This window comes from Thalia democratica, chromosome 8 (genome assembly GCF_965202585.1).
Source record: "Thalia democratica chromosome 8, ktThaDemo2.hap1.1, whole genome shotgun sequence".
In the NCBI taxonomy this organism is placed as follows: domain Eukaryota; kingdom Metazoa; phylum Chordata; class Thaliacea; order Salpida; family Salpidae; genus Thalia; species Thalia democratica.
This window is the reverse complement of record NC_139172.1, coordinates 51,470,050-51,614,228: the sequence shown is the minus strand read 5'-3', so window position 1 is coordinate 51,614,228 and position 144,179 is coordinate 51,470,050. Positions and strand designations below refer to the sequence as shown.

At 23.3% G+C, this 144,179-nt stretch overlaps 3 protein-coding genes across 5 annotated transcripts; 1 reads left to right on the top strand and 2 right to left on the bottom strand.

Moving 5' to 3' along the window:
• The first annotated feature begins 4,080 nt into the window (after nt 1–4,080).
• Nucleotides 4,081–6,375, top strand: LOC145843310 (transducin-like enhancer protein 4). Its single transcript, XM_082950773.1, has 5 exons — nt 4,081–4,251; nt 4,491–4,618; nt 4,818–5,006; nt 5,874–6,054; nt 6,265–6,375. Exons 1-5 carry the CDS (start codon nt 4,081–4,083, stop codon nt 6,373–6,375), a joined length of 780 nt encoding a protein of 259 aa, XP_082806899.1.
• Nucleotides 6,376–64,515: 58,140 nt separating this feature from the next.
• On the bottom strand, nt 64,516–81,351 carry LOC145842030 (transducin-like enhancer protein 3-B). Of its 2 annotated transcripts, XM_082949378.1 has the most exons (18): nt 81,293–81,351; nt 80,875–80,978; nt 80,633–80,696; nt 80,482–80,526; nt 80,197–80,259; nt 79,212–79,277; nt 78,646–79,012; nt 78,374–78,435; nt 74,171–74,305; nt 71,799–71,884; nt 71,624–71,727; nt 71,128–71,377; nt 70,667–70,874; nt 68,737–68,928; nt 67,519–67,646; nt 66,341–66,529; nt 65,304–65,484; nt 64,516–65,093 (listed from the first exon to the last, which is right to left on the bottom strand). In XM_082949378.1, the coding sequence occupies exons 1-18, from the start codon at nt 81,317–81,319 to the stop codon at nt 64,983–64,985; spliced, it is 2,382 nt and encodes a 793-aa protein (XP_082805504.1). In that variant the 5' UTR covers nt 81,320–81,351; the 3' UTR covers nt 64,516–64,982. The 2 variants fall into 2 exon arrangements, with proteins under 2 accessions (XP_082805504.1, XP_082805505.1); XM_082949379.1 differs by lacking the exons at nt 80,197–80,259; nt 80,482–80,526; nt 80,633–80,696; nt 80,875–80,978; nt 81,293–81,351 and adding an exon at nt 79,660–79,680.
• Nucleotides 81,352–103,146: 21,795 nt separating this feature from the next.
• Nucleotides 103,147–121,836, bottom strand: LOC145842205 (transducin-like enhancer protein 2). 2 transcript variants are annotated; one of them, XM_082949616.1, is made up of 18 exons: nt 121,792–121,836; nt 121,374–121,477; nt 121,133–121,196; nt 120,982–121,026; nt 120,696–120,758; nt 119,721–119,786; nt 119,155–119,521; nt 118,883–118,944; nt 114,635–114,769; nt 112,253–112,338; nt 112,077–112,180; nt 111,556–111,805; nt 111,101–111,308; nt 107,487–107,678; nt 106,754–106,881; nt 106,413–106,601; nt 103,764–103,944; nt 103,147–103,398 (listed from the first exon to the last, which is right to left on the bottom strand). In XM_082949616.1, the coding sequence occupies exons 1-18, from the start codon at nt 121,816–121,818 to the stop codon at nt 103,291–103,293; spliced, it is 2,379 nt and encodes a 792-aa protein (XP_082805742.1). In that variant the 5' UTR covers nt 121,819–121,836; the 3' UTR covers nt 103,147–103,290. The 2 variants fall into 2 exon arrangements, with proteins under 2 accessions (XP_082805742.1, XP_082805743.1); XM_082949617.1 differs by lacking the exons at nt 120,696–120,758; nt 120,982–121,026; nt 121,133–121,196; nt 121,374–121,477; nt 121,792–121,836 and adding an exon at nt 120,160–120,180.
• Nucleotides 121,837–144,179: the final 22,343 nt, after the last annotated feature.

The following is a 144,179-nucleotide window of genomic DNA, read 5'->3' as shown; positions in this document are numbered from 1 at the left end:
ATATAAAATAAGTCACGAACAAACTATTTTAATTAAATTATATACATTATGTTTTCTATTGAAAATTTAATTTTAGTTTTTACAATAAGTAGCAACAGAAAAATTTTCTACAACAATAAAAATTCTAAAGTTGTTTTATATAAAACGGTTTATGATAATTTGCCATTTTTCGGTTTTTACCGACAATATCTTATACTTTCTTACATTTTTAAAAATCAAATGTTTTCTCTGAACTTCTTAGCTGTAACACGTTTAAGATTTTGAGATATTTTTACAAGCAGCTCTATTATATTTGTTTTAAAGTAAATTCTAGAATATATTTTCATTAGTAACAGCTGACTTTTTAAGATAAATTTTGTTTTCTCATTCAAAGTAGTCCAGAGATAAATCATTAATATCAAGTTTTTTTTTTAAGCTATATTAAGGGAATAGACAAATTTTTTCTTTTATTAGTTTTGAAACTTTTTCTACAATTTATCGTTCAGCTGTGTGGTTATAATTTCAATAATATTTTTCTTATCAAAATAGTTTGTCAAATGTGTAATTTTAGGTTTAAAATAACTCCTTTATTTTTTTGTCTTATTCAAAAACAGTTTAACTTCCGACATGATAAACACTAAAAATAGATCCCGATAATTGATTTACAAAAAAAAATAACGCCTATTACAATTATATTAGTTCTAGGTAGGTTTAACTTTATAATAATCAAATATAAACTTAATTTCAACGAAATAAAAAGATTGACATTTCTTTGAAATAGCAGCAAAAATTTCTTGTGGTTTCGTGTAAATGGGCCTTTTATCAGCTGACATTTTGTGGTTTTTCCGATAACATCTAATTACTCGAAATATACATTATTAAATTACTGTTACTCAAAACTCTTTAAAGTTTCCGAGATGTCATTTTAAAACTTGCATGTTATTTATTGAAATTATTTGTTGTTAATTTTGCAATTGAAATTTGTTTTGAGTTTGATGTTAAATTTTTTAATTCCTCCTAGCAAAACATACTTTATGTTGCTTTTACAAGTGCAATTGAACAATTATGTGATTTAATTAAAAGTCTTGACAAGTTTTAAGACTGTTTTTATACAAACAAATAGCATAAAAACATACAAATAACCTTTTATTTTCATAGTATAGAACACTAACAAACGGTAGAAGAGGTCAAGAACTTTACCAAGTTAGAACAAAATCTGTAAGTGGAAAAATTAATACGTTATCTCAATTAAATGGAAGTTGTAATTGACACTATCGTGATAAAACTTTAAATGTCAAGAAAGAAAACTCGATTCAAGTGAAGTATGTAACGTGTTTTTTAGAACTTAATAATTAGATTTAAAACTTTATTACCAAGTATATAGAACTATTGTTGTTTTTCAAAATATCAATTAAATTTATTATAATAATGATTGGTAGCTTTTTCAAAGTATTTAAACTTACAGATTTTATATTAAAAAATTGATCGTTAAGTAGTTGATAATGTTTCTATCGATGTAAGTATATTTGATAATTTTATTCAAATGTATCTAATTTTTTTTACTAAATTTTAAAATTTTCATAGTTTATTATTGTTCAATAGCTTTTTTAAATACAAAGTTTTGTTTGTAGATTAAATCTTTATCAAATAAAATAGCATCTTAAACAAAAAATACTTTGTGTCAAAACCTTGTGCCAAAAATTTAACTCATAACAATTTCTCCGTGTTATTTCTATTTTATCTTCCCGCCTTCAGTTATTATGACGTCAAAACCATATGTTGACTTGTAAACAAGAGAAAAGTATATGCAATTCCTAAAGATAAAATTTAGAGTAAATAAATGTATTTGTTTGCTTTCATTTAAGCTTAACTTTTCTATTGTTTTTTACAACTATAGATATAAAATCTATAGCAGAATATTACTAACAAATGTTAAAATATTTTAGTTAAAAAATTAAGATTTTATTTTTTGCAAAAATAAGGAACACCTAATTATTTTGATAAGAGGTACAATTGCTACAATTTAATATTTTTTTTGTTTTTACTTTATATAAAGTTTTTAAGTGTTTTATTGATAGTACAACTTATTTTTAGTAATGTTAAAAAAACCTCGGCTCTTTTCACTGCAATAAATATAGACATACATTTATTAAATGTAGTCTGTTTTTAGTTTAAAAACTATTTACATACTGACTTTTGAAAATGCTTTTGTGTTTTACCATTTTTTTAAAGTCATTCTTATTATTATGCTTATATATAGTTGAGCAAATAATAAAAAAAAAATCATTAAGAAAATTAAAACTTTATTATAACAAATATGCTTTTCAAACTGAATAAAAAGAACTCAAACTAACAGCTAAACTCAACCTGTGTTGCAAAATAGGTGTTCTAAAATTTATTTATACAGTAAACACTGTGTTTAATTAACTAGTTAATAAATTTTTTTACTATTTAAAACCTAGCTAAGTTTGAATAACTTTAAGATACTAATACTTGACTCTTACAGTTAAAATGAAGATTAAACTTTATTTTTATCGTTAGACAATCAATACTTGAAAAATACTTTTTTGCAGAATCAATACGTAAAACAATCAAACGGTCATAATAAAAATGAACACAATAGAACTATTAGTAACAGCCCTAATTCGAACAATTCCATTAAAAATATAAACACAACCAGGTTACATCTTTTACCTAGTATAATTATAGTTTATGCTTTTAAGTTTAAGAATTGTTAGTTTTAATTTTTACAATGCTAATATAGTTAAGTTGCTAATAAGTTAGTTGAAATGTTTTATTTTTGAAATAAATACATACAGATTTTAGAAAAGTAATTTTCGTCGATTCATTATATGAAAATAAATGTGTTTAAAATCAAATTTTGCATCAAAGCAACCTAGATAGACACTTTTTAGACCTTTTTCTTGTAATAATAAATACCGACCACACCTAATAATGGTTAAAAAACTAAAATAATCTAGTCAACTAATTACTTTCTTATACTACTTTATTAGATTCTAATACTACAAGAACAAATATTCGTAAGTGGTAACAGCTAGTGATTATAAAATCAAGTGCTTGTAATAACAAAGCCTCATCTAATCTTTTTTATATAATCAATTATATTACTAGTATGACTTTCTACTAGTAATTAGATTTAGTGGTTGTAAATTACTAGCGCTATTTCTTATTTGTATGCAGACTTGTGGGCAGGTTTTCTTTTTAAATTATTAATTTCACAACAGCTCTGAAACCATCAAACGACTGTGCTTTATTATCACTACCGAATTTTTTTTAAAGTGAATGTTGTTTATCATCAAATAAAACAATGTATCTTACTTATATGTAACCTATTAAAACTATATTCTTTTCAATTAAAAAAAAAATTATCATAATCACTAAAACTAAATTTATATAATTATATAAGTAATTTTACAAACTTATTATAATTTTTATCAAAGTTTTTAAAAAGTATTGGAAAATATTTCTTCTTTAACATTTACAAAGTTGGAAGTATTTCTTTTAGACTTTTTTTTAAATTTAAGTTTACAATATTGTAATTAAACTATAATGTAGCTTTAATGTTAGCCTATGTAAGCTTGATACATAAGTTAATGCTAGTTTAAACAAAACTTAGTACTAGCTTAACTTTAATTAAAAAAATATATATATTAAAGGGTTAGAACAGAAAATAATTAAAAACAAGCTTTTGGTTATTATGTATGTGTGTGGTAACAAATTGATTATTTATAGTCATATAATTCGCCTGACTTGTTAACTAACCTTGCATAAATTTAATCGCTTAATTATCACGCCTGTCTCAGAAATTACTGATTATCATACTTGGTGGTTTATTATCTACCAATAACATATGTTTTACTCAAAAAGAAAGTAGATATGTTCACTGTAAAATAATTCAGCGGTGTATTTTGTTAAAATAATGATATTGCTTATAACTACTATATTTAGTATGAGTTTGTTATTTTAATAAGTTAGTTTTTATTACCATGTTTCGATTAAATCAATTTAAAAAATTATAATGGTAAACATATTCACACCAAAATCTATTGTTTTCTAAAGATCTGGGATATTTCGCAATCTATGTCAAATAATGAAATATCAAAACCTATCATGCGTATCAATTGTCTTGATGATGAAAGTTACATTAGAATATGCAAAGTTATAAATGAGGGAAAATCCCTTTTAATTGGCGGTGAATCGTCTTTGATATCTGTGTGGGATCTCAATAGTGGGGGAGCCCCTAAGTTCAAAGTTGGTTATGAACAATATTATTATTAAGTTTCTTAAAAAGAAAAGCTTTGTTATATATAAAGCTACATTTGTTACATACAGATCAGTAAAAGTATTTTAAATATTATGGACGACTTTTCCGAGTTTTACTAACTTAATATTAATTTCAATTCTATTTATTTTTATTTCTACACTGACCATATAATATATAAATCATAAGTGACTTACAGGAAATTTTATTTTATTTTATTTACTTACAGGCAAATTTGGAATCACCTTCAGCGGCTTGTTACGCTCTGGCAGTTTCTCAGGATTCCAAAATATGTTTCAGTTGTTGTTCAGATGGTAACATTAATATGTGGGACATCCATAATCAGAAATTAATAAAGTGAGTTATCATTTTAATGTGCTGTAAAGCAGATAGGTAGCCTTTATAATTAGTACCAGATTGATATGTTAAGTTTTATAAAATTTTTATAAACCAAAAAACTATTTTTAGTTAGTTAGAACTATTAAACATTTTTTTAAACCTTATAGTTTCATATTAGTAACTGATTAAAATCATCTTAATAAAATATTTCAAACAGGCAATTTATAGGGCATACAGACGGAGCATCTTGTATTGACATTTGTGAAATGAAATTATTCACAGGTGGATTGGACAACACTGTCAGATGTTGGGATATTCGTCAAAACAAACAAACTTCCCTCATCAATTTAAATAGTCAGGTTTTCTCATTGGGGTATTCACCTAAAAATAACTGGATTGCTGTTGGGTTAGTTTGTTTGTATATTTCAGACTGTGTACTCAATTGTTCAAGTATTGTTTTTAAGTAAATTGTTTTTTAAAAGCACTTTATATAGTTTTATTAAGGCATAAATGAATATTTTTTGTAAATTGATATACGTATAATTCAGATATTATGATATTACTATATCATATTATAAATAATAGAGTCTTTAATTCAAAATTTCAAACTTAGAAACGTATTCGACTTCAAACATGATTTTAAGAATACATAATACTTATGTAGAACAGTTTTAAAAAATACTTAACTTAGGTTTTTCTATTAAAGCCAAAAAAGAAAATTAAAAAAGTCACAATATAATTTCAAGTTTAACTATATTGTAGAAAAATATTTGGTTTTCTTTTACCATAAAACTTAAAAAGCGCAGTTAACCAACTTTAACTAAAATGGTAACGAATCAAATTGTAGTTTTTAGTTACAATTCGAAATATTCTTATATGTGCTATTAAAGTTAAAAAATATACTCATTAATATACAAGTAGTATTATAAATAATTGTTTAATTTAATTTACTATAAGTAATCGTTTTTTTTTTACTTTTAAGCTGTATAGTGACGTAATAATCAAGTTGGCTTATTTTTGCAAATAAAATTTTAAATTAAATTCAAGCTGCTTTAACACTTGACTAAATACAGTTATTAAACGATCAGCAATTTGTATGTTTTTGAAGCCTTTCAGTTTTATTTTATTAAGTAATAGCTCTTAAACAAAGTTTACATATTTAACACAAAAAAATATTATTTAAAGTGTTAGTATTGTTTCTGTATATCTCCACTTATCTATTTAAAGCAGTTTCATAATCTTTAAATAAACAAAAGCTATCATTTTTCTACAGAATGGAAAACAGTAATATAAAGCTATGCAATGAAGAAAATAATGAAAAATATCAAATAAAATACCATGAAAATTCTGTACTTTCGCTAAAATATTCACATTACAATGATTGGTTTATATCAACTGGTAAAGATAATATGATTAATGGTTGGAAAAGTCCTTATGGTGGACACGTTTTTGATGTTAGTTAAAATGATTTTGTTTTATGTTTGTTCTGATGTAGTAATCAAGTTCAAAAAAATAATTTAATCTAAAAACCTTTTTCAAAGCTTGTATTGTTATAAACACTTATACAAACATATTTTATTGCAGTTAAAAAACCAAGTTAATATGTTAAATGAGTAATTACATTTAATACAATGGGCATTTAACACATATAGATATTATAACAGATAAAAGAAAGCTCATCAGTTTTGTGTTGTGATATCTCAAAAGATGATAAATACATAGTAACTGGTTCAGAAGATAAAAAAGCAACTGTTTATGAATGCATGGAAAATTGATTAGTGACATTCCAGTTTAGGTGCTACAAACTGAACATTGATTGCTATTTTTATAGAGGATATTTTAAGCAATATGTTGAAAAATATTACTATAACTTTTAAAATTTGATTTACACGGACTTGTTCTAAAGTTTAATTTAATATTTAATACTAAGCGGATATTTCTATATTTAAAAAAAGATATTTAGGATAATTTGTTTTTTTGTGTTGGTTTATATTTTCAGTTAGAAGTTAAAACGATGAAACTTTTGGCTATAGTAAATTTGATAGTTATTTCTTTATCTTCTTTGATAAATTATGCTAAGCTTAAAATTTGGAAAAATAACTTTAGTTTTATTTAGAAGATGATTTATTTATATACATTTTGACAAAACCACATCTAATTTTGATTAGTTTTCTGTGACTGTCTGATGTGATCTAATTTTTAAAATTATTACAAAAGTTAGATATTTTATTTATAGATATAATATAAGTATGTGATTTGTAACTTTATAATTACTTTTCTTAAATCTTAATTTAATATTATGATATTTTTTTTTGCTACTTCTAAACTTAAATTTAATGTTAGTATGTGTATTTGAAAATTGTTTTTTTATAAAATACGAAGAAAATAAATTATATGTTTTAAAAATGAGTTTGTTTTTTGTTTTAAGGTTATATTCAAAATAAATTAACCAAGTTTAAAAATATCTACATTGGTATCAAACTTATCGAAAAAAATTTAACAGTAAATAAACAGCTAATTTAAAAAATGTTCAATTGTAAACGGAAACATCGTAAAACTAAAAACTAATATAAAGATCAAAGAATAGTCTATTCAAGGCTTAACCTTAATTTACCATATATAACGATTAAAAACGATATAATTGCCATATAATCAGTTATAATTATTTACGTTAACTTAGAGATTAAATTATCTTCGGAGGTCTTACTTAAAAGGACTAACATATTGTTTTGTTTTTAAGATAATAGATTAAATACACAAGTGAGTAATATTGTACAGGTAATTTAATCTTTTAATTGACGTAATTAAAATTGATTAATTAAAAATTGACGTAAATAAAATTCTTTTGTTAAAAATTCTTTTGATCTTATAGTAGATTTTTTATACCTATAAACAGGTATCTATAAGTAAAAAATCGGTGAATTAAAAATTATTAATTTTCTATGAAATTAAGATTGTCGAAATTTGAATCTTTATCTGCTAAAAACTAATTATGAAACATTTTACTGTGTTTAAATATCTAAAATTATACATGTGGTACCTAGAAAGTTCTTTATTTCGAATGAAAAAAAACTTAAAATCAAAAGTTAATGATTAAGTTGTTTATGATAAATTTATGTTTTGTAGAATTATTTTTATTATAAACTACAAAATAAAAACAAGTGGTTTAATTAATTAAAGTTTTAAACTAATATGAAAATGGTTATATAATTTTTCCTTAAAAAAATATTGATAATGACAACCGTTTAATTAATTAGTATTCAATTTACTTTTTAACAATACAGATTGAATCAGTTTTAACTAATATACTTTTACTAAAAAAATATAGTTTTTATGTAAAAAATAAAATACCATAGTAACAAACATATGGTTTAACGGTTGATTGATTACAGAAGCCAATAATTACCTGTAATTTGGGTGGCACATGTATTTTTATTTCTGGGAGGTAGAATAGTACGAAAGTTGGTTGTTGATTGAAATATAATTGACTGCTTTTTAATGAGGTAATATAAAAATTATTATCTAAATGATGTCTGTTAATCAATATATTGATGTTAAACATATACTGATGTCTTCGGTCGGAAGAAAGTTAACATTAAAAAAAAAAAGATTTTTCTCAATGTATTTCAAAATTACTACTATAAGGATTTTCTTTTTCGAAATATTTATTTTTTCTTTTGAAAATCAAGTCAGACTTGAGTGTAAAGAACAAACTTGTGTGGTTAAAAATTGTTTTTTTTTTAAGAAAACTTGTGTTCACTTGTATCACTTCAAAAACAACTTTAGTCAAGTATTATTTATTAATTTACTGATGCCTAACGACCATTTTCAAATCCATTTTGAAATACATATTTAAAATAAAAATATTTTTGTGATTTCGTGTTAAAAAAAACCTATTAAAGCTGTATTCATTAATGTTAAACATTTTTTTTCTTTTTAAAAGCAAACAGTTAAACCTCAATACTGCAAAGAACAGACTTTTGTGGTTTAACACAAAACATTTTTTCGTAGTTTTTAAATTTCAACGCTTGTCTTTATTAAAATTAAATTTTTTGTTGACATATCTCACACCACAAACCGCATTTTTTGACTTATATGACGTAATAAAAGCTTTTGGTAGGGAAATTTGGTAATGCAGTTTTATTGCTTATTTTTTATATTGTACTTCTTTTTTTAATAAGTCTGTTTGTTTGAAATTTCAATTTCACGGTGAGAACTTTTTAAGCTTTTTATTATTATAAAACCATCTTTACAGTTGTTTTTAAGTAGAAACATAGTTTGTAATAATAACATCTAACGATAAAAGTAGAGAACAAATTCATCCAAATCATTTGTAGAAGCATTTAAAAGATTTATAAAAATTTGGTTATGACAATTGAGTTTAATCAAAGTAAAAATATATTATAACGTTAAATACTACCTTAATTAATCAGACTGCTTAATTTTGCAAAAAATTGACTTTCTTCACCATAGTGAAAATATTTAATAGTTTCACAGTTAATTTGTTTTAAAGATTACTCATCAAATTACAGTTTTTAGCGTTACATAGCATATTACAATGATCGTTGACAAATTAAACTAATTGGCGTTTTCTGAATAATGCACAGGCATTTAATGAAAAGCTTTCAAACAAAACTGCTGATATTAAGATTAAAATATTAAAATGATCAATGCAGTTCAACGGAAAAAAAATAAAAAAAAGCAGAAACCTATAATGACAGATAAACAAATTAGTTTAAAAATAGTATCTTTTGTCAGACACTTATTTGAATTAATTTGGTTATGTTATATATTTTTCAAGTGGACCAAATCGCACAAACAATTTTTTGAAACTTTTGATGAATTTGATTTTTTCCGCTATGTTGTTTAGATAACATCAGGCGCTTTTACGCTGAAAAAGCAAACAGATGACTGAAGTATTGTATACTGTGAAGACAGATTAAAAAACTGCCGGTCGTTACCACAAGGCAAACATAAAAATCTATTACATGTTACTTATGTAAACAGTACAGAATTTTTAAAATGTTTGATGTAGATTATGACTAAAGTTTATTTTCAAAATATTTTAATAAATTTCAATAAACTTTTTTCCCCTTTACAATACAGTTATTTATTTAGTCCTGCTCTGAAATTAGTCCACAATTAGTCTGTATAAATTTATACTTTTTAAATAATCTATCTTAGATATATTGCATTTTGTGTTTATAAAATTTCTCTTATTTTTACGCAGTTTTAGTACTGAGTTACTTATTTTTTTTATTTACAAAAGTATAAGTTTTAACAAAACAAACATTAAAACTCGAATTTTATTTACACAATATACAAAAAACACTGCTAGCAAATATCAAGATATATTTTTGATATTTTTATCAATGGACACATAGCAATAAATAATTTATAAATTTAACTTATATAGTAACATTAGCAATCATCATAAATAAAAAAAAAATACTTACAAACTCAACCACTAATAAAAGTACTAGATATTAGTGCTGATTAAATCCAACTATATAAACACCGCATAGAAAAGTTAGTGAAGTAAGCAACGTTGAAGACAAATTTTGTTTAGCCTACTATGGATAGGTGTTTTATTAAAAATACATATAGCTTCTATTTGACTAAATCAAAAACTTTTACTTATCTGAAATCTCTTTAAACTGAAATTCTGATTATTTACCAAATGTTCCGCAATAACAGTTCTTTTAGTTGCATTCGTATTTTTACTAGATTTCTTTTATTTTTATTTTTCAGTTAAAGTTAAAATCTTACCAATGCAAGCAGGAATATGTTCTTTGACCCTTATCTAAAGCTAATGTCGCAAGAGTATTTGAATTGGTATATAACAATGCTTTAATAAATGTGGTTATCTTGTTTTTGCCTTAAGGTGTCAACATAGGATTCGAGGTCAAAAATACTCATGGTTTTGCAGCTGAAAAAGTAGAACTTATTAGTTTCATAATACTCTTACAAATAAGCAAATCTTTTCTTAATTGCTTTGCATCCACTGATGAAAATAGCGTAGAGTTATCTGGATTTTGTGCTGTGTATTTGTGCTTGTATAACATTTATAAGTTTTGATAAAAATATATTTCTAACTTCAGTAGTATAATTAAACTTTAGTAAAATTTTTGTAATTATAATAAGATAACGTGCTCAGTAGCCTTATAAACTACTTTTGAACTACTTTTCGAATTTCTACAATAGTTGAAATTAGAATAATAATATACCATTATAAACGTTATTAAACCTGTTGTTATTTTGAATAGTAGTTAAAATATTAAAAAAGCTTTTAAATCGATTATTGAGTAGTAAAAGTTTTTGAAAACCAAACCGTTTTGAAAACTTTCTAAATAAGTAAGAAATTAACAGTGTATTATTAAAATGGACGTTACCTTTTTATCTATAAACTAATTTATTCATTGTGCTATTTTTATTTATAGAATTTTTTTTTTAAATATTTTTAAAGGAGCTGATAAATCATTTTAGAAACAGAAGACTTAATTCAAACTAAAGTTTCGAATCTAAATATATATTTTTTGAATTGTGGTGTTTTTTTTTGTTTTTTTTTCGTATTATTTTTATAGGGTTAATATTTAAAAACACTTTATTGTAAACCAAATTAAGTTAAACTAAAAACAAGCTTTACAAATATGATTATACATACTGACTCTAAATAACATCGAATAAATTAATAAGTTTAAAAGATATTAAACATAGATATAGAGCTTTTGGTAAACAGTTAGTTCGGAACAATCTAATTTAAGAAATATTATTTTTTTTTTGATAATTTCTAAGAAGGTAACAAAAAAATATCGTGCAATTAGTTTCAATCTATTTTTAATTACCTGTTATTTGTGTGCTAATAAACAATAGTAGCACAAATATCAATTAACTGTGAAATTTTAATTTCTTTTATCAAAAAAAGTGTTTACGTGTTTCTAACTTCTAGTGACGTCATGTTCAAGTAACAACAACAATTTGGTTTAATAAAATAGATTTATAAAACTTACAAAAAATTAAATAATAATTCTATGAATGACGTGTAGATAGACCACCAAATTTTGAAGCAAGGTGTAAACCATGCGAAAAAAATAATTTAAAATAAGTTTGTGTTATTTAGAATCAAATCTTACAGTTGTTAGAGCTTTTGTTTAAAATCTTACTTTTTGGTTGCTTTTTGAAACTTATTAACTACATTTTAATCATAATGTTAGTTTCTAAAATTACAAATATTTGATATCTAATAACTTTTAAGATTAGAATTATATTTGATACTTATAGGGCAAATTTTAAAGTATTTTTAGTCATTTAAGGAAAACGTTTTAGTTTAAATTAAATTTTTAGTTTTAGCTTAAGTTTTATTTACTTTTGACAGCACTTTCGAAGAATATGTCAAATATAAAACTAACATTATCACTAATATTTATATAAAACTTTTATTTTATATATTTTAACAATCTTACTAATTTTTTGCTAGCTTTGTATTAACGAACATAAAATAACAGTTCGATGTTACTTTTGTTAAAATTTATTAAAATTTTCGTTGTTTTATTAAATATATTTGCAAACTTAAAAAGTTGAAAGCAATAATTATTTATATAACGTTTGATAATTTGGATACACTCAAAAATCAATTGTTATACGATATATGTTGTAAAGCCTTTGTATAGCAAAACTTTGTTAATAATCAATTTTTGTTTAAGTTATAGTCATTTTTCAAAAAGATCACATTCAAAACATACATCAAAATTTTAGTTTAAAGTTCACAGTGACCAATTCCTTATGTTTTAAAAAGTCTTTATAGTTTTACCACTTAACAAGGTATTTATTAAAATAATGTATAAACTTTTATTTAGTTATTCTCTAATGAAATTTAGTAGTTATTAATTTTTTTTTAGTTATAGTGTTTTTTTTTAATTTTATTTTAGTCAAACTTAATGCTTTAATAAGTTCTATTTGAATAACAAGTAGAAAGTACATATAAAAGCTACATCAGCTTTTTGATTGAAATATTATTAACTAAATTATTTGTCCTAAAAACATTAGATCATTTTATAAATCTTTTATACAATTCAATAAATCTAATTGATGTTATTATTAGTCATTATGCTAAATCCCACTTGTTAAGCTTGTTTAAAGTTAATTTTAGTTTTAATCAAAGTTAATTGTTTGATATATAATAAACTCATCTTAACAATAGTGTTTGTACATATTAACTGTGTAACTACACTGCAAATAATTCAAATAAAAAACACAACAACGCTGTAAAAGATAAATATGTTTAGTATTTGTTGTTCTAATTTACTTAATTTATTTCTAACATGTTTAAAGATTTGCATTTAGAATGCTCGTAAGAAATATTCTTTAAAAAATGAAATAGTAAAAAAATATGTATACCTTTTTCAGTATACTTAGATCTAAATTAATCATTATTTCAAAAGTTAAAAAAAGTAATCGAATATAGAATCTGTTTACCAGGCCATACATCATGTTTATCTACTAATATCAATCATGTTTTTCATCTTTAAGAACTACAGTCTAAACATTTGTTTACTAAATAGTTTTGAATTTTAAATAATTTGCAATTAAAAATTTAAACACATATTTCTAGTTAAACTTCAACTTTTATAACTTTTTTATTAAAAAACTAGAGAACAATCAAATTTAGAATTAGAACATACTACCTAATTATACACGCAAATGTTAAGTAACTATGTATTAAAAAAGTTGTTTTTAAAAACAATGGATCATAGTTAAATAAATCAATCCTAAAATTAGGCTTCAAAAATGCAATTCACGGAAGACTGTTTGGCACAAGTGGTGCTATGAACGAAATAAATAAATATAGGGATATAAAATTACTATTTCAACTTTTCATAACAAGTTTGTTTGTGACGTAACTACACGTGTCAGAGCGCATATATAAACAGAAGCATTTAAGCAAACACTTTTATGATTTTTGAAAACGAAGCTTTAACAGTTGTTTGTTTAAATATTATTATAATGTTGTATAGAAAATAGTTGGTGGCAAAAACATGACAATAAAAAATAAAAATAAAAAGAAAAATAACGACTTTAGTTTACACTTTTATTTACTAAATATAAATGCATTTTGAAAAATTTGCAACTAAAAATTTTAAATCGAAAAGCTTAAAAACAAAATGTAAAAATATTAAGGTAAAAATTGAGAAAATATATTTTTGATTAAGTAGCTAATTTGATCTCAAAAATAAAAATTATTATCTTGTTTAAGAAGTTTTAAATAAGCTACATAATGTAAGCATGATTAAAAGTCACTCTTTCAAATTAAATAATTTTTTTATACCAATAAAGGTTTAATTATGAATTAATTCTAATTCCAGGTTGTTAGTTTTTTTACTTTACTTGTTATATCTTTAAAGCTTATAAAAACTAACTTCAAACTTAACTTAAAGTCTAGTAAAGAACTGATTAAGTTTTATTAAACTGATTAAATGTTTATAGTTTATTAGTAATGTTATTATAAATTTATCCGTATTTTTAAACAAAATTAAACTCTAAAAGGCAGTTATACTAAAATAACAACGGTTTTAGTATTCTAAAAAATCTTTAGCTAAAATAAAATTTATAACTGTTTTTTGCCAATCGAATATAAAGTATCACTAAAAAGCTTATAAAGATTATTTATATAGTTTTAAATTGTAACTGTTTACTTTTTATAACAACTAAAATAATAGTTTTAATCTTATGATCATTAAATGCTAAATTGTTTGCCACTATTCCATTATAAACAAACCATTATAACAGTGCGCTTGTTTGTTAACGAAACAATTATTTTGGCTAAACTTAAAATTTCGACTGATTTAAAGTAAACTATCTCAAAGTCAAGTATGTATTTAAAGCAAACCATCTCAAAGTCAAGTATGTAGAAAATTTCATATAAATAACATGACATATGTAGAAGTTCATATACATCTTTTTGTTGTTTTTAACAGCGATTAACTTAAAGTATCGTCTAGCTTTTTTTAAATACATAAAAATCCATTATACACTTTAAAAAGTTATAACTTTAATAAAGTTTTCTTACTTAGTTTTTGAACATAGTTTGAAAGTTAAAGGTTTTAAAAGTCTTTGAATATTTCAACAATTTTAGAACAAAAATAAGTTTTTCAGATATTTTATACAGAAGATTTATGTTTTTGTTTGTATAGATTTCTATTTTTTTAGTGTTTTATGTTAATTTAAGTTAAAATTTTAGTGAGAATACTTATCATGAAAATTGTGTAAAAACGTGAGTTTTAGTATTTTAACTGATATTCAATTCTTTTTTAATATATTCTATAATTAAAATCTACCGCAAAACTGCTTTGTTTAAAATAGTTGCTAATGATCACCGTGGTAACTTTCAATCGAAATAATGTAATACAATTAATAAATTTACTACCTAATTACTTAAATATTATTTCAAATTTGTAAAGTAAAAAATGATTAAATACACTATGATGTAAATTAATCACGATTACATGGAAACGTTAGTGTTATATATTGTAAAATTTTAAGATTTTGTTGTGATATATGTTGTTAGTCTAAATATGCTTAGAAGACAAATAATTCAACAAAATACAAGCTGTGCTGTGCTGTAAGAATTGTGTCAAAAAATTAATAGCATGTTAGTTTGAGAGAATATAAAAGTTTTATTTAGTTTTTATTACATCTGTATATTTTATCTAAACTATTAAGTAATTGTTGATAAAAAGTCTTGTAGTAGTTTTAAATTTTTACTGGATAACTTGGTTTATTTAATTTTTTAACTCTAGAATTTAATTTATAAACTACTATAATAAACATTAAATTACATGAATTAATATTTGTCTATAATGCATTAACTTCTAAGTATTATTTTTTTTCACTTCATAAATATATACTATCTAAAGGCAAATAAATATCTAATAAGTATCGTAAGAGTTATAAATACGATTAAAATAACCAAATAGAAATGCAAATTTTATATTTAGCTTTAAATTAATTTTTTACATATTGTTTTTTCTTAAGAAAATTTTATGGTAGTAAAAAACAGTGACTTTGAGTTTTAATTACTATTTGCAACATGAGAACAAATATTCTTAAACAGTTAAAAAAAAAACTTTATGATTCTTTATTTTTATGTTTTCTAAAATAGTGTACATAAACCTACATTTACGTTTAAAAAAAAACACAAATTTATTAAATTTTTACAGTAAATAAAATAAACAGATGTAGACAACATAAAATTTTGTGTATTTTGGAAAACAATAAGCTAAGTTAGTGATATCATAAAACCAATCTAATCGGGTTTCGAAAACTTAACTAGACATTGATTGATAAGTTTTTATCAGTTTACGATAGGCTGTAAAACTAAATTCTGTAAACAAATCTATTTTAAAAAAATAAAATGAAAAAACTTTTTTTTAGTAAACTTTTAAGAACACGTACAACGTTTGTAACATTAGTTTTAATATAAAATATACATTATGCTTGTTAGAAATAAAATTATCTTTCAAGTAACAATAAGTAACATTTATTGTGTTATAAAAGTGCGTCTTACAGTATTGTATGCACAAAAAGTCATACTTTAGAAAAAGTATCAGAGAGCAAAAAAAAAATTAGTAGAAAGAATTTGATTCTATACTTAAAAGAATAAACTGAATACAAAGATTAATAAGCATATTATATCAACTTCGATTTGTTTTTATTTTAACTAACATTTAAAACATTAAATACAAACCTAAATACTATAGATAATTTAAATTCTTTGAGAAACTAAAGCTTGTTAAAAAAATCAAATTTTCATCATAAAATATCAAAATATATTTGTTATAACAAATTATTTATTTAAACGATTTTGCCGAAATCATTTCCTAATTGAACTATAGGAAAATTATTGACTAAAATCATACAAACTAATTCAAAATAGTTAAGAAAATTAATAGCTGTATTATTAGATTATACAAATTTTTTTGTACTTATAAATACGTTTGTAGCTGAGTATATGACTTTATTCTTCTCTCATTGATTTACGATAAAAATAGATTAAAAAAATTAACTAACTTCTGTAAATTTACATAATAATCAACATTACTAGCAAAAAAATAGATCATACCAATGAAAATAAATAGGATGTGAATAATATCGTAAAAATTTATACCTAATATTTTAATAATTTTGATAAGTTTTAGTTACATATCAAGTTATTTATAATAATAATTTTTTATCAATGTTTTAGTCGTATATTGTTCTTTTCTGTACATAATTTTTAAGCTTACTAACGTTATATCGTACATTTATACTTTTTTATTTTAATAATCAAATTTTTATACGTATTAAAGAGAAGTTGTATAAATTATTCGTTCAATTTTAATTTTTAATAAACACAAATAATTGTAATTTTTGTTGATATGTTAAAGTTTTTGTTTAAGAATAAATCAACAGTTGTTTAAAACATGAAATAAATGTTTTTTTGTTACATATACACATATAAAAATGTTTAAACAGTTGATATAAGAAAATATTTTATAACACACATGGTTTTTATTTTCGTTGCATTTTATTTGAGAAATGCAGTTAAGTTTGAAATGCACTAAAAGCTGCAAAAGGTTAATTTTGACGTCACAAAGTTTTATTTGACGTTATTAAAAAGAGTGATGAGACAGAGTTTTACTGAATTGAAACTTTTTTATTTCGCCTACACAAAATTTTATAAAAACGATTATTTTGAAGCTTTTAATTCCTCTAAACTAAAAAAAAAATATTTCTTATTTTGTCTTACTTTTTATTTATTCTCTTAATACTAAGAACTTGTAACAAAAGCAAAATAAAAAAATTTCTCATTTTTTGCTTTATTTTGTTTGTAAAAAGAGTTTGAAATTACCTTACAACAAATTTTACAGTTACATATTACCTTTTGTAAACATATCTACTACGCTAAAAGTTTAAATTAAAAGTTCAAATGTTTGACAATCACTAGGTTTAAAATTTTCTTTTTTTTTACTTTTAATCTAAATGTAGAAAAATATTAAAATTAATCTAAACTTTTTCAACAGCTTAAATTGCTTTAAAGTTTGCAAAACTAGCAAAAACTTACATACGCAAACTTAAGATTTTAAAATATGCCTTACTTATTTATTATTTAAGTGAAAACTTGTAACAAAATTAAATTAGTTGAATTTAGAATATTTGCTTTATTTTTTTGTAAAAATGCTATAAAATTACAGTACAACAAATTTTATAGTTACATACTACTTTGTATAAGCTTATATACTACGCTAAAAGCATTTGAAATGTTTAAACTAACTGAAAACTCGATAACAAGTTTGTTTGCATTTGTAACGTATTGTGACGTAACAATAAACTTTTTCAGCCGATTATATTTTTCATACGTTATAATGTTCATGTTCGTAAACTTAAATTAACTCGCTATTCCTTTGTGTAAGAAGTCTATAAAAGTTTGAAAAGAGTGAAAAAACTCGTTGTATAGAACAAGTCAAATTATTTAGTTTTAGTTTTTATTTTGTCGATTTTTATAAAGTTTTAATTTATTGTGTGTTTAAATAATGTAAAAGTAAACAACTAGATTTTAAACAATTAAATATTGGTTGATAAACTTGCGAAACTTAATATTGTTGAAAATGTTAGCACAAACTTTATTTAAATTGCTTGTAGTACGGAGCAAAGTTATTGAAGGTTGTTTTAAATTAAAAAAAGTTTTTTTTATCTATTTTATAGTAAACGAACACACTTTGGTTTTTAATTTAATTGTAGCTGAATTTTTTGCCATTTAAAGTATTAAGTTTAAATATATTTAAATTTCACAAATAAAAAAAATATTTTTATTTAATTTTTAAATTATCAGTTCTTTCAAACAATTTTTTCTATTTGTATACTTGTGATGTAAAATAGAATTACTTATTTCTTACTTATTTTTTAACAACTGTTTATTTAAACTTAGTTTTTAATTGTTGATTTAATATAAAAATAATTTAAAAATGCGTTTTTCAAAGTAAAATCAGCTCTTATTCAAAGTAAGTAAAATGAATATTTTAGTTATTTACGTAGACTAATTCCACAGAAAAAGTTTAAAAAAACAAAGCTTACTGATTGTAGGACAGAAGAAAATCCTATAAAAATATAAATGCAGTTTGATATTAATGTTTTCATCTGTGAAAAAATTCTGAATTGGACATTAATTACAAGTTTATTTAATGAATTGTTTATACTTGCTTATTTTTTCTAATAGTAGCTAAAATAAAAGTAATACAAGTTACATTGTTTTAACAAACTTTGATGCAACTCTAAACGTTTTACCAAATGTTTTAATTTTTTTCATTTGAACAACATTGTAACGAACAATTAATTAATCAATTGTTTTTGTTTCTTTTTACTTAAGTATCATGATTTTCAATCATCTATCATCAACTCAAGTAATTACTATTGCAAACGCTAATTCCTACTTAAATTTTCTTTAATACTATAAAGCTCATAATAAAAAACAAGTAAAAACTTATCAATATTGTATTTAAAAATTTTCAGTTTCATTCAAATTATTACAATTAATTTAAAGTTTTTAAAAATTATCTGTCAACCTTGTTTGCATTTTAACAGTACAGTAACCTCTCGCATCTTTACGCACATATTACGTTACGCATTCTCGTTTAGTAACGCATTTTAGAATTCTAATAATTCAAAAAATTAAATTTTAGTTTATTTTAATAGTGCATAAATTAGGTTTATTTTATTCTTTTATTTTAAAGTATGTTTTTAAATGCTATTTCAGCTCTCAATATCTTTAGACTTTGTAAACTTATGTTCCTTAATTAATTGATAAACATTTAGTTATACCTCAGTTTATCAGAAATTATGTTAACAATAATATATTAAACTAAATTTCTGAAAGAATAATGACTGTGTTAAATAATGAAAGTGTAATGAAATAATGAGAGTATAAAGCACAAATAAATAACACAGCACTCTTGCCCTATATATAAATAGAGCAACACAGAGTTTAATATAGACTCAACATTATTTCTTAAATGTAACTAAATACTTAATAATATATTGAATTTGCTAAGTAGGATATAATATAAATGTTAAGTATTAAATAAGTCACATCTAAATAAAGATAATGTTTACTTTTTATAAAAATTTGTAAAATTTTTCTATAAGTATTATTATTCTAAATAGATTTAAATACATTTGTTTTTAAATGTAAAATTTATCATTTGTTTTCATATGCATAAATAACGTAAATAAACTGTTAAAAGTGGGAAACCCCAGTCTGTTTTTAACTAAAAGCAATATCAAAAAACAGGCATTATGGTAGTATACTTGGTATCTCTCGTATCTTTACGATCTCTCATATCTTTACGCATTTTTTTTGTGGACACAATGTGCGTAAATAAGCGAGAGGTTACTGTACTGTGACTTAAGAATAACATCTTAAGTATATTCTATTAGTCATGCTAATAGCGTCTCGTATATTTTCAAATAGCTTGTCATCATTTTATACACAAAGTCTAAAATAGTTTGTTTAGAGTAAAAAACTCTTGATAAAACAAAGTTTAATTTTCAAATCTTATTAGTCATTATTTTGTTTATGTTATTTAAATGTTTAAATGAAACAAGAGTATGGTATTAGACAATTAATAACTGCTTAAAAAACTTAAAAATCAAGCAGATTTTTTATTTCTCAAACTTTTTTTTTATATATATTAATGTAAACGACTATATTCGTTTTAGTTTAAAGAATTTATTGTTTAATACAATTTTTCATTTTATTTATTTTACTTATTTTCTTTTTAAAATAACTTTAAACTGTTTTTAGTGTCTTGGCATTGTAAAACTAGTTAATTATAATATTTTGTATTATTCAATTACTTTTCTACAAACAACTTTTATTTCTTTTAAACGAACCTAGTAATTTTGTTTAGAAAACAAAAGTTATTCAAAGTTTTTTTTTAATTTTATGGTAGTAAAAGTTTTTAAATAAAAGTCATATTATTATTCTTTCCGACATAAGATTTAAAAAAAGTCGTTTAAAATTAAATATAATATTTCTAACTAATTTTTTGCATTGTAAACTAGAATAATTTTCTTTTTTATACTTTTTCAGTTAAGTATTACAAATGCCAAAAGTGTTTTTTTATGTGCGTTATGTTTACCAATGGCGAATCAATTTTACGTAACTAAAACAAAAAAACTCTTTAATAAAAGTATTTAATTTTTTTTTGTTATGTTAAGTTTCACAAAATTACAAAATAGTTTTTTTAAAATTGAGTGAAAGCAAAGCTTCAAATTATTTCTAGTATGTTCGGCAGAATAAATGATTTTTTTTAACATATGGAAATAAAACTGCAGGTTAACTTTAATAAAATTATTTACAAGAGGTAGTAAGTTATGCATTTTCTAATTTATTAAAAGATATAAGTTTAATTTTTAGAAATATTAATTGCTTTCAACAGCAACAAATGTTTACTCTAGTTTCATTGTGCAAACAAACTTCAATGCAGCTTTGAAAAATTCGCCAATAAAACTTTGTTTGCATTACCACATGATTGTGACGTAACAACATTATTTTCTTTCCGAGGTTTCACTTCACTTGAAATTTAATATCTCTAAGTAATTGACTTTTAGAAATTAAATTTCTTTGTAGACACATATTCCAAATTGAAATTTTATAGGAGTTATAAAACTCTAAAATTAAACAACTGTAAATGGATAACATACATACTTTAAAACTTTCAGTTGAAACAAGTTATGACAAAACTTCTTTGTAAGTAAGTTAAATGTTATAAGACTTTAAGATTATTTAAACATTTTCAAGTTTTAAATTTTTTGAACAAAAAACTATTTTAGTTTCTTAAGTATGCTTTTTTTTATATACAAAAGTATATGATCAGGACTCCGCATTTAACACTGTTCACTCATGAACTCTCAAGTAACATAATAATTTAACTGCTTAACGTTTTCTCACTTCATTCAAGTGTATCTTTGTTATTATTTTTGTTTATTAATCTTGTTAAAAAACTATTTCCAATAATTTTTTTGAAAGAGTTTAAATCTTATAAACGAAACTAAAGTTTTTAATCAGTTTAAAATTTATTTGCCCTTTTGATTACATTTACTATTATCAAAATATACTGATATAAGCTAAAAAATAAGTAAATACTTTATACAAACTAATTATAATTGTTAAATTATTTTTGTTTGTTTCAAAACAAATTAACTTCATTCAAATGAAAATATAATTTTATCAAACATATATTCAAGTTAAAAACACAGTTATTTATAGGTTTATTTGAAATAAGTCATCATATCTAAAACATAAACATAATTAGTTTTCTACCATTTTACTTTTTCCTTTAGATTAGTTGTTAAGAACAGTTGAAGATCAATTAATCAAGAAAAAACATGATTTTCTTTGACTAATTTTAAGGACATAAGTTGTATTCTAATGCTATGTATTATTAACGGCTTAAATAAAGAGTTTAAAAAGTTTAAAACTCACAGAACTATTTGTCGTTGATACAAAATTTACTTCTACCTGTTGATTTAATTTTGTTGAACTACATTATTAAAGGTTTACCAAAAACTTACTTTAAATTTTACTAAGTACTTATCAAATGCTGTTAAACAATATTTGATTAAAAATGTAGTACATTTAAAACTGTTAGTAGATTTTTTTTGTATAGTAGTTTAAACACTAGTTATCTTAGGACTATAGTTTACAAAAGCAATATTAATTTTGTATAGCTATTGTAGTTAAAGTGTACATACTTTTTTATTTATTTGATAATTGCTGTGATGAACAATATTAATCAGTCTTTACAAAAAATGACTGAAAACAAATATCAATGTTAAAAAATAATTTCAGTTAGAATTTGGAAAATTTTAGTTGTGTTTAAGTAAAAATCAAACAATGTTCGAACTATCATATTAAGTAAAGAATAGAAAATAAAGTGTTAAATAGTCAGTAAAAGTTATTTTTGAACAAGAGTAATGATAGCCTTTGAAAACTGATATGCTTTATTTGATTATTTTTTCTCATAACATCAACCGCTTATACTTAGAAATTACAAAACTTATTAGCAAACTATTACAATACTAAATTAAACTGTACTTCGTTTTAGGATATAAATTCTTTCAAACTTGAGTGTGCATTATCAAACTATTGCTAAAATTACTAAAATTTAGTTTTATTAAATAATTTAGTTTCTTATAGTGCTATGTCTTTAGTCCGCAACGTAAGCTGTTTATGTTATGAATAAAACTGTATTAAATGAAAGTTAAATTTAAAACCTTGTAATTAAACAGTTTTAGCATTTAGTATATCTAAAGACTTTAAAGCCCCTTTAAAATATAGTTGTGTTAAAGTAAAAATTATAAAGTCTAATTATAGAAACTTTTTATATTAATTTTGTAAATAAACAGTTTTTCGTTTTTAAGAAAAGTTTTAAAAATAGTTGTAATTATTACGATAGAAAAAACAAAAAAACAACTATCGGATATAAAACTGAAGATAGCATGGTATTTAGTAGTTTTAATGTAAACATTTAATTTAAAATGTTGAATAAAAAAATGTTTTATCGAAAGTCATAAGAGTAGATTCGGAAAATTTTGAGTTAATTATTTGTTGTTTCTAATTTGCAAAAACTAATTTAATTAAAATAAAATAAAAATTTTATTCATTCTAAGTAAAATAAAAAAATGAAGCTCTTCCTTAGATTGCGTATGAATAAACAACAAAAACATTAACTTTTAGTACAATTTTTTTTTACACAACTTCAGGTCTAAATATCATAAAATTAAAACATACTACCTAAAACATTATAAACGCAAGTGTTAAGTTACTATGTATCAAAAGAAAGTAGGTTTTAAGCTAATGTATTTTATTGGAATAAAAAAACCTAAAATTAGGCTTTAAAATTGCAATTCACGGAAGACTATTTGGAACAAGTGGTGCTAATTACCAAATGTATAAATATAATAATGTAGAAAAATGTTTCAACATTTTATACTAAGTTTGTTTGTGACGTCACTACATGAGTCAGAGCGCATGTAAAAACAGAAGCGTTTAAGCAAACATATATTTTGTAAAACAAAGTTTATTCTGTTCTTATTCAAAATATTATGTTAATCTCGTTAATTAATTATTGATATTTTTCACTGCTAAGTACACATTTTTAAAAATAAAATAAAGCAAATCAAAAAACTTAACCCAAAAAGTTTACTTCAATAGGATTATGGAATGACTTAAAATGTTAAGCAACATGTTAAATTTTATATGTTTTAATTTGATAGTTTAACTAACATTAAAACAAAACATACTTAGTTTAACTTTTTAATATTATAAAATCTTAAAAAATTATACCTTCTTAATACAATTATAAGTATTTAAGAATTCAAAATCACAAGTTTGTCTAAATTCATTGTCAAAATAGTTTCCTTGTTGAACTATGAGAAATTTTGATATCGAAAATCTTTCAAAATAGCCTAAAATAATTGAAAAGTTTAATACCTCTATTATAACCTTGTACGACTTTATACGTACTATAAGTGCGTTTGTACTAGACAATATAACCAATTTATTGCTTGTTCCTATTGATTTGTTACAAAAATAGACTAAATACTCTAAAGAACTTCTTTAAGTTAACATAATTATAAACGATTGTACAAGAAAAAATATTAATAAATAATTTCCGTGGTGTAATAATAAAATCAATAGTTTTAGTTTTGCTTAGTATAAAAATAATTACAAACGATTATGAAAAAGACTCGTGTATTGATAATTTAATGCTATGTCTAAGTTTATAGTACAAAACTAATAATTATAATAAATAGTATAGTATTTTATTATTTTTTGAATATATCAGTAATCAAAATATTACTTTATTATTTTGAGCAAAAACTTAAGATTTTTTTTATGTTCCATAATTGTTTACATATTAGTTAAAGATATCAGTTAAAAAATACATTATTATAAATAGTACAACTAAGATAATTGGGTAATACTATAACATATCCGAATTTGCAAATAGAATCTTACTAGCATGTTCAAATTTATTCAACTACCACTGATTGTTTATTTGGACAATTATATTTTACTTTATTATAGCTTACTTTAATCAAATTAACTAGTTTGTAGTGTCTAAACTAGATAGACAATTTCAATAAATTTTATATATTCGACTTAGTAGCCTACTTTTTTAGAGCTTTTTCTAGTAGACAAGAGTTAAATTATAATAAAAACAAACTTTAAAAGTTTTTTATTTGCATACATGTTAACTGAGAATGTTAGTTAAACAGTTTAAAATTTTAACACCTAATATCTCAATACAAGCATTGTTTAGAAGATAGATCTTATTAATTTTTTTAAATTTTTATTATCATCATAGTCTTTTCAGTAAAAAAGATACCACTTTATGCTAAAAAAAAATCTGACTGAAAAATAACTAAATAATTCCAAAAAAATAAGTAGTAATAAAAGCTAAAAACAAAATTTAAAGCAATATATTTCCAAAAATTTACACTTTTTTTAGTTTTGGTGTAACACTAAAACTCAAAAAACTAGATACTGCTTCAAAATTTTCAATAAAGTTTTAGTTATAAATGCAGATGTAAATTAGTCTAGATGTAAATGTCTCGCGGTCAACGTAATTTTTAAAAACACAGGTAACTAAATAACGTTTGTTGAATTTTGTGGTATGATTTAGCCTACTTATTTTAAACAAGATATTTCGTGGTAAATGCTTAGTTGAACAACGCAAGGTCAGAATGTGTTGTTGGTCATTTGTAGTTTATTTCAAACAACTGTTTCATATATCGCGCGATTGAAAATAGTAGTTAACCACAAGCTTTTTTATCAATACTGATGTATAGAAGTTTGTAGTTTATAATATATTTATAAGACTTTTGGGTTAAGCACATCAAAAATTAAGTTCGTTTTCTTTGCAGTCTTGTAAGTAATTTATAACTTAAAATTTTTTGAATTACATTTTGTTCAAAATTAATTCAATAAAGGTTTACGCACTGTATAACTTAAATTATTGCTGTAAATTGGACAATGTTTTCATGTTATAAAGTTTTATATAGACGTTAAGTCATTTGTTTCAAAACACTCGCTTTGATACTGGAACTGCTTAAAAGTTTACTTCAATAGTAGTTTTGATATTTAACATTTATCTGGTTTGCTGTTTAGTATTTTGGTTCAAAAAGTGTAAATAAGTTTCATAATGTATAGTAAAGCAAATATACTACTAATTTTTTATCACATTAATACCATTCAAGATTAGGTATCAGATTAGTTTAACATATACATAAATAACTGAAAACTTAAAACACTATCATAACATTAAAAAAACAAATATCAAAGTAAATATTTCGAAAAGATTCCTAAATATTAGTCATAAATTGATAAGAAATAACCAACATTTAAAATTTTGTTTGGCAAAAGTATACGGTCTTTCAAAACTATTTTACAAGTTTCAAAATTTAACAACTTTCGTTCATTTTGATAAGATGTAGAATTGTAATTTTTACATTTAGAGGTCATTACCATGAAAACAGAACGTTCTCTAAATATTTAAAAGTTTTTAAAAACATGTTTAATGTAGAAACAAGATACAAGTACTTATTTTCCTAAACAAAGTTTCAAAAGTTGGTAGTAAACAAAAGCTGTATTGTAGGTATATTTTCTGTCTAGTTTTTTAATTATAATAGCAAATCTAATTTTTATTTATATTATTATTACAAAAAAGGTAAACAGTATTGCAACGACTGCCTGTTACTCTGAATTTACCTTTTAATATTATTATTTTATTTTTAATAACTTAGATAGTATAAAAACCGAGCTTGTAGATAAAAAATATTATATTAGACATCTAGTTATTATAACGAATTAAAAGATAAAATTACTAATGACAACAAAATTTTCTAAGATACTTCTTGTTTACTTAACGAAGTTAAACATTTGTTTTGCTCTCTAGTTGGCATGGTAACGCTAGTTTACTTTGCTTTCTATAGATTTAAGTTCAGCAAATTCTTACAAGTTCATTGAATTAGATTTCTACATTAAATTTACTTTGGTCAAATTTTTTTCTTTTTTTTTCTAGAAAATAAAACTAATTTTATAGTATTTAGTACAGATTTTTTTTTGTGTCATACTATAAGTTTTGCAAAATTATATTTTGAATAACATTTAAAAATGTATATATCTGAAAAAAAGTTTACAAGTTAGAATTATATTACCGTGACTAACAAATCTTTTACTTTTTAGCTCGATATTTTAATTTAAAAGTTAAACCTAATTCGGTAGTGTAATTTAATAAAACTATATTATAAAATATTATTAGATTTTTTCAGTATTATTAAACATTGCTGTGTGAACTAATTGGAAAACTATCTCAAGTATTTTTATACCCTAACAAAACTTAAGTTACTAAATCATTTAATGTTATAGAGTAAACTTTTTTCAAAAACCTGTATAGTTAAGACATATATTACATAAAGAAATAGCTAATTTTGTAGGAGTTTTTCATGGTAGACAAGAGTTTATTCATAATAAGTACAAAATTAATAAGCAATGTATTGGCAGGAATATTGATTGTAACTGGTACTTTAACTATTTTGAAAGTTATTTAATTCTCACATTGTTTAAGTGCAATAAATAATATTTCATTTATTTTTCAATTGCTATTGAAAGGATGTTCAAGATGCGAAAAATCGATTCGCATGCGCTGTGTGCTGCGTTATGACATCATAAAAAATGGGGAGTCTAATTGCAATAGTTCTGTTCATAAAGCCTTAATTTTTAAATATAATTTTTAATTTTGTATTCCTTTAAGTTGCATTTTTTAAGCCAAAAATTGGCCTTGCTTGAATTAAACATTTAACTTACAATCAAGTACTAATTTATAGTTGTTGTAATAAATGACGGTATATTTAATACATCTAAAGATGTAGTTTTTTGAAAATAATAAGTACAAACTTCATAAAAAAAATTTTTTTGAGTAAAAAATATTTTGTTATCAACTCTTTAAAAAGCTGGAGAGTTTTTATTTTCTACATTGGTTTATAAATTCTCAGTTGTTTTTTAATGAACTAAATTAAACTAAATTAAATCGAATTTGATAAACAAGCTTCTTTTTAGTGATTTTGTATTTATTATAAGTATATAACTGTTGAAAAACAAATGTTATGGTCAAACCTTTTTGAATTCTACTTGTTTTAAAATATAAAACATTAAAAATTGATTAAATTTTTTTACTACTTTTTGTCCGGCCAGTAATAATTTAGTTGAGTTCAAACACAAAAGAATCATAACATTTACTTCAAAAACACATTACAATTACGTAATCTTAACCATTGTATTGTTGAAGTTCATAAATATCAAAACTCATTTACTATAAGCTCCTTTTTGACGTTATATTTAAAATGCGAAGACTGATTTACAATAGATTTGTTATTAAATAATTTTCGTTTATATTCAACGTATAGAAGGTTTTTTTATAAAACTATACTTAAGATACTCAAACCAAGAGTCGAACGAAGTTTGTAAAATGTAATAGTAATTTTAAACAAATTAATACTAAGTTAAATAACTTGATAATCAAATATACTTAAAGTTAAAGTATTCAAAGTTATAATTATCATAAATTACAAAGTATAGTTTTAATTTAATAAAACTAAATTATCGCTTTATAATTTTTTAATCTTAAAAAAAAAATTAAATGAAAAGGCTGTCTTAGTTAAATAACTCCGCTTTTTTTGATAATTTACTTTTTTTTCACAAAATCTGCCACATTAAGTTAAAGTTTTCTTTTTAAGTTATGTTTTTTAAAGTTTGTTCACAAAGAGAGTAAACGTTTGGAAAACCTTTTGAACTTAAATGTTAAATATTTATTTTTGATTTATTTCAATAAATCATTTTATTATTTTGTCTGCTTTTTTTTCAAGTAACTCTTTTGTACTAAAATGAAAACTATTAAACTTTTCTATCTTTAATATGAATTGGTTTTATATTTAAATTAGTTAATTTTATACTGTACTTTAAAAATTTAGTAAGACATAAGATGCTTATGTTTATATTACATTTAGCAAAACAGCACTTTAAAATTCGAATATGTGGTTACAATAGTTAAATCAAAAAATTTAAATTTTTAACTTTGAATCGATTCTACAACAATTAGTTTTAATCCCAGTTCGCTTTTTAATTTTCAAAGATCTTTTTAAAGCATTAAGTGAACTGAGTTTAAACTATAAAGCATTTCTAAAATAACATGTCTAACAAATATACATTAATAACTTTTAAAGTTTACTATTCAAAATACTATTTATTTAATTAAGTTTTAAGTTCTCGTTTTAAGTTTTAAAATTAGCCATGTAAAATTACCATAACAGCGTTGAAACGAAAAAGCGCTCCAGACGGTTTTTGTGACGTCATAAGAAAAATTAAAAGTCTGAACTGCAATAGTTAATTTTATAATGTGATGTATTTGACAACGTTTTTGTGTAGTTCATCTTCAAGACGTGGTTAATATAAGATTTTGAAGCCTAGTAATAGGCTTTTTAAGGCTGAATAAGAATCTCTAAATACATTGTTAACAGAATTTTTTTTGTGACTTCATAATAAAACGCTTGGCAAAAGTAGGTTTACTTTGTAATAGTATGCCAGCTACTTAAAGTTGTCAGCAATAAATATTTACAACTGATTTCTATAGCTTAGAATTAGGTTTTCAATTAACAATTCAGAAAATAAATTGTATTTCTTTTGGCATAATTCACTAATAAATTATTTTTAAACTGATTAGATGTGTTTTTTTTTCTTAAACTGACTTAATAATAAACAAAGCGTTTGTGTTTTTTTTATTTTAGTACATTTTAGTTTTAGTTTCAAATGTATAACATGTGTAGTTATTTTAACCACGCAACTAGTCAAAAAGTAATTGGTCTAATGTGCAAAAGTCTTTCAGCACAACTAAAATGCAGAATTTGTAGTGTTATCTGCATAGTATGGTGTTTGCCAGCTACTTATAGTTTTTCAGCATTAAATATTTACCATTTTTCTTTTTTGCTTACAGTTAAATTTGTGAATAAAAAAACAAAAAACATTTTATAATTATTTTGAGTATAATACACTAATATATTGCTTTGTAATTAACAAGGTAATAGTCTTTTCATCAAACATATTACAACAATGAATAAAGCTTTTGTGTTTCAATTTATTAAAGTGTTAGTTTCGTAAGTATAACATGTAAAGTCACTTAACTAGCTAAAACGTAATTAATATAATGTGCAAAAACCTTTCAAAATTTGTAGTGCTATGTTACGTGGCATTTTAATTTGAAATAAAAGTTTAAAATGTTCAGATTAAAATGAAGTTGTTGTATGGAATTACATTACAGTTCAAGCGGTCAGATCATCCTTCAGTCATTTTTAGGTCGACGACAGGGCTTACTTTGTATAATTGGATAATAATAAAGCTAATATATAAAAAATGCTTATATATAATTTTATTGTCGTTGTATTCTTAAAACCATTTTTTATGCATTATTAAAATATATTTCTCCTCAGTTAACAATTATAAAGTTCGTTCAAAAAAACCAAGTAAAAATAAAAAACTAAAGATATTTCACTCAATTATTTTAAAACTTTTAATTAATTTTGTAAAAGGTTTTAAAATCATTTTGAGTTTACTTAAAAGCTTTTTTTCAAAGTTTCAATAATAATATTTTTTTAAACTAAAACATGAGACAACTGCATTTTGTAAATACTAAAATACTTTTATAATCAAAGTTTTTAAAGTCTTTGAAATCAGATATACTGCTAGACGCTATCAATAACTTCGTAAAAAATAGTGAAAAGAATAGTGAGATTACAACTAATTAAAAAGTATTTGATATGTTTCTAACTTGTAATTTAGCTTTAATGTTAACTACGTTTATGTTTGACAATATATTTTGCTATTTTCAATTATATGTTGCTCAATTCATTTTACACTCATTTGGAATAATAGTATCTTATAGGTTTTTAATAAACCTTTGTGCATTCAAATTTCGATAATAATTCTAAAACTAAAGCTAGTTAAAGCAAAATAAAAATAGCTTTAATAATTTTCGGCAGTCAAATCTTTTTTCGAAATTTTAAATTATAACTTTTTATTATTTATTTATATTTAAGTTTTTTTATCGATATTTTAATGCTAAATGCTAAAATTTAGTAATGTTTTTCACTATGTCATTTATTTTTTTGGTTTTAAAATTCATTAGATTTAAATAAACATGTACTTAGTAGTTACTGTTGTACAAAATTTTAAATAAACTTTATACTTTTAATTGTTGTAGACAACTACAAACGGTTGATCTTTAAAGTAAATTGCAAACAAACGAAGTATATGAAATGATTAATTTTAAAAAAAATAATGCAATTTAGATTTAATTCAACTTTTAATTTTAAGTAGGAGTAAAATTTGTTACTTTGTACATTCAAAATAAAAACATTTAATTTTGAAAAAAAATCTAGAGCTCCTATGACATTATCAATATTTAAAGCACTAAAATATTGTTTATTAAAATAAATGTTGGCCACTACAGATAATTTGATTGTCAAATTGGTTTTATAAAAATTTCTACTGTACACACCAAAGTACTTTGTATTTAAAATTAAGTATTTCAATACTAGTGATCAAACTTTATCTGAAAGTCAGTATACACTTCAAATTGCTTAATTTTTTTTTTACATAAACGCGAAATGGATTATTTTAGTATAAAGTATTTTAAAATATTATTATTTTATTATTATTTATTGTAATATTAATATTATAATTAGTATTATTACTTTAAAGTGCTTTTGTTCAGACTCAGGTTTGCTTAAAGAAGTTATATTTAAAAATTGTTTGTAATTTTTATGCTTTAAAAAAAAGTTCATCAGTAATATGAGTTTTGTTTAACATATAGTATAAAAACTATCTCATTATTAATAATTATGAAAAAGATAGTAATAAAAATCAGCTTTTAATAAAAAATGAAGACAAATGTATACATAACATGCAATTATATAGATTAGATTTAACATAGATGAAATATTAGCATTAAGAAAGGTAACAACTTTTTAAAAGTTTATAAATGCATGATCAAATAAACATCTTCAATATTGACATAAAATAAAAGTTCAGAAATTAAATTAAACAAAATATGGATATATAAGATAATTCACAAATTTATGTCTTATAAACTTGTAAAATAATTACAATGTGAACTGAAAATGATTATAGCTAATTTAGAACATTAACTGTAAGTTTAAAGTAGGTGGCCAAAAGTATTTAAATGTTTTATTTTTGCTTATTTTTTACTGTTCAAATGTGTTTATTGCCGATTTGAATACAAATACATTTACATAATATAAAATAAAAGATTAGGATTAAAACATATTTTAGATAAATGTAATTATAAAACTTAATAACAATTATAAAAACTATTTTTTGAGTAAGCCCTGTCATAGGCCTTAAATAAAAAGATTTAAAAACTTAATAGTTGAGCTCGAGCTTGAATGTTTAATAAGTTCGATTTAATTGAAAAGTTTGAAATTGTTTTTGCAAATTTTAATGTTACGTCACAAAGAACTACGAATGCTGGATTTCTGTTGCTTAAATTTGTTTTCGAATTTTAAATTCTTTATGTTTTTTAGTTTTTGCATGATCGAAACAACTTAGTTATATATATATATATTTATAAATATTATCATACACTATACCTAACAACGTATTAGACAGCTTAATATAATACAAAGAAAACTTAACTACAATTTAATGAAGCAATTAATTTTTTTTATAATCTTTTTAAACTTAAAACATCTTAAGTCTAAATACTATTTTTAAAAGTATTGTTATCAGATAACAATACATGACTGGCTTTTGATCTTTAGATATATATTTTACATTTTAAACTTGAAAAACATTTTATTTCAACAAAGTTTGTTGTTGTAAGAAATTTAAAAAATCAGGACAATTATGTAACAAGTTATGTATAATTTAATTTTTGCATCTAGATTTATATAATTTAAAATTAAATGAACAAACAACAATATATTTAAAAACATATCACTTTATATTTGAAACAAGACAAGTTTTCATTTTTTGTTTATATAAAATTATAAATTCAAAAAAAAGTTAAAAAGTGATATAAATCATATAATTATATAGAATCATACATCATACATGGAATCAAATGAAAATATATATTTGACATTATAGATAAATTAAAAATTATTAGTTTAAGCAAGCCTAATCCTATGCTGCAAAAAAGACCACACAATTAGGAATTTCTATGTTGTAAATATTTTGTTTTCTGGCATTTTAAACAAACTTATCTCATTTTAGTCAGCAAATGACATTTTTGCGTAACAAAGCAAGAAAACATGCTGTGTTACCATGTTGCTTTTAAGTTTAAGGCAAATGTTTTATTTTTATATTAGCACTGTTTTTAACAATTAAAATTAGTTAAATGAATAAGAAAACAAAACTTAAAACTTAAACAGCTTTGACTTTTTTATGCATTTATAAATATTAAGTCTAGCATTTATTTTATATTATATTTTATTTCTTTATGTAATACAATACTCTCAACTTAAAAAGATTATAGCCTTTGATAGTATAAAATAAAAAATAACTTTAAATTGTTTAAATGTAAAGTAATTTACTTTGAACTTATTATTAGTTTCAGCTATTTAATATTTAGTTAATTTTAAATAAGCAAGTAGTTACATGTCATTCAAAGTTTGCATAAAAAGTTTATCAAAACCTATGGGTTTATGCTATTAATGTAATATATATTTATTCACAGAAATGAAAATTATGAAAAAGTTAAAATTTTAACAATTTTACTTTGCTTTTTAGTTTGGTCTTTTAATAAACAATCAGTATAATCTCAAATTAATATTAGTACTAGCGTATAGTACAGCTTATAAGAATAGATATAAAACGTTTAAATTACGCTGTTTTCTTTTAAATCTAAAAGATTTAATGTAATGAAATTAAGTAAATTTTTAACAAATTTTTTGCAATGTATGCAAGTTAAAGAAACATTGATTAATAAACATTTAAATGTATATTTGTATAAATGATATACATCTTTAAGTCATCCTATAATTTAAAAGATTATTTGTTCTTTTAAAACTTTTATTTCTTTGATTATAACGAATTTAATGTACTACTACAAAAGGGAGGTATTAATACGATAGTTTTGATAAACACAATAAAAATTTTAAAAATTGTTGTAAAGTTTATTTTAAGATTTTTTTTTTTCAAATTGTTATGTCAGTTTTTAATTAAATACTATTAAAAAAAAAATTAAAAACTTTGACAACGTACGATAGGGGTTAAATAACTTTACACTAAATGCTTGAATATCTAATTTAACACTGAATTTAACACTTAATACTAAAAGCTGGAGTTTTTTTTATCTCTGTTTCTCTTTAAGCAATTACATATGTTTTACAAAGCTTTTAAAATTTTAAACTTACTTTTTTTATACAGAATAGTATTTGATTTCAATGTAGAGCATAAATTTAAAATAAAAGACCTTTTTAACGTAGTAAGAATAGAATATTATTTTTTTATTAAAATAAAAATTATTTCAATTAAATAATTAGTACTAATGTAAAAACTGATCTTTAATTTAAATAACTAGTAAGAATAATTGTAGTTCACATATTATTAATCATTCTTTTTATCTAATATATAACAAAACAGTTAAAGAAAAGTTTCTTAAGTATTCTAACATAAAATTTAATATTGCATACCAAAAAAAAACAGAGAATTTAAATAACAAAAAAAGTAGAGATTTACAAAAACCTTCATAGTTTTATCACAAAGAGATAAAATTTTTAACCTAACAATTTGTTTTTAAATAAGCTTATACTTATTAACTTTATAAACTTCAGTCTTATGCACTTAAACTTTCTTTTGTATACCTTAAGTTTTAATAAACAAATGTAATTAGTGTTTATTAATATCTTTTACATTAATTTTTTGCAAGCTTACTTCTAAGCTTTAAAAATTGCTAATTAAAGAAGACCACAACTAAGTCGAGCTATGAATTTAACAGTGCTGACTTATCAACAAAATTATTGCAAGTCAGTCTTCCCCTTTTGCAAATGACGTCACAAAGCAACTCGAAGCGCATGCAAAAAAAGTTTCGTTTTTCGCAAACTTCAAAAACGTAGCTGTAAGTTATTTATTTTTACACTTCAACTACTTCACTCAGTAATTTAACTAAGTCACTCTATACTTAAGGGTTGAAACTTTTTTTTATAGTTGTAACCTATTGCACTAATATGATTAGTTTAAGTTTTGTATTTTATAACACTACTTAAACAGTATGTACAGACCAATACTAAAATTAAATACAAACATAGGTATGTTAGTTGTAATAATTTTTAATTATAAGTTTGTTATTGTCATTTAAAAATCAAATTAAAAACATAAACTGTTTGAAAGAAACTAAGTATCTTATTAAAAATACACAAATACACATAGTTACAGACGGTTTAACTTTTTCATTAAAAAAAAATTACTCAAATATAACTTATAAAAGCTAAATTTTACCACTTAAGAACGAAAATATATTAGTAAATTAACATAATTAAACAAAATAACTAATAAAGTAGCTCTTGAATCCGCCAACTACAAGTTTAATCTAGCGTACTAAAATAGTTAAAACTTAATTATAAAAAATGTAACCTGAACCCGCCTATTTTCTATAAATTTTTAAAAAAATTTAAAATAACAAAACATTCATCTTTTAGTAAAGGTATACTTAATATATTATGATTACTAGAGTTATTTATACTTAAGCTTTATGTTTACTTAAAGTTGTCATTATTGTTATTAAATTGAGAGTTTTTTACTTTGTCTCTAATAAATTTTAACAAGCCTATTTCTAGGTTTAAAAATTTGCACGATTGCTTTGAAGAAAAACTACCATAACTAAACATAAACAACAATAATTTATTAACTAAGCTATTACAACTAAGACTTCCCGTTCTTATTATGACGTCACAAAGTAGCTCATAGCGCATGCGTTTTCGCATCTTGAACATTTGCATCAGTAAAACTATAGTGCTTTTCGTTTTTTTTAGATAAAAAATATATAACTGTTCTGTTAAAATATTTTTTCATAAACCATAATAACAATAGTCAGAGATATCGATTAGCTTTAATTATATTTAGTAAAAATTTGCGCTCGGGTTGAGTTAAATAAATGATTTGGTAAGAACTAAGATACGATTTAGCAAAGGTTAAAAAAGTAGTTATTTGAATACTTTTATTTTGAATACTTTAATTTAAGGTTTTATTAAGATTATAAAAAACCTAATGAGTTTTGCTTTAACGTTATAGAGACAAAAGCATCTTATCACAGAGTAATTTTTTTTAATGTTCAGTTTTAACTTTTCTTTAGTTCAAAAATTATAAACAATCTAAAAAGAAGTGTTGTACCACTTGTATTTAAAAAAACATAAATTTCTATATATAAAGAAGTAACTAAATAAATATCTTGTAATCAACCTATAAATATTTACGTTTAGCATATTAAAACAACTAACATGGACTAAAATAATGCGAAGAAAAGATATTAAAACTCGTCTTTTTTACAATGAGTAGGTAAATAAACTTTTACCTAAGGTAATAATTTATTTATGTTTCGAAGTTATACTTTTTTTTATCGGATAACTACGGTTTGATCAACTCAAACTTTTGTTTACACATGAAGTTATTACTAACAACTGTAAATTACTACTTTGTTTTAGAATATACATTAAAATTTAGCGACCCGAATTTTATTTTAAAAATTTTATTTATTGTTTCAATTAAAGTGAACATTTCAATACTGAATTTGATAAGTTATCAACGAAACTGTTTCAATTCAGTCTTCAGATTTTTCTTATGACATCACAAAACATGTTGTAGCGCATGTTGTTCTGATTGATGTATTTTTTAAAAAACTTAAATATATTTATGTATTTGCTTTATTAATCTAATCAGACTCATTAATTTTTATTTTATAAACACTAATTTTAAATTTTAATTATAGTAGTTATTTGTGTTATATGTATATGTTAATTTGGTAAGCTGTAAAGTTTAATCTCAGTTATCTTAATGCTTTAAAACAATCTATAAATTATAAAGATGAATGAGATCTAAATTAGTTGTTATAAAAAATAATTTAAAAACAAATTTTTTTATTTTGATATTTTATTAAGTTTAACATTAAGTTTTGTTAAGTGATACACTTTACATTATCTAAAAAATTAAACCATGACAAGTCCAGTAAAATAAAATATAATTAAATTTTAAACAAATAAAATTCATTAAAAAAATTGAAATAAGTTTAACAAAATTAATATTAATTTTCAGTAAAACTCTTATTACATATTTTGGTAACAATTTATGTAGTTGAATCTTAAAATAAACGTTTTGTACTAATTTGTACACTAACTATACTGTTTGTAATTAAGACTATATAGTTTATAATTTGATTAAATTTAGTTTTTAGTCAAACTATTAATTATTATAAAAACAAATTTGCAAAATGGAATAAGCTTCAAAAATAGCAAGTAAAACTATTAACTCCCAACAAAACAACCTAAATGCCATTATAGCAGTCCACAAAAAAAATTGTAGATATTTAGTGGAAGAAAAATCAAAGTCGAGTAAAAGCCTATTGCTAGACCTGAAAAATTGTACATATCGGTTTTATGAGAAATTACATCAGAGGAAATGGTGAACAAACAATTAACTTTAACTTGCTAAGCTATAAAACTTGTTCGAGAAATTTATAATGACGTCACATAGCAGTTTATAGCGCCTCTAAACAGAGTTTTGTTTGTGTAAGTTTACATGATATTATAGTAGTAACCTTAATTTAGAAGGCTCAATGATATATCGATGTGTAGTGCAAGTTAATTAGGCACCAAAGTTATAGGTACGAAATTTGGTTTTGTTTAAAACATTAAAAGAAAACTTTAACTACCAGTAATATTTTCGGTAATAACAGTATAAATGTAGATTCTAAAAATGTTTTATTTTTAATAATTAGTATAAAATGAGTTCTTACTCACACTTAGGGTAAAAATTTTTATAATATATATTAAAGTGCTTGTTAAAAGCAAAACAAAGTAAGATTGCTAACTTATTAGAGTACATAAAATTGAATTAAAAACAAAATAACAAAAATATGCTTAAGTTTATTCCTTTTTAAGTTATTCTTAATTAAAAAAACTAGCTATATTTAAAAACAAATATTTGATTTAGATTAAAAAGCTAATAATTTAAAACTGTTTTGTATTTTTTTCAACTTATATATTTATAATCAAATTGTATTAAAATTTAAATTCTACCATATTGAAAGTAGAGTACAAAATGATTGTGTTTACTTGATTTTATATAAATACTTTAAAATTACTTTGAATAGTTGAATACTATGTCACAATTAATTTAAAACTTAGTTTTAACGTTTTTCGTTTTTTGATCTAAAAAATTACAAAGTTTAAACGAATTTCATTAAAAAATATTACGAATATTTTACCCTTAAATAAAAAATTAAACAAAATGGAAATTAAATGTAGTTTTAAGATTTATGTTTTGTTTTTTACTGTAAGAGAAGAAAATTAAATAATCAAAAAATAATAATAAGCAATAACAACTAACTTAAATAAGTAATTTAGTCGCTAATGTACAAAACATTTAGATAAGTTCTAAGTAACCTAATACTAGTTAAAAAATTGAATCTACAATATCCATTACTTTTATTACTTATTAAACTTCACACGAATTTCAAGATATCTTTTTTGTTCCTTACTGCAGTTTTTAAAAGCTACTTCACAATGTGTTTCAAAATCTTGAGTATTTAAAAAGCGAATCTCAATACGTTTACCTAGTTTTTTTTTTAAATTATTCATGCAATCAGTTTAAAAACATTATCTTATCTTTTTGCCTCAAACTGAAAAACACTTCAAACTTTTACAACGTATAATATGTGCTTAGGATAAGTTACAAATGATGATTTTTACAAACTTAACTAGAACTGAAATTTTTTATGTATGAAAGTCAATTTTTGTTGTCCTAACATGTAGTTTTTAAATTATTCTGTTATAAAGCCTGTTACTAGGCGACCAAAATGCTTTTGTGTTACTTGGTGTCTTAATACCCATATAAGAAACTGAGTAGTTTTAATGAAACAAAATGCACTGCACGTTTAGCTAAATCTCTTAAATGTTATTGTTACGTCACTATACGCTTTAAAATATAATCTTGTGCTAAGGTTTTGAAATTGTTTCGCGTTGATTTTTGAAATTTGTAAAAAAATTGAGCTATAAATTACAAACTTTAAATGAACAAGCAATATATTTTAAACAATTAAAATAGTTTTTGATATAAATAGTTCACAATAACTATTATGTTCTAAACTTAAGTTTTATTTAGATTAAATTACTAAATGATTTTAGCAATAAAAAAAGTATGAATTTAAACTGATTTAAGATATTTAAACTTTTAAGCTTAACTTTATAATTTTAAAAGTAATATTATTAATTTTAAGTAAAATTCGTATATGTTTCATTTGAGTTTTCTGATCAGTCATACCTAAAAATTTGAAGTTTCTGTTCAAAAATATATGACTAAAAACTCAGTTTGATGTTTAAAATTTTACATTATACTTCAAGTTTCATGAATAATTAGAATCCTCTTAAATATTTAATATTTTACTTAATAACTTAATTAGTCATTACAGCATGGGTAAGTACAATAAAAGTATTTTTATTATTTTTGGATTTTTTGTTTTTTTGCTTGTTTGCAAAAAAAAAACATTATTGCTTAAAGTGTTTTTTTACTCCACATCATATAGTGTATATTTTATATGGATTACTAGTTTTTATCATGTTAACTTTTTATGCTTCCATAACCTTGAAAAAACTTTACAGAAAGTATAACTGATTTAGTTAATTAGATTTAGTGAATAGTAAAATTTATTGAAAGTGACAAACAAAACTTATATTGACAAAGTTTAAGAAACTGAACTTCAAAGACGAAACAATATTTATTTATTAAAAAAAATGATACTAAGAATTTAGTTCAGTTTTGAACATCAACATTAAAGTTTTTTAAAATATATAAACAACTGTTAAAACTTAAAAAAAAAACTGTTTTCTTTGCAAAAATGCTAACTTAGTTTTAAGGGTTAAATAAAATGAGTCAAAAACTATATTCCTAAAAAATAGAAATGTAAGCTTTGTTAGAACAACTCAGAGGTTGAATTTCGGTAGATTGATTTGTTGAACATTATCATCACAGTTTAGTAACAAAAAGTTTTTTTATTGTTCAAATTTTTAGATATCTATTTTTTTTTCTAAAGCTTTAATTATTTTACTTCGAGGAAACATAAGTATATGTAAACAGAATTTTATTAACTTTAATTTTCACCTTTTATGTATAAAATACAGTTTATAAGGCATTCATTTAAAACATAAAATGAATAGCTTGTAAAAAAATATGTTTGTAGTTTTTATACTTTACGTTAAACCGTATTGAATTTATTACAGGTCAGATATAGAGTTAAATGGCTTAAAAAAGTTCTTAACAAAAATTTAAAGCAACATTATTAACAAGAACGTTTTCTTTTTTTTTTGTTTAGTTTTTGTCTTTGCTTAATCAATATACGTAGGTATTCTATTTCAAAGTTAAACTAAACTTTTATTATTTTATTGTTTTATATATTTAAAAAAAAATTAAATCTTGTTAGTTTTAAAATACAATGTAATAAGGCATATACACAACACTTTAAAACACTCATTACTAATTAACTTCAATTGCTTACGAACTTAAGTAATTTATTTGATTACAGCAGCTAATAGGCAATTTAACTGTTAATGAGTCAAACCTGCCAAAATTTTATTTTTTATAAAGTTTTAGAAACTCTTTTTTTTTTTTATAAATACGTTTAAATTCACAAGTAATAAACATACACAAACTTTTATACTATATATGTGTAGTATGATTAGCAAGCTATGTTAGTGTGATGTAGAATTTATTTTTTTTTTAAATTTAAAGTTGTTACAGATAAAAGTATACTTAAAGTTTACCTAACGTTTATCAATTTAATCAACGATTGACATAATTTAGTAACATAGAAACATAAGAATGCTTATCGACGTAAAAAACTAAGACGAATTCAGTCAAATAAGAAAGTTTAATAATCTTTCAATCGGTTTTTATAAACTTGTGCTTAGTCATAAGGGCCAACTATATCCGACTATATAAGCAATCTTGCCAATTATTTACTTTTTTACTATTAAGTTGTAATAAACGATTTATATAAGAAATAAAGTTTAATTAATTTAAAGAAGTTTTTGTATAAGTTAATTATAGATATATAATTCTTAAACTTGGTTTTCATGAACCTATGAAAGCACCTATTTTAAAGTTCGACAAATAAGTTAATACTAATAAAAACTTTAGTAAAACTTTTATATAAGTTAAATATAATTAGTTAGTTTACAGTACTGAAATACTTTTTTAAAGTTAGAATTGTTTTAGATTTTTTTAACTTTTAAACTAAATTACATTGTTAAATTTAAAGACTTTTCAAAAAATATGTTTCTGTATTTTTGTCCTAGTTTTTATTCAAAAATAAACATTTTCAAAACAATACTAAAGTAAAAAACCATTAACTTAGTTTAGGATTATTGCCTTTTCACAACTAGTTAAATCAGTTTTGAACTTCACCACCAAATGGAAACTTTTAAAAACAATCTTCAAATTCTGAAAAGAGAAAAAAGATGTTTAAATTATTTAACACACAAGCCATTCCACAACAAAGCCTCTACTGTACATCAGTTGATAAATTAGCGTGTGGTAAACCACTAATGTCAGCTTAAGCTATATGAAACGGATTTTTTAAACTAATTTACACAAATGACCAACCACACATATTGACCTCTTAATTTTCAACTCAGTAAAACCACATAACATTTTCTGAGTAACGGTGAAGTTTATAGACTTTAATAACCACATAAGGTTTATTGTTCGAAAACCACATAACATTTTCTGAGTAACGGTGAAGTGTATAAACTTTGATAAACCGCAAGCTACATTGTTCGAAAACCACAGACGTAGCCACGAGACTTTTGCATCTAGACATAAAACAAACTGCATGCACAATTATAAACCAAAACATTTTGGAACTTTTTGTTGTTCTTGAATTTTGTTTTCTAAATTAAATAAACATATTTAATTTGTCAAATTGTTGCATATTTTTATAAATATTTTATCAGTTTTAAATACTAATTTTACATTTTTGTTTTCTTTTTGTGCCTAAGTATCGTTTTAAATATAAAAATTGTTATTTTTTTTTTACAAAATATATGATTACTAAAAATATCTAGACAAAAAATATTTTATTTTATTTAAACATTAAAAATTATAAGTTATAATTATAGATTTAGTTATAAAGTTATAAATAAGAAATAATAACTGTTATTATAACAAAAAAAAAATTAATAGCGACTAAAAAAAAATTAAACAATAGATTAGTATCTTAACAATTCTAAATATAAATTATACAGATTTTGAATAATTAAAGTACAAACCATCACCATAGCTTCTGCCAACACTTAACTTATTATATTTGTATTTGTTATTATTTTCTACCATGAATATTGTTACAAAATTAGCTACTTTTTTATGTAATGTTTAGTTTAATTAAACTTAATGAGATTTTGTTTTAACATAAATTTATGTTGTTACATTAAATAATTTAGATTTTAGGGAGTATAAAAATACTTGGTGATATTTTTTTCAAATAACTTAGCCAACAATATTTAATAACATTTAAAACATAGGCTAATGAGCTTTTATTGACCAGTTTAATTAATTTATGTTACCTAATAAAATTGTAAATTTTTGAGTAAAAGTATTAAGGTAAAAAGTAAATATTTTGTTATTAACAATTTATTTGTCTATCGTAAACTACTTCAAATATATATACATTTGTAAATATTATTCAAAATAGAAGATTATATAAACCTAATATATGATACAAAAAAAAGTAAATGCTTTATACTGTTTAGTGAGTTTTTTTTCATTAAAATCAAACACTTACAATAAAGTAAAATTTAATCATTATAAAGTTTGTCTTAATCAACTTCGAAAAAATTAGCTTTACTTAAAATTTTAGGTAGTAATTAGCGTGACCATGCCACCTAGATATCAAAACAAAAAAAATTAAACGACATTTTTTTAAGCTATTAAAATTTGTTAGCCTGAACTCCAATTTTTCAATCTACCAAACACATAAGCCTTTTACTAACCATATCAACCACAAGTCTCTAATGATTATTATTTCAATAAGTGAACTTTAATAAACCGCAAATATTAACCAAATTCCAATAAGATCGATTATTTAAATAAAACAACATACTTTTAGGTAAAATGATGAAATTTTTTATTGCTTGAAAGTATTTTGAACCTTATTTTTATCTTAGAAAACTTTAATTTTTTTAAGCAACAAGATATTTAAGCAACAATATAATTTAAAGCAAAATTTTGTACCAAATTAAATATTTCTGTGCATGATTTAATAAATAACGGTTTCTAATTAGAACACCTTTTGAAAATATTAAATTTAACTTGATTAAAAAATTAAATGATGGATTTGCAAGTATTTTCATATTAGCTTAGAAATTTAAACTTTTTTATTTAATATGTATTATAGATTTATATTGTATTTAAAAATGTTATCGAACTATTTCATTTAAAAAGCTTAATTTTGTGTAATTTTTAACCATTTTAAAACCAAATTACTATTTAGAAAATAAATTAAACTGTAAACAGTCATAAAGATAAGTAGCAATTTGCTGAACATTGTTATTGTCAATAAACAATTTGATAATCATTGTTAACTTCACTGTTTTTTTTAAATAAACAATTATAAAAACCTAATGTTTTAGTTAAAACATTGATGTGTTAACTTTACAAAGCAAAGACACAAACATGTGTAAAGCTTGCACCAGCTGCTAGTAAACACAGGTTTTTGCTGACCTAAACAAAATGCTTAACATAATACGCTTTTAAACATAAGTATAAATTTATGAAAAACAGCTATTAAATAAAATATAAACTTTTAAATTTTTCAAAATAACTATAGTTTTAATGCTTTGTAAGAAGTTTCAAAACTAAATTTTTGTTAAAGATACTGAAGTGATAACTTACATACGAAATTAATCAACTATAAACTTTCTTCAAATTTTGAAGTAAGTTCTTAAAACTTATTTAATTTTACAAAGTTTCATTATAATTTAAGTGTTGATGTTTAATTTAACTTTTTAATAAACATGAGTTTAAAAAAATTAAAGTTTGTAAATAAAAGCTCGAATAATCTTTTAAAATGATAATAAAATACTTGTTTTGAAGTATTTATTGACGTGATAGTAAATTAGCAAGCTTAAATTAAATATCTTGAGTATATCTGAAATTTTATTCTTAATATTTTCATGTATTTAGATCATTTCTTGGTTTTGTTTGTGGCCTAATTTAGTCACACTTTAAAGTTTTAAAAAAAGCCTATTTGAATTGAAAATACATTAGTAAAACTGGAAAATAATATCTAAATTGACGTTTTCTCTTAAACAAAATAAAAGTTTTATAAAAGTTAATTGATTTTGAGAGAAAAAATCATAATTTTTAACAAGGTATTAGGAGTCTAAGAACCAGAGTAATTGATATAAGTAAAAATTTTTATTATTAAGTATATTTTGCCGACTGTTTAAAAACACAAGTAAAAAATAAGTTTAACAATAAAACATTTTGAACTACAATCAGCAGCGTAAAACAAACTGATATCTTCAAAATAATATATAATTATAACGCTTAACAATGCTTTTGATTAAAATATTTTTCAATAAAAGTTTCTTATAAGAAATAAATAATCACAAATCGAAAAGTTTAAACAAAGGTTGCAAGAAACAATTTAGTAACAGATCATTTTTGTCATACCAAACTTTTAATGTTTAAAACTTTTTCTCTATTTATGACCGGAAGTGTTAGAAACTATTCATTAGTAATTATACTGAAGGTTATTTCAATTTATAATACTACCTTGTATTTAGAATTTTAAATAGTTGCTTGATTTCGTTAAGAAGCAATATTAAATTTGTGAAATTAACAAATGTTATAATGTTATTAATAAATTTAAATATATTAAATACTTTATACACATTTATATTTTAAAATATTACATTTAATATAAAATACTTTAAAAAATCTTACTTTTACATTCTTAAAACCCAGATTAAAGTTAAATATCGCATCAGATAAAATTACCTAAACCATTATGCATATATTTTAAAAGTTTCTGTAATCTGTCGTTTTAAAACTGGAAATTAAAAGTCATTATGAAACTTGACTAAATGAATTAACGTCTGATGTACAGCCGTAATGGAAATAGCAGAAACCAAAAAGATGTAATAAAACAGTTTAGAGCATAATGTAATTTCAAAGCAAATTAAACTTTTAAAATTTATTTGAAATTGTAAAAAACGAACTCAGTTCTTAAAATTTAAACACAGAATTTTATTAACAGTATTACTTACAGCAAAGCCTCTACTGTGCATCCATGTTGACAAATGAGCTTTTGGTCAACCTCTAGTGTTAACCACGCGATATATGAAACGGTTATTTGAAGTCAACTACACTTACAAATGAGCAACCACAAATATTTTGAACTTTTTTGTTCAACTCAGCATTTACCACCAAATATCTTCTTTAAAAGCAGTAAGCACAAATAAACCACAAAGTTCGACCAAAACTATTCAATGAACAACAGTATTGTAAATGAGCACCAGTAAACCGCAGACGTTAACTGAAAGCCATAAATATCTAGACATTAACGAATTTGCAGTTCAAAACCTCATTTTAATTGGAATTAAAGATGTAAAGTTTATGGTCTTTCAAACTTTTGTTTTACACGTGAGCCGAAAAATTTAAACTATTTTCTCAAAGTCGGTATAACGTATGGATTTCAGTAAATCACAAAGTGTTTATTCAACAGCAGTACTGTACTTTACTAAAAAGACACCAATATTGTTAAAAAAAAAATATTTTTAAACAATTTTTATTTAAAATGTTGACCACAAGACGGCTTTATCTAGACATGAAAAAAATTACATCTGCATTTAAACCATGCGTTTTATTTAATCTTTTAGAACCAATAATTTAGTTTCAAAAGATATGGAGTTGTTGACTTGTGAAAATGTGGAATTGTTTGTCTTACACCTAAAGTAAAGCTTTACAATTTAATGTTTGCAATTTGTACTATTTTGAATTTTTTTCATAAGATTACATAATTGCTTTTTATTTTGAGAATTATTATTGTTTTCGAGTCTGAATTTTTTGTCAGTATAAAATTCAACTTTCCTTATAAAATTTATTGTTACTGACCATAACTAAATGTATAATAGTTAAATAAGTAATAAGTATTTTGAAAATTTTAGCTATACAGATTCTTCTAAATAATTTTTTTTTCAATGCTTTAAAAGATAATTTATGATAAATAAAAAACAAGTTTTACCTAAAAGATAATTGCTTATATTATTATCAAAAGTTTTAGATTGTATATGAGGTATAATTAACATGCAAACTATTCATGCAAACTATTCATGCAAGCCATTTAATAACTTTTAAATTTTAAATTTATTGTGATTGAAACTGTTTATTGCATCGAGAAATAATGACAAAATTGGCTACAAAGTCAAGTGCAACTCAATTAAACTTTATCCAAATTATCACTTAATTTGATATATAAAATAAATCAATTCAATTTGAGTTATTTATGTTACACGTAAACTATCTTTTAAAAATATTTTATACAACGGTACTCGATAAAATTAACATGAGAAGTAAAATTTTAGTTATGAGAAGTTGTTATAATATTTCACTAAATTACCTAAATTGTTTAATGGAAAATAATAACCATTTATTTTAATTTAATTGTTAGGTATAATTCATTTTAAGGTTTTTGACTAATTTAAACAATCTATATTTTTTACTCTTATTTTTAACTATTAAGCAAACAAAAATAAACAAGACAGAAAAAACTTGAAGTCTGTGCTTAATACTTTAAAGTAACTTTTTGTTAAAATAAAAACATTCTCATAACAGTTAGATGAAACAAAAAAAATCAAACTATTAACCAATTCATTTTTCATATGTAAGAATAATTAAAACTACAAAATTCACGCATAAATAAATAACCGCACAAGAGTTTATTAATTTTACTAGATCACATAAAAATTTTATGAAACCTTCATTTAAAACTAAAATGACCCATTTTACAATTACTAAAATGCGATTTGTTCAAATATCCCATTGTTAAGAAAATCAAACACATACACCTTTCAACAACCTTATCAACCTCAAATCTCTAACGATTGTTACGTCAGTAAGTGAACTTTAATAAACCGCGAATGTTAATCACATGCCAATATAATCGACTATTTAAATAAAATTACATCTCACAGTGGACTTATGATACAAAGTATTATTATTTAAAAATGTTATAATTTTAACTTTTTGTTACTCACAACCAGTGGCGTCGCGTTGTACTTTTGTTAGGGGGTGCTGCAGATTGAGTCAACTTAAAAAAAACCCTAATTTGAAACATTTAAATAAAACTCAAGGAGTTAGAGAGAAATAAGAAATTTTTTAAGCTAAAAGTCTTTAAGATATTAGCTTAAATGCTTCTTAATATGAATGTAAAAAAAAGCATGACATACTTTAAAATATATTTTATACTTAATTTCAAATATACGATAAATTTAATCAAATTGTTTAAAAGTACTTAATGAAGGAAATAGATTACTGTACTGCTAAAAAACTTTATCATAATACAGTAAATAAATTTACAAAATATCATACATTGATAAAAAGTTTGTATATATTATTATAACTTAATTATAAGAACAAAATATTTTGGTTTTACAGATTAGAAAATTATTTATTTTTCATATTTAAATAACTTCTTACAATACAACTTTAAAAAAGATTTAAAAACTACGTATTTAAGTATTTAAGTATCAATGCTTTTATAAACAGAAAAAAAAATGTTTATCAAAATAAAATTAAGGGTAAAAAATACCATTAATAATTTTTTTGTAGATTTTAAAGTTAACTCAAAAAGTAAAGTAACTTTTAAAGCAATAAAAAACAAATTGATTTAAACAGTAACTTTGGTTCTTTTGAGTTACTTACTTTTCATTAGTAAAAAATAACATTATAATTGAAAAAAAAAAATCACACTAAAAGGAATTTTCTTTTAAAACTTTTTCAGTGCAACATAAAGGTCTTGAAAAAGTTATAAATATTACAGCAGTAAAAAAAAAATTGACTTTATTCTTAAAAAAGTTTTACACATTAAAAAAAATTGAATAAAATTATACATATTTTTGATGCATATATAATATTAAAATCACTTTTAAAAAAGTAAAAGCAAAATTTTGTCAGAAATAGCTTTCAATATAGATAATAAACAAATAAAGCAAAGTTTGTTTAAAAGGTCTTTGTTTGCAAAATAAATAACTACAAATTGTAAAATAACCTTTAAAAATTTATATCTAGGATCAAAAAACAATTATCTAAAACAACTAACTTTTACTAAGAACATAATTGAAGTTAACTCAGAATAAGTTTTAATATACAAAATTAACAAACAAAGCAAAATCTTAAAATAGTTCACAATTGTTCAACTAACAAATCTCTCATTATTTGACTGCTTAAGTTGTTACAAAAACTGATATTGATAAAACTATAAATACCTGATAAGTAAATATATAAAAGAGCTTTAAAAACTTCTCCTTTGCTAAAATCTCAGCTAAAAAATATATTAGGATGAAGCAATGTTTCAAATATACCTTAACTCTAAAGACTTTAAGTTATAAAGCTAATGTTTTAGTTAAAACTGCAATAGTCTTTCTAAACATAATAACTTTCTCCTCATAATATATTTTCTTTGTAAAGTAACAAACACATACATAAAATAAAATTATTTTTTTTTATATAGTTCAAACTTTTAGCTTAGTCATAAAATAAATTTCAAACCTGTTGATGTACACTCTTGGGTAATTAAAATATCTGGTGTTGGTCTGCTGTTTTTTAACTTGAGCTTTTAAACTTTAGACAAAGTATTTATATCAATGCGTTTAAGCTGATCCACAGTCCATTCACTTTAGTTTGTAGTTTGTATGTTGTTATTTTTTAAAACAACCTAAAAAATTAATTGTGCTCGAGTTGAACTATTTGTGAAAATTTTTACACAGTACTGATATTTCAAAGCTAATTTTTTTTTTATAAATAAAGTATCTTGTAATATATAAGTAACGCTTTCATATTATTTAAAATGCTAATTTTGTTATAAAAAAAATTATAGACCCTCTATGTCCTTAACAAACTTTCTATACACTTTATATTAAATAACTTTTTCATTTAAAATAAATGCAGGAAACTTGTTAATTTTAATACAGGTTGATATAAGTTTAACTATGAGAATTGTATTTTGTTGTGTAAGTAAGTTTGTCTAAAAACTTTAATGTATTTGCCTAAAAAACAAATTGGAGATAAATAATTAGTTTGTTTTTTGTTAAGTCAGTTTGTACATCCCTTTCATTATAAAATTTTAGTGCTCTCCAACTTTAATTAACTATATGTCAAAATTCAATTATAAGAGCAATTTAAAACAATTTATAGTTTACTTAAAAGTCTACAAAGTACGCTCAAGCTGTATAAACTCATTGTATCAGTAGCTTTAAAAATCAATTTAAATTTCATGTCAAACCATACAGAAAACATGGAGTGGTATAGTAGTTCTTTTTTTTTTTTTTGATCAGAATCAAATAAATGCTTAAAATAAAAATAAGGCAACAACTTTATGTAAGGAATTTTACAAAACAAAACTATTTCACTATATCTTACTTTTTCCTTTATTTTCAGCATTTGTTAACAAAGTTTTTAAACAAAATAATAAGATTTATTTAGTTTTTTAACAACAGCACTTTAATTTTTGAGTATTTTTAAGTTTAAAATAATTTTTTAATATCTTTCATTATAATCTTGGTCTAAATATTTTTACACTAAGTTGAGAAAACTTTAGGTTGTAGATCTCAAATTGAAAATTTTTATTTTTTATGCAAATTTTATTATCAATATAACATTTAATTACCGCAGTTACATATAAAACTTGCATGTAACTTCTTAGCTACATATTGCTTATTTCAATAATAAAACTTATAAAAAAACAAAATTAGTTATATTTAAACGAAATTCAATTATTTTATGTAAATAAGGTAGGTAGCCTTTGTTTTCTTTAACTTTAAGGTAATCTGGAATAAAAATTTATGACATATGAAAATAAAAATTTTAATGACCATTTTTTAAAGAATTATCAATAATACACACAAATTTATTGAGTTTTGAAATTTTGTTAATAATGTCCTTTAAAAACTTGTTATAACTTTTGGCTTGTATAGTTTTTTTTTTGTATATGTGTTGACCACTGGGTTTTGATCTTGCAACTTTCACCTTAAAAACTAAACTTTACTTTCACTGTATTCAAGTTGTTTACATTTAGTAGTTTTTTCAATGAATAGTGTTCAAAAACTAATTAACAGTGTATTCATATTCACTATATTCTTAATATTCAGTTTAATTCACATAGCGCTGCATTGAATGCAGCTCTAAAAATAAGCCTTTCAACAACTTTTTGTATAGAAAGTTTGTATACGTTTAAAATGCAGCGGACACAGTTTTAGCTTGCAGCGCCAGCCTTTTAACGAATATTTGAAAATTGAATGTAAAATTTAAAAACTAATAAATTTATGTTAAGTTCAATAAAAACAAGCAGGAAAACTGAAATAAAAGGAAATTTTCTTTTTTCTTCTTTTTTTTTTGAATAGGTGGGACTGCAGCTCCAGTGTGCCACCCCACAAGACGCCCCTGCTCACAACTAATTAAAACTTTAAAATTTCAGTACATAAATTTAATAAAATTAAACTTAGTTCATATAAATTCATTATTTAAAAATAGCAAATTGTTATAATAGTTTTTTGTTATAACTATTAATAATGTTTTAACTTTATAACATTAAGAAAACCACAAACAAAATTTGTTTTATTTATTTTTACAGAAACAAACTTTTTTATCAGTTTAGTGTTGATAAAATAATTTACGAGGTTTGTAAACCTAAATTTTAGTTTTTATCGCAGTATAAAACAACTTATTCCTTATTGCTCAGTTGTAAAAGTTTTTACAGTGGTAGAAAATAATTTATAGTATAATGATAATTATTAAAATAAATGCAAATAGCAATAAAAGATCTTAACAATGAAACCACTAATTGATTGTTATAAGATAACACAAAAAAAAAACTCTCATTTACATAATTCGCAATCTAAATAAAAATGTCGGTTTGTTTAGTTATCACTTGGATTTAATTTTTTTTTATAAATCTGGTGGTTAAACATGTTTATTTCATATATAAATGTTTGTTCAATATTTAATAAGTTGAAATGAAAAAATAAAAGATAACATTCCAGTTTTCAAAGAAAGGCCAGTTAAGCAGATAATAACTTTTTTTTATTTGTAATAATAGCATGAGTAGTAGGCATACTTGTTAAAATCTATATTAATTAACATTAAAAAATTAATTAATTACCAAATAGATATAAACGTATTATGATATTGAAAAATAGTTATGAAAAATTATTTTGGCAAAACTTCAAAAATGGGATGATTAGGCAAGATTTTTCATCTTTTGTCAATATTATAAGCACTTTCGCAAAATATCAAAAAAAAAGTTATGAAACACTTTGAATATGGTAATGACCTCTATTAAGAAAAATAACAATACAAATTGTTATGAATAAATAATTTAAAATATGGTACTAATTTACATTAAAACTTTTTTCGTATTAAACTAGCAAAATTAAAGAAAAGTGCACTTTTAGAAGGAACATTATACAAAACTTTAGTTTTTATAATATTTCTGTTTAGTTTTTATTTTTTTTACTTTAAAGATGTTTTACTTAAACTTAAAAAACAGTTTAAAATCTTTTTACACGAGTGTTATTGTTAATGTTCTAAAAACTTTGTGTTTTTTTTGAAAAATAAAACTTCTATCACTTTAATGTTTTAAAAGTGATTCTAATAAATTTTTGATTTTAAATATATTAAATTTTTCAAAGTTTTTAAAGTTTGAATTAGTTTAACTATGTTAGATTTCAACATCAATTAAGTTTTTTAATGTTATTTATTTTCGTTTACAGCATAACATGAATGTTAATGGTTAAAAACTATAAACATATATTATTTACGTTATTTATTTGTTGAAATAAGTATATTTCAAACATTTCCAAGCACAAGTTCATTATTGTGTAAAGCTTCGTGATCTGCTAATAAACAAAGTTTTTGCTGACATAAACGAAATCATAGCATAACACGATAGAAGTAGTTAACAATATATACTTTAATCAATGCTTTTCACCACACGGTTCCATAGTGTAGCGGTTATCACGTCTGCCTTACACGCAGAAGGTCGCGGGTTCGCGGGCTGGAACCTTTTATAACCATTGTTAGAGAACATTTAGTATTTCTAATGTTTAGTAAAAACAGATACAAAGATATTGCAAAAAATATAAATTTATACTTGAAAAAGATAAAATTAATGTTAATAATTTATTGTCTTTTAAAAAGCAGTAAGAATGTAAACTCTTAAGTATTTAAAAGTAAAACCAACTAAGAGTAGTTAATGCTTTAAATATAATTATGTAAAAAACTAATGTTCGTTTATGCACAGAAAGTAGTACAAGTAAATTAAAACAATAAAACTATTATAATTGAGGTTTTGATTAGTTATGTCAACTATTCTTAGATTTAAGTTTAATAATAATACTTATAAGTTAAAGAAATAAAAAATTAAGTATTTTTTAGTTAAAAAATGGACTTTATGTGTCATTTTGTCATATGAAGCATGATATGACTAGAAACCAAAGTAGAATTACCCTGAAGATAATTAAACGCTATTTCTGACAGCTGTTACAGATGAAAGATATTTATAGCTATTAATTTGAAAGAAAACATTAGTCAAAAAATTTATTAATTTCTAAAATAATCTATCTTTTTCAATTCAGTATAAGCTAAACAAAAAATACAATTTAGCAAAACTGTGTCCAATCAGTCTTTTAATGATGTGAAATTTTTTTTTTATTACTTCACTATCGAATTTTTGCAGATATGGTGAACTTTTTGGTAAAAACAGTTTTAAACAGAATCACTCAAATAAATAACAACGAAATCCCTAAAACAATAACCAAGTTTGTATTAAAAATAAATTTTTTATAAACAACTGTTTAATTTTTTTTGTCTACAACGTAATAAAAAAAATGTTAATTTTAAGTTTAAAACTAATAATTGATTTATTCGTAAACAGCAACTTTGACACAACAACAAGAAATTATATTTACTACTTTTTAACACAAATTGAAACCAAAAAAATATTTAAAGAAAAGTTAAAAATTTTTAATGTAAAATAAATACAAACTATATTATTTTGAAAACTTGTCTATTTCATTGAACTTAAAGTTGATAATTTGTTTGTTACTTTGGTTAAAATTTAAAAAAAATAAAGGGCCTTAAAAAAACAGCGTGTATTATTATATACAGCTTATTTTAAATACATCAAACAATTTAATTATTAAAACTATAGAAGTATTCGTATTAGGTATTGCATTTTAAAGTTTAGAAATTTAAAAAAAAAAAAAAACATTTTTCGACTAGAATACTGAAAAAGCAGCCTTTAGTGTAATTAAATTTAAATAAAATTATACGAAGCAAAAATCATAAGTATCCGACAAAAATTTTTAAAAAATATTTACCTCTTTTTGATTTTTTGTACTGAAATATTCTTTTTGTTGCAACTTTTAATTATTATGTAAACTAAATGAAGTTCATTTAAATATTTAAAATATTTTTATTGCAATTAATTGAGAAACGAATAAGCAATATATTTATTATATTGTCGAATACAAACGTACTTATAAGAACGTATATATTTGTACAAGCTTATTACAGAGCTATTAAACTTCTTAATTGTTTAGATAAGTTCTAATGATTTTCGTCAAAAAACTTTCCCATAGATCTAATAGGAAATGATTTTTGAAAAGAAGTTTAATTAAATTCTTGGTTATAGCAAAACTAAATTGATAACTCTATAATTAAAAAAACAAAAATTACACATTTTTTACGATTTATGGTTTAACTTTTTTTTTTAACTAAAGTATTAATATTTGTAGTCATTATTTTAAATATATGTCTAATTATTAAGTTACATCATGTTTAGTATAACATGCTACTTAAGTTTTTAAGTCAGTGTAACCTTTTAGGTATAAGTTTCAAGCTAAATTTTATAACATTCCTTTATTAATTTTTTTTAGCTCGAAGCTCTTTTATGTTTATAAAACTACACGCCGCAAAAAAAAAAAAAAAAAAAATATAGCATAAAACATAGCACTTTCTTTATCAAAGCACAATAGCTACTTTACAAGACACAACTCAGGTAAAAAATTGGTGTGTCTCTTTCTACATAAAGTTTACAGATAAACAGTAACTTCGAGTCATGGTTAAATTAAATTTGTTTTAAAAATTTTAATCTCGCAGTAAAATTTGACTGAATACAACTTATCATTAATAGTTAAATAAATGTAAGCTCTTTATATTCTGACAAGCTAACTTAAAAATATTACTAATCTGTTAGCTTGATTGTTTACCAACATACATAACATTTTGTGTATATATACAAGTTCTAAAAGTAGCGTGGATTACTTGTTATGGTGATTACTTAAGTGTAAGTAAAAAACAGATATACTTTTCAGCTGACTTTCAAGACAAGTATTTTTAATAAAATCAAACATAAAGTGAGGCAATTTATCTAAAAAATATCTTAAATGAAACTATAAACTTTAAGTGTAATGAAAGTATTTTAATAAATACAAAGCTAACATAGTTTCACGGTTTATTTAACTTTAATCTGTTATTATAAAGAAAAGCTTATAAAACAGATTATCAATAACAAAATGTTTGTATTTCATACACAGCTTTGCTCTTAGCTTTCTAACTTAACGTTTGTATTCAAAACGTTTTACAATACCAAAAACATATTAATCAATCAATTAGTGTTTGTATCTAAACACAGTTTTGCATAAAATGTTTTGGTACTCTGTTAGTATGCAAAGCAAACTTAAATCAAAGCTTTCATCAAATTTAAGTAGTTTTTGCAGTAAAAAATATTCTAACATTAGTTATATTTTAACATACAACATTTTATGGTTATATATTAGTATAAAAACATTTAGTTCTAAATAAAAAAGATCAAAAAATATATATATATGTCAAAAGTTTCTATTTTAAAATAGTATTATCAAAAAGAAAAAACAATCTCAATCAGTTAGAAAAATCTAATAAACATAAATATAAATATAAATACTACCTAACTTGTTTGTTTCATGTGTTATCTAAAAATACCAAGTGTGAACGATGTAATTAAAAAACACAAAACTGTTTAGATTGAACAGATAAATAAAAACTAATTAGTTAAATTGGTTTTAACTTTTTAAAAAGTGTTATTTTGATTAACTAAGTAATTTTTATATGATTCAGCCATAGCTTTAGTATGTGTTTATTTAAGTTTTGTTTTTATTATGCTTTTATATTAACACTAAAATACCAACACTCTGTGAAAATTATGTTAGTCTGTTTTATTTAGTACCCTAACAAATTTAAATTACCAGTTATTATTTGTTGATATATAGTTGTTTATTTAAACATAGCTTCAAAAAAGATCTTAAACTATTATTAACTGTACAGATGTTTATTGAATTTTGTCATTAGAATATTAGCTATTTTTTTGAGATGTGTAAATTTATATTTTTAATAATTTATAAAACGTTTATAAAAAATATCTGTTTTAGTTATAATTAGAAACCATTGCTTATCAGTTGCTTTCATATACAAAACTTTGCAGTAATAAAACCATGATTAATCAATCAAAATGTGTCAAATTCTTGTTTTTGAGTTTAAATAATTCATACGTTATTGTCAGTTTAAACGTGACTGTTAAGATTTAAAAGTTAAATTATTTGTGGAGTTAATTACTTGCCTTAATAGTTAAGTTTAAATACAAAAGTAAATAAAAAATATAGTTTTAGCATATAGAAAACTTATTATTTTTAAATGTTAAAGTTAAGGTGACACTAATTTTTAAGTTTAGATAAACTTATTATTTCTATAATTAAGAAGTTACACTTACTATGACTTAATAAAAACTTAAGTTGCTAACGTTTTACTTTCTTGAAAACCAAATTTTCACCCAATTAAGTTTCAATTAATTTTTTAACAAATCATAAAGTTATATTTTGTGGTGTTCAAAAGTTGAATTACTAAAAACACCTGTCAGATGTTAGTGGATGAAGTTTGAAATCTGAAAAGCTCAACTCAATTTGATTTACTACTGTTGCTTAGAAAATTTCAGTTGTCATAAAAAAGTGGTTGTATTAAAAGGATAAAGCTCTTAAATTCTTAAAATTAAATTAAACAAGTTTCAACAGTTGCAGGTATTCTTTGAAAATTCATCAATTTATTTTAAAAATATTATAGTGTATACAATTTCATTATTAATCCAAAGATTACAATTTAGGATTACAACATTTAACATCATAACATTACGATTGATAAAAACAATGTAAGAATTTTTTTTTTATATCCGTCAGTTTATAAAGATTAAAACTCAATGAAACATTTCAATTCCTTTTAACTTAGCTAAGTAAACTTATAAACTATAGGCTTTATTTTAACTTTATGCTTTTGGGAAAAACATTTTTGTTTAAAAAAGATATCGGCTTAAAACGTTTTTTGTTGTGCCGATTGAAACAGATCTTGTTTTGACAAGATATATAAATAAATACTTATTTCGATATCATTGGAGAAAACTTACTTTTAAAAGTTAGAAAATTGTAGACAATATAACCGGCTTGAGATAGTTTTTCTTGCTTTTATCTATCATAAACATTTTTTATTAATCTTTTAACTTATATTCATTTTATGATAGTACTAATTTTTTTTCAATTACTAGTAAAAAATACATATTTAAAAGTTGTATTTAAAAACTGGAAATTTTCGATTCAAAGTTTTTATCACGTATTTTGTTAGAATTAATCGAAGTCTTGACTACGATGTATTGAAATTAAATTATTATAAATAGTTCAACAATTATGACTACATAAAATAACTTAGTTGTAACCTTTTTGTTAAGGATTAAGCTTATACTTGAAGATGTATTTAAATTTATTAAGCCACCGACCGTATTTAAAACTTAAGTTCTTACAACAACTAAAAAACCAATTATTAACAAATGAAACTTATTTAATAATAAAAGTTTAAACTACAGTTGATAAAAGTTTTAATAAATAAATTATTGTTAGAAGTATATCTAATTCAAGATTTAATCGCTATATAAACAAACAATTTTTCAAGCTCTTATGTTAAACTCGTCAAAATGTATTCACAAACGTTTTTGTGTTTACATGTGGTCTGACACGCTTAGTGACGTCACGAACGAAAAGTGCTATGATGAATTGAAATATTTTGTTTATATTGTTACATTTATTCATTTGCTAGTTAGCACCACTAGTGCCGAACAATCTTCCATGAATTGCTGATTTTTAAGCCTAAAATTAGGGTTGTTCTAAGTTTAAAACAATATGAGTTTTCAGAAAAATGGGCCCTACATATACACAGTTAAATAATTGTTGCTATTACAATGTTTAAACTAGTTGTTTGTAAACTATTATTACTTTACTGTTTATTGGATTCGAATGTTTTTCAATCATAAGTTTAGGCTTTTAAACAGTAATTAAATTTTTTTTTTAATATTTTTCAAAGGAGCAATATCTTATATTCATAATACATTAGAGATTGCAGCATACTTTTATTGCAATGGCGCTAAATATTTAAACTAAAAAAGAAATAAACTTCTTTTTGTTTGAGCTTGTTTAGCTCTTAATTCACGCATTTAAAAAATGACTACATATAAATGCAAGTAAATAACAAAATATATATTGTCAGTCAAGGTTTTGAAAATGAAACAAAATATCGACATAATTGCAGCTTATAAGTATTCTGGAGTATTTTGTGACATTTATTAAAAAAAAAGGGTGTTTAAAACTAATTTGTAATTTTTTATCAAAAGTTTGATTGTGTAGTCTTATGTTTTGTTTTTTTAATGGCTTAAGGTTAGACTTAGTATTAGCTTTTCTGTTTGCTAACTGAAATATCATATTTAAAAACATTCTAAACGGAATTGAAATCTAATTTTTATACAAACTACTTCTGGATTAAAACCAATTTATTAACGACTGAACATAAAACATTATACTTATTTCAATGTCTTTTAAACAGTTTACATGAAGAATACAAATAACTATTTCAGAAAACACTAGCTTTAACTAAAACTTGCATAAACTTCTACTTTACATTTTGTTTTAAACTTAAAAATCGTAATAAAACTGACTTGAATAGATCAATTAAACTGATTACTGCATTTTAAAATGCATAGTGAAATAATAACAAATTCAAAAATACAATTTAATAAATTTCTATAAAAACTAGTCGTTAATACATAATTTAATCCGGTCTGTTACTGACTTCGTGTCTATAAATTAAAGATTATTAGTAGGCTTACTAGCGGTTATATTAACAGGATATAACCATAATGAATTTTAGAAATTTATTTTAAATTTAGTTGTTAACCTGAATAACTATAAATTGTGTGTTTATTAATAGTTTTGATTATTATATTTTTATACTGTTCATACAGAAATGATTCTTCAATAATTATAATTTTTTTATGTTTTATTAAGCAAATAATATCTTTAAACAAAAAACAATTAAAACTAGAATTTTAAAAGTTGCAAATCGTTAGTTATATTTGCACATATTAATTATATATTCCTACTTTCAGCAATAATAAATAAATTATTAGTAAAAATAGAAATAAAATCAGTTCATTTCTAAAACAAACATTTTAGTGCAAAGTCTAGGATGGAAACATATATTTTTTGTTTTTAGGTAAAGAACTAAATATCAGTAATCATTTAACGTTTAATGAATAACTAAATTAAAACTGCTATTTTTCATAATAACTAAACTTTAAACCTTTTTACAATTAAATTAGTATCTAATTTTTTAGTTTTTACCATATTATCTAATCAACTGAATTTTAAATCACTGTTTTTTATTTTGAACAATGGTGAAAAGTAATACCAATTTTTAAAACCATTATTGCAACCTGTTTTAATTTAAACATAAAAATTAAAAAAACAATAAAAACATTTAGTTTAAGAACCTTGCAATAAACGAAACTGTATTTATGAACTGATATTTTACGTAACAAGATATTTCAAAAGATTTTTCAATAGTTTTAGATTTAGAACACGATTTACTACTTTGTGTGTAAATTTATTTGCAATCGTTTTATAATTTTTGAAATCTAGTAATATGAATCTAGTAATAGGCTTTCAAAAAAATTTAATACATACTCAATATTTTAAGTATAATAAGAAAACAAATAGAAGTAAGAAAATTAAACTAACTTTATTTTATGACATTCCTTAATTTATAAGTTAAAGTTTTGTAATACATGCTTGAAAGATTATTTTATATTTTGTTATGTGATTATTTATTTGAACTCATTTATAGTAAACCTATGAAAAGTAAAATTTTCAGCTTACAAAACTTTTTTTTTATGGTTACTTCTTTTAATTAAACGTAAAGAGTTATTACTATTAAAATCATTTTTTAAGCTTAACTCTAGGTTTTCAAATTAAATTCTTGCAGTAAGTATTTTTCAATTGTCTAAACTATATAACTTTATTCTACTTGCATTGTCTGAAAATGTGAAAATAAAAAAATAAACATTTTTAGTATATAATGATTGGATAAAAAAAATAGAATTTGTTGATAAATTATTGATAGAATACATTAAACAAAGATACATCAACTTAAATTAGAGATTTTTAAGTTTTGAAATACATTACTATTTTAATAAAAAATTTAACGTTAGTTATTTTGTTTTGTTGTTATATAAAATACAAACTGTTTCATACAATACAGGGTTATTTACTTTGTGACCCAGAGTATACAGAGTTTTCCATAGTTACTTAGTTATAGTTAAAAAGAGGCTTTATTTATAATGCTTTTATAATAAGCAGAAATTGAAAACAATTTACCTTAATTTTTTTTTTTGGATTTTATGCTTAATAATTCTTTTAATTATCTTAGATGATAATTGTTTTACAGTTTAAAATTAAACATATTTATGTAAAATCAATAAATATTATAATACAGTTTGTTTCCCTCTTGTTTGTGTTAAAAATTAAGAACTTAATCAAATAACTGAACTTCAAACATTTATAAGCTAGAAGAATGAAAAGTTTTTTGCTAAAAGTACTAAAAACTTTATAACAAGAACTTTTTAATTTAAGTATATGCATTCACATAACTACACTTAACATAGATTACTCAATATATGAGATTTTAAACAAATAGAGCTAAAATGCGTTCTCGTATGCTTTGTGACGTAATAATGCAGTTTGCAGTGCTAAAATTAAATATTTATTTTAAAGTTTAAACCTATATTAAAATACTTGTTCATATTGTCTATGTTGATATTCCTCCTTTTTTTGGCCTTGGATAAGGCTTATTTAATACATTATTTTTTTTTTTAATTAAAAGCATTGCATCAAACATAAAATTTTATTCAGTTCGAATTAATATTACTAACTTACAATAAAAATATTTTTTTTATCTAGATCAACTATTGATTTTTTATGTATTACTTTAAGTAGTTTGTTATATTAAGTATGATTTAAATAACGATTTAATTGTTTTAGTGAAATTATTTAACAAATTAACTGATAATGGTTTTAGAGTAATCTTTAGTTATAAATGTAAATATTCAAAAACTTTAAATAACCTATTTTTAAATGTGGTTAGTGAGTTGAGCAGTAATGTTATTACATTTTATTTGTAAACCAAGTTTGATTTAGAAAACAATTTTAAACTAACTATCCAAAATTGTAAAAGACAAAACTCACTTATTCTAGTTTAGTAAAGTTTTTATAAACAAACATAAGTTAGTAATATTTTTTAAACCACTTTACATAGGTAATTAACCTCAAAATTTATTTTTTATTCTAAAATATTATTCATGAATCAGCTTTATTTCAACTTTCATAAAATGTTTTATGATGAGCAAAAGTTTAATTTTTACTACTATGCAACTATAAGAATAAAATAATTTTGTTATTTATAGTACTTCAAAAAAAATCAATGATAAAAAACAGAATCAATTAATTTCGTTAATACCTTTTTTATAAAACCAGTTTATTTATAGCTGCTATAAACAGTTTCTCAAATAAAGTATACTCAACTTAAATAATATCTAAAAAAAAAATTCAACCACTATACGCAAAATTTTTAATCACGTATATAAACTATAAAAATGTATTATAAAACGTCATCATTTTTGCTATTTTTTTTTCAACTATTTTCATGGATTATTAACTACGGTATTTACTATGGAAGTTTAAAGCTTATAAACGGTAAATAGTGGTTTTGTTAATAACTTCTTCTAATTACACAACCTTAAATTTTTACTTTAAACTTTTGATCTGAAGCTATTTTCTATTTTTTATAGAATTTATATAAGATATGTGAAGAAAACAGTTAAAAAAGCATTTATCACTTCGTTTTAAACGATTTTAATTTTAGAGTTTTAAAGGTTTATTTATATTTACACCGGGTTAAAGTTAAAAACATTAAATTATATTCGTCTAATTAAATTGTAAAAGGTTTTTTTATGATTATACTTTAAAATAAAACAAAAGCGTCATCTTGAGTTTTTTAGAAACATATACATTTAGAAAATATGAATTATTAATATAAAATTTATAAATAAATAGTAAATTTGTATGGTGGTATTCTAAATGATTTTGTAGTGCCATACTTTTTGATTTTTATTATATTCAAAATTAAACTAGAATTTTTAAACTATTCCACTGTAATTTAAGAAACCTATAATTGAAAGCCAAACTAAGTTGAAATTGTCACAAACTCAACAAGTATGACTATATTCGAGGTAGTATTAGTTAAATATTTCGAGTTAAGAGGACTAAAAAACATACAGTGTTTTTAGGGCTTAATGTATTGGCTAATATAAAAAATTCTTTCAAAAGGATGATGTATATTTTTTTAATATACCTTATATTGTTAATCAAAACAAAAACAAGATACAACTATAAGTTTGGAAAACCAATAACGGCTAAAACAACAAAAAAATGTTAATAAATACCAAATTTGACTAAATAATGGTTTAGTTAAATTTTTTCTGAATTTTCCTTTTTGACTTTTAAAAATATGATGTTTACCATGTTTATACTTAAAATAAATTGTCAAGAGTATTCTTAAATAACTGGTGAAATTTATACACAAAAGTTGAAATTGAAATTTAAGCTTATCTAATATTTAAAGATTAAGTAAAAAGTACAATATAATACAACAAGCTTTGAACCTGCATTACGAAAAACTCCTTATCTCTCCAAAAGCTATTATGACGTAATAAATGTCAGAAAGCTTTGGTTTTTGGTGTAAGATAAGCAAACAAAAATTTCCTTTTCAAAAGAAAAACAATATTTAAAACCTTTAAAAGTCTGTTTTTTACAATATTTGCTTCTTGGAATTCAACTGTTTGCTTTTAAATTTGAAAAAAAAAGATTAGTTGTTCAATATTGATAAACATAATTTTTATAGGTTATTCTAAACACATAATCATAAAAGTAATTCATTTTAAAAACTTTTATTTTCTTTAGACCAAACAATATTCGTAAAACACCAGCAGTTTAATACTTAGTTAAAGTGGTCTGTGGTGTAAAGTAAGTAAAAATGAATTTCCTAAAAAAACAAAAGTTAAAACCATAAAAGTATTTTCTTTATCAGACAAGCCTGACTTGCTTTTTAAAATTCAAGTGTTTGCTTTTTAAAACCTGAAAATCAAACTAAAAAAAAAACAGTTTTTTAAGTGTTTATAAATATATTAAGCCAAAATTTTTATATAGTATTAGTTTTTTTTTCCACTGAAATACTTTTTTGTACCTTAAACATCAACAAATTGATAAACACATATCCCTAAAATTGTTATTTTTCTATATATATTTTTTTAAACCACTTCATTATATTCTCAACAACAACCAACTTTGTATTATTCTACCTCCCAACTAGTAAAATATATGTTCTACCCAAATTACAGGTAATTATCGGCTTCCGTATTTAATCAACCATTAAATCATATATTGGTTGTTATGGTATTTCACCTTTTACATAAAGAATATAGTTTTTTTTGAGTAAAATGTGTTAAGTAAATGTGATTCAATCTGTATTACAAAAAAGTAAATTGAATTCTAATTAACTAAACGATTTTCATTGTATTTTTTTTTTAAGTAGAAACTATTTAATTTTTGTTTAGATAAATCACTTATACTCTTTTTTAAATTCTAAAACAAAAATAGTTTAACAAAGTATACATTAACTATAAATAACTTAATAAATCTATGCTTTTGATTTTAAAATTTAAAAGTTTTTTTTATTTAACTCGAAATAAAGATCTAGTTAGGTGTCACATATTTAGTTTTAGATATATAAATACATTTAAATTGTTATAGAATAGTTTTTAGCAAATTAAGACTTTAACTTTTATAATCTTCATTTATTAGGAAAAGTACTAACTTGTATTTTAAGAATTTTTTATTTACAACTTTCTATTTATAAGTATATATATATCAATTATAAGATCAAAAGCATTTTTAACAATGTTTTGGCGTCAATTAAAAGATTAAATTACACGTCATAACTTACTTACTTGTATACTTAATATATTATCCTAAAAAAAAAAAAAAACATTAGCCCTTTTAAGTGAGACATCCGAAGTTAATTTAATCTTAAAGTTAATGTAACTAAATTATATTTGATTATTTAGCAATTATTCTCTTTTTAAACTTATACAGTTAATTAAGTTAAGACTTTAAAAGATTGCTCTTTCATATTTATATTAGTTTTAAGCTCTAAGATGTTTCTGTTTACAACTGTACATATTTTTTAATTAGCTCTTTATTTGTAGTAAATATTTTTAAACTTAGTTACTTTATTTTGAATATTAGTTTCGAATAAAGAACAAACCCACTTTTACCCTATTAATTTAAAATTATAAAAATATGATTTATTATTTTCGTAATTATAAAACCATTATCAAATAATTATACTAACATAAAATTTAAGTTTAGAAGTAAAAAATAAACATAACACAATTTAAAATAAAACTTAGGAAAAAATTCACAAAGTTAAAAATCACAATCTTATTACATACCTAGAAAACGAATATCTACCTTTAAAATTATTTTTAAAAATTAGATCACAAAAGATAATCAACGAAAACTAATCAAAATTAGATGTATTTTGTTATAATTTATATAAATAATTCATCTTCTAAAATCAAAACTGAAGTTATTTTTCTAAAATTTAAGCTTGGAATGGTAAGTTACAAACAAATAAATGAATAAAATTCAAGTGTACTATAGCACAAATTTAAATTGTTTTAACCGTTAATTGAAAGGTTAAACCAGGGGTCAGCAGCCTTATGTAACTCGCGGGCCAATTTTCTTAGGAAAAATTGATAGCGGGCCGCACTATTTAGAAAAAAACCTTTGAGGGCCGCATTTACTTTAAAATGCTCTTGCAATCAATAGAAAAATACTAATTATGATCAAAAATATGATAAACTAAGTAATATTGAGCATTAATCAAGAGTATTTATTGAATTACGAGTCTAACTGTAAGATGTAATCACAAAATACATAATTTTAATTGTTTTTAAAATAAACGCTGTTAAGGATCTCGCGGACCGCAGATTTTGATTTTGAGGTTTGCATTAGGCCCGCGGGCCGCAATTTGCCGAACCCTGATTTAAACCAAGACAAAACAAAAATGATCCAAAATATTTTTTTCGATTAAAAGAATTATCCGCTTACTATTTAGTACTAAAATAAACTTTTGTTTAAATTCGTTATATTAAACTTTTAAAGTCATCAGTACGTTTCTTTTTGTATTCTTTAACAATATTATTCTTCAAAATAGCAATCAATATTCAGTTTGTTGCACCTAAACTGAAATGTCACTAATTTATTTATAACTACATCGATAAACAGTTGCTTTTTTATCTCCTGAACCAGTTACTATGTATTTATCATCTTTTGAGATATCACTGCACAAAACTGATGAGCTTTCTTTTAACTGGAATAGAATTCAAAATTGTTAAATATCTCTTGTTTTAAATATAACGACTTTTTTACCATATGAACTTAGTTTTTTAGCTGCAATAAAAGTATGTTTTTTATAAGTCTATATAACAAAACAACCTTAAAAAAAGTTTTACAAATAAAATAACTATTTGAACTTGAACACTACATAAAAACAAACTTAAGACAAAATCATTTTACTAACATCTAAAACGTGAGCACCATAAGGACTTTTCCAGCCATTAATCATATTATCTTTACCAGTTGATATAAACCAATCGTTATAATGTGAATATTTTAACGAAAGTACGCAATTTTCATGATATTTTATTTGATATTTTTCATTATTATCTTCATTGTATAGTTCTATACTACTGTTTTCCATTCTGTACAAAAATAATATTTTTTGTTTAATTAAAAGATTATAAAGCTTCTTTAATGAGATAAGTGGAGATATACAGAAACAATATTAACACTTTAAATAGTATTTTTTTTTTAATTTGTATTTTTTAAAGAGCTGTAACTAAAAGAAATAAAACTGAAAGGCTTTTAAAACCTACAAACTTAAAATTATTCACTTTATGCTATAAACTACATTTAGTTGTAAAACAGTTTGAATTTAATTCAAAATTTTTTTTGCGAAAATAAGCTAACTTGATTGTTACGTAACTATATAGCTTAAAGTAAATCGATAAAAAAAGTATTATTTAAAATACTATTTATATATTATTAAGCTTATTTTTTAACTTATTATAGCATATATGAGATTATTTCAAATTTTTATTAAAAACTACAATTTGATTCGTTACAATTTAAGTTAAAGTTGGTTACCTGCACTTATTAAGCGTTATCGCAAAAAAAAATCAAATATTTTTTTTTACAATATAGTTTAACATAAAATTAGAGCTTGACTTTGTTAATTTTATTGGCATTAGTAGGAAAACCTAAGTAAAGTCATTTTAAAATTGTACTACATAAGTATTATGTGTTTAAAAAAAAATATGTTTAAAGTCTAATATTTTCAAAGTCTAATTTATGGATTAGCATTTAGTTTATCAAGTAATATGTATTCTTAAAAACATGTTTGAAGTCTAATACTTATAAGTTTGAAATTATGAGTTAAAACTGAATTTCTTATAACATGATAAAATACAGTTATAATTTTTGAATTATACGCATACCCATTTACAAAAACTATGAATACAATTTAGTACACAGTCTAAAATATACAAACTAACTAACCCAACAGCAATCCAGTTATTTTTAGGTGAATACCCCAATGAGAAAACCTGACTATTTAAATTGATGAGGGAAGTTTGTTTGTTTTGACGAATATCCCAACATCTGACAGTGTTGTCCAATCCACCAGTGAATAATTTCATTTCACAAATGTCAATACTGGATGCTCCGTCTGTATGACCTATGAATTGCCTGTTTAAAAATATAGTATAGTGTAATGATATATATATATACTGTAAAAAGAAATATGATGTTTGTACTGCGAATTTATGTCAAAGGTATATGATCAGTTTTCTCCAGAGAATATTTATGAAATTTAAATTAGAGCTTTTTCTAACTTCCTAGACACCTTTATAACTAAAAATGATTTTTTATGGTAATGTGCACACTTTACTACTTGACAATAAAAATCACAATGAAACTATCACTAAAAAGTATAATATTTTAAAGCTGTTCAGCTCTAAAAAAATGAGTTGTCATTAGATATGAACAAACCAATGTACTTTTAAAATAGATTTACAAATTGCAGCACTATAAAAAGCTTTAAGTTAAAGTTTTCGACAAAACCTTTTTGTAACGTCACCAGCAGTTGAGTTACAAAAGAGAAACTGTAAACAGAGAGAAAAAAAAAATCTGTAAAAGTTTTTAGCTCTAATAATAAAAGAATTGTGCTACATTTGAAATTAACTACATAATGTTACTTATTCTTTATTATTATTACATAGACAATTTTCAGAGTTATATGATATATTAGACTAAAATAAAAACTATTTATTTATTTTATGCTATTCATATAGAATACTATGTTTTATATGTTAAAGTAGTTGTACAAAACACACAAGATGTATCTTTAAACTATGTCAATTTTTTTTACAATTTAATGTGAGGTATTTCTACAATTAAAAAAAAGTTTTTAAACATTACAAAAAAACTGGGAACACTGTGATAGCTGTTAATTATGAGTCATTACAGAAATAAAACAATTATATTGGTTGCAATTTAAAACATGACTGAAGTAATAAATGCAAACAATGAATGTTGTACTTTTTAAATAAAGTAAGTAGTTTTATTATGTAACAGAATGTCTATAAACATATGAAAATAGTCTTTTCAAACAATTTTTACTGTTTACACATTGAACTGTTACACATTGAACTAAAGCACATTAAAAAATGACTAACTTTATTAATTTCTGATTATGGATGTCCCACATATTAATGTTACCATCTGAACAACAACTGAAACATATTTTGGAATCCTGAGAAACTGCCAGAGCGTAACAAGCCGCTGAAGGTGATTCCAAGTTTGCCTGAAGGGAATAAAAGTATTGAAATGTTTAAATGAATATTAAAAAAATTCATTAAAAATGGTAAGTTTAAAAATTATAGTTTTTCAAACTTTTATTACATGAATAGTTTTAAAATTTTATTAAATAATAATACCACAATTTCAAATAAGTTACGATTTACTTTTAATTGGGAAACGGTTATTAAAAAATTAATCTTTAATATACATAAATAAGACATATATTTAGTAAGAATATTGTTCTATAATACAATGGAAGTTAACGTTTTATTATAAACTTTAAACGTTGTATACAAAAGATTGCATTCAAGCAGGGACGTAGTTAGCTCAAAAAAGTTACGAATCTGCAAAAATTAAAACATCTGAAATGACGCGTGATAACGTCCTAGCAATATCACAGCAATTTAAACTACTTTAACGTTATTGAATTTAATATGAAAATGTGCAGTTATGTTAATACTTCAAAAATTGAACGTTGAAGTATGGGTGATAATTGTATGCAAAGCAATTTATTTTGCTCCTTACCCCCTATAACTCTTTATGTGTTGCCAATTGTGTAAACCAATAAAAATTTCATTGAAAATAATTATAAGAAAATCACAACTTAGCTTAAAAACGTTTATATCGTTTTCAAAATCAAACATTTAACGTAGTCAATAGAAGTATCATTAAGTTATGCAAATTTTTGTAACATAAAATTGTATGATTTTGATTTTTGAAATAAAAGTTACAGCTTCCATTAGAATAAACTTTGCAATGCAGCTTTTTGACAAATTAAATCTTTAACGCGCTAAATGTATACAATATGGATGTATTTAATTCGTTTAATTTTTACGACACTAAAAATGCTAAAGAGTACATATATGATTTTTTAGGAGTGCATAACTAAGTATAAATGAATACTTAGGCTAAGAAGGCAGAATCTTTTCAAGCTAAATAAAAGCAAGTTGTTTCGCACATAGGTATACGTTTTTACAGATTTGCAGAAAAGGAGCAAGTTACGTGCCTGCATTCAAGAAACTCTGTAGTTTATCTTATTTATACTAAAAAGAAATAAACCAACAAAATCATTATAGTTTTAAAACATATCATACTTTTAGTTTAGGGGCTCCCCCACAGTTGAGATCCCACACAGATATCAAAGACGATTCACCGCCAATTAAGAGGGATTTTCCCTCATTTATAACTTTGCAACTTCTTATGTAACTTTCGTCATCAAGACAATTGATATGCATCACTGGTTTTGATATTTCATTATTTGACCCAGACTGCAAAATATCCCAGATCTGTATAAAAAAATAGCCCTTTGTTTAAATATGATAAGCAATATTGTTGTTTTTAGCTTACTTCTGTTTATGTAGAAATAAAGTAATCAACAATAAATTGGTCAAAACTATCATAGTTTGGTAACTATAAAAAGTATTTATTATTATATAAACATTTTATGTTACATACTAAACAGGAAATACGGTTCGACATTGAAAAAGGTATTTAAAAGATTTTTTTAGTTTAACCACAACCTAGTTCAACTCCTAGTAAAAACATATATTTATTGTAATTTGTAAACCACGTAATTTGATAATCAGCAGTTACTTAGACAACCGTGTAAATTAATTACGAGGGTTTAGATAATGTTTACTAACAAGACAGACGAATTATATGGTTATAAGATAAGCCTTTTTATTAATCACAATCATTAGATTAATGTTATTGTGCATAACCTAACAAACTTACAATAATTGTTTTAACAATGTTATAAGTTTAGATTAGTAGTGTAACTCTTATTTAACTACTCCTAATTACTGTTAATGAAGTCATCAAATTATTTATAAAGCTCAATTACTATTATACAGAAATCTTAGCAAAATTTAAAAGTATTAAATGGTATTTTTTAGTTTATACTACAATTAAAAATACTTTTAACAACACAAAATAAGTAATATATTTAACAATAATATAACTCTATTTGTAGAATAGTTTACAAATGTTTTTAATAATTTAATATAATAAAAATTCTTTATCAGAACAAAAATTTCCTAACTTGAATTTATAAAATATTTAAAACAAATAAAATACTAGACGTTTTTTTGAAGGTAAACAAAATTGAAATCATATTAAGTCCTGATAAAGGAAATAGAAAAACTTTTATTTTGCTAAAAGTGCATAAATTAAATGTTTTAGCTGAGACTTGCACACATAACAACATATGGCGCTTATATTTTATCATCTAATAAATCTAAGAATGGGTTACCAGTATTACAAGCGTTATAATAAATTAGTAATTAGATAGCCGTTAATAGCGATGTTTTCACAAAACAAAATCTTTTAGCCAATAATACCACGTACTAGGAGTTGATAACCGCATCACTAAGCTATTTAAGTGACTTAAACTTTTTGATGTTGTTTAGGGGTATTTGTAAAAATAAATTTTTAGAGTAATAGTTTAATCCTCAAAGCTTCAAAAATTTAAACAATTTTTTTTTCAAAACTTGTTGTACTTTTTGTGCTAAATTCTTTAACTAGTTACTTATTTTATTATTAGATTAGTTCAACAATTTTTTAATTTACTTTATTTATAAACACATCTGGTATTTTGCTTATCAACAATTACTTGATATTTATTAGTATGGCTAAAGTATTACTTAAGTGTTGTGATTATTTTCAAAAACATTAGTTAATTTTTACAGTTTTGAAATAGTTTTAAAATTTTGTAAGACTAGATTACTTTCAAATAGAAATAATTTAACAAATAAAAAATAATCATAATGCCCACTATCTTAAATCAAAACTTTATAGTGGATTAGAAAATATGAAAACCATTATGTTGTTAAATAGCAGTTGTTTTCCAGACGTTTAACAAAAGCATGTAACTATTTATAGCTTTTTATAACTCATCATCTAACAGGCAAACTGTGTAGTTGGTTGAATAGTATGAATACCATAAAAATACTAAAAAAAAGAAGTTAAAAATAGTAGAAAAAGTGTGCAAAAATGTTACATAGTTAAGCTTATAGTTTAACTTACTTTAACGCATCCTTTACCACCAGTGTACACTAGAGGTCTCTGTTGTTCATTTGAACCAATACCAACTGCGCAAACAACTTGATCATGCTTGAGTGAACACAGTTCATTTACTTTTTCAGGCATTCCATTCATATAATTCGATGGAATTCTCACTCTTTGAGGTGTTGGAGAGTTTAATGATGAATAATGGTAACTAGAAGGTTGTGATCTGTGAAAAATAAAAATATTATTAATATTCTAAAAAAAAGTAGTGATAATTTTTATAAGTGTTTGAAAATACACTAAAGGATTTATTAGCTTAGCAATTCTATGATATAACAGAAGTAAGTTAAGTAAACAATTGTTATTTCTTAAAAGAAACAGTATGTCAATTTTTCAAGTTTTAAGTAAAAGATAACAATTAGAACACGAACATCGATTAGATAAAAAATAAATTGTTAAAAAGTTATTCAACAACATACCTCATATTAGGCATTAAATTATGATCTAAAGTTGCTGACTGATTTTTATTCAAAGGTGGAGACGAATAATCGTAAGGGTTACGTAATTGTGACGTCATACTGTGATGAACTTGTGACATCATTACAGTAGAAGTAGGTAAATGTGACTTAATAGCAGATTGTGACGTCATAATAGTTTTAGAAGAATATTCTCTTTGATGAATTTGAATTGGTTGTGGTCTTTGAACAACTGGTCTGGTACTAGCTGTTTCTAAAAAAAAATAAAACATATACTTTCAGTTTAAAGACCTTGAATTTCTAGGTACTAACTGAGTCTTATTTTAATATTAAGTTTTATTAAATTGTAATAAAGAAAAACTACTTTAGATCTTTAGCAGTAGTAGCAGCAGTAGTTTGTGAGTAATTAATTAAATTTGTTTCCTTAATCGGGATAAACATATTTTCTACTTAATATTTTCATACTAAGATGTACATGTTAAGCTTTTTTTAATTAAACCTGCAGTTTTTTCTGATTTATTAATTGGAGATTCTGAAAACTTTTTATCATCTATTATATGACCGTTATTGTTGATACTTCCATCAGCAGGTTCTGTTTTTACCCTGTGGAAAAATATTGATCAGACTAATCAATTTGAACTCATTAGAAAAAATAAACGTTTTTTACAACTAACCTCAGTGTATTTATATTTTTAAAAGAAGTAACAAAATTAGGAGTAGTTGTTCCATTTTTATTATGATGACCGTTTGCATGTTGGTTCTGTTTTAATTGTTGTGTGTAAGATAAAATGGCTTATAAAAAATAGTTTAGTCTACTTCGTATTAGTTTTTTTTTAATGAATAATATTTTCCTATCTAATATCTTTAATTTTATTATATGTATGAAAATAATACTGTTATGTCTAATTTGTACATTAAATTTTAAAGTACATACACTGATTATTTTACTTGGGTTAAAATTATTTCATCACTATATAAAGCTAGTATACAGTTGCAGTGTGTGTAGAACTAATAATTCATAGAAAAGGTGTCTCTACAAACAAATTTAGTTAAAAATTTAGAAGCATAAGTTCTTTTTGAGTATATATGAGCTTATAATTTTGTTTTTTACTTGGTGGAGTAGTTTAATGTACAGTATTCTCTCGCTTATTTACGCACATTGTATCCACAGAAAAAGTGCGTAAAGACACGAGAGATTGTAAAGATACGAGAGGTATCAAACATATTTACTATAATGGCTGTTTTTTGATATTGCTTCTAGTTAAAAGCAGACTGGGACTTTCCCACTTTTAAAAATTTGTTTAATTTATTTTTAAATATGAAACAAAAAATAAAGCTGTACATTTATAAAAAAAGGAATTAAATTAACATAAAATAACAAAACTTGTAGATTAATTTTACTAATTGTAATAATAAGTAACTTTTATCTTTATTAACATGTTACTTATTTGATACTTAACATTTATATTCTATTCTACTTCTGAAATTCAGTTTATAATTCAGCATTTGTTTACAATTAAAAAATGGTGTGATGTCTGTATACAGTTGTGTTTTGTTTATTTGTATCTTAAACTCTCATTAATTCATTATGTTATCATTATTTGACACAGTAATATTTCTTTCAGAATTTTAATTTAATCTCTTGTAGTTAACGAAATTTCTGATACACTGAGGTAAACTAAATGTTTACCAATTAATCAAGAAACATAAGTTTACAAAGTCTAAAGATATAGAGAGGTGATTAGCATTTAAAAATACATTTACAATAAAAAACAATAAACAATAAACTGTATGTTACAATAAAATATACAATAAACTTAATTGTGCAAAACTAGAAAAAATATTTTTTTTGAATTTTTTATAATTCTAAAATGCGTAACTAAACGAGAGTGCGTAGCGTCACGTATGCGTAACGCCACGAGTGCGTTAAGATGCGTGAGGTTACTGTATGTTAAACTTTTTTATTGGTACAATAATAAAGTAAAAGAAAAAGTATATTTCAAAAGCATAACATGTTATTAAAACTTTTACAAAATACAGTTATCAAGCTGTACTTACTAATAAGCATTATGTTTTAAATTCGGAATACACTTGCCGCGAAATTATTAAAAAAAACTCAAATTTTTTTTTTTTAATCAAGCTTTAAAAATTAATTAGTCATTAAAGAAGCTTTAAAAAAGACTTATAATAGGGTAATACTTTGTAGCAAGTCTATTATACTATACTTATGGCTTTTTTACCAAAACTACAATGTATTTTAGATAATTTTCAAACTTAAAAATATCTTTTCAAAGTTGTATATTCTCATTAAATAAATAATTTTAATGATTTTTAAAGTAAAACTTAGAATTTAAAATTTCATCTAATTTTTTTGTACATCGTAAACAAAAAAAATGTTTAACTGTTTGTGATCGATTTTATGCGGTTTTTTTCAATGTCAACATATGGTTGTGACGTCATAATTACTGAAGGCAGGATGATGAAAGAAAAATTACACGTAGAAAAATGTACATTTAAAGCTTTTTAGTAACATTTTCACACTTATTTTTCGTTTTATTTTCAAACTGAATTCAAAAATTACTTCAAAAAAATAAAATTAATGTTTGTTTTACTTAACAGTTTTTCTATTGTGTTTAATTAGATACAATGTTAAATTATTTAAATAAAACACAGTATGAATTAGTAACTTTATTTTTTAACATAAATTTTTTAAAGCATCAACTCGAACCTCATTATCATAAGTTATAGATTTTTGATTTTTTACTATTTGCTTTAATTAAAATATCAGTTATAAAGCATTTCTACCAAGTTAGTTTGAAATATATCTAAAATTTCAACAACTGAACTGTTAAAACTAAAAAATTAAACACATGTTTACTTTAAATATGATATAATAAAACATAAATAGCATGTATTAACAAAACTATTTGTAAAAAATGTAAAAAAAAATTAAGAAGTGCTTATAAGCTTTAGTATAACAAATATTTAAAGTACTTAAATGTACATAACGTTGGTTTAATAATTTATAATACTTTACATAACATACTTCATTAGAATTTAGTTTTCTTTTCCTGCCATTTAATATTTTATTTCGGTGATGACTACTGTGATTTCCATTTAATTTTTCTGTAACATTTATAAGTAATTCTTGATTTCTGCTCTCGTTTGTTAGTGTTCCATTCTATAAGAAAATATTAAGATTTGTATATTTTTTTTGCTTCAGCTTTATTACTAAAAAGAATTTAAACTCTATTTTAATTTGTTACCATTAAAGTGGAATTCAGACTAAAAATTTAAATTTAGTAAGAAAAACTTTTAATAATATACGTCTAACTTTTGAAACGGTGTCGAATATCTTAATTTGACTAAATAATAAAAACATAAGTCACTTATTTTCAAAACAAAAGTTTATTAATTAATTTTGTTTAGCTCATCCTCAGAATAATATTGCTAAAAACTATTAATGTTATAGTGTAATTTTAGTTATATACAATTAATTTGAAACGTCTAGCTAAAAATAGTTAAGTAATAAAGTATAAAAGTCTGTTTTAAACGTTTAAATTAGAACTGAGCAGTACTAAGCTAGTTTAAAGTAATTTATGAGACAAAATTGCTAAAAAAAACATTTAAGATAGTAAAATTTTAACCCGAAACTAAGTTAAATAAAAAAAACATTATTTAATACTACAAAAACGAAAACAATAATACTATTAAACACGCTATTTTTAAAGTTTTAAATTGTAAAAATCTCTTTATTTGCAAATTTTTGGCTCGCAAGTTCTAATAAACAAAAATTCTAGAACTGAAAGATGGTAGGTGTTTCTAGCTCGGGATAGGATTTCGAACCTATTTTCCAGGTAGTTCTCGGCACAAACAGTGTTGTTGAGGAGGTGTTGATAAATAGATGGCTGTTCACCTTTAGGCTTCACGTCGTCATTAAAAATAAACCTTTTTAGCTTTATCGTGACATGCTGCTCTCGCCTGACGTTGAAACGTTAGATGTTCGACCTACTTAGTCATTTCCGCAACGACATTCAAATATGTATACTATATTATTCAAATCATAGGTAGGTGTGGCTACTTTCACAATTCCGTTAAGCAGGCGGTTGGTGTTGTACACAACACGTAGCGAAACGCCGTTAAAGATGGATTTTATAGCTAATGAAGCTTGCTTAGCTAGTCTTATTAAGTTTTCACTCCGCCTTCCTTATATGGGTGAAAACTCAACAAGACTAGCTAAGCAAGCTTTATTTGTTATAAAATATATATAAAAAGGATTAAATATTTTAGAAATTTTAAAATTGAATGAGTACATAAAGTTTTTTTATAAATGGCAATAGTTTTTTAAAACTAATTTAGCTAATATTCTGACATTATGAATTAAGATATAAGTTTGTCCTAAGCTTCAGTACAAAATCTAAATTTGGTTCCCTTAAAATAAATACATTAAACTTTGAGTAATTCTTTTTTTTAACTGAATATTTGTCTTTCTTGTGCGTCATATTTAAGTGGCTCAGGTTTTGATGTCTGAGTCCAACATTGCACAATGAACAGTATAATAGTACGATAAGAGATATCAAATGATTAATAAATGTAATTTGTACATGCAACTTTGATAAACAAATATTGCTTGGTTTCAATATACTTAAAAGTACCATAGTAAGTGATGTTAAAAAAATTGAAGCAGTAAAATAACTGTTGCCTGTTCTAAACTTTTAATTAAAATAATAGAAAAAGTTTAGTACTAACAACCAAATATCTTTCTGGAAATCTGACACAAAAAAATGCTTTAAGAAAGATCTCAAAAACAAAAAATACTATCAATTACTGTATAGAAATTTCTTATAGTGTTATTTAAAACACTTGAAAGTGCTTCGAGTAACAGATAATTGATGAAACTAGATGTTATCGGAAAAACCGCAAAATGACAGCAGACATAAAAACCGTTTTATGCAAAACCACAAGAACAAAATTGTTGCTATTTCTGAGAAAGTCTCATAAAAATTTTTAGTTCCAAATGCTTAAGTTTAATTTTTAAAAGTCAACTTTGAACGTTTGTGAATATATTTTCTAATTATTTATGTCTATACAAGTTTGTAAACCAAATGTAAATTTAATTTAAAAGCTTTATTACCTAGTGGAGTTATACAAAAAAAAAAACAATAAGCTGCTTTTTGCTTCTTTTATAAATTTTGTTTAAAAAACATTAGCAAGTATATTTTTTGATTAACATTCATTTGTAAAAAAAAGCTACGAAAAAAATTGAAACAATTAAAAAGATATAAGAAATCCGCTTAAAGTTTTTCGTGCAACGTCTCTAAAACATGAAAAAGTTTATAGAAAAAAAAAGTTTAAAATGTTTGTTTGAGAAACAAGATGTTATCGGTAAAAACCACAAAATGACAGTGATATTAAATCGTCTTACAAAAAACCACAAGAAAATTCGACATCATGGAAAAAATAATAATATTTCTTAGAAATATCGCTGTATACTCTCGTGAATAATACTACCGTAAATTTTCTCATTAATTTTTTTATACGTGACTTATTTTGTTACAAACCAATTATCGGCATCTGTTTTTAATATAGAGTTGAAGTTTTTGAGATAATAATGAGGTTTATTGTTGAATTCTACAGTAAAAAAAACTTAATTTTTTTAGAAATTTTTTAACTTATTCAGACTGATTTATACAACGCTAGAGTGAAATTATACTTTAAAATTGTTAAATAAATTATCAAAAATCCTATATTATTCATCTATATTTAAACTTTACTTTCAAAAGCTTTAGTATAATTTTTACTGTTTTGTACTTCATCTAATAACTATTTACTTTGATTTTTCTAACTATTAAAATAAAAACATTTTTTTTTAGTTAAAACTTTGCGTTTTTGTTCGTTCGTAAAACATTTAACTATTTTTAATAATTTTTCTGTAATATCTATCATTGTTATTACAATTAATTTAAATATGTTATCAACAATTTAATATTTTAAACTGAATATTTTTTTGGTGACAGTAAAGTTGTATTTATGGTTTATAAATAATACACTTAAAAGAAAATTGATTCTAAAAATTACAGTAATTTATTTTGCTAAGATATATATAAAAAAACTACTACAAAGGCAAGTTCAGTAATGCAGCATATATCTTTATAAAGTTGTAGCATTTTACACACAAAACTGCAAATTAAATAGTTAGAGAAATAAATTTTTGTTTTTTGCAATAAGTATAAACGTAATGGCATAGTTTTTGAATTTATAATTAGTAGCAACAAAATGAAATAATTTATTGATTTGTGCTTAAATACTTCATAAAATAAAATATTACATATTTACTGGATTAAATAATTGTATTCAAAATAACTTCTATATTTCTTTATACAAATATGCTATTCATTTAAGCAATGGATTATATTTGTAACTTTTTATCAAGATAAAAAACACTTAAGGAGAATAGTAGAGATGAGTTTGTTTACACTTTACCATGCCAAATTTAACATGTACTTTCCAAATTGTAAATAAAAAGTTGCAGTGTGTGAATGTTAAACCACAAAATTGCAGTGAAAACTGGCAACACTTTTTTAAACCCTAATTAAAAAAAAAACACGAAGAAACTTTAATAACATAATTTTTTTTACATTTTTTACTTGGCAGAAAATTGTTTTATACAGTTTTTTTTTTTTTTAGCTTCAACATTAATTTGGTAATAATTAACTATGAAAGTAAATTGTAATAATTGTAAAAACTACAAAACAATATCGTAGTAAACCACAAGAGTAACTTTAACATTTAACACACGTTCAACTTACTTAAGTTTTAATGTCGATTGGTATATTAATTTTTGCACAAGCCGTTTTGCATGACTTTTAATAGTTCCAAAATTACGTCATAATCTATTTATGCTAAATTTTTTAACTTCTATTTGTGTGTTTTGTTTTGTGCTTTATTTTAAACTTATTTTGAAGCTGATGAGTGCATAGGCACAAAACTCGAGTCCTCTGAGTTTTACATCTTTAAACAAACCTTTTTATATATATATATATATAATTTATTGAAATAACGATTTTAAAAATGCTGGAACATATGTTTCAAAAAGACAAATGAGATTGTCTCTAATCTTCAGCCAGTTCAAGTGGGATTAGTAGAAGGTGTTCAAGATTGAATATTAACCTTATTTTATTTATATATATACATACAACATAAACCACCTTTAGCTTAAAAGCTAAAAAATTAAATATAAATAACAAACTTGTGTTTGATTTTGTACATTTTCAGGTTTGTTGTGTACTGGCTGAAATGAACCATTTTGACCTAAGAAATAATTAAAGTCTTGGATAAAGTACTTAAATTTTACATTAGAAGTAAAATAAAAATAACAAGTTTTGTTTAGTTTTTTTAACAAATAACTTATATAAACTGTCCTACAGTTTTAATTGTAGTATTTTAAAAAATATATAAAAACTCTAATTTAAATGTACTTTATAATAAAAAAAACTTAAACTAATTTCCTATAAAACTGACCATGTTTATGATTTGATGTTATTTCTTTCTTTATTGGTTGATGACCATTAGTTTGTACATGAGGCATTTTGGGTTGAGGTAAAGCTTGTATCTGTGAACGAACATGACTACTTGGTAGTTGTTGAGGGTTACCAAGCAACTGAGGGTTACCAAGCAACTGAGGGTTGCCTAGCAACTCAGAATTGCTTATCAAATGTTGTGGATTACGAAGTAACTGCTGATGCTGTGACAAAGCAAGTTGAAGCGACTGTTGTGCTGAATTTAAGTTTAGAATTCCTAAATTCTGAGGAAGTCCTGCTAAATTTTGTTGAAATTTTGGAATTTGGGGAACTCCCGGCAGTTGATGTTGTAAACTTGCTTGTTGGCCCTAAAGTTTATTATACTTATAACTACTATTTTTATAACTTAAAGTAATGTCAAGAAATATCAGGTAAAATACTGAATCTTTTGATCTATAAAACGATAACTATTTAAATTTCAATCATTATTAATTTTGACTACTAATAGAAACTACTTAGAAATAATGGTTTAATGATGGATTAATAGAAGCGGACAAATTAACTTACCGCTAATAGCTGAGTAACATCAAAATTTTTAGCTTGTTCCAAAGCAATAGTAACATGATGTTGTTGCTGTTAGAAATAATTATTCACATAATGTAATACGTACTTTATATGTGTTATATAGACTTCACAACATAAAATTATACAAACTTTAAGTAACTTATGATTTTTAAGATGAAGACATGTACATTCAAAGTATCTCAGTTGACCAATTATTGTTTTTGTAATTAAGATATATATCTTTAGTTTTAGATGTTATCATATATACTTTTTGCAATTTATATTGAGAAAAAATGAACGAAAATGTTTTAGAAGTTGTTTTTTATTTGTGATAAACATAACGTGAAAAAATTTCAAGCTGATCAAATTACTGTTTTAACTCAATTACAACAAATATAAAGTATGTTTATTAAAACTTTAAACTTAAAAAAGAGTGTGAGTAAACACTTACATTTATCATTATGTTTTGAAAATTTTAGCAATCTGAAATAAATAGTTTTTAGTGTATAACAAATTTTTAAGTATTATACTAAAAACTTTCAACGGAATAAAAAACAAAATAAACATCAATAATTTATGAAAAAATTAGTCATTTCACACAAATCAGCTTTTACATTAATTAAAAAAATATTGATATAAAAAATAGTTACAAGTTCGTGTTTAAAAACATCATAATTAAGTTGATCACAAACAAGCCTTAAATTATTTAATTAGGTATTTAAATACGAAATTCACATAAAAAAGTCTTTTTGATTAATTGAATTCTACGGCTTTGCACTAGACACAAGTTTGTTGTTTTTGATAAACTAATAAAACATTAAATTACCATAACAATTTTTTACCTAACAACTGTTTAATTTTTTTTTAATTTTCAAAAAATAACTTTTTCTAAACTGTGTTTGAATATAGCTAATATTTAATATGTGCAAACTTAATAGTTAAGTAAAAAATGTTTTTAAAAGAAAAATAATAAAATCAAAATACTTACCTCAGGAGGTATAAAAGGTAAAAATCTTTGAATTATTCCGATCATTCTTTTTATCATTTCACTCTGTTTTGTAACAAAATTAATTATAATAAGAATGTAGACAATTTTATTATTTTACGATTATAATTTCATGACTTTTTCTCAAAATTATTGCCATAACAAGATAATATCAACCACAAGATTTAAATCAATAGCTTGTAACTGTTAACGTAGTACAAGTAAATACGAATATGTGGTTTAAAATTTTCAACAATTACTTAAATAACAAATATTTAAATAACTTACATTTTTATGGACTTCAAGATTCAGACCATATGACATTTCGTAAAACTGCAAAAAACATTATTTATAAAATAAATTAAACTATTCAAAGTTACGTAAAATTTACTTTTGATTTTCTAAAAAAAAAACACACAGAAATCTCAAATTTTATTACCATGACATATTGCTTTTGAACTTCAGTTTTATCTGCTACAAGTTTTTCATATTCGTTTTTCAACCTAAAAAAAACAATTCAGATAATAAAAAATCATAAAAAAAATATTCTTCAAGCTTATAAGGTAAAATTTATTCTACAATGTATTTATAATTTTTTAAACCTTGATTAGCTTAAGTATAATGTACTTAACAAATTGTACTTTATAAATTTAAAAACATTTATTTCATAACTGTACTAACGAATGAGATCGATTATGAAGATTTGTAATTTCTACTTTTATTTTATCACAATATTCAGAAACATTATTTTCATTTATACTCGGTTTACTAGGAAGATGAGAACTCTGTTTGAAATTTATTTATTTTAATTATAGTTCTAAAAGTGGGTATTATATTCAAAAAGTATTTTAAACAGTTACTTTTTTTAGTCTAAAACAGATAAATATGTTTTACAAAACTATCTTGTTCAAAATACTTCATTGTGTAAACTAAGTTTCATAATTACAAAATTTAAGTGATTCAGATATAACTATTTAGTATTTGATTAATATTAGAAATATATTTGTAACAAGTTAAAACTTAACAAATATATAAAACGAAAGTATTCTATTTAGAACTAAAGTACTTTGATAATACAATATTACAAAAATAAACTTACATTACACCTGTTTGTTGGTGGAAACATTCTGTAATTGTGTTTTAATGTAAACTATATCTGAAAATAAATTGATTTTATTAATAACATAGGTAATTAAAAACAAATTTTTTAAATTATTTGTGTGACTTCCACCAAAGTAAGCATATCTTAGCGGAATAGGTGAATATATCAATATATGATTTTATATTTTATTTTTCCTAATGCGGAAAATACTCAACAGCTAGATGTTAAGTTCAAAATATGTTTCTTTTAATTAAACATAGCTAACGGTGTTTGTTCAGTAGCCAGTAAGATTTGAAGTACACTTATGTGCACACTCAACATTGTACTGAATAAACTTGTTGAGTACACTTATTTGTGAACTCAACAAGTTTTGTCCAGATGTTTAACTAGATACTTCACTTAATACTTAAATTGCCTTGTACATACTTATACTTGTACTTAAAAGTTTTGCTTTTAGATAAGTTATTGGTTTTTTGAACTTTTATCTTAGTTATGATATTTGTTAGAGGTCTTAACTATAGGAACGTGTATTGTTGTAAAAATAAATTTAATTTTGTAACAAATTTTTATTCTTATAACTATCAAAAATGTTTTATTCTAGTACTAATATCTATGAAAATCAACAAGGTTAAAAACAAACTGTTTTTAAAATACAGAATTGTTTGTAAAATACAATGCAGGTAAAATTTGAAATAAAAATTAGAAAAAGTAAAAAAAATTACACACGAGTATGATAACTATTTAAAAAAAATATTAACTCAACAAAGAAAAGTATATAAAACAAATTGAACAATCTGAAGCTTTTGTAATACTTACATGAGAATTCAAACTGTAGTAATTTAAAAGAAAAAATAAATGGAAGAGCAAGTTTAAACCATAGTAAGTGTCCATATTTAATTTTTTTTGAACAGAGATTGTTTTTTGATATGTTTAAATACATTATATATAGTTAATAAGAGTACTTTTAAAGTTTTAAAAATAAGTTAAACAGTTATAAAAATGGTATATAAGAACTTCTAAAAATAAACAGGACATGAAAACAAATGAAATAAACTTGAACAAATTTAGATAAGTGCGTAAATTTTTTTAATTGAACAACCACAACAAGTTTTTATAAACTTACATCTTAGGCTAACTAATTAGCAAAAGTAAGTAGTTAAATAAGAATATTTTGAAAATAAGGTAAAAAATATTCACTTTTCAGCTAATAGAGGTTATTTGAAAAAGGCTATATAAAAATAAGTCATTCACTATATACTTTATCAAACTGATGTATATCGAATTAAGCGTGAAACATAATATTTTATGTAAACAATTTAACTTGAAGTTGAGAAAAAGTTTGACAACTCCTAAGTCTTTTTAAATGAAGCAGAACAGCTTAACAATCAGTTAAAACAACAACAATAATTTGAAAAAAATTTAAGGGGCGAAAAAAAATCTGTTCAAACAACAAAATCGTGGCTGCTATCCAATTTCATTATTACGTCACAACAGTCTTCAATCGATTAATCAGAAGCAGGGAAATTTAGCTTTTTCTTTGTTGGTTGGCGGTTTTTATTTTAAATTATTTTTCAGTCGAACAGCTATATTTAAACAGATTAAATTTAAATGAAATAGATTGATACAGTTATTCGTTTAAAAACAAATATTTAAAAAGTTTACAGATCAGGGAAACACATTTATACTTAATAAAAAATCAAAAAAGTCTGACACAGCTTAATAAATGGTTTTAATTTTTTTTTCTTTTTAACACAACAGAACAAAAATTATTTGTAAATTTAAATTAAAATAAATTTTAATTAGGTTTAGTTATTTAGTTAGTTTTTAATTTGAAATAGAATATATCAAGGTTTTATATATGTTGAGTTTAACAAGGTTTGAAAATGTTAAATTATGCTTAAACATATACAAACAATAAGTTAAGTTAAGTTTCAATAAGTTCAGCTTAAATTAAGCAATAAACAAAACTTAGAATTCTCAGTTTTTTTGATCTTAAAGCTTAATCTTTAGTTAACTATCAAGACTAATTACTTATTGAGCTTTAGATAACCAAAACACAAAAAAAAATATATATTAAACAAACTATTGCTAGCTAGAAACAAAAAAGATAAAAAAATTTAGACAAAATTCAAAAAAACACCATCACGCATAGCAAATTCCTTCTGAAATCAACCAACCGAAATAATTTGACAGAAGCAAGTCGTTAAAATGAGAGAGCAGAACAGTAAAAAAGTTTCCGTAAAAAATTGATCTCTATCGTCACCAAGTGTTGAAAAAATAGTAATTCTTTTATTTCTATATAAGTGTGCGGTTTATGAGATTAAAGTTTAATATTTCCGATTTGTATTGATCTACCTTGACATGTATATGAACTTTGTATACCACTTGAAAATGTTAATCTTAAAGTACTTGGTGTTTAACTTTATCATTAAAGAACTTATATTTTTAAAGTTTATAAAGATTTAACTTTTAAAAGTTTAACAAGTTTAGTTTAACACTAAAAAACTACTAAAAGTTTTATTAACTTTATAATTTTTTCTTAACTCTTTGTTAATGAGTAATTTAAAACTTTGGTGTATTTTTATGTTTGAAAAATTCATAAGTTAAACTCTAGAATACTACGTTTTTTATATTCTGTCAAGTAATTAATAGTTGTACATATTCTGTTTATTACCTTTGTTATAAACGTTATTATAGTGATATTTAAAAATACGAGTGTTTTCATCTATCTAGAACTTAATAGTAATGGTTTGTTAGACAACATAGAGGTAAAAAGTAACTTGGAAGGAAATTATTTAAGACATTTTCATCAAACTTTGTTTCCTAACATAAAGCAAACATTTCAATTTAGCCCTTTATACAAACAACTATATAGCTAAAATCATAACAAGCAGAAATTTAAGTCAAGTGAGGCAAGAAAGAGTTTAAACGCTTACTAAAACCTACACGTGGTTAAATTCAAATTTCATTATTACGTCACAGAAGTATGTAGACGAAAAACCAGCAGCAAGGAAGCAAAAAAGTTAAATTAATGTAGTTCTAAAAAATGTTTAGAAAACAATTAAATTATATAAAATAAACATAGCTTAGTCGTGCTACATTAAGTCCAACGTTAAGCTTAATATAAAAAAAAATGACTGAAAACCTAAAATTAAACTATCACAATTTGAAGTTTATTCAAAATACAAAAACGTCTTTAATGGCTGCTAAATTTCACAATTCGGTTAAGTTCCAAAATTCATTGTTTTTCCACAGCAGTCGGTAATCGATAAATCAGCGGTAGGAAAACAAAAAGGCAAGAGGTTTAAAACTCTGCTGTACTTTATTGATTTTGTTTTTGCAGTCAAAACAGTCAAGTATTTTTTTTTTGCATTTAACATATTTAAAGAGCAAATTAAACTTTTGAAGTACTAATGAACTAATATGGACTACTAAGTCTATACGTCGAATTTAATCTACGAAGTACATAAAAAAATCTTAAGAAATATGTTTATACTAAATGTTTATTAATATTCTATACAAACAGCTTTACTTTAGACTATATAATGCCGCAACTTTGATTTTACTGCGTATGAGACGAAAAAAGATTAAGATCTGTACAAACAACAACAACAAAGCTATAAAAAGATACAATCTTTTAGTTATTTTAAAATAGGCGAAAAACAAATTATAGTTTTGCCAATTTACATAGGTTTTTAAGTCCTCGTTAGGACTTTAAATTCATTATTTTGAAATGAAAACAAACAAAAAGAAAAAATTTCTAGTGTTTAAACAACAATAAAGAAAAATGTATAGAAAAAATTGCTGTTGAGAGTTTATAAGAGTCATGATACAAAAAGGAATTATTTAATTACGCGCAAATATTTGCTTGATATATATTTATATTAAATATAGTGACCTGTTCTTAATATTTTATATACTAAAATACTAATACAAAAATTTCAGCTAAATTTTATTTAGAACATATTAAACAAAAAGTAACAAAAAATTTTCAAAATAACTAAACTTTTAAACTATACTTTGATAAAAACACTAAAGAAGTAATTTTGTGGGATCAAAATTATTTTTTCTACAAAACTTTTTATAAACTCTATAGTAATGTAATAAAATCAATTTTTAGATTGATACATTAAAATTTAATGTTAATACGAGCACTTAAAAAACTTTACTTTAGACACAATAATGAAAACGGTAAATTTTATAACAAAGAATTATATAAAACTCATATTAACTGCAACATACAGCTAAACGTAATTGAAAAAATAAAGAAAAAAAAGCTTACTACAATTTAAAAGAGTTCTTAAAGCAACGAGGCAAATCAGTTTTAGCACAAGTCAGCTTTTAAAATGAGAGAAAGTTGTAGAAAAAAGTCATTCTTCATTAATTGCTCTTTATCACCATCAAGTGGTATATAAACACGTGTTTTCTAAAACAAGCAAAAGTGCGCGAACAAGATAAAAACTTTGCTATTTAACAACTATTGATTTATTTGACAATTATTGATCTAGCTGAACTTTATAAAAGGTTATATATATAAATGTATATGTATTTACCACAGATGTTCTTGTTTAAAACTTTATTTCAACTATTGGCGTTTCACTGCTTTTAATTAAATTTAAGAGCAGATCTAAGGAGTCTATAAAATATTAACAACATTAGAAAAAAAAGCAGAAAAAGCATGTATAATTATGTATAGTGTTTATGTAGGTAGTAACTATAAATGAACTTTATGGTTTAAAAACAAGGTCTTGGATAAATACATAAGATTATAAAGTTGACGATAAAAAATAAAAATTTAATAAAATATGTAAATATATTATAATAAAATACTGTATATATATTTATATTTATATAATTACACAACTCTTTTGAGCTATAACAATTAAGTAAGATTAACTATACAACTAATACTTATAATACTATTTAAAATTAGAGAATTTATATTAGGCACAACTAAACTTTTATAAATAATAAATTTAAATAAAAATCAAAATAAAAATGAAAATGAAAAATATATAAAGTCAGCCAAAAACACAAGACTTGTAGATACTGTTTCTGTCAAAATAAAAATATATAATTCAATTAAGATGTTTAGAGAAGTTTGTGCGAGCAAACTTCAAACAGTTTTGTTTTGAAATCGTCTAATCTAAAAAATAGTAGTTTTACAAGTAGTAACTGATTTTAGTTGACATATTCGTTTGCAAACTTTGATTAAAAAATTAAATTATTGTTTAATGACTAGTTAAAAGAAATTAGAAGTTGCATGAAGCGAATTATATGCATGAAACTTTTTGATATCACAAAAAAAAACGTTACAAAAAATATCTAAAATAAATAAATAGCTTTTCTTCAAGTTAATTTCATATCGTCGGTCTAGATCAGTGGTTCCCAACCTTTTTGATGCCCCGCACCCCTAAAGTCTCTTAATTTGATCTCGCACCCCAAACACTATATGCTATAATTGTTTATTAGTAATTTGATAATAAAATCATTGATTTCATTAAGTATAAATTGTATTTTAATTTTTATGATAGTGTACTATATCAACAAAATTAAATACTTTGAAACTTAAAAACATAACAAACTATATTTGAACAAGCTTTATCTATTTTTTATAAGGTAGAAAACATCAGAACTCACTCTTACCCCTGCAACGATAAATGTTTTCTGAAGCAAGTGATTTTGGAGCTCATCACTTGTAAATATACCTGCTCATTTTTAAACTAACTGAAAAAATTAATTACTTTTCAATTAAACGAAAAAAAAACAAATCTATATTTATAAAAAAATAATTCTTTTTCCAGTTAACATTAACAAAAACTAAACTAATATCATATATTAATAAAAAAATCCTAAATGACTTGTCGTTATACTCACAAGGTATTTAACAAATTATTAAAACTCTAATCATGCAACATTATTTTGAAAAGATTAAGAACTTAATTTTAAATCTACTCTAAAGTTAATGACTTTTTTGTTCCTGTTTATTGCACAAAACATAATGAAAACGTGGTATTTTGTTGCTGATGGCAATTCGTATGTCTGCCTGTGTATTCAAACTGTTTCCTGATTTAGTTTTTATTGGTAAAAGAGTACTAAATCCAGACTCACACAAGTAAGTCGTTGCGAATAGAATGAGAGTACTTAGTGCTTTTTCACCAAGTTTTAGAAACATATTCATTGAACAACACCAATATTGTTCAAGAGTTTTGCTTTCAAACTGCATTTTGAGAAAACGGTTCATGATCTATAAAACTAGTTTCACAGTAGCTAAAAACAAGTTTTCTTAAATGGTATATCATACAGTAATTGCTGTGAACTTTACAATTTACTGATGTCAAATCTTTAAGCATCACTTTCTGCACAACTAAGCTTAATAAAAGATTACATTATAAATGTAATAGACTTAACAAAACCCGTTCTTAACAGCTGATAAAAACCTTTATCTAAGTATTTCAATTAAAATAGAAGCTAGTTTATAAACTGTTTAAATAACTAATGACCAGTTAAGAATAAAAAATTTAAAGAATAGATAATTAAAATTCGCAGGTGTAAAACTTTAAGAAAGCTTTACTCAAATGTTAATTCTAAACTAACAGCTATTAAATGAAATTATTAAAATGAATTTACTTCTAGAAAAGCACTCTTGCTCTATGACGTATTAAAAAATTAATATATTAAGAAAACTAGCAACAACTTCTTTTTATAACAAAATGTACTTTTTATTTTATAAACTTCATCAGAGAGTGAAAATCTCCTTACTTATCATACAAAAATAAAAAGCCATCTCGCACCCCCTGGAATGCTGCCTCGCACCCCCAAGGGGTGCGAGCACCCCTGGTTGGGAACCCCTGGTCTAGATAATAAACATGTACAACTTTTATCGATATTAAACTTACAAATATTGATGACATCTTTGTTAAGTAACACAATAATATAGCTATTTCATTTGATATAATCAAACTAAAGCTAAAAATTAAAAAGGTTTCATTTTTTGGTAGAAAAGATATGAAGTTGTGTATAAAAGTCTAATTGTTAATACGAGAAGAAACTATCTCTCTTACTCTGAACTGTTTCAAGCCAAATCGTTTACACACAAAACTGAAATAGGAAGAAGATAAGTAAAATTGACATAAGTAAATTGTTGTTAAATGAGGTGAAAACCGATTTAATGTCAGCTATAACAACAAAAGGTTTCTAGATTCGAATTTATTGTTACGTCACAACAGACTGTAATTGAAAATTTAACGGTAGTCAAGATAAAAAAGTAAATTATGATTTTTTAACCTTTTATGAGTTAAGGCAAAAGAAAAAGTATGTGTCAATTACGGTTTTTTAATCGGTTTTCTTATTGACTTTGTTTTGCAATCAAAACAGCGAAGATTTTTTTCTTAGTTATTACAGTTTAAAAATTTTTTGAAAAGAGTTAATATAAAACATTGAAATCAATAAAATTTATTAGTAAATTAAGAACAAAATATTACAATAACATAAAACAATGTTTTTTATTGAAAGGAACAAAAGTTTGAATTTTTTTTGTTGTATGTGTAATCCAAACTAGAAATACAGAACTTTTTTTTTTCATCTAAAAAACTGTAAGTAAGTAAAGATATAAATATTTCTACCAGCTAAATAGATTAATAAAAAAACTTCTATTAATTGAGTCAGCCCTAAGTCTAATTATTACACTTTTGTCAAATTTAAAACTTAAAGTCTTATACAATCAGTTCAACTTGAGTCTGTCAGATGACATGGCAAACTTGAATGCAGTACAAGTGAGGCGGAAACAGAATAAGATCAGTTAAAACAACTACGCAGATGGTTTGAATGAGGCGAAAAATAACTTGAAAGTCTGCCAAACAGCACTACGCTGTTATCTTATTATTACGTCACAACAGTCTGTAATATATAACTCAGCGGTAAAGAAGGTAAAATCGGAAACTTTAATACTCTTAATCTTTCGTCGGTTGTGGTTTTCTTATTTACGCTTAATATTTTTTTTAGGTAAAATTTAAAGAAACTAAAATTAAATATGAAGGCTAAAAAATTTAAGTGATCAATCAACAGGTTTGATAACCATGCAATAACAATACCTGTTACCATGTGTTAACTAAGTATAAATTAGAACAAGTTTTAATTTAGATGTCATTATTACTAGCCAAAAATATTGTTATAATAAAAATTTATACTTCAAAAGTTAAATATTTCTGCTATCTGTTTATTATTTCATTGTTTTGCTTTAGAACGTTACATAAAGCTCTAAAATTTAAGTTGAACGTTCTTGGCTAACATTGACATATACTAAAAAATTAAATAAAATTATGTAAACATATGTGCTTTACACACAATCTTGATAGACTATAAATAAACATACAAGACAGTCTTTTAAATATTAACACAACAGGTATGTTTGTTCTTAAAATTTAATAACCTCTTATGATGTCATAACCATATGCTTAAAAAGAAAAAAAAAATGGATTTTAAAAAAGTTGACCTTATGTTACGTCATAACCAAAAACATATAGAGAAAACATTTAATACATTTATTTTTTCAAATATTTACACAACAGGCATATTTGATTTTAAAATTTAATAACTTCGTATGTTGTCATAACCAAATATTTACACAAAAAGCATGATTTGACCTCTTCTTACGTCATAACCAAATACTTACAGAGAAAAAAAAATTGATGTGTAAATTTCGGACTTATGATGTCATAACCATATTTCAAAGGTAAAAAAATATCAAAAAAGACTAACAGACTTTTTTAAACTAATTTTTCATTTTATCCTTAAATCTGTAAGATTTCAAAAGCTTGGAATAAATACAAATAAATGAAACATACAACTATAATTAAGTCTTGTATTAAAAAAAATCTAAACAAAATATTTTAAAATAATAATAATACCCATTATTCTTTTAAAAAAAATTCAGCCCTCTTATAACTTCTGTAAAATTAAAAGAAGATAGAAAACAAGCTGTTGTATACTAAAAAGACCTGTTATAACAAACTAAACAAAAAACCAACTTTGTAATCTAACAATAACCAATAAACAGTAAGAGCTAAAAATAAAAAAACAAAAGAGTCCGTAAAGTTAAAACAAATCAAGCTTTTGAACAAAATTTATAAAAACATCTAACGCATAAATAATTCGTTCTATAATCAACCAACCTAAGTAATTTGACAGAAGCTAGCCGTTGAAATAACAGAAAGAAACAAAAAAAAATAATCAGAAAAAAAAGTAGCTCTCTACTACAACCAAGTGTTGAAGTTTTACTCATTCTCTCGTTTTTAAACAAGTGTGCGGAGATTAAAGTTTAATATTTCCGATTTAGTATCGATTGATCTAGGTTGACATGTAGATGAACTTTGTACACTGATACATGTTTGTTGGTTAATAAAAAGTCTTAGTGCATATTTAGTGTTTTAAATCACTTGAAAAACAGATTAACATGTGGCATTTACAAGTTAATGATACATGCTGACTTTGAAAAAGTTAGTTTTAAGTTTTCGATAAACAAGAAAATAATTGTTAATAAAGATTTATAATAGACTAAAACTTAATTAACATTATTTTTATTTTTTTACGCATGTGAAACAAAACTTAACTACAATCTTTATATTGTTGTGTTCTAGTTTTTCAATTTAGGTTATCAATCTATTACTTAAACCATAATAAAAAAATTTTAAACATATACATTTTTACTAGTTATACTACTAATATTTGTATCAATTTAAAAAAATATCTAGTGTAAAATTATTTCTCTAGTCTAGGGCTTATAAAATATATAAAAAAAGTTTGTTTTTAAACATTTAGCGTTAACAAAAGCAAAACAATTATTGTAATAATGAAAAAAAACCTATATAAACTTATCACACTTAAGTATGCCAACATAAAAATAACTCTTAAGCTTAACGCTTTATGCAAACGATATAAAAAACGTCACAGAGCCTTTAACCGATAACTCAACAATAAGGAAGCTACATTACAAGGAAATTTTATAAAACTGTTTTTTATGGTTTTTATGGATTTTTTTGATAGTCAAAACCATCATAAAGTTCTAGTTTTGTTCAACTTGTTAAAAATTGAAACAAAAAATTGTTTTAAAGGACATAAATAATGAATAAATGTATAAAATTTACAGTATATTTATTAATCGTAGTTTGCTTTTTTAAAAAACATTGCTTATATTATAAATCTAAATCTGTATTTTGCTATTTATACGTCTAAAAAAATTATGATTTTAGTATGAATAACTATATAATTATTAATATTTCGAATAAATAAAACTTTTTCATAAAAGTATCTAAACTTGCAGCAAATTCTCGATTGATGCATGAAAGAATACTGAACTTACTTAGTAAGACTGAACTTACTTAGTAAGACACCACGTATTCTTTATAACTTTATAACTTGAAAAAAGTTCTTTGAATCTGCTTGTTTACTAGTAATTTATTTGATCATAACAAGCTTAGTTATAATGGTATCAAAACAAACAGTAGATATTTTGTGGAACAAATTCGTAAGCTCTTAAGACGTCATCGTCAAATATCAACTCTCTGTACTTGAACAAAAAATATGTTTAAAATTGTAAAACTAAATTTCATATGAAATACCCTTTTGATATTTTTCGTTTTTTGAGCTATATAACACAGAAATTGAAAGGAGAGATACAACAAAATGAGAGAATAAACGTTATCCGTCATTAATTGATCTTTATCACCATCAAGTGGCAAATTTCCACGTGTTTTGTAAAAAATGTAAAAAACGCGGGATTTATAAGATTTTTTAATGTTTTCTATACAATGTATACTGATCTACTTGAACTTTATATAAATCTTTAGAAACATATTTTTTTTTTGCTTGGCGTTATCACGTATGAGTAAGCGCTGTTTTTTTTTTATCTAATGTTTGTAAAACTTAATTCTAATTTTGAAGCTATTTGTTTAAAAAATAATAATCTTTAAAAACAGTAAACTAAACAATTTTTCAAGTTATCCTAAATTATCACAATGGTTTTCAATTTAAAACTTTCACGGAAAACAACAGTCTTAATCAAAGTACAGTTATTAACGAAATCATGATGTTGATTGTTTTAATCGCCATTTAAATTAAAGTTCGTTAAAACTTCAGTTCGTAAGATAAACAGTAACAAGCTGAATTAAAACACTTTTTTTTAAATGAAACTCATGTAATATTAAGTACTACAACATAAGATTTACCAGACAACCTGGACCAAATTTTAACAAAACTAATGGAAAATTTAACACCTCGAAATCGAAAAATTAAAAACAAACCTTATTTCTCATTAACAGATAACGTTGTTGTTTAACAAACACTAAACTAGAAAGTATAATCTTGAATGAACTTCAAATAAGTCGGGAAAATACCAAAAGTCAGCAAAAGACTTAGGATTTTTGGCTACAATTTTTGTCAAAACGCCAAAACAAACTTTGCCAAGATGTTTGGCTCAGCCAAGTTGTAGAACTATTTTGAACTTGCTTTTTCTCAAATCACTAACTTTTTATTAAAAGCTTTAAGTTAATTTACTTTGACCTTTACTGTTTAAATGTAGCCTTTTAACTTTTTAATGGTTTATATATTATATTCAACATAGTCAACTTTTTGTTAAATAATCTGTTACAAAACAAACGTTATATAAATGTAAAAGTTATTTTTATTTATTTGTTAATTTTACAAATTTTTTTAATGAGTATTTTGAATTTCAGCTAAAGCTGAACAAATTTTTATGTCTCTAGCAATATACTCATTTAATGATTATATTAATTTTAAAATGCTTCAACTATTATTGTTTGCTTCATAACTTTTTAAAACTTTTGTTAGAAGTTCATATTTAATACTTTTCATGTGTTAATCTAACGATAGATGTGTTTCTATAAGCTTCATTACAGTTATCATAAGTAAAGTTCACACACTTACTAAAACAACTTCAGGTCAAAGTCAAACTTAATCTCTTACACAAACAACTCAACTAGGAAATTGAGGTCTTAAGGTAACTACATAAAAATTCAGTTCAAATGAGGCGAGAAACGGCTTAAACTTATGCTAAACAAAACACGTGACAGTCTTTCAAAACCATTATTACGTCACAGCAGTCTGTGATCGATAAGTTAGCGGTAGTGAAGGCAAAAAAATGATACTTGATTAAACTTATTGCGGTATTTTATATGAGTTTCTTGGGCAGTCAAAAAGAAAAGTTGTTGGAATCTTTTTACTTTAAAGAAATAATTTGTATTTATAAATAAACTTTTAATATTGTTCTGCATAGAATTTTTCTAAGATTAAATTATAAGTGTCCAACTAAAATTTTTCAATCGTAAGTTAAATCTAATACCTTTTTTAATGAGAAATAAAAATTTAGTAAAATTGATCTTGAAATATTAAAATAATGTTAACTGCATAATAGTGCTAAAAGTGTTACTTATTTATAATATTAAAAATTCTAAAGTGACTAATTAAACCAAGTAGCACTAAAAGTAACAAGATTTTAGAAAATACTACTAAATTACTTTCAAAGTGTACCAACTAGAAGTTATATAACATATAAATGAAAAATTAAATCTACCTTAAAGATTTCTAAACTTCTTATAATGTTATAACAAAATACTCGCTCGTAGCGCAACTTCTTGATTTACAAAATGTATATTTCCATTAAATGTGATTAAAAACTTTCAAAATTGTTCTCCAGAAAACAACCTGTAGTTTTTAAGCAACTGAAAGAAGGCTTTTAAACATTACAAAATGTTTAAGTGTTACATATAAATAAACGATTCGCATATTAAAACTTGTTATATTGATGCTAGTATAATTCTAAATTCGATTTCATCTTAAAAAATAGTTCTACAAAATAAAAGATTAAAACTAGTCAATATTTATAACAAATTGAAAAATTTTATGCCTAGATTTAGTTGTATTCTTAAAAACGTAAAAATAAAGCAAGGAAAACATTTATTAATGTTTCTAAAACAAATCTATCAGAAACAATATAAAGAGTTAAACCAATAAATTTTATTAAAAAATTCTGTTTGCTTTAACTAAACGTTTAAACTTTATAAAAAATTGCATTTTTTTGAAAAAAATCTGTATAAGTCACACATAAAGTTTTCAAGAATAAACTTATGAAATTTAATTCAACAAAACTTTTTTCAAAATTATTTACTAAAATATCAGCACAATACATTTGAAATCTTTTCTAAACTTAACCAAGTAAAAAAAATTGAAACATAATGTCTTTAAGGTGAGTGAAACAGAAGAAAAAATTAACTTAATACTATCATCACCATTAGTTGAAATATTAAAAAGTTTTTAACTTGTATAAAATTCAGCGGCTTATATAGCTAACGTTTAATATTTTCGTATTAGTTATTGATTGATCTAAGTTGACATGCAGACGAACTTTGTAAAAATTGACAAACTTTCAAACATAAACGTTTATGTTTACATTATGGAAAATATGTTGCCCGACCTTGAAACTTCACTTAGTAAAATTATTTGACATCGGGAAATCAAAAAAATAGACAGCACAAAAATAGCTTCCTAGCTTTAAGCCTACTATTGCAAATTACTTTTGAACATTTTCCATTATATAAGTATATTTGAAAGACAATTTCATATATTAAAAAAGACTGTAAACCAAACATTTACTTTCTCCTACGTTTTTTGAGATACTTATCTAAAATGGTTAGGAAATGTTCCTTGCCATATTTAGGTAATTCTGTTTAAACAAAAAATTGTTTTAAGTATAAAAAGTAAACTATATTTTTTCGTTTTTTTTTGCATAATTATTGTTTGTTTGTCCCATTTAAAACTTATGACTGTAATATTTTTTACACATTTTAAAAGGTAATTTTGTTTACTAGTTGTAAAAAAAAGTTTTTCATTATACACAAAGTATCAAAAGCTCTTATAATATTTTTGTTTTAAGTTAAACTATAACCTTCATTATCTACAAAGTTTTTGTTGACTACAGTAACTTTTTTTTAACTGCTTATTTTGGTAGTTTTAATTATACCAAAACTTATTTTAAGTTATTTGTAATAATGTTTTTAAGCAACATATTATTCAATAATCCTGCAAACACTTTAATTTTAATTATTAAAAAAACACGTATTTAAATTTAAAAAAAGACTTTTTTTGATAAGTTCAGCTACAAAAATTAGTGTGTTAGAAAAAGACAAATTATTCAAACAAACCAAGTTAGAATATTTTTGATAGTAAGAAAAAAATATGCTTTAAACTACAAGCTAGTTAGTTATAGGTAAAACTTTTAAAAACTAAACTTTCTCTCAAAAAAAATCATTATTTAAACAATAAGAACTAAGTCACAGAAAAAGTTTTATACTTTAAAATAAGGGTAACAACTCACGTATTACTTAAAAAAAAAGTGAAAACAAATTTATGTTTGTGGTGATACTTACGAAGTTGGTTGAGAAATATTTTTTACTTTATTCTACTCGTGCATTTTAAAACTGGTTAATTACGTTTTTTCAAAAAATTTAAGAGCTGTTCAGCTCTCCAAAAAGTGCATGTGGAATTTCTGATTCGCTAATGTTTGAAATATAACTCCATAAGGTTAAATACTTTTATTTACAGTTTTGTGAGCCCATTTTTTTACGTTACGTCACAACAACAATGACCACGTAAAATGCAAAATGTATTTACTTTTCGCACTAATGAGCTACTAAGTAGCATCGTTTGATAATCATTTCTAAACTTTATGAACTGATTTTAAACCTCAAGTTGGCAAATGTTTATAATATATAACAAATATATAACGCAAAAGAATGGATGAAACATCAGAAACAGAAAATATATTATTAAAACATTACATTACTTCTTCAAGTTTATTTTTATTTAATTTACACAGCAGTTCACACTGTTATCAAATATTTTATTGAAACAAATATGCCCAAAAATACTAGTTCGTGAACAGAAATTAGTTAAACTTATGTGGTGATTAGTTGTTCTAACTCAGTTTCAATGAGAATGTTTACAATAAAACTAATAGCTGGTTCAGTTAGTTTACACTATTATACCTTTAAAAATAAAAATAAAAATTTAATATTTTGATTTATGGTAAGTTTTTTAAATTAGTTAGTTTGATTTTATTTATTTTAGCATTCAAAATTTACTAAATCTATAAAATATATTTTTCAACACCACAAAAAAGCCACTACTCTGCATCAGTGTTGATAAATGAGCTTTTGTGGTATATGGAACGGTTATTAAAACTAAATTACACCTTTATATGAGCAACCACAATTATTTCAACCTTTTGTTGTTCAACCCGGCATTTACCACAAAATATCTTCTTTAAAAGCAGTTGGCGCAAGTAAACCACGAAATTCCATCAACACTGTCACAATAAACGGTTTTGTAATTGAGTACCAGTAAACCACACACGTCAACCGCAAGCCATTTATAACTAGACATTAACAAATTTGCAGTTTAAACCCACATTCCTACTGAAACTTATGATGCTAAATGTGTATATTATTTAGGAAATTTTGTTCTACACAAATTTGCACCTGCATTTAAAATCACAATTTAATCGGATCATATTATAATTTTTGGAACTTTTGTCTTACACGTAAATTAAAACATTACAAGTATTTTAGGTGATTTTAATTTATATTAATTTTAATATTTTTCTTTAGCTTTTATAACTACTTTGTTTGAAATAGTTATTATTTTGAAATTTATAATTATTTTTAGTTCAGTTCAAATTATACACGAGACAACTTAAATGTCTGCCAAACAAAACACGTGACAGCCTTTCAAAACAATTATTACGTCATAGCAGTCTATAATCGATGAATTAGCACTAGGGAAGGCAAACAGAATGATGCTTTATTTTAACTTATTGTCGCTTGCTGTTTTTTAAATGAGTTTGTTGTGCAGTTAAAATAAAATTTTTAGATTTTTTATCTATAGTTTAAAAAAAATATGATGTTATGTTTATTAAAAAATTTTTATAATTTTTTAAACACAATACAACACATAATTATTTAAAAATTTAAATATAAGTGTTCCAAAAAAAAAGTGTTTAATCATAAGAATCTAAAATTTTTTTCTTACTTATCTGTAAAAATTCTACACGTAGTTTAACTACATTAAGTTGACAAGAATTATATAAGCTGATGATTTATATCGAAAAATTATTTCAATACTACTTGATCTAACATTTTAGTACACTGCGTACTTACTAGAACAATTTAATTCTTATAAATTGATCTCAATCAGATACCTGATATAAAGCACGGTTCGAGTATGGTGGTTTTTAGGGAATTTTATTGTGTCTGATAAAGCAGGTTATTTTAAAACATTAATTGATTTATTGTAGATGAAGTACGTCTTAAACGCAAAACATATCAGTTGTCTTCAATACTGGAATTTTGAAAAAACACTTTACTTTGAATGAAATTGCACTATTTTAATCTAGAATACAAATAAGTCTTTTAGTTTTTATAATGATTTTAAATAACTTAAAACTTCATTTAACACAAATCTTTTAGACTATCTTTATCAAATCATTACTTTTTTACAGTTTAGACATTAATATTCTAAACTTAGTTTTTAGTTACGCAGTACATAAATAAATTTAGTACCTAAGTGCTGTATTAAAACATTCTGGCTTAGTATAACAACATAAAAGCCATGTTTAAACAAGCAACACTAGAACAAAATTAAATTTTTACTTATTTTAAGAGTATGTTTTAACTTTTAGAATGTTTTGTAAACAACAAATTTGTAAAACTAAGAATACAGCAATAAAGTAGCAGCCAAATAAATTAAAATTAAATCTTGTTTTTGTAAGCTTATATTTTAAATCAAAATTTATTTGAAAGTTTTGTAGATTCATAAAAAATTATGGTTTTATACTTTTGTTTATCAAACAATATTTGAAAGTTCAAAATATTTAGAACTTTTTTATTTCACGAAAAATCTACAAGTAGTATAAACGAACACAAGCTTTATACTCGTTACAAAAAGTTTCTTTGAATACGAGTGGTATGGAGGAAGAATAATTTTGATATAAAACCTATTAAATAAATACATCAAAACAAAAATTTTAAATGGGATAATTGTAATGTTACGTCACTTCAAAGTGCAGATGAACGAATTTGGAAAGTGTAAAAATTTTAGATGTTACTTTTAACTTCTTACACAGTAATACTACAGTTATTAAAATTAAACACCTAAAATGCTTGTCAATATACTTCTAGTAATTTTATAAGAGGAATTTTACGTATGTCTAATACAAGTGTTCATTTTATAATACTTTACAGCTATATCTGTTGAATAAGTAAGCTTTAATTCAATTTAGGATCTAAAAAAGTAATAATATTTCTTAAGAATCTAAGATTTTTACAGAATATTTATCATCATAGTTTACATTTTCAAATAACCCAAAGTTTAAAATAAATAAAAACAAAATTGAAGTCAGGTTAATAAATCAAACATTCAATTTATCTGAATTTAAACTTCACCACAATATTAACTAGTGCAACGTTTCAATATTTTCTTATGTAATTTTTTCCGAGTTTTGTTTTAATATATAGTTCAAGAAATATTTAATAATTACGTCACAATGTTCTTTTTTGAATCACTTTTAATGTATTAATGATAGTGAACTGCAGGTAAATTCGAAATACAGCTGATGATTAAAACCTATTTTATTGCTTTTTTAGATGTTCGTACTGTTTTTTTATACTGAAACATTCACAATAGAGTATACTTTAATGTATATATAATTGGTGTTACTGTTATTTTGTTTTAATGAATTTGTTCTATTAGTTTTTTCTAGTAACAGACCTTTTTTTAATTAGTAATGGATACTTATACTTATATATTAAGAAAGAGTTGTAAGGATTTTTATATACCTTCAAAATTAAAACGGTTTGAACGCTCTAAAAATAATATATTTCCAAAGTATATAGAAAACTTATACAAAATATTTGTGCTAAAAGTCATTACTTTTATTTGTTACGTCATTATGCAGCTCAAGCGCAAAACAAAAAGGCAATTGTTTTAAATAACGGAAACTTGTTCAAAAATTCGACTTAAGTTTTTAATTCTTTAAAGCCTAATTTAGTTTAATTTCTATAAGAATTTATTCAATAACTTTAACAAATAAAATAATAATTCACATAAGTTTTAAAATTTATAGAATAATAACAAGTATTAAATTTTATCGAATAAAAGACATATATGTATGTTTTTATACTACAAGTATGTTTTTAATGCTACTGATTTAGTTTTGTCTTTATATAATATGTGTTACTAAAAATGAATATTTATATTTGTAATACATTTATGCAATTATTTACATACTTAAAATTTTATATTTTGAAAATTTCGTTGTATAACTTTAAGCGACTAAAATAATTTTAAATGTTCCATATATTTCTCTGTATCTAAATTTTATAAAATAGTTACTGTAACATAAAATTCTAATACTATCAAAAATAAAACACACACACAATTACTTATATTAGAAATTTTATTAATTATTTATTAACATTATAGATACGGAACACTGTTATGTGCAGTTCACTATTTTATTATACTTGAAAAGATCGTTCTTTATTTTACCACCGAAACCTGCTAGTAAGTAAAATACTTAATTTGCACATTTTTATTTAGATTAGAAAAATATTAGATGTTTAAACTTTATTGGAAGACAAAAGTAGATTATTAGATACCAATTTAAAAAATATGTAGTAGACTAAATTTGTAGGTTCTAGTATGATTGACTATTAAAAAGAAGATATTAGATATAGCTCTAAAACAAACTTAATAGTAAATATTTGGTATTTGTTCGTAGTTATTTAAACAACTTATTCAACAAAGAATTGTTTGACAATAAATTTAAAGTTATTTAATCGTTTAAAAAAACAGTTTTAGAAATAGTGTTACTTTTCTAAGTTTAAATAATACTTGTAAAACAAAAAAACTTATCTGAAAATAAAAATTATTCATCTTACTGTATTCAAGATGGCTTTTTTATGCCAAGTTATTTTATATCACTATTTTAAGTTATTTTTAATGGATGAAACTACTACTGGTTAACTTTGTAATACAAAAAAGTGTTACTTTAATAAAAAAGTAACCAAATTTAACTGAAGAATTTATAAATTAACTTATTTGCTTGAAAGCTATTTGTGATAAATGTAATTATCTTTTTTATAAGTTAATTTTTGCATTATATTTAAAATATGCTGTTCTCAATAGTAATAAATGATACGGGTATTTTAAACCTAAAATTTATAAGAAAACATAACGCCATCCAATTATTTTAATAAACAGTTCGGAAACTTGAGTTATATAATTGCCTGCAAAACATTAGCGAAATGTTTTGTTGGATCATTATAGTCTTCGAATTAAAGAATAGCAGATACATAACTACTATTAAAACAAACAAAAACTTGTCAAAAGTTTTTATTATTCTGTTTTTTTATTAAAATTGTTATATATGTAGACACTATAGAACATAAACACTTAATTTAGTATATGTTTTAACATAAACATAAAAATTTCAAAGCTTATTCAAATAACAAAACTAATTAGTTTATTTTTAAAAAGCAGTTATATAGAACATAACAATGAGTAACTGTCACATACTGAACAGAAAATACGCTTAAAAATCGAACAAAATTTTTAAAACATTAGTTTAGTTCGGCCAAAACCTAGATTAAATCTAGTAAAAACATATGTTTGAGGTAACTTGTTAACCACGTAACTTAATAGTTAGTAATTGTATAGACAACCATGAAAATTAATTAAGAGGTTTTAGATCAGGCTAATTAATGAGACAGGAAAATTTCATGGCTTTAAGATAAGCCTTTTTATTAACCACATTAGATTAACGTTATAAAATATTCCAATTAGAATCGGTAAAACTATTTTTATGATTCTTTTAGATTAGAAGTGTCTTTTCTCAATTAATGTAGTGTTTCCAAACACACAATAACAAAAACAATGTGCTTTAAAAATATTGATTTCAACTCTGATGCATCAAAAGTCGTTAAAAATCAGCTATTTCATAAATAATATATTAATAAAGTGGGTTCTAAAGTAAGACAAGTAAACACATATTTTCTACTTAAGAAAAAAAATCAAAAAAGTATTTTTCTTTACATTACAAGCCTTAAAAGGCTCTTAAAAATTTAAAATTTGCTTTTTAAAATAAGAATAATTATTTCTAAAGCATAAATTTCAAACGTTCATTTCTAATATATTAATGCAAATAGATTGTTTTCTAAACATCTACTTTAATCAAATCAGATACATCAATGTCCTTTAATCATCAACAGATAAACAAACATAGACAATTAAATTATAATTTTTTTATTTCCTTTGTAAAAGCACTTAATTTATTCCCATCAACAAGCAAGTTTTCATTATTCTACCTCCCAAGTAGTAAAACATCTGTGCCACCAAAATTACAGATAATTATGGGCTTCCGTAATCAATCAACCGTTAAACTGTATGTTTGTTGTTATGGTATTTTCCCTTTTAAATGAATACCACAGTATTATACGACAGCAAAAGTGAATAATAAAATCTGATTGTTTTGTATTACAATTGTTCTAAATTAATTTTAATAGTAATTAAAACAATAGTTTTTTTTCTATATTTTCTAAACTGAAAAGAAATTAAACTATTTTCTAATAGTTTAGCAAAGTTTTAAAAATAACTACTAGTTTTTATTATTATGCTTAAAATAAAAAAGTTATATGAAAAAAAATATTTAAAAAGATCAAAATAAAAAGAAGTATCAAATCTTGATTAAAAATATATTTTTTGACCTTGAACAAAACAAAAAGATTTTTATATATTATAACTAAAAAGATAATTTAAAAAACTGCACTTAGATTGTTGTAGCTTAGTTTTCAGCAAACTTAGATTTTTCTGTAACAAATAAATAATTATTATCGTTCTGTAATAGTTTTTTACCTATATTAGTTTATCTATAGGTAAAAATACCAACTACAAGACCAAATGATTTATAACAATTATATCGTTTAAATTTAGAATTTAAAACTATAGGCTAATTTTATGTATTTTAGATGTATTATCTAAGAATTTAGTTAAAGTAATTACCCTTATAAGTAATACAACTAATCATAATTTTGTCCGTAGTTAACGATTTTAAATAATACCTAATTGATTGCTAAATATAGTAATTATAAATTTAGATACTCAATTAATGTTACGACTTGGATAGGCTGCTTTTTAAATTTATATTAAATTTCATCATTAAAAAGTTAAACGCATTTGTTTCTATTTACAACGGACTATGATTTTAAATCAAGTTTTTATTTACTGTAGCTTGAAAATTTTAATTTAAACAAATTTAGAAGTTTTTATAAAAGAAACTGAATTAGGGTCACTGATATATAAAACAGATTTTAACTAGGCTACATTATTGTGAAAATCTATTTTAACGAAACATTAAAAAACTCTGTTTTGCTCCCTAAAGTTTACTCTAACAAAAACATATGATTAATAATTTTTTTAGTTCAAGTAATATAAGTAATTGTATAAGTGCAGAAACATAAAATTTAAGTATGGAAAAAACCGGTAACTTATCTAAAAATAATAACATCAAAAACATAATTTCAGAAAGCTACAGAGAAAATTATTAAAAAAGTTATCGAAGACAAATCATAAACGAAGTTTCTAAACATATTTTAGTAAAATATATTGTCAAAATATAAGTAATTTTTCAGTAATTTGAGTGTGTATGTAATATGTAATTAATATTTAAACAAAACAAACTGGAATCGAAAATGATAAAATTAGACGTTTTATAGACTGTTAGGAAAAAGTATAAACCAAGGCAAAATAAAAAATAATGGCATTTGAAAAAAATATAAACTTTTAAAGTAAAATCACATAACTCGAATCGCTTAAATGTTTTTAGCAATAACTTTCTTCCAAGAATTGTGTACTAATCAGAGATCTTATTAATAGCTGCATTTATAAACCGTTGCTTTCTTATCTCCGGAACCAGTTACTATGTATTTATCATCTTTTGAAATATCGCAGCACAATACTGATAAACTTTCTTTTAGCTGAAATGAAAAACAAAACAATTACAACAGCTTAAAGTGTTAAAAGTACACAAATATTAAGTTATTTTATAACAATAAGATTTCAATTAATTGTTTTTAATGACCATTTCATTATTTACAATAATTATATTTGCTGTTCTATTAAAAAATATTTAGTTAATTGACAAACTTGCATTGTAGAAAGTTGGTTAGTAAACATTTAGTTATAATAGATGTAAACTTAATAACAAAAACGAAAACCTTAAACTTAGTTTTATAATATGCGTAATCACCGTCTACATTTATTTACTAATAAAGTTCATGACACAGTATTTGTAAAAAAATGTTTCTAAACTAATTAACAATAACTACAATAATTAACTTACATTAAAAATATTTGCACCATAAGGACTTTTCCAACCATTAATCATATTATCTTTACCCGTTGATATAAACCAATCATTATTATGTGAATATTTTAGTGAAAGTACGCAATTTTCATGATATTTTATTTGATATTTTTCGTTGTTATCTTCATTGTATACTTCTATATTGCTGTTTTCCATACTATAAATAATAATTAATACGTATATATTTTTTGTTAAAATGTAAGTAATTCAAATTTTTAATAATAGAAATATCAAAAAATATTAGTTAAAAATAGTTTACAGTAACCTCTCGCTTATTTACGCACATTGTGTTCACAAAAAAAAAATGCCTAAAGATACGAGAGATCGTAAAGATACGAGAGGTACCTAATATACTTACTATAATGACTGTTTTTTGATATTGCTTCTAATAAGAACAGACTAAGGACTTTCTGAACATTAACAATTTGTTTAATTTATTAAAAAAAAACAAAAGATAAAATTAAACAAGTATTAAAAAAAGGATTTAAATTTGTATAAAATAATAATAATTATAGAAATTCTTTGTATATTTTGTTTTTATTTATATGTGAGTTTTTGATAATTAACATTTATATTCTATTCTACTTAACATATAACTAAGCATTTGTTTACAACTAAGAAATTGTGTGATGTCTATTTTAAAATATGTTTCTATAGTATTTTACAAAAGTATGCATTTGGTGCTGTTACAGATTTGTAAGCTCTATATTTTTTAAGTTCTATATTTATCAAGTATCACTGCTACTTTTTGCTAGGAAGTTTCATTAGGTTTCTTTTTCAGATGTTTATTCATATATAGGGCAAGAGTGCTGTATTATTTTTTTGTACTACTCTCATTATTTCATTATACTTTTTTTATTTAATACAGTCATATTTTTTCAGAATTTTATTAAAACTTATATTGTTAACAAAGTTTCTTATATAATGAGGTATAACTAAATGTTTACTAATTAGTCAAGAAACATAAGTTTACAAAGTCTAAAAATATAGACAGATGAGTTAGCATTTAAAATCATATTTCAAACTAAAAAAAATACAATGAACTTAATTAATGCAATTTAAAAAAAAATATTTTTGACTTCTTTAGAATTCTAAAATGCGTAACTAAACAAGTGTGCATTACGTCACAAGTGCGTAAAGACGCGAGAGGTTACTGCATATGAAAATTTTACATTATGTATGAAAAAAATGCAATAAATAAAAAACAATATAACATGTAAATTGAAGGCTATTTAGAAAATAAAAACAACAATACAACTTTTTAAAATAAACTTAAACACAAGTCTTTTAAAACGTTATTGATTTGCTTATTGAAGTTTAACTTTCTTATTTTAAATATTATAGTATACAACTGTATTTACAACAAAGTTGATTTTAATAATTAGAAAAAGTGTATTTCTTTTAGCATTTAACAATAATTTTCTATCTACACTAGCTCTGATTTTACTTTTTACTAAATATAAGTTTAAAAATGTATTACTCTACTTAAATGGTATATGTTTATAATTATTATAAAGAAAGTTTAAAACAAAACTTGCAAAGGTACTTAAAAATGCCTTTGATAAATAACGACCAAAATTAATTTTAGCTTTTTACTTGGTAATAAACAAAGTCAAGTACAGTTTTTTTAAAAACCTTTAAATAAAGAGATGTGAAGAACACAAACATCTGTAATTTTAAAAATTTAGAAAGTTGATAAATAAAAGTCACGCGCGAAAAATCTACAAGCGTCGTTGTTACGTCACAATGCAGCTTAGAAACAAAATAAAATATGTTTAAAATTTCTTTGGTCTAATCAAAAGTCTTTTTTATCAATGAAACGTAAAATAAAAACTTTCTTTTAACGATTTATACTAATTAAAATTGTACAGCTACATAATATTTATTTAAACTGAAATTAAATAGTATTGAACGTTTTTGTTATTTAATTGTTTGTATATTTCATACTTAAATATAAATAGATAACATTATTTATTTCCTATCACTAATAATATAAAACTTAAAAAGATAATTAAAATAGTTTATGTATTTTGATATAACAAAGAAAATATATCATTATAATTTAAAAATAAAATTAAGAGTTTTTGTAAAAATTTGCTATTAACCAAAAATCTACAAAAAAAAAATTAAATAAGTTTCAATTCGCATTAAACAAGTTTAAAATGTTAAAAATTGCTAATTATCAGACTATATATTATAAGTAACAAGGTGTTTAAATAGTAATGTTAAATTCTGATTACACTTATTACTAAAAGGTTGATAGTCTAATTTTAGTAGCTCGTAATTTATGAGTTATTAATAAATGTATAAAATTTTGTAGTGATATTTAAAAATAATAAACAAAACGTTTTTATTTAAAAAAAAAATAAATTATTTGAAAGAATGAAAATTAAATCATAATGTACTAATATACTAGATTCTTAAAAAAGTAATTAAAACATAAGTAAAAATTCAAAAAAATACACAAAAAAAAATTGTTTTTCATATACAATAAATAGTTTTGTTAATAATAATAAGTACATATGAATTAATCTAAATAATTAAAACAAAAAACATAAAAATACGTTTATGTTTGGTACTGCATAATAAATTATCAAAATATACAAACTAAAACAATGAACTAACCCAACAGCAATCCAGTTATTTTTAGGTGAATACCCCAATGAGAAAACCTGACTATTTAAATTTATGAGGGAAGTTTGTTTGTTTTGACGAATATCCCAACATCTGACAGTGTTGTCCAATCCACCAGTGAATAATTTCATTTCACAAATGTCAATACAAGATGCTCCGTCTGTATGACCTATGAACTGCCTGTTTGGAATATTTTTAATTAGATGATTTTAAATCATTTTTTTAAAATGAATCTATAGTGCTGATAAAAATAAAAAAATATGTATAAAAGTACTATTGAATGAAAATAAGACTACAAATCTGCTTTACAGCACATGTAAAATGTAACCAACTTTATCAATTTCTGATTATGGATGTCCCACATATTAATGTTACCATCTGAACAACAACTGAAACATATTTTGGAATCCTGAGAAACTGCCAGAGCGTAACAAGCCGCTGAAGGAGACTCCAAGTTTGCCTGAAATTTTTTAAATAATAAGTTAAATTAAGTTTTGATAAAAATTTTTTTTATTTAGTCATACTAACATTTGAAAATTGAATAAACAGACTATCAAATTATTATATTTAAACTTATTAAACTGTATCTTTTTGAATTTTTTTAATATCAAAACTATAGAATAAGTTTAAGAAATTGTTATGTTTGAAATATCTTGAAAGTTATATAGCATTACTTAATTAATAAGTTTTTATAATACTATTTTAAACGGTTGTAAGTTAACTTTTATAATAGCCTACAAAGTAGTATCAGTCGCTATTTTAAAGCTTTTTCTACATATCAACCTCATTGAGTAGATAGCCTCTTTGGTATACTATCTATGAATTTTTTCTTTCAAAACCTTATTTTACAAACTAAGTTTCGGTCATGGACGTCGTCAGTAATAAGAAAATAGAACAAGATTTTTTTAACCACTGACGAGGTCTTTGATTGAAACTTAGTTTCTAGAAAAGTTTTAGGAATAAACTCATTATTTCTCGTCTAATAGTTGAGATAACTTTATTTGTTTTCTAAAAATCAAAACATATGACGTACACCATATATTGTTAGAAAAATTACTATCATACTTTCAGTTTAGGGGCTCCCCCACTATTGAGATCCCACAAAGATATCATGGACGATTCACCGCCAATTAAAAGGGATTTTCCCTCATTTATAACTTTGCAGCTTCTTATGTAACTTTCGTCATCAAGACAATTGATATGCATCACTGGTTTTGATATTTCATTGTTTGACCCAGATTGCGAAATATTCCAGATCTGAACAAAAAAAAAACTTAAAGTACGAACTTAAATAAATAAGATTATAATATTTTATTGATAGAAATTGACCCGGGCTGATAAACTTCAAGTCAATAGTTCTCTATAAAATAATTGAGTTCAGTTTGAAAACTAAAAGCAAAATTGTTGTTTCTAAGTTTACTTGTATACATGTGGAAATATAGTTTTTATAAATAACTCATCCAAGAAAGAAATTTATAACAAATAAAGTTATTATAAACAATATCATCTTTTTAGTAAAAATGTACAGATAAAATATTTCAGTTTAAACATAACCTACTTTCTTCACGGTATACAACATATGTTTGTGTTAGGTTATAAATAGTGATGTACCGGACTCACTATCCGGGTCCGGGTCCGGCCGGATATTGCCATTTTTGTTTGATATCCGGATCCGGCCGGATTTTAATTTGAAAAAAAGTCCGGATCTGGTTCCGGCCGGATTCTAATTTGAAAAAAAATCCGGGTCCGGTTCCGGCCGGATTCTAATTTGAAAAAAAAAGTCCGGGTCCGGTTCCGGCCGGATCCTAACAGAGATCCGGCCGGACCCGGATCTAGTTAGTAAAAAAGAGCATTCTCAAAAGTATTTTTTCAAAAACAAACCCTGTATAAATTGTTAAGAGTCATTTTCGTCAGTTAAAATTAAACACCTACCGTGATTGGCTCATTTTGTACACGTGACTAATTTACATTTGTTAACATTTAAACTATGAAATAAACATTTCATGAAATGCAACTCTTTACGTATGTTGTAAAATTGAAAACTTTGGAATGAATACTTGCATTTTTTATTGTTTAAAGTTGAGCTCAGAGAATATTTAGAGTAATACGGTTGAATGTATGAGCCAATGAGAATCATATGACGAAATGTTTCAAACTAAATACTGATGCAACAAAACATCAGAACATGACAGGCAATTTATATGTAAGCAGTTAGTTAGTTTGGTGTGTAGCTTAAAGCAGCAAAATATCTTGAACGTTTTTGTGAATGCTTATTGTAAGTAGTGTTTTGTTTTAAAAGTGAATGTTTCAACAGGTGTTTAATTGTTTAAATATTTAAGCCAGGTTTTTAGTCTAATAGTTTATCGAAAATTTTACAGTTTCATGTTTACTAAAATATTTATTTAATTTTTAGTTTTTTGTTTAAAGTCTTTTGATATAGATTTAAATAGCTTCCAGTTTTTACAGTGTTACCAAAGTAATTAATAATTTTGTATATGCTAGTATTTCTTGTTGTGTTTTATATAAAAGGTTTATCACTCAAAACTGTCGTGTCTGATTATAGAAAGTAGTCTCAGTTAGAATTAAGTATTTGTTAGATATTAATTAAATAAGGTAGGATTTAATTATAATGGGTAGTACTAATAAGTTAAGTGCACCACAATCAGTCCACAACTTTACTACCAAATTATCAACCTTTGCTAGCTGTTCTACTGATTATTAGATTAAAGTATTTTTTTCTGTTTTTAAAAACCTCATTCTGACTCAGGCTTTCTTATACTCACTCTAGCTAGTTTTATTGACTTAAACAGTGGCAACCCTGCTAGTTTGAAAATTTTTGGAAATTTTAGAAAATTTTGAACTGCCTCAGGCTAGTTTAGTTTTTTATAAAAACTCAGGCTAGTTTTCTTTTAGACTTTGAATGAGTTTGAGCTGATCCAATTTTCAATATTTTGTAATTTTCTAGTGTATTTTGTTCAAGAACTTGATTTCAGATTTTTAACTGTAAATAACACCTAAATTTGTAAACCTTGTGGCTAGCTGTTCTACTTATTATTAGATTAAAGTTCTTTTTTTTCAGTTTTTAAAAACCTCATTCTGACTCAAGCTAGTTTATACTAGTGATGTACCGGACTCACTATCCGGGTCCGGCCGGATATTGCAATTTTTGTCTAATATCCGGATCCGGCCGGATTCTTATTTGAAAAAAAAGTCCGGATCCGGTTCCAGCCGGATTCTAATTTGAAAAAAAAAAGTCCGGATCCGGGTCCGGTACATCACTAGTTATAAACCGCAGAAATTAGTAATTACTGTAGATAATCAGTAGTTACTGTGACAAGCATTATAATTAATTAATAAGGCTTAGTCAAGGTTAGTTACCAAGACAGGCGAATTATATGGCTATTAAATAATTTATTTGATAACCACAAACATAATTTGCTAATTTTTGATTATTATTTATCCTAGCCTTTTGTTTTTATATATTTAGTTTAAACAAATTTAGTACAAGGTTTTGTTTAAACTAGCATCAAGTAATGTTTTTGTTGTATAGGTTAACATAAAAGTTACACAATAGTTTAATAATAATATAACAATTAAACTTTAAGTGAAAAAGTATTAGTTTTTCAATGTAAGAAAATATATAAACAAATTGTAGTGTATTGTGTAAATACTAACATCATTATATGGATTTAGTTTTAGTCAATAGGTAAAATTTATTGAAATTTCTTATTAAAAAAAATTTAAAACAAAATACAATTTAACATGTTCCAGATATAATATATAAATTGTTTTATTTGATGTTATACAACTTTAACTTTGAATATTTTATTTTGGTAGTGATAATAAAGCACAGTTGTTTTATGTTTTCACAGCTGTTGTCAAATAAATAATTTAAAAAGGCAATCTACCAACAAGTCTGCATACAAAATAACATAAGCCGCTAGTACTTTATTTACCACTAAATCTTATTACCTGTAGAAAGGCATACCAGTAATATAATTGATTAATTATTAATCAAGATTAGATAAGGCTTTGTTATTATCAACACTAAAACTTAAAATCACGATCTGTTACCATTTGGCAACAGTTGATTATATAGTGTTTAGGGTTAAGCAAGATAGTAAATGCTTATAAATTCTGTTTATTGTAGTTCATTAATCATGCATAATACGGTTGATATTTTTTTAAATACTAATACTTTTTTATAAAAGTTTATACAGCTTAATAAATAAATTTCTACGTGCATGCATCATGCAAACAAATATAAGAAAACGGTTTAAATTCAGTTAAACGTTACCTAAACGGTTAAGGTTTACATTTATAACAAATACCAACTACATTTGTAATACATCAAGAAAATGTAAGTTTAAAGATTACAAGTTGTACGAGATATAAAACTTACAAAGGTATTTAGATCGTACGAATTTCATTACTTAATTAACAAGTAGTTATTTAATAAAATACCTTATTTGCTTATAACTATTCATATGAGTGATTTAAACTTAAGAACAGCGAAATTAAACGAAGCAATTTGTTTATAAACACTCTGATGATTCTAACTACTTTAGAAAACTTATGTAATTACTATTTATCAACAAAACCAAAACAACATTATTACTCTTCGATCGGTTGGTAGTAATCACCCAGCAGTATAAAGTACAACAAATTTTTCAACTTACTTTAACGCATCCTTTACTACCAGTGTACACTAGATGTCTCTGTTGTTCATTTGAACCAATAGCAACAGCGCAAACAACTTGGTCATGCTTGAGTGAACACAATTCATTAACTTTTTCAGGCATTTCATTCATATAATTCGACGGAATTCTCACTCTTTGAGGTGTTGGAGAGTTTAATGATGAATAATGGTAACTAGAAGGTTGTGATCTGTGAAAAATAAAAATATTATTAATATTCTAAAAAAAAGTAGTGATAATTTTTATAAGTGTTTTAAAATACAATAAAGGATTTATTAGCTTAGCATATCTAAGATATAACTCAGTAAAGTAAATATTGTTTATTTCTTATAAGAAACAGTATGTCAATCTTACAAGTTTTAAGTAAAAGATAACAGTTAGAACAAGAACATCAATTAGATGAAAAATAAATAGTTAAAAAGTTATAAACAATATACCTCATATTAGGCATTAAATTATGATCTAAAGTTGCTGACTGATTTTTATTCATAGGTGGAGACGAATAATCGTAAGGGTTACGTAATTGTGACGTCATACTGTGATGAACTCGTGACATCATTACAGAAGAAGTAGGTAAATGTGACGTAATAGCAGATTGTGACGTCATAATAGTTTTAGGAGAATATTCTCTTTGATGAATTTGAATTGATTGTGGTCTTTGAACAACTGGTCTGGTACTAGCTGTTTCTAAAAAAAACATAATTAATTGATAGACTTTCAGTTTAAATTTCTTTTTAAACTACAATTTCGATTTGAATTACTATGTCCTAACCGAGTCTTTTTTTAATATTAAGTTTAACCAAATTATAATAAAGAAAAACTACTTTAGATATTTAGCAGTAGTAGCAGCAGTAGTTTGTTAATAATTAATTAAATTCGTTTCCTTAATCATTATAAACATATTTTCTACTCAATATTTTCATACTTAGATGTACATGTTAAGCTTTTTTATTTAAACCTGCAGTTTTTTCTGATTTATTAATTGGAGATTCTGCAAACTTTTTATCATCTATTATATGACCGTTATTGTTGATACTTCCATCAGCAGGTTCTGTTTTTACCCTGTTGAAAAAATATTGCTTAGAGTAATCAACTTGAACTCATTAGAAAAAATAAGCGTTTTTTACAACTAACCTGAGTGTATTTACATTGTTAATAGAAGTAACAAAATTAGGACTAGTTGTTCCATTTTTATCATGATGACCGTTTGCATGTTGGTTCTGTTTTAATTGTTGTGTGTAAGATAAAACGGCTTATAAAAAATAGTTTAGTCTACTTCGTATTAGTTTTTTTTTCTAATCAATATCATTTTGCAATCTAATATCTTTAATTTCATTATAAGTTTGAAAATAATACTGTTATGTCTAATTTGTACATTAAATGTTTAAGTTCATATACTGATTATTTTTACTTAGGTTAAAATTATTTTATCACTATATAAAGCTAGTATACAGTTGCAGTGTTTGTAGAACTGATAATTCATAGAAAAGGTGTCTCTACAAACAATTTTAGTTAAAAATTTAGAAGCATAAGTTCTTTTTGAGTATATATGACCTTATAATTATTTTTTTTATTTGGTTGAGTAGTTCAATGTACAGTAATCTCTCGCTTATTTACGCACATTGTGTCCACAGAAAAAGTGCGTAAAGACACGAGAGATCGTAAAGATACGAGAGGTGTCAAACATATTTACTTTAATGGCAGTTTTTTGATATTGCTTCTAGTTAAAAGCAGACTGGGACTTTCCCACTTTTAAAAATTTGTTTAATTTATTTTAAAATATGAAACAAAAAATAAAGCTGTACATTTATAAAAAAAAAGGATTTAAATTAACATAAAATAACAAAACTTAACTTGTAGATTAATTTTACTAATTGTAATAATAAGTAACTTTTATCTTTATTAATATGTTACTTTTTGATACTTAACATTTATATTCTATTCTACTTCTGAAATTCAGTTTATAATTAAGCATTTGTTTACAATTAAAAAATGGTGTGATGTCTGTATACAGTGGTGTATTATTTATTTGTATCTTAAACTCTCATTAATTCATTATGTTTTCATTATTTGACACAGTAATATTTCTTTCAGAATTTTAATTTAATCTCTTGTTGTTAACGAAATTTCTGATACACTGAGGTAAACTAAATGTTTACCAATTAATCAAGAAATATAAGTTTACAAAGTCTAAAGATATAGAGAGGTGATTAGCATTTAAAAACACATTTACAATAAAAATCAATAAACAATAAACTGTATGTTACAATAAAATATACAATAAACTTAATTGTGCAAAACTAGAAAAAATATTTTTTTTGAATTTTTTATAATTCTAAAATGCGTAACTAAACGAGAGTGCGTAACGTCACGTATGCGTAACGTCACGAATGCGTAAAGATGCGAGAGGTTACTGTATATTAAACTTTTTTATTGGTACAATAATAAAGTAAAAGAAATAGTATATTTCAAAAGCATAACATGCTATTAAAACTATTACAAAATGCAGTTATCAAGCTGTACTTACTAAGAAGCATTATATTTTAAATTCGGAATACACTTGACGCGAAATTATAAAAAAAAACTAATACCTTTTCTTAAAAAATCAAGCAGTAAAAATTAATTAGTCATTAAAGAAGCTTTAAAAAAGACTTATAATAGGGTAATACTTCGTAGCAAGTCTATCATACTATACTTATGGCTTTCTTACCAAAACTACAATGTATTTTAGATAGTTTTCAAACTTAAAAATATCTTTTCAAAGTTGTATATTCTCATTAAATATATAATTTTAATGATTTTTTAAGTAAAACTTAGATTTTAAAATTTCATCTAATTTTTTTTTACATCGTAAACAAAAAAAATGTTTAACTGTTTGTGATCGATTTTATGCGGTTTTTTTCAATGTCAACATATGGTTGTGACGTCATAACTACTGAAGGCAGGATGATGAAAGAAAAATTACACGTAGAAAAATGTACATTTAAAGCTTTTTAGTAACATTTTCACACTTATTATTCGTTTTATTTTCAAACTGTATTCAAAAATTACTTCAAAAAAATAAAATTAATGTTTGTTTTACTTAACAGTTTTTCTATTGTGTTTAATTAGAAACAATGTTAAATTGTTTAAATAAAACACAGTATACATTAGTAACTTTAATTTTTAACATAAATTTTTTAAAGCATCAACTCGAACCTCATTATCATAAGTTATATATTTTTGATTTTTTACTATTTGCTTTAATTAAAATATCAGTTCTAAAGCATTTGTACCAACTTAGTTTGAAATATATCTAAAATTTCAACAACTGAACTGTTAAAACTAATAAATTAAACACATGTTTACTTTAAATATGATATAATAAAACATAAATAGCATGTTAATACAAAACCATTTGTAAAAAATGTAAAAAAAAATTAAGAAGTGCTTAAAAGCTTTAGTATAACAAATATTTAAAGTACTTAAATGTACATAACGTTGGTTTAATAATTTCATATACTATACATAACATACTTCATTAGAATTTAGTTTTCTTTTCCTGCCATTTAATATTTGATTATGAAGATGACCATTATAATTGTAATTTAATTGTTTTGTAGCATTTGTAAGTAATTCTTGATTTCTGCTCTCGTTTGTTAGTGTTCCATTCTATAAGAAAATATTAAGATTTGTATATATTTTTTGCTTCAGTTTTATTACTAAAAAGAATTTAAACTCTATTTTAATTTGTTACTATTAAAGTGGAATTCAGACTAAAAATTTAAATTTAGTAAGAAAAACTTTTAATAATATACGTCTAACTTTTAAAACAGTGTCGAATATCTTAATTTGACTAAATATTAAAACATAAGTCACTCATTTTCAAAACAAAAGTTTATTAATTAAATTTGTTTAGCTCATCCTCAGAATAATATTGCTAAAAACTATTAATGTTATAGTGTAATTTTAGTTATATACAATGAATTTGAAACGTCTAGCTAAAAATAGTTAAGTAATAAAGTATAAAAGTCTGTTTAAAACGTTTAAATTAGAACTGAGTTGTACTAAGCTAGTTTAAAGTAATTTATGAGACAAAATTGCTAAAAAAAAAATTTAAGATAGTAAAATTTTAACCCGAAACTAAGTTAAATAAAAAAACATTATTTATTACTACAAAAACGAAAACAGTAATACTATTAAACACGCTATTTTTAAAGTTTTAAATTGTAAAAATCTCTTTATTTGGAAATTTTTGGCTCGCAAGTTCTAATAAACAAAAATTCTAGAACTGAAAGATAGTAAGTGTTTCTAGCTCGGGATAGGATTTCGAACCTATTTTCCAGGTAGTTCACGGCACAAACAGTGTTGTTGAGGAGGTGTTGACAAATAGATGACTGTTCACTTTTCGGCTTTACGTCGTCATTAAAAATAAACGTTTTTAGCTTTATCGTGACATGCTGCTCTCGCCTGACGTGGAAACGTTTAGATGTTCGACCTACGTAGTCATTTCCGCAACGACATTTAAATATGTATACTATATTATTCAAATCATGGGTAGGTGTGGCATCTTTCACAATTCCGTTAAGCGGGTGGTTGGTGTTGTACACAACACGTAGCGAAACGCTGTAAAAGGTGGATTTTATAGCTAATGAAGCTTGCCTAGCTAGTCTTATTAAGTTTTCACTCCGCCTTCCTTATATGGGTGAAAACTCAATAAGACTAGCTAAGCAAGCTTTATTCGTTATAAAATATATATAAAAAGGATTAAATATTTCAGAAATTTTAAAATTGAGTGAGTACATAAAGTTTTTGTATAAATGGCAATAATTTTTTAAAACTAATTTAGCTAATATTCTGACATTATGAATTAAGATATAAGTTTGTCCTAAGCTTCAGTACAAAATCTAAATTTGGTTCCCTTAAAATAAATACATTTAACTTTGAGTAATTCTTTTTTTTATTTTTTTTTATTTCAACTGAATATTTGTCTTTCTTGTGCGTCCTGTTTAAGTGGCTCAAGTTTTGATGCCTGAGTCCAACATTGCACAATGAACAGTATAATAGTACGATAAGAGATATCAAATGATTAATAAATGTAATTTGCACATGCAACTTTGATAAACAAATATTGGTTGGTTTCAATACTTAAAAGTACCATAGTAAGTGATGTTAAAAAAATTGAAGCAGTAAAAAAACTGTTGCCTGTTCTAAACTTTAATTAAAATAATAGAAAAAGTTTAGTACTAACAACCAAATATCTTTCTGGAAATCTGAAACAAAAAAATGCTTTAAAAAAGATATCAAAAATTAAAAATACTATCAATTATTGTATGAAAATTTCTTATAGTGTTATTTAAAACACTTAAAAGTGCTTCGAGTAACAGATGATTGATGAAACTAGATGTTAACAGAAAAATCGCAAAATAAAAGCAGACATTAAACCGTTTTACGTAAAACCACAATTACAAAATTGTTGCTATTTCAGAGAAAGTCTCATAAAAATTTATAGTTCAAAATGCTTAAGTTTAATTTTTGAAAGTAAACTTTGAACGTTTGTGAATATATTTTCTAATTATTTATGTCTATACAAGTTTGTAAACCAAATGTAAATTTAATTTTTAAAGCACATATTTTTACATAGTGGAGTTACACAAAAAAAAAACAATAAACTGCTTATTGCTTCTTTTATAAATTTTGTTTAAAAACCATAAGCAAGTATATTTTTTGGTTAACATTCATTTGTAAAAAAAACTACGAAGAAAATTGAAACAATTAAAAGATATAAGAAATCTGTTTAAAGTTTTTCGTGCAACGTCTCTAAAATTTGAAAAAGTTTATAGAAAAAAAATATTAAAATGTTTGTTTGAGAAACAAAATATTATCGGTAAAAATCACATAATGACTGTGAAATTAAATCGTCTTACGCAAAACCAAAAAAAATTCGACATCATGAAAAAATAATAATATTTCTAAGAAATATCGCAGTATACTCTCGTGATTAATACTACCGTAAATTTTCTCATTAATTTTTTTATACGTGACTTTTTTTTGTTACAAATTAATTATCGGCACCTGTTTTTAAAATAGAGTTGAAGTTGAGATAATGATGAGGTCAATTGTTGAGTTCTACAGTAAAAAAAAAACTTAATTTTTTTAGAATTGTTTTAACTTATTACGACTGATTTATACAACGCTAGAGTCAATTAATACTTTAGAATTGTTAAACAAATTATCAAAACGCCTATAACATTACATCTAAATTTAAACTTTATTTTTAAAAGCTTACTTTCTACTTTTTTTTTTTTATCTATTAACTATTTCATTTTTACGATTTTACTTTGTTTTTTCTAACTTTTAAAATAAAAACACTTTTTTTAGTTATAACTTAGCATTTTTGTTCGTTCGTATTTCGTTTAACTATTTTGTACAATTTTTCTATGATATCTATTATTGTTATTACAACTAGTTTAAGTATATTATCAACAACTTAATATTTTAAAATGAATATTTTTTTGGTGACAGTAAAGTTGTATTTATGGTTTATAAATAATACACTTAAAAAAAAATTGATTCTAAAAATTACAGTAATTTACAGTAATTACAGTAATTACAATAATTTATTTTGCTAATTTATATATAAAAAAATATTACTACAAAGGCAAATTATATACTGCGGTATATATCTTTATAAAGCTGTAGCATTTTACACACAATACTGCAAATTAAATAGTTAGAAACATAAATTTTTGTTGCTTGCAATAAGTATAAACGTAATGGCATAGTTTTTGAATTTATAATTAGTAGCAACAAAATGAAATAATTTATTTGTTTGTGCTTAAATACTTCATAAAATTAAATTTTAAGTTTACTGATTTAGATAATTGTATTCAAAATAACTTCTATATTTCTTTGTACAAATACGCAATTCATTTAGGCAATTCAGTAGATTTGTAAGTTTTTATCAAGATAAAAAACACTCAAGGAGAATAGTTCAGAGGAGTTTGTTTACACTATACAATGCTAAATTTAGCATGTACTTTCCAAATTGTAAATAACAAGTTGCGGTGTGTGAATGTTAAACCACAAAATTGCAGAGAAAACTGGCAACACGTTTTTAAACCCTAATTAAAAAGAAAAACACGAAGAAACTTTAATAACATAATTATTTTTACATTTTTTACTTGGCAGAAAATTGTTTGATACAATTTTTTTTATTTTAGCTTCAACTTTAACTTGGTAATAATTAACTATGAAAGTAAATTGTAATAATTGTAAAAACTACAAAATAATATCGTAGTAAACCACAAGAGTAACTTTAACATTCAACACATGTTCAACTTACTTAAATTTTAATGTCGATTGGTATATTAATTTTTGCACAAGCCGTTTTGCATGATTTCAATAGTTCCAAAATTACGTCATAATCTATTTATGCTAAATTTTTTAACTTTCATTTGTGTTTTTGTTTTGTGCTTTATTTTAAACTTATTTTGAAGCTGATGAGTGCATAGGCACAAAACTCGAGTCCTTTGAGTTTTACATCTTTAAATAAACCTTTATATATATATATATATATAATTTATTGAAATAACGATTTTAAAAATGCTGGAACATATGTTTCAAAAATACAAATGAGATTGTCTCTAATCTTCAGCCAGTTCAAGTGGGCTTAGTAGAAGGTGTTCAAGATTGAATATTAACCTTATTTTATTTATATATATATATATACAACATAAACCACCTTTAGCTTAAAAGCTCAAAAATTAAATATAAATAACAAACTTGTGTTTGATTTTGGACATTTTCAGGTTTGTTGTGTACTGGCTGAAATGAGCCATTTTGACCTAAGAAATAATTAAAGTCTTGGATAAAGTACTTAAATTTTACATTATAAGTAAAATAAAAATAACAAGTTTTGTTTAGTTTTTTTAAAAAATAATTTATATAAACTGTCCTTTAGTTTTAATTGAAGTATTTTAAAAATTATATAAAAACTCTAATTTAAATGTACTTTATAATAAAAAAAACTTAAACTAATTTCCTATAAAACTGACCATGTTTATGATTTGATGTTATTTCTTTCTTTATTGGTTGATGACCATTAGTTTGTACATGAGGCATTTTGGATTGAGGTAAAGCTTGTATCTGTGAACGAACATGACTACTTGGTAGTTGTTGAGGGTTACCAAGCAACTGAGGGTTACCAAGCAACTGAGGATTGCCTAGCAACTCAGAATTGCTTATCAAATTTTGTGGATAACGAAGTAACTGCTGATGCTGTGACAAAGCAAGTTGAAGCGACTGTTGTGCTGAATTTAAGTTTGGAATTCCTAAATTCTGTGGAAGTCCTGCTAAATTTTGTTGAAATTTTGGAATTTGGGGAACTCCCGGCAGTTGATGTTGTAAACTTGCTTGTTGGCCCTAAAGTTTATTATACTTATAACTACTATGTTTATAACTTAAAGTAATGTCAAGAAAAATCAGGTAAAATACTGAATCTTTTGATCTATAAAACTATAACTGTTTAAATTTCAATCATTATTAATTTTGATTACTAATAGAAACTACTTAGAATTAATGGATTAATGATGGATTAATAGAAGCGGACAAATTAACTTACCGCTAATAGCTGAGTAACATCAAAATTTTTAGCTTGTTCCAAAGCAATAGTAACATGATGTTGTTGCTGTTAGAAATAATTATTAACATAATGTAATACGTACTTTATATGTGTTATATAGACTTAACAACATAAAATTAAACAAACTTTAAGTATTTTATCATTTTTATGATGGAGACATGTACATTCAAAGTATCTCAGTTGACCAATTATTGTTTTTGTAATTAAGTTATATCTTTAGTTTTAGATGTCATCATATATACTTTTTTCAATTTATATTGAGAAAAAATGAACGAAAATGTTTTAGAAGTTGTTTTATATTTGTGATAAACATAACTAAAAAAAATTTGAAGCTGATCAAGTAACTGTTTTAACTCAATTAAAACAAATATAAAGTATGTCAATAAAAACTATAAACTTAAAAAATTTAAACACTTACATTTATCATTATGTTTTGAAAATTTTAGCAATCTGAAATGAATAGTTTTTACTTTATAACAAATTTTTAAGTTTTATACTAAAAACTTTCAACGGAATAAAACACAAAATAAACATCAATAATTTATGAAAAAAATTAGTCATTTCACACAAATCAGCTTTTACATTAATTAAAAAAATATTGATATGAAAAATAGTTACAAGTTCGTGTTTAAAAACATCACAATTAAATTGATCACAAACAAGCCTTAAATTATTTAAATAGGTATTTAAATACGAAATTCACATAAAAAAGTCTTTTTGATTAATTGAATTCTACGGCTTCGCACTAGACACAAGTTTGTTGTTTTTGATAAACTAATAAAACATTAAATTACCATAACAACTTTTTACCTAACAGCTGTTTAATTTTTTTTTAATTTTTAAAAAATAACTATTTCTAAACTGTGTTTGAATATAGCTAATATTTGATATGCAAACTTAATAGTTAAGTAAAAAATGTTTTTAAAAGAAAAATAATAAAATCAAAATACTTACCTCAGGAGGTAGAAAAGGTAAAAATCTTTGAATTATTCCGATCATTCTTTTTATCATTTCACTCTGTTTTGTAACAAAATTAATTATGATAAGAATGTAGACAATTTTATTATTTTACGATTATAATTTCATGATTTTTTCTCAAAATAATTGCCATAACAAGATAACTATCAGCCACAAGATTTAAATCAATAGCTTGTAGTTGTTAACGTAATAAAAGTAAATACGCATATGTGGTTTAAAATTTTCAACAATTATTTAAATAACAAATATTTAAATAACTTACATTTTTATGGACTTCAAGATTCAGACCATATGACATTTCGTAAAACTGCAAAAAACATTATTTATAAAATAAATTAAACTATTCAAAGTTACGTAAAATTTACTTTTGATTTTCTAAAAAAAAAACACACAGGAATCTCAAATTTTATTACCATGACATATTGCTTTTCAACTTTAGTTTTATCTGCTACAAGTTTTTCATATTCGTTTTTCAACCTAACAAAAATAGTTCAGATAATAAAAAGTCATAAAAAGTTATTCTTCATGTTTATAAGGTAAAATGTATTCTACAATGTATTTATAATTTTTTAAACCTTGATTAGCTTAAGTATAATGTACTCAACAAATTGTACTTAATAAATTTAAAAACATTTATTTCATAACTGTACTAACGAATGAGATCGATTATGAAGATTTGTAGTTTCTACTTTTATTTTATCACAATATTCAGAAACATTATTTTCATTTATACTCGGTTTACTAGGAAGATGAGAACTCTGTTTGAAATTTATTTATTTTAATTATAGTTCTAAAACTGGGTATTTTATTCAAAAAGTATTTTAAACAGTTACTTTTTTTAGTCTAAAACAGATAAATATGTTTTACAAAACTATCTTGTTAAAAATACTTCATTGTGTAAACTAAGTTTCATAATTACAAAATGTAAATGATTCAGATATAATAATTTAGTATTTGATTAATATTAGAAATATATTTGTAACAAGTAAAAACTTAACAAATATATAAAACGAAAGTATTCTGTTTAGAACTAGAAATATTTGATAATACAATGTTACAAAAATAAACTTACATTAGACCTGTTTGTTGGTGGAAACATTCTGTAATTGATTTTCAATGTAAATTATATCTGAAAAAATAAATTGGTTTAATATATAATCCAAGTAAATTAAAAAAAAAATTTTTCAATTATTCCTTTGACTTCCACCAAAGTCAAACAATAAAGCAAATAGTCAACAGCTAGATGCTAACTTCAAAATATATTTTTTTTAATAAAACTAACTATGTTTGTTCAGTAGCCAGTAAGATTTGAAGTACACTTATGTGCACACTCAACATAATACTGAATAAACTTGTGTGCACACTTAATAGTGTACTCAACAAGTTTTTTACAGATTTTTAACTAGATACTTCACTGAATGCTTATATCGCCTTGTACATACTTATACATGTGCTTAGAATTTTTGCTTTGTGATAAATTATTTGTTTTTTGCACTTTTATCTTAGTTATGATATTTTTTAGAGGCTTTAAATATAAGAATATGTATTGCTGGAAAAATTAATTTGTTTTTGTAACAAATTTTTATTCTTATAACTATCTAAAATGTTTTATTTTAGTTCTAATAACTATGAAAATCAATAAAGTTAGAAACAAACTGTTTTTAAAATACAGAATTGTTTGTAAAACACAATGAAGGTAAAATTTAAAAAAATTGGAGAAAGTAAAGAACATTACACAAGAGAAATAATAACAACTTGATAAAAAATAATAACACAAGAAAAAAAAACTATATAAAACAAATTAAGAAATCTGAAGATTTTGAAATGCCTACTTAAGATTTCAGACTGTAGTAAATTAAATAAAAAAGAAAATTAAAGAGCAAGTTTTAATCACAGTAAGTGTCCTTGTTTAAATTTTTTTTTTGAGCAGAGATAACTTTTGATATGCTTTAATACATTACAAATAGTTAATAAGTGTAATTTTGAAGTTTGAAAAACAAGTAAACAGTTATAAAAATGGTATATAAGAACTTCTAAAAATAAACAGGACACTAAAACAAATGAAAAAAATTTGAACAAGTGGTTTAAACAAATGTGTAATATTTTTTTTGATTGAACAAACACAAAAAATTTTTATAAATTTACATCTTGGGCTAACTAATAAGCAAAAGTAAGTAGCTAGATAAAAATATTTTGATATTGAGGTAAAAATTCTTCAATTTTAAACTAATAGAGGTTATATAAAAAAGCTATATTGAAATAAGTCATTCACCATATACTATCACACTGATGTATATCAAATTAAGCGTGAAACTTAATATTTTATGTAAACAATTTAACTTGAAGATGAGAAAAACTTTGACAACTACTAAGTCATTTCAAATAAAGCAGAACATCTTAACAACAGTTAAAACAACAACAATAATTATATTTGAAAAATTTTCAAAGAGGTGTGAAGCATCTGTTAAAACAACAATAAAATGAACAAATTTTAAGGGGAAAAAAATCTGTTTAAACAACAAAATCGTGGCTGCTATCCAATTTCATTTTTACGTCACAAAAGTCTGCAATCGATTAATCAGAAGGGGGGAAATTTAGCTTTTTTTTGTTGGTTGGCGGTTTTCATTTTGAATTACTTTTTAGTCAAAACAGCCAAATTTAAAAATAGTTTAAACTTAGATGAGTTATATTGATTCAGTTTTTCGTTTGAATAAAAGAATATTTAAAAAGTTTACAGATTAGGGAAACACATATATATTTAATTAAAAAATTAAAACAGTTTAATACAGCTTTATATATGGTTTCAATTAAAAGTTTTTACTATTTAGCACAATAGAATAAAATTTATTCGTAAATGTAAATAAAAAAAGAAATTTAAATTAGGTTTAGTTATTTAGTTTTTAATTAGAAATGAAATATATTAAGGTTTTATATAATTTAAGTTTAACAAGGTTCGCAAATGTTATATTATGCTTAAACATGTAACAACACTAAAAACTAATGTGATTTAATATATTAAATACTAAAACTAGAGTAAACATAGAAGAAAGCCGTTCGAATACTTACACGACAAATTTTTTACAGTCTCTTATGATGTCATAACCATATGTTTACTCTCTGTGAAATTTTCTATATGAACTAAATGTTATAAAACACGATTCAAACTAACTATGAGGTTTAGGTTATTTTTGATGCTAATCTAGAATAACTAGATCTTTTAATTATTGAATTTTTGAATTTAAAGTAAGAAAGTTGGTTTAGTATAGAACTAATTAGTGTAATCTCTATCTAAGAAAAAAAGTTTGTTCAATGTTATAAAACATGCTAAAAATCTAATTTAATACCTTTCTGATTTTTAATAAATTCAGCTTAAATATAACAAAAAATAAAACTTAAAATTCTCAGTTTTTTTTTTATTAAAAAACTCAATCTTTAGCTAACTATCAAAACTAATAACTAATTGAGCTTATGATGACCAAAACACAAAGGAAAATTTTAAAAAAATACTAAAAAATCTATTGCTAGCTAAAAATAAAAATAAATAAATGTTTAAACAAAATTAAAAAAAAAACACCATCACGCATAGCAAATTCCTTCTAAAACCAACCAACCGAAATAATTTGACAGAAGCAAGTCATTAAAATGAGAGAGCAGAACAGTAAAAAAGTTTCAGTAAAAATTGATCTCTATTGTCACTAAGTGTTGAAAAATTAGCAATTCTCTTTTTTATTTATATAAGTGTGCGGCTAATGATATTAAAATTTAATACTTCCGATTTGTATTGATCTAGGTTGACATGTAGATGAACTTTGTACATTACTTGAAAATTTTAATCTTATGGTGCTTGGTATTCGACTTAATAACTATAGAAATTACTATTTTAAGGGTATAATACTTCAATTTTTTCAATATACTAGTTCTTTTTTAAAACTTCAAAACTATTAAAAGTTTTATTAAACTTGATAATTATTTTAATATTTGTTAATGATTAATTGTAAATCTTTTGTGTAGTTTTATGTTTAAAAAACTCAAAAATTCAACTCTGGAATACTACGTTTTTTATAGTCTGCCAAGTAATATGTAATTGTACATATTCTATTTAGTACATTTGTTAAAAACGTTATTAGAGAAATACTTACAAATACAAGCTTTTATATCTAACTAGACCTTATTAGCAATGGTTTATTAGACAAGATAAAGGTGAAAAGGAACTTTAAGGGAAAATATCTAAAAAATTTTTACCAGACTGTGTTTCCTAACATAACGAAAAACTTTAAATTTAGCCTTTTACCTAGCTAACTTTAAAGCTAAAATCATAACAACCTCATATCAAGTCAAATGAGGAAAAAACGGATTAAACGCCTGCCAAAAAGTACACATGGTTAAGTTCAAATTTCATTATTACGTCACAAAAGTATGTAATCGATAAACCAGCGGGAGGTAATCTAAAAAGTGAAAGTTTGTTTTTTAATGTAGTTTTAACAAAATTTTTAAAAAACAATAAAGTTATTTAAAAAAAAACATGTAACGCTTAGTCGTCAAATTATTTATAAGTCAAACTTTAAGCTTAATATATAAAAAAAGAACTTGACTGCAAACCTAAAATTAAACTATAACAACTTTAAGTTGCTCAAAATATACAAAAAAAAACATCCTGCCAAATTTCATATGGCGTTTAAGTTCAAAATTTCATTGTTACGTCACATCAGTCTGTAATCAATAAATCAGCGGTAAGAAAACAAAAAGGCAAGAGGTTTAGAGTTCTTCTGTTACTTATTGATTTTGTTTTTGTAGTCAAAACAGTCAAGTAGTTTTTTGCTGTAACGAAAAAAGATTAAAAAAATTTCAAACACCAACAAGGCTTGTTTAAAAGATACAACATTTAGTAAATTTTTAATTAAAGAAACAGATTAAAGTGTTGCAAAATAACACAATGTGGTTGACTTTAAAATTCATTATTTTGATATGAAAACATACAAAATGAAAAATTTCTAGTGTTTAAATAACACACAAGTAAGTTCATAGAAAAAGATTGCTGTCGAGAGTGTACAAGGTTTTATGACACCAAAAAAAGTTATTTAATCTTCTTGGCAATATTTAATAAATAAACAATTTACTTAAGAGTGTTTTAGAAATTTATTATATCTAAGATACACTAAGTATTTTTATTGATACTTTTATACTTTTCAGTCCATTGACACAGAAAATTACTTTGCTTAAATGTTAGTATATGCTAGATATTAAACCTAGTAATTTGTTTTTTATTTTTTTTATACTAAAACACTGTAACAAAAATATATACTAAATATTCTTAGAATATATTAAACCAAAAAAAAGAAAACAATTAAACATAATCATAGTATTAAACTATACGTTGCTAATAATAAATCACAAACCTAAAAAATATTTTATCAAATTTTTTTTATATGGTTTTTATAATTTGTAGTATACAAATTAAAATATTTTTTTACCTATATGCACTCAAATTTTATGTTAACACCAGCAATTGAATAAGTTTTTTTATTTTAGACACAAGTTACATAAACAAAATCACAGTAAATTTTATAACAAAAAGTTAAATAAAACTGATAAAAACTGCAATAAACATCTAAAAGTTAAAAAAAAACGAAATAAACGCACACAACATTTTAAAACAGTTATAAAGCAATGAAGCGAAATATTTTACGCACAAGTCAGTTTTTAAAATGAGAGAAACTTGTAGAATAAAAGTATTCCGTCATTAACTGCTCTTTACCACCATCAAGTGGCAAATAAACAGGTGTTTTCTGAAACAAGCAAAAGTGCGCGAACAGGATAAAAACTTTGCCATTTAACAACTATTGATTTACTTAACAATTATTGATCTAGCTTAACTTTATAAAACGTTATATATATAAATGTATATATATTTACCACAATGATCTTGTGTTAAAACTTTATTTCAACTAACAGTGTTTCACTGCTCTCAAATTAATTTAAGAACAGATCTAAGGAGTCTATAAAATATTAACAAACATTAGAAAAAAATGCAGAAAAAGCATGTATAATTATGTAAAGTGTTTATGAAGGTAGTAAGTATAAATGAACTTTATGGTTTAAAAACAAAGTCTTGGATAAGTACATAAAATTATAAAATTGTATGATAAAAAATACAAATTTAATAAAATATGTATATATATTATAATAAAATACTGTATATATATTTATATTTATATAATTACACAGTTCTGTTGAGCTATAACAATTTAGCACTGTTAACTATACAACTAATACTTATAATTCTAGTTTAAAATTAGAGAATTTATATTAGGCACAACTAAACTTTTATAAATAGTAAATTGAAATAAAAATCACAATAAAAATGAAAATGAAAAAAGTATAAAGTCAGCCAAAAACAGAAGACTTGTAGATACTGTTTCTGTCAAAAATAAAAAATATAATTCAAACAAGTTGTTTAAAGAAGTTTGTGCGAGCTAACTTAAAACAATTTTGTTTTGAAATCGTCTAATCTAAAAAAGTAGTACGTTTTGCAAGTAGTAACTGATTTTAGTTGACATATTCGTTTGCAAACTTAGATCAAAAAATTAATTTGTTGTTTAATGACTAGTTGAAAGGAATTTGAACTTGCATGAAAAGAATTATATGCATGAAGCTTTTTGTATATACTTTTTGATATCACAAAAAAAAACGTTACAAAAAGTATCTAAAATAAATAAATATTTTTTTTTCGTGTTAATTTTATATCGTCGTTCTGGATATTTAACATGTGCGACGTTTATCGATATCAAACTTTTAAATATTGATTACGTCTTTGTAAACTAACACAACAACACAGTTATCTTATTTGATATAATCAAACTTAAGCTAGTAAAACTAAAAAGGTTTCATTTTTTGGTAGAAAAGATATGAAGTTGTGTATAAAAGTCTAATTGTTCGAGAAAAAACTATCTCACTTACTCTGAACTGTTTCAAGCCAAATTTCAAACCTAATCGTTCTCACAAAAAACTTAAATAGGAAGCAGATAAGTATAAATGACAGCAGTAAATCGATCCTAAATCAGGTAAAACAGCTTAAATGTCAGCTATAACAACAAAAGGCGTCTAGATTCAAATTCATTAATACGTCACAAAAGTCTGTTCGATAATTCAGCGGTTGGCAAGCCAAAAAAACTTGAGGGGAATTGAGATTTTATTTAATTTTTTAATGTAGAGAAGGTTAATTATAAGTCGGTTCGATTGCAGTTTTTTTAAATTTTTTATTTACTTACTTTGTTTTGAAATCAAAACAAAAAAAAAATTGTATTAATTGTTACAGTTTAGAACTTATTTTAAAAGAATAAATATAAAACATTTAAATAAGTTAACTTTATACATAGGATATGTGACTTATTTTGCGGTTTAGAATTTGTTTAATAAAACAAAAAAAAAAAAAACTTGGGAAAACTTATTTGTTTAGAAAAAAATACAAAAATCATTAAAGAACACGAACTTTATAGTCGTTATAAAATCAAATACGAATAATGCTGTAAAAGAACAGCTATAATATTTTTTCAAAACAAATTAATTTCAAAAGTAAATAAATATATTTAATATTTGTATTGTTAGGTCACTATGAAATGTTGTTACGCCACTTTGAAAAACAAAAACTTAAAAATTTTAATGTAAATATTTCAAATAATTTCAGTTTAAAATACTAGAATTAAATTAAATTAATATAAAATCATAAAAAATTAAAATAGTTAAAAATTAATTATTGTACATATGTATGTACTTAATGATAAACTTGATGTATATATTTTAAGTACTTAGCTTTAAAATCGCTTGTTTATCACTCAGTATTATATTAATATTCACTGTAAAAAAGTATTTCGTGATAAAATAAAGATAAAAACTCATCTAGCAGCTAAAGAGATTAATATAAAAAGCTTAATTTATTTTATCAATCGTAAACCGCATTATTACACTTATGTCAAATTTAAAACTTGATTATTTATATAAACAGTTTAAATTGAATCTATCAGCCTTGAATTCAGTACAAGTGAGGCGGACACAGATTAAGATCAGTTAAAACAACAACGCAGATGGTTTAAATGAGGCGAGAAACAACTTGAAAGTCTGCCAAACAGCGCTACGCGGTTATCTTATTATTACGTCACAACAGTCTATAATCGATAACTATATGATGGGGAAGGTAAAATCGGAAACTTTAATATTCTTAAACTTTTTTCGGTTGTGGTTTTCTTATTGCCGTTTTATCATTTTTTATAAGTAAAATTTAAATAAACTAAAACTAATTGTTTTTATTTTTCAAGGCTCAAAAATTTAAGTGATCAATCAACAAGTTTGGTAACTATGCATTAACAATACCTGCTACCATGTGTTAACTGAGTATAAATTAGAACAAGTTTTTATTAAGTTGTCATTTTTAGGAGCCAATAATATTATTATACTAACAATTTATTTGCCTAAAACTTATACTTAAAAAATTAAATATTTCAGCTATCTATTTACAATTTCATTGTTTTGCTTAAAAAAGTTACATAAAGCTTTAAACATTTAGTTAAACGATCTTGGCTAACATTGTTATATACTTAGAAATGAAATAACAAATGTAAACTTATGTTCTTTTCACACAATCTTTTCAAACTACATACAAACCTACAAAACAGTCTTTCAAATATTTACACAACAGGCATCTTCGATTTTAGAACTTAGTAACCTTTTATTTTGTCATAACTAAATGTTTACACAGAAAACACATTTTGACCTCTTCTTACGTATAACTAAATACTTACAGAGAAAACAAATTTGATGTGTAAATTTCGGACTAATGATGTCATAACCATATGCTTACTCTCTGTCAAAACACTTTTCTAAGGTTGAAAAAACATTAGAAAAAGTTTACAGACTTTCTTAAACTATTTCTTCATTACAACCTTAAACCTGTAAGTAAATAAGAACTTAAAATTTCGAAAAAATATAAGTAAATGAAACACACAACTATAAATAAGGTTGGTATTAAAATAAAAAATTATGTTATTAATACGCATTATTTTATGATAACAACAATTCTGCTAACACATAACTTCTGAAAACATTAATCTAAGATACAAAACAAATTGTTGTATAGTAAAAAGACCTGTTATAACAAACTAAACAAAAAATCAACTTTGTAATTTAACAATAACCAATAAACAGTAAGAGCTAAAAATTAAAACTAAAGAAACTACTCCGTAAAGTAAAATAAAATTAAGATTTTAAACAAAATTAAAAAAAAAACATAACGAATTACTAATTTGTACTATAATCAACCAACCGAAGTAATTTGACAGAAGCAAGTCGTTCAAATAAGAGAGAAACAACAAAAAAAAAAATCAGAAAAAAAGTAGCTCCCTTCTACAACCAAGTGTTGAAGTTTCACTCATTCTCTCGTTTTTAAACAAGTGTGCGGAGATTGTTTAATATTTCCGATTTAGTATCGATTAATCTAGGTTGACATGTATATGAACTTTGTACACTGATACATGTTTGTTGGTTAATTAAAAGTCTTAGTGCATATTTAGTGTTTTAAATCACTTGAAAAACAGATTAACATGTTGCATTTACAAGTTCATGATACATGTTGACCTTGAAAAATTTAATTTTAAGTTTACGATCAACAAGCGAAAAATTAATAATTAAGTTTTATATAAACTAAGACTTAATATAGATGATTTTTTTTATGCGTGTAAAATAAAACTTAACTACTATCTTTATATTTTTGTGGTCTAGTTATTCTATTTAAACTATCAATCTGTTACTTTAACTAAAGTTAATGACTAAATGAACATATATATTTATACTTGTTATACTAGTAACATTAATATTAATTCGAAAAGATATCTAGAGAACATTTGTTTTTTCTAGTCAAGGGCTTATAAAACATAAAAAAATAGGTATTCTGTTAAAAATATAACGGTAACAAACAAGTTAAAGCAAAACAATTATTATAAAATGACAAAAAAATCCGAAATAAACTTATCACACTTTGGTATGCCAGCATTAAGCCAACTGTTAAAATTGACATTTATTGAAACAACTAAAATAAACAGCTTAAAATAAATGATAACATTATCTACTTTATTTCAAAAGAGGCAAAAAGTAGCTTTTAAACGTCTGCCTACTAACAACAACACGGTAAGTTTCAAACTTCACTATTACGTCACAACAGCCTACAACCGGTAACTCAACAATAAGGAAGCTAGAAAACATGGAAATTTTATAACACTGTTATTGTAGCTTATATGGATTTTTTTTGATAGTCTAAACCGTCTAAAATCTATTTTTGTTCCTATTGTTAAAAATTTGAAACCAAAATTGTTTTCAAACCACATAAATTCTAATTAAGAAGTATGAACTAATAAGTATGTTTATTAACCATAGTGTACCTTTCTAGAATATTGTTTATATCAAAAGTCTACATCTGTATTTTGATATTTATACATTCAAAAATAAATGTTTAAAGTTTAAATAGCTATATTGAGATTAATTTTAGGAAAAAAAAGAAAACTTTTTACTATAAATATCTTAATTGTAGCAAAATTCTCAATTAAGACATAAAATAATACCGAATTTCGCAAAAGTCATCATGTAATTTTTCAAGAATACATCAGTTTTTAATCGTTTTCTTTATCCAATATCAGAACATATAATCTTACGAGCTGTTTAAATATTTACATAACAATTAGAGGTTGATTTTGAAGTTTTACAGCCTCTTATGACGTCATAACTAAATATTTACCCACTGAGCAAGTAGTTTAAGTACAGAGTGTATGTTTAAACACTAAAATCTGTTTACAGGACTTCTTGCTCTACCTTGTTATCAACCTTATGAAATAAAAAACGCAAAAAATTATTTTCTATATTCAATTGTGCTTATAAAAGGTTAACTTTATTCAAAATTTACTTTAGGATTATTAAAATAAAATTTCAAAAAATTCCTGTTGAAGAATAACTAGCTTGTTAGACCTAAAATGAATTTCAATTTTAAAAACGAATATTTAATTTCTAAAGTAGTTTAATTGGAACAAGTCAACTCGATACTTATTTAATATAATTTAATTGGAAAACAATTTTTGTATTTGTTTTTTAGAAAAAAAAAACAGCTCAATCAGCTTAAAGTTATTAAAACAAAATAATATAAAAAGCATGGCATCTTAAAACACTTTTTTTATTTAACTTTATATACTTGACACCTAATAAAAACTTAACTTCGTATAAAATCTTATAGAACTGAAAGTGCATTACTTGTTGAAGCTGTTTAAAATGCAACCAAACAAAAGTAGTTTCACAAAAGGTTGTCTTTGAAATGAGTCACTAAAGTACGAAAAAAAATTAATTGATGTCTATCTGCACCGGATACTGAAATTTTAGTTAACCTCTCATTTTTACCAAATTATGGGGCTAATACGATTTAAGTTAAAAAATTTCGATTGACTATTGATTGAACTTTACACATTGTCAAAAAGTTAAACATTATATAATGCAAAAAACAAAAGCAAAAAAATATAAGAATTAAATGGTGTACTCAATAGTAAATAAAACTACTTAAGAAAAATGAGTATTCATTTGAATTTTATATAATTTAAAGGAAACTTATACTAGTATTGATATATAGTTTGGAACAGAAATTTTATATTTAGTCGAACTAAACTTCAAGGAATCTCTAAATTTTATACATTTATTATATGCATGTTCTTTTATTACATTTTTGTTTATATTGTTGCACAATAAACTATTTAATCAGCATATTAATTACATAACACTATACATTTAGAAAATTATATAATATATAAAATACTAAAAGTTTTTACAAAAATTTAGTAATGCTCACTAAAATTTTAAATATATATTTTTTAAGATATATTTCAAAAAAATTTATGCAAACTATATATTTTATTCGCGACCAGTTTCGGTGGCAAAAAGGGACCTTATAGCAAAAATAAAATATTAAACTGCAATATTTTGCCACGAAACCGGTCGCGAATAAAATATATAATTTCCATAAATCCTTATATTAAGCACTTTACATTTCAGTAAATTTAGCATTCTTTTTTAGTTAAGGCAAATAACTATATAAGATATATTACATAAATATAAATATGATGTTGATCAAAAAACTCAATGAGGAAAAATTTTATAACTTAATTAACTTTATAAGAATTTAAACTCAAAAATTACGCAACTAATAAGTGCACCGCTGTAGTATGACCTTGTGACATTTTTTTCTATAAAAAGTTTACAAAAATACGTCACGCTTAAAGGAAGATTAAACAATTTTCCAAGTTTCGTTTTTATGCTACAATAAATGTTAAGACAACTGCTAGTTTTTCGATCTTTATTTTTGTAAACATAAAATGAAAAAGCGTGTCGGCCTATGAGAAGTAAACTATGTTTTTAATTTTTATTTTAAAAAAATACAATCAGATAAATAAAATTTGAAAAGTATAATTTTAACTATTTACAAAATTATAATAAATTTTAATATAAGTTATAAAGTTGGTCTATTTCAACTTCTGTGTAACTTTATTTAAATTATGTGCAATTTAGGTGTTATTATCACTGTTGTATTGTATATTAAAGAGATTGACATATATATTTTCGTAAATTAAACAAATACTTTCGTTTTATTGAATATTTTCGTTTTTAAAGATATAAAGTTTACTTTGAGTAGTAAAAAAATTTTTATTTTGTAAGCTTACGTTTGTGGAAGTATAAGTAATTCTAATTAAATTAGTACTTTTTTTTTAATTTTTTAATTTTATATTATATAATAATTTTTCAAAACAGTTACTTTGAACTTATTTTACTTAATGAATTTATTTTAATTGTAGTATAATATCTATAAAAAAATCCTTTTATAGCTAATAACAACATTTTTAACTTAGGGGATTTTTTGAGAAACTAATTTGCGCATCCCCTGACCAAAATACCACGCTACGCCACTGTTGTTAACTATAAATTGTATAATCACTTGATTCAAATTTTCTTTATAAAAGCAAAGCATTAACAACTCAAATGAAAAATTAAAAGCTGACTTGCACTTTATGCAGCACTGTGTTTTTTTTTCTGAAAATTATAGTCATTTTTCAAAAAAAACAAAAAGGTTACTGGACTATCATGAGACTATAATCGAATAAAATGTTTATTTACATTTATTTTACTTTACGTCCATATACTTTACAAAGACTATTGAATGTAATAAATGATTTAAACGTTGTTTATGTTACATTTTTTACAAACTTTTTTATACTAGTGTAACGATGATAGATCAGGTTAAAACTTTTACCTTTTAACTTATCTTAAATAACTTTATAACTTGTTTTAATTTGAAATTTCGAATGACGTTATTTATTAATAAAGTTGTTTAACTTCAAGTTTATTTTGAGTTTTGTAACTCTCACAAAATTTAAATTTGGAATATGTGTTTACAAAGAAGATTGTAGAGGCCGGTTTTTAAAGATATTTGTACTCAAGGGAAAAGAAAAATAAATAAAAAAGTTTTGTTACGTAACAATCTTGTTCAAATGCAAACTAAGTTTTATCAGCAAAATTTCAAGGTTGTGTTACAGTTTGTTTGAACGATGACACTAGAGTAAACAATTGTTGCTGTTGAAAGAATAGAATATTTCTAACAATCTTTTAACCAGTTTAATATAAAAAATATGTCCTATAATAAATTAGAAAATGCTTAACTCACTACTTCTTGTAGATAATTTTATTAAATCTAACCTGCATATGTTTTTATAAGTAAAAAAAAAAATTTGCCAGCAAGAAATATTTTAAAACTTTGCTTTTAATTTATTTTTAAATTTTGTTTTATAAGCTTGTTATATAACTTAAAAGATTTTATTCAAGAGTTTATTTTAGTTACCAAAAATAGATTTTGCATTTGTAAACATAACGAGCATAAAGAAACACTTTTGGTATCTTTAATACTCCGTTGAAAAAATATTAAAAGAAAAAATATTCTAACATACAATGCAAAAAGCTTAATGGAAATGTTGTAAATGTTTTTAAAAGACATTACTTTTTAAAATCTTTTGTTGGTAAAAATAACACTATAACTTTTGTTTGAATTATTTTATTAAGATTATATTAAAAATGTTTGAATGTTTTTCATTCTCTAATAAAATAACTATATTTTTCTAAAAAAATAACAGATGAGGTAACGGTTAAACAAGTAATTGTATAATACAGAATGTTGAAATTAAATAATTTTTTAATGCCAAGACACTAAAAACATTTTGAACTTTTTTATTTAAAAGAAAATAAGTAAAAATAATATTTTTATAAAACTAACATATTTTTAAAGCTTAATGAAGAACAAAATAATAACATAATTTTCATTCAAATGCTTTTATTAACATTACATTAAAAACATTTGAATAGTTTTTATTTTCTAATCAAAATAACAAGGTTAATTAAAAAAAATAACAGATGAGGTAATGGTTAAAAATATTAATCGTATAATACAGAATGTTAAAATAAATAATCTTATAATGCCAAGACACTAATAACATTTTGAACTTGTTTCAAAAAGAAAATAAATATTTGTTTTAAACAATGATGATTTTTAAAGCGTAACGGAGTTGACTCGTTGACTTGAATATAGATAATAAAATAAGTATTTTAAAAAACAAACTTTATAAATGCGTTTATTCGCATTTAAGCGACAATATTTTTTTTTTGCATTTAAACAACTTTGACTTTATTTATGTTTATTTTCTTTAATAGCTTAATCTTTAAGTTTTTCACGAAATTATTAATTGTCTAGTATCATACTTATACTTTATTTAAACATTTAAAAAAGATAACCTAGTTAAAGTGTATGTAACAACTAATATAATTTGAAAAAAATATTTTTTTATTTTACCAAGAGTTTTTTTAGCCTTAACAAACTATTTTGGACTTTGTGTATGCAAAGATGACCAATTACTTAAAGTTTTAGGCACATTATACGCATGAACAATAAAAAAAAACTTAAAAAATTTAATTCTTACGCTACGATACTTTTCAAATGCAAACAACGCTGTAGGAATTTTTTTAAACTATGAAAACTAAAAGCACTATAACTAACTTTTTAAGTTATCATGTATCAATATATTTAATCATATGTACTGTAACTTACAAGTCTTTTACAAACACAAATAAAACACAAAATAGAAAACTATGATATTTTGGACAAAACTAAATAGATTAGAATATAAATCGATAAGTTTAAACTTTGATATTAGTATGAGTTTTATAATTGTCACAAAATTTAAGTTAGGAATCTGCGTTTACAAAAAGTCTTAAGTTGATATTAGATGATTAAAAATCATGATACTCGACTGGAAATAAAATGAAATAGGAAATTTTAATTGTTCGTCAAAATGTTTTTAAAATGCAAAATAAAAAAATAAATTTAGATTACTTTTTTAGACTATACTTTGCTAATGTATTAAATCATATATAATCTAAAAACAAACAAGCGTTTTTATGCAAAAATTTATTAAACTTATTGTAAACTCTATAGTTATCGAAAAAAAGTGAAGTTTTAAAGTTATTTTTACTGAAATTTAATATTAGTACAAAAAATTAAACAACTTTTCTTTTTAGATACATTTTATGAATACTGTGATTTTTATAACAAAATAAAACTTCTAAAACTCAAACTTCACTAAATAGGTGACTCTTGAAAAAAAAAAAAAGTACTCTACAGTTCAAAACAGTTTTAAAAGCAACCGAGCAAAATAATTTCGCTCTAATCAGCTTTTCAAATGGGAGAAACATGTTGAACAAACGTTATCCGTCATTAACTTCTCTTTATCACAACCAAGTGATAAATTTCCACGTGTTTTCTGAAACACGCGAAAAAACGCGCGAATTATAAGATTTAAGCTTAATACTTGCTATGCAATATATATATCGATCTACTAGAACTTAAAACAAAGCTCTAGAAACTTTAAGTTATATGTTTTTTACTTAGCTTTAATACATATCAGTAAGCACTGTTTAGTTTTCAACTTAAATTTGTAAAGTTTTCATTCATTTTTGAAACTTTTTGTTAAAATAAATAAGAACCTCTATAAACAGAAAACTGAATGAATTTCTTAATTAATCTAAAGTATCAGAATGGTTTTCTATTTAAAACTTTCAGATCAAAACAACAGTCTAAAATCAAACTAGAGTTAATAACAAACTCATGATGTTGATTATTTTATTGTCAATTTAATTAAAAGTTCACGATAAAACTTTCAGCTTGTAAGATATACAGAAACAAGTCTATTTAAACAACTAAATCTAATTTTGTTTTTAATGAACTTAAGTTATATAAAAAACTAAAACATAAGATATACCAATTAACCTTAACCAAATTTTAACAAAAGTAATACTTAAACTAGTGACAAACTTAACACTTCGGAACTAAAAATTTAAAACAAACCTTATTTCTTAGCGGATAACGTTGTTTTTAAATAAACACTATGCTATAAATGAAAAACAAGAACAATCTTAAATGAGCTGTAATAAAGCAGCAAAAAAAACTAAAAGTCTGCCAAAGACTTAACATTTTTGGATACAATTTCTGTCAAAACGCCAAAACTAGCTTTGCGAAGATGTTTGACTCAGCCAAGCTGTAGAACTTGAGTTAAACTTGCTTTTTCTTAAATCAATAACTTTCTATTTAAAGTTATAAGTTATTTGACTTTGATCTTGCCTGTTGTAAAAGTAACCGTTTTAAACTTTTTAATGGTATATATATTTTGTTCAACATAGTCAACATTTAGCTAAATAATCAATTACAAAACAAACGTTATGTAATTGTAAGACTTATGTTTTGTATGTGTTAATTTTAAGCACTATGCCTTTCATAATATAATTATAAAACAATTTTCGATTAGTACTTTAGATTTTAGCTAAATCTGAACAAATCTTTATGTGTCTAGCAATATACTCATTTATGGATGATATTAATCTCAAAATACTACAACTTTTTTTTTAGTTTAAAAACTTTTTGGTAAATTTTTGTTAGAATTTGTAAGCTATTACTTTTCATGTGTTAATGTAACGTTAGATAAACTAAAATGTTGTGTTTCTATAAGCTCAAATTCATTTATAATAAGTTAAGTTTATCACACTTACTAAAAAACACTTCAGGTCAAACGTCAGACTTAATCTCTTACACAAACAACTCAAATAGGAAATTGAGGTTTAATTTAACTCAAATGAGGCGAGAAACGGCTTAAACTTTTGCCAAACAATACAAGTGGCATCCTTTCAAAACCATTATTACGTCACAGCGGTCTGTAATCGATAAGTTGGCGGTAGTGAAGGAAAAAAAGTGAAACTTGATTATAACTGATTTTCGCTTGCTGTTTTTTATATAATGTCTTGTGCAGTCAAAATTAAAAACTTTTAAAGTTTTTATTTATACTTTTAAAAACTTTATAATCTATTGTTTGCCAAGAAACTTTAAATAGTCTTTTGTATACTACAGTTTTCGAAGATTAGAATATAATCCAACAAAAAAAGTATTCAACCATCAGTTCAATTTAATATATTTTCTTGTTCCGAATATTTTTAGAGTAACTAAACTTATATACCATATGTGAGTCCTAAACTAGTTTTATTTTACTACAAGGTTTTTTTTTGAATGTAATTTTAAGTATCAAAACGTTAAGTAAAACTAAATAGTTTTTTATACTAGTAGTACTCGTTTATATTATTAATCTTAAATTTGATGATTTATTTTTAACTTTTGTTTAAAATCTAAAAGTAATAAATGAACATGTAAAAGCAGCTTTATTTTAAACCACTTATCTTAAATACATCTAACAACTCTACTTTTTAAAATAAAATAGTATTAGTTTACGATATAACGTTTTTATGCTTAAACATTTTGTACAAAAAAAAAATATAGGACAAATTGTTATCAAAAATAACTATTATAGATAATTTAATATGTAATTAAAATCCATTTACATTATAAGAAGAAAAAATCATAATATTCGATATAAAAGTTTAGGTAATTACTTACATGTTTTGTTTTTATAAAATAGTTTTTTTGTTACAATTGTTAAATAAAATATGAAAACTTACAGAGTTACTTAAGATAATTTTGCTATTTTTATCGTAATACAATGAGCAATTATTAAAGTTATATATTGGTCATACTGTCAAATACAAACGTATTTATAATTACGAATAAAGCTGTACTATCTAACAAAAGAGCTATTAAACTTCTTAATTATTTTGAATTAGTTTGTATGATTTTCGTCAGTAAACTTTCCCATTATTCAATTAGGAAAAAATTTTGGAAAATTATCTTAATTAAACTGTTTTAGTTAAAACAAAAGTGTTTTGATATGTCATATTTGAAGTTAAATTTTTTTTAACAAGCTTCTTAAACAAATTAAAACTTTATAGTATCTAATTTTACATTTTATACTTTCAATGTAAGTTAAAATAGAAAATAATACGAAGTTAGTATAAGATGCTTTGTAAGTTTTATATTCAGTATACCCTTTATACTTTGAAGTTTAAAGTGTAAACTCATAGTTTTCTACAAAAAATGTTTTTATTTTCTAAAGTAAGAACTTGAAGCATATAATACTGTTAGTCGCTTACTTTGAATGTGATATAAGTTACTTATTGTTACTAAAAAGATAATTTTTTTATAATAGAACAAAGTCGCTATTTTAAATTAAAACTAATGTTATAAAAATTGAATGTGTCTCTAAGATTTTATATATAAACTGTGTTTTTGTGTTTTTTTTATGAATAGATTTGTTTACAAGTTTCAGTTTCACAGTCAATAGTGAACTGATAACGGCTTTTCGATAAGAGTCAACGTCAAGTTATGCTTTTTAAACCTGATTAATTTGGGTTAAAGATCTCACATACTTATCAGCATTACTGTTTCTTAAATCAAACAAACTGTTATGTTGTCTACAAATGTATTGTGTTATTTACTGTACCGATTTATTTAATTTAAGTTTATAAACATTGTTAAACACTTACAAGTCATTTTTAAGATAACTATATACTTGCAAGACAACTTTTTTTTAAATTTTTTTTATAACGTGTATAAGTTTATCTAATCTAAAAAAAAATTACAAATTAAAATATAAATAACCTTTCTATAGTCACAAACAATAATTAAATTTATGTTTTATTTAATGAAAGTTTGTTAACAAAGTTTTGAACAGGCCTATTAGACAAATTATTAGTCACTAACTGTTTTATGTAAGTTAAGTTTTTAACATCTTAAACTTGTGTTTGTATACAAAACTTTTAACAACACAATATATCAATTAGTTAATGTTTTTTCTAAACATTACTTTTCATCAGCATCTTAATCTTATGTCTTATTGCAAAACAAACTTTTAACAAAATTTTCAAACTTTTTTAGGAGTACTGGGTACACGAGAATATTAAATGAAGTCTAACATACAACACTTTATGGTTATTCATCAGTATAAAACATTTGTTCTTATACTTAAAAAGATTGAGTTTTAAATTCTAAACATGATATATTAAAATATTATACCAAAAAAAATATCTTAACAGATTATTACCGTAAAAATATAAAAAACAACCACAGTCGGCCAGAAGCATATAATAAACACTACTTAATTTATTTAATTTTTGTTTTATATATTGTTAAAACGTGTAAAATCAAATAGTTATAGTTTATAAAGTTGTTCACATTTGAGCGATAAGGAAAATAACAAACTAGTTAAATTAATTTAAACAATTTAAATTATATATACATTTATTACCTAAATAAAAGTTATATGACTTTTTTGAAGTTTTTGGTTTGTTTTTGCTTTATACTTTTAAATTAAACTAAAATTATCAGTCTAGGTAAAATGTTTAATTTACTTATTAAATTCAAATATAAACCTGGATAAGTTTAAATTAGCACGTTTCATAAGCAAAAGTTTGAAAAGTTTATTGACTGTTACGGAACATTTATAATGTTATACAGATAATAAATCAATAAACTAGTTTTACTGCTATCTTTGTAATCTTAAACTTATATAATAAGTTTCATTAGCCCAGTAAACGAAATTGAGTTGTTAAAATTGACATTAAAAAATATACAGAATGTGAAAAATTATTTACTAGCACAAGCAAAATAGCTTGTTTGAAATATTAAAAAAAGGTAACCCACTACTCGAAGCTATCAGTTATATTATACTTCAACAACTTGAAGTGATAACTATAAAATAAACTCCTATAAATTCCTTTCTACGTCACTCTTGCATTCAAACGTTTGTAAATTATCTTATCAACATATCTGTATTTATTGAACATTTAATGCATTGCACTTATCTAATTTATTTGAATAACATAAATACAATTTAAATTTATAAATATAATAACTATATTTAAATTTATAAAGTGATCCTTTCGTGTTTTAATTTATTGTTTTTAAAACTTAAATGCACTATATAAACAAATAGCACTATAAAGAGGATTTAGTTTTTTACGAACTATAAAAAAATATTTGTTATATATATTATTTTATTAGTCTTTTTCGATAAGCATTTTTTACGTTTTACCTAATATATATTTTATAAAAGTTTAACAACTGTTGTAGTGATTTCATTATTCGACTAAATATAGAAGTTTGAAAGTAAATTTTGATGTACCAAAAATAAGTTTTCAATTTTTTAACTATATTTTTTAACAAACTTTTAAATTCTAAAACAAAAACAGTTTTTAGAGTTAAAATAAATAAACATACTCAAAATTAAAACTGAAAAGCATAAACAGCACTAAAATCATTTTTTACGTCATAAATGTCAAAAAGTGCGGTTTGACGTTAAAAGTAAGCAAACAAAATTTTTATCTTCATGGAAAACATAACTTGAAACTACAAAAGCATGTTCATTACAACGCAAACCTGAATTGCTCTTTAAAAATCAAAAAATTGGTTAAAAAAAATATTTTAAAACACAGTTTTTGTAGGTGTTTTTACAATCGATTGGGACCGAAATAAAATACTTTTTAAATATTGATTTTCTTGCAATCGTTCGTAAAACATCAGTAAAATGGTTAGTTAATGTTTCCTTCGAAAAAGCACTTAATTATAATTCTATTAACAATGTGATTTTGTGTTATACTACCTACCAAATCATAAAATATCTGTGTGATCAAAATTATTATGTAATTATTGGCTTCTGTAAAAAACAAATCTTGAAACCGTATGCTTTTCACCTTTTACATAAAAGCTAAAATGTTTCACTAGTGTAAATTTATGTTAGTTAAATCTGATTAAATCTGTATTACTATATAGAAAATAAAATGTTGTTTGACTAAAGCCAATTATTACTATTTCTTCTTAGAGTGTCAAAAAATATTAGTATTAAAAAACAAATTAAATTAGTTTGGAAAACTTTTAAACTGCAATTGAAACTTAAACTGATTAAAACATTCTTTAAAACGCAAGACAATTAAGGTAAAACCAAATAAAACTTTTTCCCGATTTTAATTTTCAATGAAAAGTTTAAAAATGTTTTAACAGTTTACAAAAATATAAAACCGTTTAAAGTTAAAATTATAATTTTTTACAATTTTATTAACACTGTTTACTTTTAAAACTTCTTCACAAAAAAAGATCAGCATTTTTTGCCTTGTCTTCATTAAAAAAGTATTTTCGAATCAATAATAAAGTAGATAAGCATAAACTAAACTCAAAAGTGATGTGTGCAGTAACATTATTTAAAGAAAACGCAAACTTTAAAACCACACTTTTGATAAATTCCTTAAATCTATATATATAAACATACTGTTTGAGTTCTTTAAGTTATCTAGCCCCTTTACAAAGCTTGCATTGTGCACCAGTGTTGACAAATGAGCTTTGGTAAATCAACCACGCGAAATATGAAACAACGATTTAAACTAAATTAGCGTAAAATACGCAGCGATGAAATTGACTTTTTATTGTTTTATAAATTTTAACCACTATATAAATTCAAAAAAGCTGTAAAATGTACCGGCATAAGTAAACCATAGACTATAATTGTTGTAAAACACAAACATTGACCACAAGACCTTTTTATCATTATAAAATTTACATACGCAATTTTAAACCACAATCTTATAGAATTTTTTTTTTGAATTTTGATTTGTAAACTTCAACAAACATATTTATGATTTCATTTTTTTTTAATTTTTTATAAATGGTTCATCAGTTTTACTCATCAGTTCATCAGTTTTATTCACACAAACTGTCATTTGTCTCATCGCAACCATGCTAATGTTTGCTGGAACGTTTTTTTTTACATTCGCTCTCACTAGCTTATTTACCTCATAAACAAACATGCTATGATAAATGAAAATGTTTCGCTTATTTTCTAATACATGTTTGCTTGGTTACTAGCAATTTGATGCCAAACAATCTTCCTTGAATTGCATTTTTTAACCTAAAATTGGAGTTGGTAAAATTAAACACCATATAAGTTTTGAGAAAAAGTTTGTTGCAAATGCAATTTAAAAGATATTTATTTTTACATTGATTTATCAAAATTTACTTCACAAAAAGTTTTTATTAAAGTTCAATCTTACTAACAAACTTCTATAAATAATACTGCCTACAAAAGATAACAATTAAATTATATTAAAAATTTCTTAATTTACATTTAACCCATTTAATATTTTTTAATTATAGCTTTAAATATTTAGAATAACATTTTATGGTTATACGCTTTTGATGGTGGCGAATCAGTATTTGTTCTACTTAGTTTATTAAGAATAGAAGCTATATTAATTTGAAATTTCAATACTATAGAGAAAACTTAGTATGTGTATAATTTTAAATTAAAAATTCACAACAAATCTTATAATAAACTAACTTCAATTATTTATTGAATTTTAAAAAGTAGAGTTTTTTTTAATTAAAAAAGGACTTAAACTAAAAATGTCTTTCAAAGTCAGTGAGTAGTTATTGATTTTGTTTCATTTTGTTAATATATATATAAAACATTGAAATATAATTTTTAAGTTAAAATTACGTTATAATTTTTTTTTAATTCTACAAATTTCTTAAGTATAATTTGGGTAAATTATTTATGCTAAATGTTTTGACTTTAGAAATTTCGCAATAAAGTTCGAGATTTTCAACCTAAACACAAGATTTAAATCCATTTGTAGCACAAATTAAAGTTTCAAAAGTATTTTTAACATTGATAAAGTTTTAGTTGAGTCATAATAGTTTCATCTTTTTGAAAGATTGATTTTCTGATACTCATTTCATTGCTCAAGATTAAGCTTACTCGCAATTATTGTACGATCACAGAAATATAATTACAAACAGTAGTTATTAATTTAGAAACTTTTTTATAACTTTTAATCTATGTGTTCTTTAGATTTGATAAAGAAAAAAAACTTCTACAAGTTTTTTTTTCTTCTTTTTTTTTGTAAATTTGACGA

Excerpts from the sequence above, each read along its gene's own strand:
- LOC145842030 (XM_082949378.1), bottom strand. The coding sequence starts at position 81,319 with ATGTTTCCACCAACAAACAGGTGTAAT. Across the intron at positions 71,378-71,623 it reads TAAATCAGAAAAAACTGCAG|AAACAGCTAGTACCAGACCA; the intron begins GTTTAATTAAAA and ends ATTTTTTTTTAG. Across the intron at positions 68,929-70,666 it reads GTGGTAAAGGATGCGTTAAA|ATCTGGGATATTTTGCAGTC; the intron begins GTAAGTTAAACT and ends TTTTTTATACAG.
- LOC145843310 (XM_082950773.1), top strand. The coding sequence starts at position 4,081 with ATGTCAAATAATGAAATATCAAAACCTATCATGCGTATCAATTGTCTT. Across the intron at positions 4,252-4,490 it reads GGGGAGCCCCTAAGTTCAAA|GCAAATTTGGAATCACCTTC; the intron begins GTTGGTTATGAA and ends ATTTACTTACAG. Across the intron at positions 6,055-6,264 it reads ATGGTGGACACGTTTTTGAT|ATAAAAGAAAGCTCATCAGT; the intron begins GTTAGTTAAAAT and ends ATATTATAACAG.
- LOC145842205 (XM_082949616.1), bottom strand. The coding sequence starts at position 121,818 with ATGTTTCCACCAACAAACAGGTCTAAT. Across the intron at positions 103,945-106,412 it reads AATAACTGGATTGCTGTTGG|TATGGAAAACAGCAATATAG; the intron begins GTTAGTTCATTG and ends TATTATTTATAG. Across the intron at positions 103,399-103,763 it reads ATGGTGCAAATATTTTTAAT|CTAAAAGAAAGTTTATCAGT; the intron begins GTAAGTTAATTA and ends TTTTCATTTCAG.